Source organism: Manis pentadactyla, chromosome 2 (genome assembly GCF_030020395.1).
Source record: "Manis pentadactyla isolate mManPen7 chromosome 2, mManPen7.hap1, whole genome shotgun sequence".
Classification (NCBI taxonomy): domain Eukaryota; kingdom Metazoa; phylum Chordata; class Mammalia; order Pholidota; family Manidae; genus Manis; species Manis pentadactyla.
Window position 1 is genome coordinate 46,963,799 of NC_080020.1, and position 144,179 is coordinate 47,107,977.

The following is a 144,179-nucleotide window of genomic DNA, read 5'->3' on the forward strand; positions in this document are numbered from 1 at the left end:
TCTTTGTGGCTGAGGCTGCACCAGACGGGAGCCTAAGCCAAGCCGAGGGATGCGGGCGAGGGAACGGAAGGCGAGTGGAGAATCTCAAGTGAGATCTCCATTCAGGACAAGGACATACGCAGTTTTAGGCACCGCACAGCTGCTGGGAAGATCCACCCGCCTTCCAGATCCCTCTGGGGCGGAGCTCAGATCAAAGCACGTGACCGTGGGGACCCACCTTTACTGTGGGCATCCTCCCCTTCATCCGCGGCTTCACGTGTTGCCACTCGGATCCACAACACATTGACTCGTTTTTGTAGTGCTCAAGGAATCAGTTCTCTTCGCTGCGCCCCTACGTGCTCCTCCTTTAAAGCATGGTTAGGGGAGATAAACGGTGAAGGGGTCCTTTGCCCGCACTAAAGATGGCGATCTGGTATGCTCATTCTGGGTGGAGGAGTGGGTTCCAGGCTCCAGGCTTCACTGGGCGAGGCGCAGAAGGAATGGGCGTCTCTCGAGGTAACTTTTCGACCTTCCTGGGAGGGGACTTGAGTCAGGGGCGTGGCCTAGTCTAAATTGTAACATATGATTGGTTTTTCGGCAGGTGGGCGGGGTGTCCTTGGTACCCCACCCCTCCCTCATCGAACCGGAAGTGTCTATTGGTCTTTCCAGCTGGTTGTCATTTCACTCGGCTGGGTCCTGAGGAGAAGGACTCAGCCGCGGCTGCGGGACCCGGACACCGGGAGGCGGTGGCGGCGGCGGCGGCGGCGGCGGAGGCGACAGCAGAGGAGGAAGAAGAGGAAGAAGGAGAGAAAAAGAAGAGCCAGGCGGAGTCCGCAACAACGACAGCGGGAACTGCGGAACCGGGGTAAAGCGACGGCGGCGGCGACCGCGACGGCCCAGCAACCGTGAGGAGAAACAAAAGCCTTCTAAATTATAATTTTAAAAAAAATCTGGGAGGAAAAAGAGAGAGAGCAAAGGGGGGAGACCCTTCTCTTTTAGAATAACTACACTAGTGGGTTTTTCCTTTCTTTACTCTTTTTTATCCCCTGCGGAGAATCGAACTGAGAGAACTGAACAAACCGCCCCTGGGTCCCATGAGGGAAAAAAATCCCGGAGCCGCAGAGAGGGGAAGAGGCCGAAACCGCAGGACCTTCCAGGTCGCCCCCTTGGTCCCCGCACCCCCCGGCCGCCAGCTCGCCCTCGCCGAGTCTCGCTAATTCCTCCTGATCGCAACCCCCCACCCCCAACAAGAGGGAGAAACTGTTTCCAATCCATTTCATGGGGGAGAGGAGGTCAGGGGGAGCCCAGGAAGAGCGACCGCAGCAAGATCTGCACCCGGAGCCTCAGGAACAGCTCCAGAGGCCAGAACTGCACCCCGTGAAAGAGCAGAAACAGGACCAGGAACAGCAGAAACCACCCTGCAATCATCTTTCCTTTAGTCAGTGCTGATTTCTTCTCCCGCAACCAGGAATTCACCTCCCACCCCAGATAACCTAATATAATCTATATATATAAATATATAATATATAATGTTCTTAAATTATTCCTGATTTTTTTTAACCAAGCTGCCAAGAAAAACGTATTCTCCCTTTGGCCCTATTCTAATTTTTATGTGTGTGAATCTAAACTGCTGAGGAAGACCATATGTGATTGTTAAATTATATATATATATTTTTACTCCACGCAATGCTTATTCTTCTACATCCATAGATGCTTCAGAAGCTGTTTTTTGGTCATTCATGTACATTTTCCTTTGGAAAAAGAAAGCGCCTATTTTACTAACCAAAGACTTGATTTTTACCCTCCTCGTTTTTATTCCCTCCTAGAAATAAGCCCAATTGGATTCATGTCAGTGTTTTAAGAGATTTTTGTTTTAGTTTTTTTTTTCTTTCAGAGACCAGAATTCTAAATCAGAGCTATTTAAGGTGATAAGCTGGGATCTTTGAGTTAGCTATTAATAAGACATTTCAAACAAACAAGCAACTTAAATTTTGGGTAGAGGATACAAAGGCGTAAGACATCAGGTTGTCATTTCTTATTGTAAGATTCTGATCCTAAAAATAATAAATGGGGGATTACGGGTTTGGAGTGCTAGTGCAAAGCAATACTGGGAATAAATCTGCTTTTCCAGTCAGATTCCATCCACATCTGCAGCCTCCACACCATCACCAAAATGCCACCCCCAGCCCTGCTGCTTTTATAAATAATAACACAGCTGCTAATGGCAGTAATGCCGGGTCAGCTTGGCTCTTTCCTGCTCCGGCTACTCATAACATTCAGGATGAGATCTTGGGGTCAGAAAAAGCAAAAAGTCAGCAACAAGAGCAGCAAGACCCTTTAGAAAAGCAGCAACTCTCCCCCAGTCCAGGCCAGGAAGCTGGAATACTGCCCGAACCTGAGAAGGCAAAATCTGAAGAAAATCAAGGGGACAGTTCTTCAGAAAATGGCAGTGGGAAGGAGAAAATAAGAATCGAATCACCAGTGTTGACAGGGTTTGATTATCAAGAAGCCACGGGGCTAGGTACTTCGACCCAACCCTTGACGTCTAGTGCATCGTCTCTTACTGGTTTCAGTAACTGGTCAGCAGCGATAGCACCTTCTTCCTCTACGATCATCAATGAAGATGCAAGTTTCTTTCACCAGGGAGGGGTCCCGGCTGCTTCGGCTAATAACGGTGCTCTGTTATTTCAAAATTTTCCCCATCATGTCAGCCCCGGCTTCGGAGGCAGCTTCTCCCCTCAGATCGGTCCTCTCTCGCAGCACCACCCTCATCACCCTCATTTCCAGCATCATCACAGCCAGCATCAGCAGCAGAGGAGGTCTCCCGCCAGTCCCCATCCCCCACCTTTCACACATAGAAATGCTGCTTTTAACCAGCTGCCTCATTTGGCGAATAATCTTAACAAACCCCCCTCACCGTGGAGCAGCTACCAGAGCCCCTCTCCGACACCATCGTCTTCCTGGAGCCCGGGAGGCGGTGGATACGGTGGCTGGGGAGGTTCCCAAGGCCGAGATCATCGCAGAGGGCTGAATGGAGGAATAACACCCCTGAATTCCATTTCTCCTTTGAAGAAAAATTTTGCAAGCAATCATATTCAGCTCCAGAAGTACGCTCGCCCCAGCTCTGCCTTTGCTCCTAAATCCTGGATGGAAGATAGCTTGAACAGGGCTGACAACATTTTTCCTTTTCCGGTAAGAGTATGTTCCATTAATAAAGATGAATAAGGAAATGGCATAGTGTAATATCTAACTAAGGGAGTTTGAATTGTCCATATTCATAACAGAGCTCTTCTTAGAAATTGAGTTAATTACCAGACATTATATTGGCAGGAAGTGTGATATGGAACGAAATATTCAGCTATTTTTTTGGTAAATTTCAAATTGTAATTTAGGAACTGTGTAATTATAAATACCAGGTAGCTAGTGATGTCATAACTATTAACTGTAATACCTTTCTGGCCTGAAAAGAGAATCAGGTTTCATTTTCCACTATTTATTTAGGTGAGAATAGATAATATATAAATATATTTCATCATAGAAAATAATGATTTTCTGCTAAAGTGAAGTAACTACGTAACAAAAACATTCATTTCTTTTTCCAGATAAGGTAGTGATTCACTGAAAACAAATTACCGAAGTATAGTTTTTTCATGAGTTACATTTTAAATCTGGAACCTCGCTGAACCTTGCAGTCTGAACAGTCTGAATTCATCAATTTGGCAATACCTCTTAAATCTCTTTGCAAATTCTGGCCTGCCTTGTGTCAGTAAGGGCTACTAGAGAAATGATGCAAGTATTTTCTTCATCATCACCATTTGTTTTTGAATACCATTAAATTGTTGATATCAGAGTGACTCTTTTTGATGCCTTTCACCCATTTGATTATTTTCCAGTGTTAACACTAGGGGTGTAGATAATTAAACCATCCCTAAAACTAGACCCAGGCAAATATCACTTGTCTTTTTTGCCAGCAGTGCATATCATTATTCTGCAAGAGTCACATTGTTTGACGTTTTTGGGTGAAGGAACAGCCAGTCTATTTGATAGAGTGAGTTAAAGAGAATTTCATAGTTAACTGAACACCAGATGCCCCAATACATTAATATACTCTGGAAGTATGATCATCTGTATGTGTTTAGGAAATTTATATGGGATAATAAGCTAACATTGCATCAATCCTCATAACAGCCCCATGAGGTAAGTTTATTATCCCCATTTTGCAGATGAGAAAATTTAATATAAGAAAGATACAGTAACTTCCCCAAGAACAGCACAGCTGACAAGAGTACAAACTCGAGGTTAAAAAAAACAAGGAGTAAAATATATCTATATACAGGCATATATATTCATTTACACATACACATGTGCTACATCTAGAGAGTTATTTTAGAGAGCTTCCTGCAATAGTAAAAACAGATTACAAAATAGTTGCCGTGTCCCCAAACATGATGTCAGCACAAGCAGAATTATCTTTTTTTAGAAATAATTTGCTTAGTGGGAGGGGAAGTTTGCTAAGAGAATCCTCTGTCATTTCAAGGAATTAAATCTCTCTTCCCTCAGGATTCAGGTGTAATGGTTGGGATGTATCTTAAAATATTTGCTTAAATTTAGTTTTAGATTAAAAAGGTTTTTTTTTGCCTAAGAATCAAAAAGCCATTGGTATTTGCTTTTAGAAAGGTTTTTACTCAAACTGAAGAGCAATTATCTTGCTTTAGTGGTCAGATAAAAGGTTGTTTAAGGCATTGCAATCCATGAAGTCTACTTTTAAAAAGTTGCTTTTGATATTCTTTTGTGTATAAATTTAAAGAAAATTTAATGCAAGGGTGATGTGAATTATTCAAACATTGCTAATTTTAAAACTCTAAGATGGCATTCTATACATTTTAACTGGATTAAGGTTGGCCCAGAATTGAATATGCTATTCTTTTGCCACTATATGCTGAGAGAATGAACTTAGGTGACCTCATGGTTTATTTTCCATTTTCACTTTACTGACTTTTGATGAAGGTTTGCTTTGGGATAAATAAAAAATTCAGAAAATGAGTAACCTATATGTATATGCACATTACTAATATTTTTATGGGGCTAGTGGAATATGTTTAACATGAAATCTTTCAGGTCAGATGGTTTTCTTTAGAGATTAAGCTGGTTGATGAAATAGTAATAAGACCAAGATTGATACAAAAATGTATTGTTAGAAACTAACTCTTTTAGAATTATTATGCGGAGGATGGAAAAAGGATGAGTAAATATACCTGGCTCAAATGTGGTAGGATTAGAAAGTAAATTCGATTTCTGCTCATTATCCCCACCATTTTTAGGAAAGTGTAAGTGTGTGTATGTGTGTCTGTGTGTGAGACAGGTGGGGGACAGGGAACTGAGAGCAAGCATTGGGATGATTTGAAAGTCACAATAGAAATAAGTGACTTGAAAATATCTTTACGACAAGAAATTCCTATTTAGGTTTTGAAAAAGTTGTAAGAAGTTAGTAAATGGACTACTGTGGTTCTTACCTAACTGAAGGCAATTCTGTGTGTGTGTGTGTGTGTGTGTCTGTGTAACAATTATTCTTTTGGATTAGATTTTTGGCAAAAAAACAACAACACAGTTTTGGGTTGATATAAGTTACTTGGATAAATTTCATATGCAGAACCGGAAGGAATATTTATTTGACTGGAACCAGGAGTTACAGGTTGTGGTCTTAGCCCTATTAGAATCACAGCATTTGAGGGCCTCACTTTCTTCATACAATGTTGAAAGTGACCTAGGCAATTCCTAAGTTTCTCATGACCCTAAAACAAGCTACTGTGACATTTAAACTGCTGCAACTACAGTCTACACTCTCCTAACCACTATTTTATTTAGGTTTATTACCTTAAGCACTATTAATTTTGGGAAAGAAATTTTACCGGTATTAATAATTCAATTCCAGATGCTATTAGAATTCCTTAGGTGTTATAGAGAGATCTTGAAATATACCACAGAAATTATAGGATTGAGTTTACATGACTACATTATAATATTAGTATTCAATCAAAGGCTAGTATGGTATTGTTATATTAGAAGGAAATTATTTACCTGATATATAACTAATACCGGGCAGTGTTTATTTTAATTTGAAATGAATCAGAATGGTTTTACATTAGTTTAATGCAGGCGTGAGTACTTAATCGTGAATTAAAATTAATGACAACATTTTAGTTTTTTATCCAATCTTTACATTCTCTTTTATCCATGTTTATGGAGCAGGAACAGAAATGCCAAATATGTGAATAACCCTCTAAGTAATTGATATGGTAAGGTATTATGTCTTGGGAATGTTTTTACAGTACAAAAAATAAGTGTGTTTTCTAAGTATTTTTTTTGCTCAGCCTAAAGCTTTTATTACATGAATTCAAATGACATACCTCAAGTCCTGTTTTCAGATACAACAAAATTGTTCGACACTTAATAATAACTAACATGCTTATGATATTGTGTGCTTTATATGTATTAACCCATTTTATGCAGTCTTCTGAGGTAGAAATAATTAACCATTATTCTACACTGCCTCTTCACATAGACATAAACAGATGTGAGAGAGGTGGGGAATGCCTCCCACAAGCATGTAAGATGTAAGGAAAAATTTTGCAGTGAGTAACTGATACATTATCAAAAGTTGATTTTAAATAGTTTTGAAAGTGGAAAATAACAGAATATATTTATCAACTTTAAATGCTAAACATAGATAATATCAAAATCAGTATTTTCTAGTTTGAGTACACACCATCTACCTAGGTGGTAGGTGCCTTCACATGTTGCCTCAGTTCCTATGTAGCATTTCTCAACCCCCTGAGGTTTGGTTTTATTGTCCCAATTTCAAAGTGAAGAGTCAAGGTCCATTTTCATGTGACTAAAGCATGATTTGACCCTTACATTAAGGGGGGAAAATCCTCCCTGTCCTGCCAGACACAACCCATAATTCTGGTGTCCAAATAAAGTAATATGGTAGGGCACCTAGTAATAATAATATTTTGCTATAACACTTACGTAGAGAGGTGCCTAAATCTTCTGTCCTTAACGGAAAGTAAAGGAGAGTTGTGTACTATATATTCTGATATTCTCTTATCTTCAGCTCAGTTATGCTAAGAACCAGGAAGTAGGCAAAAAGAAAAAAAAGGGATAAAATTAGTCACAAAGATGATCCTAAAACTTGATTGATAGGGAGACATTTTAGGACTCAAGAGCCCATTTGTTCTTACTTTAGACAGTCACCACAGATTTGTTAAGTTGTTTTAACCAGGCAAATAATTCATGTCACTTTAATAACTTCTCTTGTGTTGTCAGTTCATTGATCCTTAAAATTATATATAGCTTCTTATATTTGAAAACAAAGTTACTGCATCGCTTCAGTTCTGAAAGTTATGGCGAATTATCAGAATTGTCTAAAGTGCAACTTACTACATTTTTAATTTTTTTATATAGTCCCAAAAAGGATCTTTGCCTAGAAAACATTTTGTTTGACTTTGTATTTGTTCATAATAGAAGAAGGGAAACTAATTTTTTAACTGTAAAGTATGGTTTGGATGCTTCTGTCTCCAGCAGAACTGATATTGGAAAAACTGGGAAAAGTCTACCAGATACAATTTTATGCCTTTTTGTAGAAAGGCTTATAACAAGGTTTAATTGTTTTTCTGATGGAATTGAAACTTGGGTGGGGTAGAGTTTTTTTAATTGCTTTTTTTGTGGTTGTTTCAGAAAAGCCATGGAATATGATCAACACATTGTTCTAACATTTTTCAGGAAAAACCTGTTTATTGTAAGCCTAGCGAATATAGTTGTGGCTGGTTATAACTAGAAAGATGCTACTTAGTTCAAGAGTATGCTTTTGAGAATAATTCTTTTGGTGTTCATGAGAAAGAAATGGAAAAGTAGTCTTAAGGTTAATATGTGCCTAATTTGAATTTTACAGCCTAAATTTATTTTCCTTACAACTTTTCTCTATTTTGCTGTAAGGGGAACAGGCTTGAAGATCCATTATCACTTTTTTTTCAGCACTATATTGTACCTTGGTTTTTTGTTCCATCACAGATAATTTTATATTGTGTTTCTCTTTAAGGCAGGAAGCTTATGAGCATTCATTTTAATTTTTCCTGACAAAACTTATTTTATTTTGTATTTAATTGTTCAAAGAAAATTGTCCTTGCAGAAATTAAACTATGTTTTTATCGTGGTAAATTATAGCAGTATATAATTTTTTACATCAAATTTAGTGTATAAAAAATTTACTGTGGATTCTCATCACATTTTATATTATTGAAATAAGAGTTCCATTTTCAGATTTTCAGTAGATAGAAAGGTGAAGGTGTAGTTCTATTTTTAATTTGCTTCTGAAGGTGAAACTTGAATAATTACTGAGAAAGGCTTTTTGTGAGGCCAAAAATGTAGTGCAGTGAAGCACAGGCTCTGGATCCAAAGAGACTTAAGTTTGACTCTGAACTCTAATTAGCTGTGTGACCTTGAGCAAATCACTTAAATTCAGAAAGACAATACCTCATCAAGATAATAATACCTAACAGTGAAGGCTTATGGTGAGATACTTAATGTGGTTGTATTAAGTAGCCTAATTTTTAAAAATTTTCAATATGGTTTTCTAATATTGAATAAAATCATGAAATTAAAATAATTAACAAATATAGTTTGGGTATCCATGAAAGATTTTGAACAGTCCTTAGTACTGCTTATCTTATATATATGCTTTACTTCAAGTACCTTTTTTGAATAAACTAGATGAAGCACAGAACAGGTAAAACATCTAGCAGAATTATACACTTTCTTGAAGAGAAGTTTCACAATTATATGTATACCTAAACTTTCATTAGTATTGACAGCTTGTACCCTTCATTATTTTGAAAGATTTGCTTATAGTTATTTAAATAAATTTAGAACATTTGATTGCTTTTGTATACATTAAAGGAGACTCTATTTTAGTGGGGAAGTTGTGGGTTTTTTGGTAAAAGCTAGGTAAAGGTGCCATAGATTTGAATTGGGTTTATTTAGCTTTTTTCCTGGAGTTGAGTTTTGTTTTTTATGTTTTAATTAATTATTTGGCACATATTTATCTAGTGCCTGCTATGTTATGGACTAGGCATAGAGCTAGACTATGTCATAAAAATTGTTCTGATTCGATTTATAATGTATTTCTGATCTGTGCTAATCTTTGATACCCAACATGCATTTTCTTCCTCATTATAAACCAGCAAAGCAGCTAGCCCAGTAGTTTCATTTTAATCCATGAGCTGTTTAAATTTTCAGGCAACTAACAGATTCAACGTTAGGTATAACAAAAACAGTGTTTAAGTGGCATTTTTTATCAGTGGTCACATTTATGAATATACACTTTATACAATGTGCTGATTTAAGTTCTGTGACAAAGTGGTACCATGAAAAGTGAACTTCAACCTGTAAGTAACAGAATTCAGGTCTCATTATATGTCAAGGAAACTCCGTCAGCTACTTCCAGGTCCTCTCTCATGTCTGCAAACTGAATTATTAAAGTTTACAGCCTTAAGCTGCACAAATACTTTTCACTTTGTAGAATACTTAGATTGGGCAATTTCTATTTGCTGAATATTTACCAGAAATACTCCAATCATCATTTTTTTAATAGCTCTAAACTAAGTAATAGTTAATTCCTCAGTATTAATACATTTTAAAGCCACATTTATACTTTCATATCATGTAACATTGTTTTAATTATAGTTCTTCCAGGTGTTTTTAAGGAATGCATCTAGTACTAACAAGTAAAATAGCTGCTGTCATCTTACTGTCTGAAAGAACCTTAAAAAAAAAGCAAAAAACCCAAAAAGTCAATATAAAAACTCTGCTGCTCAGAAAAAGCTAATTACAGTATGGAAAGTCAGATCTGGGTTCCAAATATGTCTCTGTCACTTACTAGCTATGTGGCCTGGGGAAGCTACTGAACATTCCTTATCCTTCATTTCTCATTTCTTTTGTGTGGTCCTTTTGAGGATAAAATGAAAAATGTCTAATACTTGGCTTCCAAAAGATTATGTTCTTGTAAGAAAGCAAGTCATCAAATAGAAATATTAATACAAAATCTTGCAAATAGCATAGATTGCTAAAATGCAAAAACCACTGTGTAACGGATGTGTATTATTTTGAACTTAATTGTGAAGAAGAATTACAAACTGAACTATAATTCTTTAAAATACAAAGTCACTGTACTTAAGTAATAGTGAGTATCAGGCTAGATGATGCTCTTATTTTCTTGAACCCTTCTGAAAAATTTAGTGATCAACTTTTTTTCTCTTGGAAAAGTTTTTCCCCCATGTCTTTTAAATATCTTATTATGGAAAATTTAAACATATTCAACAACAAATAAAATAGTGTAGTAACCCCCCCACCCCCACCACTGCCCCCGTACATGTCAACTAGCTTCAACAGTAATCAGCTCCTGAACAATCCTTTTTCTTTTATCTTCCTAACTTTCTTGTTCCACTTTCATATTACTTTGAAGAAGTTCCCAGATATCATATCATTTCATCTGTAAATCGTTTAGTATGTATCTCTAAACGACAGAGTCTTTTTTGTCTTAAAAACATAAAAAAATATTTTCTAGTTGTTTTTTTAAAGATAGTAAGAAGCTGAAGCAAGGCCCACATTTCTCTTGCACCTGCTCAGCCTGTTTCACCACTCAACCTCATGGTAATTTCTAAGGAAACCACTACTGACCTCTCATCTCCCTTCTGGGTGGGGAAGGCTGCTGGTGGTCACATGACCATCAGAAAAAAAGAGATCCAGCAAAAGCATGAAAACATCAGTCAGTGACCAAAAACTTGGGAGGAGATTGCCCAGTTTTCCTCTCTCTATCTCAGCCTTCCCCCAGGATCAGGCTTCTGTGCACTTGTGAGAAGGATCTCTAGAAGAAAGGAGAGAGAACAAGAAGGACCAAGAAATTTTTGGTTGTGTTTTTGCTTGTCTGTTTTTGTTTTTTTAAGAAGAATCTAGAGATTTTGGGGGTTTTTGTGGGCCGTTGGATTGCATCAGACTTTTTCCTCTCTCTCTGTCTTTCAACCCACAAATGTTTGATGCTTTCTATGGCCCATGTGCTGAGAGTACATGACTAAGGCAAGTGTGCTCCTCCTCCTAATGAAGTGTACAGTCTGGTGACCCTTTGCTTTGTGCCTGAGTGTTGAGAAGTGCCTTCTGCTCAGGATATTAGAGAGCTAAGGAGGTGGGGGTGGGAGCTGTGAGGACCCAGAAAGGCTGCCACTGGGCATGGGCTGCTCTTTGACATTGCTGTCAAGGCTCCCAGAAGGGAAGAGATGTCATGAGTTTTAGAACACAAGCCTCTGTTAAGGAATAAAGATGGTGCATTTGGGTGAGCATTCTCTCTGCTTACTGTGGACCCTGATCAGCCTGGCAGATGAGGAGAACTTGACAGCCAGTAAGTAGCCAAAGATGGAAGAATGGCTGCTAGTTGTATGTACCTACTTTCCTTAAACAAATAACCTCTTGCCCTGAGTAGCTTATTAGGTAAGAGAAATGTTTGGTTTTTTTCTGTTTCATTTCTCTATGAAAATGGGCTACAGGGAATAGTACAGAACAGCTGAATTATTCAGATACAGACAATACCTAATTTAAAATGTTAATTTTAGGCTCTTTTGCCATTTCATCAGAGAGAAGGGGCAGAGGGAATGTTTATTGAATGGGTTACCAACTGTTAGGCATTGTGTACTGTCTGTCATATACCTTATCTCATTTCTCCTCACCACAGTTTTATAAGGCAGATGTTATACTCATTTTGCTGATGAAATCAAGGTTCAGAAATACCTCAGTGTCAAGATCACTTGTCTAGTATGGGGTGATTTAAACTCAGGTCTTGGAATAGATGTTAATTATTTCTCTCTGTCAGGCAAGGTAAGAATGAACAAATAGTGAACATGAAGAAGGGGCCTATTGATCCCAGATCTGACTAATCAGGTCTAGAATGGCAGTTTGTTTTTTTTAATGCAGTTAAGTGGTGACAAGAAATATTTACCACTTTGATTTCTAAATCTCAAAATGAGTGTGGTTTTTTTAGTAAAGATGGAATAAAAGAAAATTTTCTCAAAGGCTTCCGGGAGAGATCTGATTCATTAGTTAGTACAGGAGCAAATGGAACTATTGATCCAGTCAGGGTAGTACACTGAAGACATTCATTTAGTTATTGTTTATTATTCTATTAGGGAGCATTTGGTAACCTTTAAGACTCTTTGCCTTCATTACAAAGTGGTCATAATGAGAAAGTACTGACTGAAGAGGGAACCTGTTAAGAAATATGAAATTCTATGTGGCTTCTCCTACTTTAGGTAATTACCTCTTTGACTTTAACCTCTGACACTTGTTTTCTACATTGAAGCCCTGTATATAATGAAGGAGTTTATACCTCACAGGTATTAATGATTGAAATTTGTAGGTTATGACAAAGCTCATTTAAATAGTCTACTTTTCTGAGCTACTCTGAAGTCTGATTCCACCACTTACTGTGTAACTTTGAGGGCAATTAGTTAATTTCTCACAGCTTCATTTGCCTAAAATGGGGATGATAATTGTACCCACTTTACACGATGTATGTAAATCATACATAATTCATATAAGAGACACAACACAGCCAGGAGGAACATGTTAGTCATCTTAATAAGGGCAGTGACAATGATGGACTTACTGTACGCTGCACACATGCTGCCATCTGTGGCCATGGAGGTGAGTGGAACTCACACTCAAGTGGGGGATAGCCATAACAGGGCTTGTCAATGCATGTGGGATGTCAGTGTGTTAGGGGGACACAGGGAGAAAGGGACTTGTGCCTGCACAGGGATGTGAGGGCCATGTGGAAGTGGAATCTTAAAAGTCAACTATATAGTCATCTTTTGATGTCTGTGGTCTTAAATATTTAATCCAAGAAGAATATTTGTATTTTGGCAAATCTTGGATTAAAACTCCCAAAGTACCTTTTATTAGTTATGGGCTTTACTTGCATCTTGAACTTCATATTTAATTTGGCGGCAGACACGCTGGCATAGACTTCCCTTTCAAACCAAAATAATTTCCTATCCCTTCTTCACCAGGGGAGGTTTAAACCAGAAAGAGAAACTTCCATTGGCTGATCATGATGTATAGCTGTCTGAGAAGTGATGACCGACCACAGTAACATCTGTTCTTATAGAAAGAGAATGAGTCAAGGGAGTAGCTGAATTTTGGCTTTGTTTCTTAGTAATGTAGTTATATTCAGTTAAGTACATTTTGTGTTTCAGATGCAGCCTAGTAGTGCTAAAACACACTAACTCAAGTAAGAAAAGACAAGAACCAATAATAGAGTGACTCTGGTGGTTGATTTATTGAAATTGAACTTCATTGTAATTTTTTTCCAAGTTATGCACCTTAGAGCTTGGAAGAAAGCTTTGTTTTGGGTTTTGAGAGCAAAACTCTTCCCTTCATAAGGAAATTTTTAATTGGTTGGTGTAGAATATTTAAAACGGACTGCATCACAGTGGGTCACCCAGAATGTAAGCTACAAATCACACTGACAAAGTATCTAATGAAGTTAGCCTGTTGAATGAAATTGTTTTTCATTCATTGGTTCTCAAAGTGTGGTCCCTGGCTTCACTTGGAAACTTGTTAGAAATGTGAATTTTTGGATCTTACCAGACTACTGAATGAGAAACTTTGAGCCCAGTAAACTGTGTTTTGACAAGAGCTCTAGATGATTCTGATATACTCTTAAGTATGAAAGACACTGGCTCAGGTTATCCATCTGGATGTTTAATAAAAAAACTATGAATGATGATATTGGTTTGTGGCATAATTGCAATCTTGTTGTTCTTCCTGTTAGTAAGTAGATCAACAGGTTCATGTGCTTCTTGTGGCTACTTCTGGAATGTTAGGAAGAGCCAAGTCATCAATTATATGCTGATATAGGTCTTCCTATTTTGTCATGGCAGTCAATTGTGTATCAAAAGGATGGGGTCCTGCTCTTTGACATTACTGATTTGTTTTGTCAAAAGGTTATCTTGATCAGCTTTGACTTTCCAGTGGCTTATATGGTTTTTCCTTTAGAAATTGTCCTGTGAAGTTGAGGTGACAGAAACTTAAACCAACCAGTTCCTGACATGCAATTCAATATATTAAATATAGCAATTAAGGTTACAAAGTAAAGTGAGGTCTAAGCATTGTAATCAAGTTTGCTTTGCTGAGTCTTGAAAATAATTGGTGCTCTTTTATTTCATTCATGATTATCAAGCTCACATTTTTTAGAGTCAGAAGGTCTAGGTTCAAATTCTCTCACCTCCACATACCTGATATTGATAAAGTCATTTAATCACTCTAAGCTTCCATTTCTTCATTTGTAAAATGGGATAATACTAAAGATACATAATTGCATAAGAAATTGGTGAGGAATAAGTAAGATTATGTAAACCATTGCAAAGCATTAGAACTTGAAAAATGTTAGCTGCTGATATAACTATTTTTACTACCACTTCTACTCTGTGGTTGAGAGTAGATAATATACAGATACATTTGTGATATGTCTATATTTTGTGTGCAATATCTATTGTCATCCTAACAGGGAGAAGGAAAATAGGCTTCTTTTCTTATATTTTAGAATCTCTGATATCATTCTTTATTACTCGTATAGATACATTTTCATTTATTGAGTAACATTTAAGTGCCTGCTGTTTGCCAGGCACTAGCCAGCATGTTACTGCCCCCAGGATCTTTACAGCAGAGTGTCTCATTTATTCAAATGTATGTCTGAATTAGTGTGGTCTTTGGACTGCCATGATCCTTACCTTACCCAAGGAATCATTGTCTGCTTTGGAGGGGACTTGGGCTTAAGTCCTGACTAAGCTGCTGAACTGTGCAGTAACCTGTGTGTGCAGTAAACTGTGAATTTTCCTTAGTCTTAATTTTCATCACTAAAAGGGGGATAATACAGTCTAACTTGTAAGGAGGCTTGAGGATTAACTGAGACAGTATTAATAAAGTACCTAGAAATATGTAAGGTACTTAGTAGATGCTCAAAAACAGAGTAGTTTGTTTTTCTATATTTCTTCCCTTTAGGCTGCCAAGAGAAACTGGCAGTAATGGGTTGAAGCAAATATAGTTGTCAGTATTTTCTCTTTTATAATAGTTTCTTTGATCTTTTATTTGAAGTCAGGACATTCCCCCCTCAATGAATTGTTTCAAGTAAATATTTTTAAAAAGCTTATTTTATATTATGTATAGTGTAACGAAAATACAGTAAGTGTTCTCTTAAGACTCCAAGAGTTCATTTCCTTATTAATCTGACATTGACCTCCACCTTTTTGTAGGCAGAAAGTGATGAACTTTGATTAGTCATTCACGTTCACATTTTTGGTTCCTGCCATAATCGTCACCATTTAAACTGTAAATCTTGGAAGAGCACAAACTAAGAATATTGGAGAGCTAGAATATAAATGTATTTTGGAGCTAGGAAAGAGACATTAGAGATCTAATCAAACTCTTTCCTTTTTCAGATCAGGAAAGAGGTCTGGAGAAAGAAAGTGCCCCAGCTCACATAACACTCTGGTGGCAGGGTTAGGGCTCCTGAGTGTCTAATGCTCATTCCAACTGATTTGTGTTTATGCTCATATTTTGGTCATTAGCTCAAGTTCAGTTAAGAAGAGCTGCCACTTAATAAGGTTTCTATTTTATAGTTTACTTTCTGGGAAATGGATCCTAGAAAGTAGATCAGTGGCTATGATATTTGGCTCAATTAGCAATCAAAAAAGGCAAAAATCAAGAATGAAATATGGACACGAAAGCACTCTGGATTTGTCACTCTGGTTGTTGGTTAGGAAAACCAGCACTGTTTGTGCTGTTTTTAGTTCTTGGATTTATTTATTTGTGTCTACTACCTACTTCCTAATGGCACAGACACTTAATATATTAGTTATTTTTTAAATAAGAGGTATTAAAGATGTATGGAGAAGATCAATGAGAAGTAAATCAAGAATGATACACTTCAGACCCTCTTTGAGAAGCAAAATGTTAATTTGACAAAATATGTCATTTCTGACCTCTTTGAATTACCAAAGTCCATAAGAAATGAAACATTAAACAAATGTAAAGTAGTTTATTATAATTATGACTGCTAATAAGGTTGGACTGTGGATGTATTAGGCCAGGATTGGCAAGAATGTAGTATTTGTGCCACTGGGTCTTGTACCTTACAGTTAGTATACATCAGCAATCTGTTGAGACACTGTTCCTTTCTGAATCCATACAGAGCCTGGAAATCCTTCTCAACACATTGAGTCAATACCAACTTAGTACCAGTTGATTATAATCCATATATTGGTATTTATTTGTCGCTCTTGTATTAAATCATGACAAATGAAAGGAAAATTAGTTAAAGTGAAAAAAGGATAAAGTTGTTTTCTTTTTAATCCCATAAAGCATTACTGGCAATTTTAAATTTTATTTAGGATTTTAGTTTTAATGCAATCCACCAGTAAATCAGTGGTTCTTATTTTAGCAAATATCTTTATGTTCTAGGCAATATACCAGGGTAGGAGGAGGCGGGGTAATGAGTGGCTTTGCTAAGTTACAGTACTACATTTAGAAACACAGGTAAAAAGGAGGCTTCTTTACTTACTGGAAACAGCAGTCATAAAACAAACCAAAAAACGCTGTGTAATATTCTTTATGAACTGCTTCTCTTTGGTGCTCTTGTCATTCAATGATTGTCAAAATGAAAGTTCTGAAAATTCAAAAGGTTGCTTGCTATTTTCACTGCATTAAAAAAAGTACTGAGTCTTCCTCCCCCTCTATTACAGTTATTCTGGCAAAAGAAAATGTACAGTTCTAAAGTGAGAAAGGAGAAATATAAAAAAACCATAAAATAAGGAGGTAGGAGAGAAGAAATATTTTAAACATTTAAAAATACTGGAAGGCATTCATTCTTTGATTTAGCAAAGGTGTGCTTTCTACTTGCCAGATCCTGTGTGAGGCACAGTGATATAGAAATGCAGGACAGGGCTTCTCAACCATTTCACATCATAGCACACATAGAAAATGATAATGTTGAAACAGATAAATTCTGCTAGGAAGTTTCTGCCACATCAGGCCCTCTGGGCAGTCATATGTGCTGAAAAGATGAATATTTCAGCACATCGTCACCCTTTAGATTTAGACACGTGGCATAATCCTGCCCTTGGGAAGCTGACAGTCAGAGGATATAGGCAAGTGGACAGACACTGGGAATTATTGCCTCCAAGTCTGGCTTTGTATTGGAGGTAGAAATAGTGGATGGCCCAGTTAATGGGGTGGTTCATAGATTGCTGGAAAGAGGACAAATCCAGCTTTCGTAGAATGAGATAGTAGAATATTGTATTAACTTCTTTCTCAAGTTAGGCCTCAAATCCACTTTGCTTCCAAAAGGATATGCAGAAGGATTTTGATTTAATTATAGCTCTTGATATGAGTAAGGTAAAAATAGAAGAGTCTCTCCCTTTTTGAACATGAACCCTTAGAAATTCTGATTCTGGCCGCATGTCCTCTTGGGTCTCTATAGACCAGGTTGAGAAGATGATGATGACTAGGAAAGAATCAGGAGGGAACATAGAAAGGATGTTCTGCAGTGAGCCGTACAAATTTCGAGCAGAGTAGTGCATTAAGGCACCTGCTCCCCATCCTCATCTTCACCCTGACTCCCACTCCCCGGAGAAAACCTGTAAAATCCTCTATTTTAAATATTGGATTATATCCAAATATAATTGTGCTTGGGGGCCTCAAGTTGCAGAGGTAAAAATGTTTGTATCATAAAACAATTCACTAAAGGAACATTCCTGAGTGTCTTCATGGGGTCTTCAGGAGGTGTGGTCCCTTATTTCAGGGGAGTATAATAATAGCACATGTAGTGTTATGGAAGGACAGAGGAGAAATGTCAGGTTGATTTAAAAAAATGCTCTTTCAGCCTTCAGGTTCTAGAAGTTAGCTAGGAAAGTAAAAAAAATGAGATCTCAGCAAGTTTTTAAAAAGGGGGAATAAGATGAGGTGATTTTTTTCTAAAAGCCAAAGCTTTGAGTTGAACAGTAATGTAGAAGAAAATATAATTGAAGAGGTTATAGAATCCTGCATGTCACATTTCCTTTGGAAGCCCCTTTTTCGTTACTGCTCTTGCAGTGGTCTTGCATGTGTTCATTCTTAAGGTGGTTCAGAAACAGGTATTACTGCTGTGTTTCAGTGTTTAAGTTTTAAATGTCTTCTTCCCCTACTTCTCTATCAAGCTAACTTTTAATATTATCTCTAGTACTTTTCATCCAGAAGAATGCCAAAGCAGTTGGGTCACTGTATATTTTAAGATTCCTCACCCACTCTTGAAATGCATTTTGTTAAGCCAGGGTTTAGACCAGCAGTGTTCGCCACACCCTTACTTCCCTTTAATTTTAATGGCAGCAGAAAAGAATACTTAGCCACTTACTGGTCTTACAGATATTTTATGACTATTTTCAAACCTCGGCTTATAAGAAAATGTAGCTATTCTTAATGGCATGTGTACATGCCAGTTTAGTAAATAACTACTGGAACAAGTTTAGAAAGCTTTGCCATATTACTGTGATCTTTAGGCAGGGAAAGATTATGAATTTTATTTTTGCATTTAATGTTCTTAACTTTATATGGAAATTAGTTTTAACAGTTTCTACTTTATTAGTAAAAACAATGTTTCTATTAAAAATGGAATAACCCTTGCTGAGCCCTGAGGTACTTATTTTTGTGGTTTGATGTTTTTTAAATATTAAAATATAGTTATAATGTACAGAGAGGGAGTAAAATTGCCATTTTTTAATCTATGTCCCCTTGAATGTAGCTTATTGTCTTCTTTGATAATTAAATGTGATTTTAAAAGTGTTTTGTGGCTGTTTGTGTTGACAGGATCGCCCCAGGACATTTGACATGCATTCACTGGAGAGTTCACTCATTGACATAATGAGAGCTGAAAATGATTCCATTAAAGGTAATTTTAAAAATGTAACTATATATTTGATTTTTAGTAAATAGTTAAAAACTTGTACTGTCTTTGTAATCTGATGAGCAATATGGCAAATATCATGGATTCATATTTCGTATCTAGTCAGGTCCATCAATTTTATACATATTCCTCTTTTTGTTAAAAAATCAAGCATACTTGATGGATATCCACTGTAGGCTGTCCACAGTACCGATTTTAGAACTCCAAGAATACTACTTGCTAAGGGCGGGCAGTTAACTGAAAAGACATGAACCACATACCTCATTTTTTATCTCAGGCAAAAACCGTTTAGTGCCTCAAACCTGTATGTCTATCCACCCATGATAGGGACTGTTCAAATGCTAGGAAGAGTTCAAATGTTGATGGATATTTTTGGCCTAGTTCACATTTTAAAAAATGGCCAACAGTTTCAAAGTTAAAATAAAGTTTGTCGTTCTTGAAATATCTCCTGTGTGTCATGTTAAGAAAAAAATAGTGCTATTCCCTGCTTGGATTCTGGTCTTAATTCTATTACCACTTAAGTAGTAATACTATTTTGGTCTCAATTCTATTACTAACTAGCTGTGTTATCTGGAATAAGACATTTCAGTTTGACTAGGCCTCAGTTTCTTCATCTTAATAATAAGGAACTTAGAATTACCCTCATAATAAAGGACTTATAATGGGGAACTTTAAAAGTAAAATACAGATGCCTGGGCCCTATCCCATTTGTGGGGTGGGGCTTGAAATGGTTTTAATGTCTTAGGTCATGCTCATTGTATAATCAGAATTGACAACTGCCAGACTAGATGTTCTCTGAGGGCCCTTCCCAGCTCTGATTTTGTGAAAGATGCCCCACAAAATATTTTTCTGTACAAAAATCTGTTTACTAGAAAGCAGGATTTAAAAAAAAAAAAAGAAATTTGGAATGTTTGATATATTGGTTCTCGCACTTAAGTTGTTCATTTGTTCGTTCATTCATTCATTCATGAGATTGCTTTGTGACAGACACAGCTTTGCACTGGCATCAAAGGTGACAAGGCAGCCTCTTGCTTCAAGTGGTAACCAGCCTGGCTGGCTTAGCTTTCCTCTGTGTTTGGTTTATCATATTACTGATGTGGTAAAAGTTTAAGTATTTCTCAACAGACCAATAATGGTACATTTTTTAATGAGGAAAGCTTTTTGAGGTCTGGAGAGATGAAAAATAATATATATGTGTAAAAATATGCATCTATCTGATGAGATAACTTTGAAATAAGAATATTTTGAAGATCTTTATTGAATTACACATGGAATTCTGATGGCTCACTCTAATCCAGATGCACTCTGTTTCTAAGGAGAGATGATGTCTCACTCAGAACTGGTTTTATTTTTGCCACTTCTTAGCACTCTGACTTTGGGTAGACATTCAGCCTCTTTCACTCTTCTTTTCATTCTCTCCTCAGAAAAATGAGGAGAGTCCAAGCCCCTTTCTGGTACTAGAAAAACCACATACTCTTTAAAAAGTAGCTAAAGGAAAAATCTGTGAATGATACCTGTGTCAGTTTTCTGGTTTTGTACTGAAGTGATGTAAGATGTTACCATTTGGGGGCAGTGGATGAAGGGTACAGGGGATCTCTCTGTACTATTTTTTCTTTTTTTTGCAACTTGCTTGAATCTATAATTATTTCAAAATGAAAAGTGCAGGAAAAGTTACTAAACAACATTTGTTTATTCTTAATGTATTTGATTCCTAAAGCAACATTTGTTTATTCTTAACGTATTTGATTCCTAAAGCTTCTTATGTACTAGATACCAGGGATAATAAATAATTAGAACTCATTTTCATGATAAGTGCTTATTTCTTTTATCAGAGAAAACACAGTTTACAAACAGCAACAGATATAAACTATTTTTATGTGTTTCTTCTAAAGAAGCATGTCTCTAACTAGCACTTAGTTGTGTGTAAAAGTTTGCACACATTATTCTAATAGGATTAACAGTAGCATTCCCTTTTTTTTTAAAGTCAGATATAGCCAGAACATCTTCTCTTCTAGTTTGCTAAATTACTGTGTGAAGTTCTGCTTTTATTCTATATTCCCTCTTTAATAACTTCCCAACAATTTTTACCTAAGTTTTTTAAAGCTGATTCTGTAGTATAATGAAAAATTAAGTCTGATGACAGAAAAATTTAAATCTCATGGGCCTTGTCTAGGAACATAAGCTTTTGTAAAACTGTGATTTATAAGAGGAAGTGTGGCTGAATGGGAAGACCATGGGTTTTGGAGTCAAATAGATCTATATTTAAATTGCCACTCTTCCACTACATTTTATGGGGGTTGTGAGAATTAAATGACATGATGTATCTATAAATAGCAGAATACTGCCTAGTTCATAGAAGATGCTCAATATATGGTATCAATTATTACTAAACAAATATTAAGTCTGTTCTCATACTTACCAAATGAGAAAGCCAGTTTCAATTTAAGTTTAAGTGCCAAGGTAACTAAAGTTATGTTAAATGAATTTTGTGTATTTTTTCCTTCAAAGAGGATTAAAGAGTCCACAGATTAATTTATGGTCCTAAAATTCCAGATTATAGTTATGCTTGATTTTTTTTAACCAAGATGATGGACTTTATATCACTATAGTCTTATCACTACTAAAATGGAATTTTGCTCAGAGGAATACTTTATTTCTCATCAAACTCTTTTCAGATTTAGATGGCTGTTAGGAAAACTATGCTTAACTTTTAACAGTTCTATTGTGAGATTTTGTTTAAGGAGTGCTAATAAAAGTTAAATATCTTAAAAATAAAATACATTGTCCTTTAAAAAAAGTATGTAAAACCTGCTTATCTATTTTGACAATAAATAAATAGCTTCCTCATGTGTTCTGCTTCCTTAGAAACAGAGAAAACAGAAAATGGGCATTAATTTTATGAAACTGGTAGAGAATAATATACCTGTCAGAAAAAAAAATAAGAAAATTCAGTTGAAATAATTAATTTGAGGATTGTTTTAAAAAACTCTACCATATGGAAGCAAATTTTATATTTGGGCCCCTTTTGTCTTAAAAATAATTTCATAAAATATATTATGCATAACCTCATTTATTTTTATCTTTCATTTGCAGTTCCTCATAGAAATACGATTTGTATGTATGTCTTATAGTAATGAAGCCTAAAGTTGATATAAGAACTATAAGTTGAATGAATCTATATGGCTATATTATTAAATTATATTTTTTAAAAAAACAAAGAAACAGAAAACTGAATTTGCCTTTTCCTTTTGGGGAAAAAAAAATCTCCCTTAACGTAGTGGGGTTAAAAATTTTATTTTTGTCATCAACAAACAAGATGCTTAATATGCATAAGAACTTGCAAATAATGGTTTTCAAGTTTCTTTATGAATCTGTTGTTGATTCCAGTTGGCTTCTTGGAAACCTTTTATCTTTTTTTTTTAACATTTTAACAAATGTTCAAAAGAAGTACCTAGCTTTCATTTCATAATTCATATTAGTTTTTTCTTACAGTTCATTTTTAAATAACTTTTTAAGAATTTTAAGGCTACTATCATTTTCTCCATGTGAAGAGATTTAGCTCTTTGGGAGGTAAAGTGTCCTCCCTCTACCTTATCTCCATGTTCTTTCTCTCATCAGCTGGTATGTCTGTATGTTATTTTTATCCACAAAATTGTGTATTGCCTTCTCCATAATCAACACTAGTGACAATCTGCAGAAGCTCTTCCCCAGAGACTGATTTCATTTTCTTTCTGCACATCCAGTCTCATAAGCTAAAAGCCTGAACTACAAACTAATTTTGAATTTTGATCTCCCAGCTGGCAGCTTGCACATTGCTACAATGTTATTAGGCTTATCAAATGTTTTCTTCACCTGGGCAGAAAAATCTTGTATTGTTGTAAATGCTCAGATGTTTAATGGAGAATATTGTACCCTACTGTTATTTGTTTTTGTTTTCTTGCCCATGGAATTGATACTTACTGTTTAGAAATGGAGCAGCACGAAATATATTAAAACCACATGCAAGTATATCTGTTTTCAGCCTTCAGCATAGGTTGGATACAGTGAAATAAAGGTTCATGAAGCAGTATTATATTCAGTGTATGCAGGAGAGACCTCTGAAAATTAAGGAACCTTTGTTTCTTTTCTGTGTATGAAAGGAATAAAGGACTACAGATAAAAACTAAGAAGTAGTAGTTTATGGAATGCACGCAGAGGGAGACAGCACTGGAATAAAGAGAAAAAATAGTACTTGAAAATTATTACATATCAGAGTAGAACAATCCAAAATTTCATAATAATGGTTGAGTATTTTAAATCCCATATATGAAAGCAATTAAATATCTTATTTGCTCCATTCCACTAGAAAGCCGAATGAGACAGCAAAATTATTGGGAGAACAAAGGCAGTCTGTAAATTGTCAAAACATTACAGTTGTTCTTCAGATATTAATTAAACTATGAGTCAGAATATCATCTTATTTTTCCTCAGAATGTTGTGAAGTTGAGTCTTTTTCTCTTCATGTTGTTATGGAATGAGTCTTGCTTTCAGTGTTTGGAAGGGGGAACTCAACATATCCACCCCAATCCATCTATGTTTCAGGCATTTTAAATACTTAATTTGAATGTAAGCAATGATGATTTCATTCAGAAATGAAAGTTATTTAAAGTGCCAGGCTTCTTCATATCCCCATGGAGCCTAAGGAACCTATTGCATACATAGAATAAGTAGTGGTAGTATGTTACATAGTCAGATATTTCTGCCTCACTTGCTTCATGCATTAATTTAATAAGAATTTATTTTAAGAGCTGAATCTATTCCAAAAATTCTATGCATTTAATTCCTGACTGCTGAAGGTATTGCGACCTTGCATTTTAAAATACTTCTGATATTTTTTTCTTTATCTACACATTAAATTTGGGGCCCTTCCCCCACAGTTTTTCATTACTGTGGGTTTGAAACAAATGCTTATATGAGTGGGCAAGTGATGATTCCATCTGTGCCTTGTTTCTTTGTTGCTAAGCAAAAGAATTTATAATCTCTCTAGAAGAAAATCATGAAACTCAGTGGAAAGTGTAGTACACAAAGCTTGTTACATTAATTTTATGTAAGTTTTTTTTTATATCATTGTAAGGGAGTATCAGAGTAATTATTTAAATCCTGTATTTTATAGTAGGGGGAGAGTGAAGTTAGTGCTACTTAAAAAAGATACCATATATAATGATCAGGAAACCTTTTCCTTTGATAAACAGTTCTCTTAATAGTCCTATATTTCAAATTGCAGTCACATAGTTCTCTATTTTAAAGAACAGATGTTGCATACTGATACAGATGTTTGAGAACAGATACTGCATACTGACTTTATGTAGACTGAGCTAACTCTAGAAATTCTCTATGAGAATTACTAAAAATAAGACTAAATTTGATATCATTCAGTTATAAATTCGAATTCTAGAGTAAATAAAATTTTAAGAAAAAAAAGGCACTCTTACAAAAATTAATTCTGTTGCTGTGTTAAAATGATTTATTTCAAATGGTGTAGGGGTATCATTTCTTACATATTTACCTTTTTCTAGTTAAATCAGTTTGCTTGTGGCAATATGGGAAAAGACTGCTGTGTGCCACTCTGCACCCACTGCCCCACTGCCTTTTTTAAAGCATTAAATAGACATTTTCTGTTAAGGGAGATACAATGGCACATGATACCAAGTTCCTTAAAGAAGAAATGGGTAAAGCAAACTGGCTACTTTTACTTGGATCCATAATCAAATTTCTCCTTCCATGTAAATTACCCTTACTTGGTGTCAGATGTCTTCTGGTGAACTGGGGGATCTTTAAATATTGCAAGTATTGAAGATTCAGAGCCCCCCAGACAGCTGCTCTGCTATCCTGGCTGGAGCCTTCCTAAACTCTGCTGGTTCTTTCTTGCTCTGTTTGGATGGTACCAAGTAATTCAAAGCAGCACAGCAGGGGAGTGACTGAGGTCTCTAGAGAGTAGAAAATTGCCTTACTTCTAGAAGCCTCATGAGTAACGGAGAAAAGCTGATAGCAAAGAATGCAGTTCAAATTCACCTACAATGAACTTTGTTGTGGCTATTTAGAAATGAAATAGTTTACTCTCCTTCTGCACTCTCCCCTTCCTGACTGCTGAAATGGAACATCCTAAACAGTCTTTCTCTTCTGCATGGACTAGTTGTGCCGGAGGATGGGACCTGGGCTTCTGTGTTGAGGTAACTTCCTTTGTGAGGAAGGAGAAGGCAAAGTAATAGGGCAAGATTTTCTTTGTATTACTGGTGCCAGGTGTATTTTTAATGTTGAACCACTATCTCCTTTCTGGTTTACTATTGGTCAGGATTTGTCAGATTTCTCACAGCACTGTGGCCAAGTTTACAAAGGTGGGGATTTTGAACAGTGTGACTGTACTTTTTACACTGGGAATTGTGTTTTTGTTTTGTTTTGTTTTTTAAGGGAATGAAGGGAAAGGGAAATGCCTGGGAGAACAAAATGTGATGTTTGTGAACATTGATGTGCTGATAGCATTGGATTGAAGTCTTCCTTTCTCTAGCCTCTGAACTGAAACCTACTCAGTTTGTACTAAATTCTGCTTGTACCTAGTCCAGATCCTCATCCACACAGTTTATTTCCATACCATGTACTTCTAAGTAAACAGTAGTGATCTTCTTCCCTCTGTCCTCCACACATTATGATAGAATATTGACCCTTGTTTTTATTTGTTCTGAAAATTATATAAGCAGTTGTCACAAAGGGGGAATTTGTCTTAACGTCATCTATGATGTGGATCCATACTTCTTTAAGCAGTCCCCTTTATCCGGAATGTTGAGCAAAAAGAATCTTATTTCAAGTCCTTAAAAATTGAGTAGTCATCTTAAAACATTGTTGAAACTCTGATTTACCTTGGTGAGAGTTGAAGGTATTAGGAGTAAGGGGGGAAGTGACGGTAAATTTATGTTACTAAAAGGCTAAAGAGACTAAACATTTTAAAAGATTGTTTAAACTTATCTTTTTTTTTTTTCTTTACAGATGTATTAAGGCTCACATATTTTCTGACTGTTGTGACTTAATTTTGTTTGACATACCTTGAGGGCAGGGATTGGTAAAGGAATAAACTATATGTAACAGTTAATACTTTTAAATAAATAACAAATCAGAAAACAAGCAACAATCAGCTATCAAATTAACAAGTGCTTATTCTGTAATGTCTTACATTTTCACTTTAAAGTATTGTGTACAGCTTAATAAGTATAGGTATTACCACGTGGACAGATACTATTTTCCATTCAGAAATGAAATCTGAATGACATTAAGTAGTAAGGTTTTCAGACTTTGCCAGTAGTTGTCAGCATTAAATATTAGAGACCTCCCTACGTTATAAAAAAGTAGGAGGAGGTCCAGAACATATATAAAACTCTGTTTTGTTCCTGCTTCACAACCAAATTAATAATAGCATATTGTGTACCTTCTGATAGTGTCACTGATTTTTCTGTTTTTCTCCTTCTGTTATAAAAATCTATAGAGAGGTAACTTACTGTATCATTTCCTGACAGCTTACTAGAACAGCTCTATATACTTATACTAGTATCTGCCTAATGAAAGCCCTTTTGATAATGGATTAATACAATAAGGACTTGTCCATGAAGGTGTTAAGACTTTCCTTGATTCTGTTATATGATCCTGGAATTGTTATTTGCTGACTTTTGAGGGAAGGGAAGAAATGTCACCTGATTTGTAGCAGTCATAAAAATATCCAAGATTATCTTTGCATTCAGTTTAGCAACAGGAAGGAGTGAACAGTTGCACAATAGTTCCACAATATTATGTCTTCCTTGATACCCAGTGAATTTCTACCTTAATATCATATGTAATTGATTCATTTATCAGCTGTTATATGCCTGTTTATGAATTTCTCTACCCACTGCTCCTTATTTTTTCCCTTCATGTTGCTACTATTCTATCAAAATGAAAAGAGGGAAGTAAGAGAAAACTCAGTGATTTTGTTGCTGTTCAGCTGTAAATATTTGTAAAAGGAATACTTTTAAAATAATTTTAAACTAGTCACTACTTTTTGAATCAGATATTTGAGAAGTCCAGGCTTGCTCTGGGCTTCATTATTTTGCCTAATTGAACTAATTTCTGAATTCAGTCCCGCACTAGTGCACACTGTTCTGAAAGCAAGGCTTTGTTTTATTCTGGGTATTACCTGGTAACCAGTCAATTAACAGTGGAACTCTGAAAGGAAAGCAGTTCCATAATCTCTTTGGAGTCCAACTGGGCTGATGCCAGTTGCTATACTATATACATTGGGAAAGAGGAGGAGGAATCAACCACTTAGAGGACCCTTTTTTAATTCTTGAGAAGCCAGTAATAAAGTACAAATCTTAATTCTAAAGAGCAGCTGTGATAATTGAAGTATAAACAAAAGAAAAAAATTAATTTATACTGGCTAAAATATTCCAAATAGTAAATATCTGGCATGGTTAATTAAATTGAGATATTTAAATTAGCCTCTTAATTTATTTATTGTAAGTGAGCAGAAATTACTAACTTATAAAAGACTTTCCCAAATTTTAAGAAATAAAAAGAGAAGCATTTAGGATTATGTTCAACCTGACTCTGCTATTAGCAGTTACGAGGCCTTCAGTCGGTCACTTCTCTCTTAATCTTGGATTCTTCATCTGTAAATGGAGGGACTGAATTTAGTTTTAAATTGCAATCAGCATTTCCATCCAGTGTCTCTGCCAAGCTATTCATAAGTGACAAAATTGAAGATTTTTATAGTTTAATGGCTGAAAAAGCATAGGAATTTCATGTGAGTTTGGGTGTGGCAGTATTTAATATTGAGTAGCTTGTAGAAGGGTTATAATCAGAAATCAATGAAATTCAGTTGATTAAATGAAGGCTTTGCTCCTAGATTGCATCTTTTCTTTCTGAAATAGGTTTAAAACTATTATGTTTAGGAGGCAGTTGTTTGCAGTTGGCCTTATGAAATCATTCTGATCTCAATTTGTGGACCACAGGCCTCTTCAGCCATGGGAATCATGTGATGAGGACCAAGCATATGAACCTTTTAGGACCAAACATTCCAGTTAGATAAATTTTTACATATGCATGATTATCTTCCAAAAGCATGTGTTTGCTGATGTAATTAAAATACATTTAAAGGTGTTGCCAAATTCACAGTAACCTTTTATTATTAAGGTTTTTTTTTGGTTGGTGTTTTGCTTGTAATAGTCACTGGAGTGGGGGTTGGGAGCTTCAGTTGTTAGTTGTATCATGGTGGTGAGCCTCTGAAGTATTTTGATCAAAATAGGGCTTAAAAATTAAAAAGTTTATGAAACATGGTTCTGGAGAACTTCTCTAATTGTTCTGCTTTAAACTCCTGCCATTAAAATGTTCTCCATTACCAAAAAGAACATAGTACAGAAAGAAATTTAATAGACGAAATGGTGAGGAGGATGGAGATGAATGAAGAGATCACTTATACTAGATTATCATGCCCCTGCCACCCCCCAGTAGCATTTTGGAGCTTTGTCTCTGACATCTGAAGCCATCTTTTTGCCCTTTGAGGCAGGGCTAGGAGAGTGGGCTATTTAGGTTATATCTAGCACACCACCAGGGAACAGGGAGCCATGTAATGAGAGGTGCACCATGAGGTTGGGTAATAGGGCAGCCCTTGTTAGGAGGAGACAGCCTTCTTTCAAGTACATAGTTTAAAGTATCTTACATTTATATCCCAGTTCCACAAACATTTGAGTATATTCCACATATCAAGTAGTAGTGGTAGATCAAAGGATAGATTTAATTTTGGGGGGTTTTACATTTTCCTTTTTTGAGGTAGACTTGGACATCTTGTATAGGAAGCAGTGTTAACAGTCAGTTACAAGTGAAAGGGCACTTTCTTCTGAAACCATTTCTCTGACTTGTATTTTGTGCCTCTTCTGAGATTTATCTCTAATTTAGATCCTTGCAGTAACCTTTTATGTGAGTTTTGTGATCTCCATTTAATTGAAGAAATTGAAGTTCAGAGAGATACAACAGCTTCTGTAAAGTCGCTCAACTAATGGGTATCGAGAAGATCATGATAGGAACATACAGCCTTCAGCTCCTGTTTCAATAGCTTAGGCATTTATTGTGTAGTATTTAAGAGGGAAACAGCAAAAACTTTAGATAGAGAGTAAGCATTAAACTTTCTTAATTTCTATTTAGGAGACTAGGTACAGAATTTAAGATCTGTATTTTATTATAATGCTCTATAAAAGATTCAGGTTTCAAACCTCCTAGTTTCTTATTGAAGGGTGCCTTATTGGGCACTGAGGTCAGATAGGTTCACTGAGGGAACTTTTCCAAGCTGTCTTGTTCTTTTCCCTGACTGTGATTCACCAGAGCTGTCATGAGACTTAAGTGTGTGTATTCCTGAAGTGATTCAGATATACTGCGCTCTCTCTCGACCCCCATCTTCACTTTGAAAACCACTTTGGATATGTACGCAATATTTAGAGCTGTGGGAGGCCGTTCATCCAACAGATACTATCAAACAGCTACTGTGTGCAAGGCACTATTTTAGGCTGTGGGAATATAGCAGGAAATAAAAACAAAAACTCCTGGCCTCATTCAGCTTATTCTCCAAACAATTAGCAGATATCTTTGAACAGCCTGTTTATTATTTCATTTTGAAGTCTAATAAATAAGAGGAAGACTCAGTGCCTTGAGTATTGATAGGAGAAAACAGGAACTGGGCCTTCTGAGAAATAACAAAACATGAGATTAGGTTAGGCATGAAATTCAAGCACATTCTTTATTAAGGTTCAATAAGTCATCAGAATTTATATTAAGTAAATGCTTAGAGTTGATGATAGGCTAGGTATGTGTGTAGAAAGCCAACCAGTGACTTTGATGATTGCTTTTTGGGTTTTGGACTTATGTTACCGGTTTTAAGAGCAGCTTATCTCTCTTACCTCTAGTTTTCAGTCATTTGCCAGCAACTTAGTTTATGGTCTATAGGGATTTCTTAAGTGTGTCTTTATCTTCTTCTATGTTCAGAGTCATAACAGAGAGCCATTTCTCAAAATCATTTTTACCTTGGGGCCAGTCCTACAGTCTTTTATGTTTATTCACTGGTTCTGTTAAAATATGTCTCTTGTAACACATGCTTCTTTTAAATAAACCTGTTAGCAAGGTAAGAGAATTTTCATTTACTGCCTTGGCTTTCTTTCTAGATTAATTAAAACTTTTCTACTACCTGTTAGTCTGTTTTCCACTTTTCTTTCCCTAATATTATTGTTTCTTTCTTTTTTTAACTGGTTTTGGGTGGATTAAATTTGGACAAAAACAATGCCTAGTTTCTAAAAGCTTTAAAAAATTGCCATTAATCACTAGTATCATAACATCCTCTTAAGGCAAGTTATCTTGTTGCTCTGTCCTCTAAATGTAGCATCCAGAGTCAGAAGGCCTCTGGCAGGGATAAAAATAGCCTTCCTGCTTGCTGGTTTGTTGTTAGGTTTACTGGCAGTAGGAAATCTTTTGAATTCCTTAATTGGGTCAGCTCTCTGCAGTTTCTCTCAAGACAGTTCCTTCTGCCTGAAATTTTTATTAGATGCTTTCAGATCTTGCAATTTTGCACCTGCTCTGGTGCAAAGTAAGGATAGTCTTTTTCTATCTGAAACCTTCCACAATCTATAGATATTTCTCCCATTGACTTTACTTATAGATAAATGTTATTTTCTTTTGCCACTGTCAACATCTGTTTTTCAACTATCATATCACAAATGAAAAATTAATTTTGAGCCTTTGGTACAAAAGGAAGATACTCCCTGGTTTTATCAAAAAGGAAAAATTTCTAATTAAATTTTCAACGTTTTCATTTCCTAAAATATTTGTGCTACTTTGCCAGTTTAGCTATTATGAAAGTGAGGAATTAGGCTTTTTCTCTTCTCTCCCCCAGAGAAGAATTATATCCCTGTTTGTAACCAAGAATATTAGCAAACTGATTTCTCTGAAGCTGAAAAAAATCCCCCAGATGGCCACACCCTTCTCCTAGATTCCAGTTGGACCTCATTTGAATAAAAAAATCCTTCCTCTTTCTCTGACAAATGGAAAATTGTTGGTTTATCTCTGGCTCATAGTTGGGGAGGGGGAAAGGAGTCAATTGAACATCTACTCTATACAGAGGGACTTTTCTGGGCATTCTGTAAAAATTGTCTCATGAAATTCTCACAACAGCCTTGTGAAGTAAATGGAAGTAACTGTTTTACTGAGGTTCAGAGATAGTAAGTAATTTGACCTCACTCACACTGTGGGATTGGTCTGACCCTCTACCCTTTTCACTGCATGTTCCACAGCAGAAAGCTCACCAATTGCTGGCTTTGCTTCAGTCATTCAGAGCTACTTATTGAGCACCTTTCTTTGTTCCAAGCACTGGACGCAAGATCCAAAATCTGTCTTCAATGATTTGTTGCCCTGTAGAAAGAGAGAGTTTAGAAATAGGTAACTTAAACATAATATAATAAGTGTCAAGTGTGTTGCATGGAGTACTGAGGGGTATCTGAACCAGAGAGCAGTTGTCTTGGGGCAGGGAAGACTTTCCATAGGATGAGGCCTAAGAGAGGACCAAAGGGTGGGGGCTTAAGTGGTGAGACATTGGGAGCAGAGAGAGAGGAGGCATTCCAGGCAGGGGAAGGAACCCAGAAGTAAAAGTTAATGGGCCAGTAGTTCTGAATGTCTGGAATACCTAATGTGGGGAGGGGAAATGGCAGTATGGAGAAATGAACCTGGAGAGAGAGGCAGGAGAATTCAAGTATTTGTAAGCCCTGGCTTTTTAACTGAAAGCCAGGTCTGTCACAGAGAGGGGTTTTGTTTAGCCTGAACTCTGTGTGTGTGTAACTTAAATGTCTCTTTGTGAGAAGAAGCAAGACTCTCCAGTGAGAAGGAGCAAGACTCTCCAGTTGATGTCAGTCCCAGCCAGTTCCTCCCTTGTGATTTCATATGGCAATGTCTTTACCAGAAGTTGGTTGTATCACAGATAGGTCAGGGGATAGTTGGGGTTACTGATGGTTACTGATACTGATTTGGGGAATTGTTTTTAGGTCAATAGAATGAATTATTAAAAATAGTTATCTTTCTGTCATTAAATGACAGAATATATTGTATACATTTTTATTCATATTTCTATGTGGTCTTCATTTGTATAAGTATAAAGTTGGTATTGAAAAACTGAATTTATTACACATTTCTTGAGCCATGCATGCCATGCTTTGTCCAGGTCCCCACAGCGCCATCTTGCTGCAAAACTCAGGCAGTGTTGGTAAAAGCAACAGATGCAGAAAAAGGCAGGTGGAGCACCTCCTTAAAAAATTATTTTTGGCAGTTCAGTTTTGACTTACCCATGAACTAAATAAAATTAGCAGGAATAGAGGTAAGAGGAGTACCTCTCATACCTCGGCAACAGCAGCAAATTTATGTGTATGTATATATGCATGTGTGTGTTGTGTGTATAAATCTTTGACTACCTTAAAAATGGGCCTAAGCCATACTTACCTTTTCCTATTAGGAATTTTTAATGGTGTGCACTGAAATTCCCTCCCTTTTCTTTGGGGTATCTAACTTTTTTTGGTGTCAGTCAAAAAATTAACTTAGAATTTCATACTGCTTTCATTTTATAGGACTGCATGGCTATATTTTGGACAACCTTGCAGAGTTATCCCCTAATATCATTCCTTGGCCTATACCATGTCACCAACAATACTGGCATGACTGAAAAAGAGAAGGTCATCACATGAACTCTAATAGCACTGTAGAACATTTAATATTTTTTGGTGTGTGTGTTTGTATATTTGAAATAGCAGTATTTATTATATCATTCCTGCTGAATTATCACTGTCAATATCTGGTTTACGTTTTAGAAAAAAGCTATTTTGTCTAATTTTGAAAGTAGTATGTACGTATACTACTAATATATTAGAGTATTTCTTTCTAGTTTCTTCTCCCTTCATCTCACTGACTAGGTTGCTTTAGTTAATGCCTTAAAAGAATGTGATAGTACATACTGTTCTTTTGAGCACCTCCTTCCCCCAGCAATTCTTAGTCAGTGTGGTTGGTGTAAATATTGGTTCTCTCCAACTCAAAAATACCTAGCATAGAATTGCCTGTTTGGAGTATGATCTTTTCTATGCTATAGAATCTGGTAGTCTAGTTCTCCAGAGTAACACTGTATCAGTTGCCTATATTTGGCTAGGTTGAGTCATGTCACCAAATATAGTCTATGCCTTTTGCATGATGTATGCCAGACTTCTCCAAATGCCACAACTGACCTCCAGAGACTACTACTTTCCTGTCATATTGTCCCTTAAGATTAGGACTGCTGATCAGGTAGATTTCTTTATATTTATAACACAGTCAATAGCAAGAGGCTTCAAAGATTGAATTTCATCCAGCAAATAGGTTCATGTGCCTGAAATCCAAATGCCCTTCTTTTCCCTTGAGGAATTCAGTTCTAAATATGCCCAAATCTGGATTATGTTTTTGGATAGATGAATTATCAAAAACAACCAAAAACCCCAAACTCTGGGTTATATTAAATTCAGATAGCTCAGTTATTTTTATTTTATTTTGCTTTATTCCTTTGTGAAATGCTGGTGTTTTAAGTTCAGTGGAATGAACTCATTGAATGCTTACCTGGTGCCCAAGCAGGAGACTCATGGTACCTAGGTAAAAGAGTTCTAATTCAAAAGGGGGGAGGTGGGTATTGTGTAAAATAGAAAAGAAATTTAGCCGCCCATGGCTGAAATGATTATCTAAGAAGGTTGGCCATTGCAACACAGCTAGAAATAAAAATTTAAATTTGGTTAGTTAATTTAAAAAGGGAGTTTCCTCTTTGGGAAAGGTGCCCTGAGGAGAGGGGTGAAATTGAAAAATACCCTCCATTGGGAACAGAGAAAGAGAGACACTGTCTCAGACAAGGGAGGAGGATTGTCAGTAGTCTAGCCATAGAATAAAGCAGAAATGACAGTGTAAATTGGCATGCAGAGAGGACATTAGAGCAGAGATGAAAGAAGTACAAGAACATATGAAAGGTTTGTAGAAGACTGTAAAGTCCCATGGCACTTAAATGGGAGCTTCAGGTTTCCAGAAAGAAAGTGATATGTATTATCCATAATAGATTTCATGAATGGATGACTCTAGATATTTTAATTGTAGAAAGAATTTATAGGATAGGGCAGACATGTTAAGAAAGCATTATCAAAGTTTTTTTGAAAAGTTTTAAGTGTCATTGCTTGTACTTAAAATTGAAGTAGAAAGCATTATTAATGATTAACAAAATGTCACAGGTGTATTTGCTACTCAGAGGCCAAAATGGATTCCAACCTGACAGGACTCATATCACAAGACCAGGGTAAAAAATTAAAAACAAGTATCACTTTCAGAGTTAAACTGAACTTTGCCAATGGTTCTTCAGTGCCCTATTGTCTTAGATGAAGGGTAGAATTACCATAATCAAAAGTCTAAAGAACAAAAAAAGTATCAAAGGTCACCTATCTTGGGGATAGAGGATATCATCTCTTTAGGAGATGTGCTGTGAGGCAAACTCTGAAAACTTGACTTAAGGGACATTTTTGTGCCTATCAAGTTGAAATATTCTTCTTATATGTCTCCTTAAAAGGTACCCAAAAGGTGAATTTCTGGTAAGGTGGAACTTGATTTGTCAACTGGGCCAGCCAGTAAATAAATTTGGTAATTTATCTTTTAGATTATCATTATTAATTATCCCTTATTGGCATCTAATAAAAAGCATTATAGTTCATATAGAATAGCTTTGGTTTCAACTAGAATGTTAGCATTAAAAATATTGGATTATCTGCTTAGAAATAAAACATTTCCTCTTTCCTTCAATTAATATAGTTAAATATTTTTGCTTCTGAATTGACTTATATCAGCTTTTAAAAAATGTTTTATGGTAAATAAAAATGGTATATGGTATATGTGATAGCTCCCATTTACTAGAGAGTTTTATAGCTATAAAATTATACATATGTTCCATTACAGAAAATCAGCTGCTGCTTTGAGCTAACTGATTCAGATACAATACTTACTACCTCATAAGTTTTAAGCAGTTAAGGTCAAGTTCTTATTCCAGCATCTCAAGTCTATGATTAAAAAATATATATACTTGTAATAGGATATATGATATGGGCTTGTAATTAAAGCAGTTCAAATGGAATTCACTGGTTTTAGTTATACTTGGCCATATATATATTAGCATTAAAACATGAAGTCAATTTTTAGGAAGAAATTGAAATATCAGAGTTAGATTTTACATCCTCTTTTCCCATCTCCATCCCTACCTCCATTCTCTAAATAAGAACAAGCTGAAATTTAAGTGGAAAACTTAACAACTTAATAATAATAATAAATTCTTGTACTTCATTTTAAATTCTAGGAAAATTATTAAGTTTAGGTTTTGTTTCATATTAGGCTTCATGTAAGCTTAGATATGGATTAATTAAAACTATTAGGAGTAGAGAACATTTATGGCTTGAGTTCATTTCTTTGGAGACTATTTGAAAGATGCAGAATTTTGAGACATTGAAGGACCTTTGAAGCCAAAAGTCTCTTTCTAAATAGTTGTAAATATAAGACTGTTGGAATGATGGGGCTCTATATTAGCTCTGGTTCCCATAGTATTTAATGGAACTAGATAGTCTTCCTGGTATCTGGAAGGCTTGCCCTAGCATTATGGCATTAGAGAACCTCTGCAGACCCTCTTTTCTATAGTTTTGCAAAGTCTGCTAAGATTCTCTGAGATCGGAGTTTGGTTTGCTGTTTCCTAATGGAATGTTGGTAATTCTGAGTCAATTTAAGATTCTCACATTACTACTGATTTATAGAGTGCTGGACTGTGGTAGATAATTAACAATCAAGTTCCCCTATCCATTCCTTAAATGAGCAAGACTTGTTTAGGGTTTGCCACCATTCCTATGAAGGTGGGTATAGATGAGCATGTGGAATATGGAGATTTAAAAGTGTTGCCATAGTGATTTTTATAACTTAGAGCATAGAACTCAGATATGCATCATAGTATGTGTATGTGTTATACACTCAGAAGTAGGTAATGGTATGTGGTCTAGATACTTCAGCTTACTTATAAAAACTCCAAAACAGAAATGGGATTCTCTATAAATGGAGAAAGCCCAGTGCCATTTCTGCCTTTTATTTGTGGCTACCAGTTTGGAAGATGGCGCATCCTCCAAAAATTTTAGTCCCTTCACAAATTCTTTTGTGATGGCCATTTGGGTGCCCATTTTAGGTTCAAAACTAGTTTTTGAACCACTTCAAAACTGAAAGGAAACTAACCTAGCATTTATTGAGTGCCTCCTATACTCTGTGCTTTGATATTTTGTCATGTGTAAATACAATAATGTTTTTCTTTACCTTCTGTGCTTTCCCCCCACCCAAACGTGAATTTAGACGCATTGTCATGCCTGTACATGTAGGCATAAGCCTGGCACTTTTGTTATGATTTATATAGGAAAATAATCCTGCTAATGACATACTTTTAAAAAACAACAACAAAAAATACACACATGGGCAGAAAAGGTGATGATTGTTATTATGAGTTGGTATTAGAACATAATGTTATAAAGAAAATTTCTTTGTTATGGGGAGTTGGAAATAAGAGTGACTGAACAGTTAAACGTGATGGGTATTTTATTTCCCACTTTCAATCTTTACCTTCTTTAATGTTTGTGAACATGCTTATTGATATGTCCTCTGACTCACTGTGTTCATTAGCACAGCAAAGTTTGATCCCATAATAAAGCTTTTTAATATTTTATCTATTAAAGCAATTAATTCAGCTTTGTTATTGAATATGTTTAAACCATCCATGAAAAAAATAAATTTAGTAACGGCCTTCTTTTACCTTCAGGTCGTCTAAACTATTCATATCCAGGATCCGATAGCTCTCTGCTTATTAATGGTAAGTGATAATTGATTTACCCTAGTGGAAGTTTGCAGAATGAAACAAGCTAGTACTAGGTGAGAAAATACAGTAGTTAGATTTTCTAATAAATAGAGAAATGACATTAGTTTGTTCTGTAATAATAATTACAAGTTTCTGTTAATCTGTCAGCTAATTTATGAGTAATTATTTGTCCATCAAATTGTGGCAGGAACTTGTTTTAAACTTTGAGTGCCAATTAATTCTCTGTCTTGAAATTGGGGACAATAAGATAAATAAAAATCCCATAATGATACCTAAAGAATGGCTTAATCTAACATTAGCTTCTGTAGAGTGACCTTTGAAATGTCAACATGAGAACCATTTCCATGTAGTTGGAAAAATGTTCCAGGAGAAACAGAAAGTAATCAGAGATCTGAAACCAGAAAAAGCAGCCTGAGACCACAAGGCTTGACATTGCAAAGGACAAGGTCATTCACTGTTTGCTGTCTAATGAGAACAAGAGAAATGAAGTTTTACTGGCCTTTACTGTGCCCTTGGTAAATTCTCCTTGCCTGTTCTAAATATTACCAATGTGCTTTTAAGTTCCCCTTTTCATGTGCATATGCTGAAATAAACTAACTCCCACAGGGGAGGAGGGGCCATCTACTTATAGAAGGAATTAAAGAATCAAAAAGTATGTAGTTTCTGGTATAGTTTAATTGGGTAGAATACAAAGGTATTCTTCACTTCTTTTCTGTTCATTTACTATTGAATAGAGATTTCACATTTGTGTATTTATAATGCCTTTCATTTGTCAAAGCTCATTTTGATTCCAACCATCCCTAAGAAGTGTTCTTTACTAAATAGCTATAGTCTCACCACTCCAAAAGCAAAACAAAACCAAAAAAACCCCACCTATTCTTTGTCTATGGTACATTGTGATTGGGGGATTAAAATTTATTTTTATGACTAGATCTATTTTTGGTTAGTGTTTGAAATTAGTGTTATGTAGAGCATAGGATTGTTGAGCCAGGTAAAGTTAGAAGGAGATTTGATTTATGAGAGTTGCTGTGGGTACATCAGATTTCGGGACACTCTAAACAGTTTATAAAAACCTTACTTGTTCATCATCAGACTTGGTCTTTTTGTGTTACAGCTGCCACAAATAATGTCAAAATATAATATTCCATCATAAATGTGTGTGGACCAAAAATGAAACCCAGTGGTGACAGTGGCATCAGAATAAGGGGGAATAATGATTGCCATTCCTAGCAGGGTTTTAGGTTTTCTGGTGGAAGGAGTTCCATAGTCCATGTGTTGGAAATTGCAGTGAACCAAGGTTGGGGATACTGCCGTGTGATCTTGGGCAAAGTGATCAACACTTTTTTTTTGTCCCAATTCCCTGATGCAGTTGCCAAATTAGATCAGTTGCTTCTGGGGTTCATCTTTGTTGAGGTGAGAAAAATGAACACTTTCTTGTGGGTTTTCCTTAAAGGTAAATTCATATATATTTTTTAAAAAGGCTATTATTACAAGGTTGCCTCTTCCCTCCCTCGCCCATTAATATTGTTTCTTTTATGACTAGACTATTTTTTGATGACCATTATTTAGCAAAGAAAAAAAGTAAGGGTAACTTCCCTCCATATATCTTACATTTAAAAATTTTACTGGTCCATAGACTCTAGAAGGGGACTACATGGTTTTTATTGTTGTGTACATGGAAATTTTGTTTATTAGGTAGATATACTAGCTGAGGTTAATATAATCTCAAATTGAAAGATAGGAGGGTACAGAACAAATTGATGTCAAAAAGGGGATTCTTGCTGACTCCTCAAGCAAGACCCCAGAGTGTGGGGTTATGACTGCCATGGTCTCAGATCTAATATTCAGCTTCAGAGGGTCCCAGAACTTGATTTTATCAGACTTGTTCCTAATAACCAACCAACTAGGACCAGATGCCAATTTATACATTTTTAATAAGGAATAAAAATTCTAGGCAGACCAGATGCCAAAGCTGACTGAACGACTCATTCTTTCTCCAATAGTAAAACCAAAACTATAGCAGAAGATTGCTTGAAAATGATGAAATTAAAGCAAGGTAGAGGTGGAGGGATGTTGAGACAATTTCTTGGTCTCCTTGACTTAGGTGAAAGCATTGCCATTCTCTTCAGTCAAGTTCATGAAACATCCTGTGGTGGATTGCTTCTATAGATAAATTGATTCTTTCCAGCCTTGTTCTCAATTTAGCCCAGGATTTGGGGGCACCCATCTTGCAAATCTAGCGTAAAGCATTAATTGTACTTAATGAAGATAAATTCAAGAATCATAAATACTACCCATCTCATAGGATTGTGGGGAAGATTGAATGCATGTGAATCACTTAGCATAGCACCTGGCACTCAGGCAAATTAAAATAATTAGACTGTCTCTTTTTTTGATTTGGAATATTAGTGCTAAGAATTTATAAGGAAAAAAACAAAAAATAAGGTACTAAGGATGAGCTTGTAAAAACTGTAGGGTTGATTGTACTTTCTTTGTCTATTATTGAGATGGATAACCTAAAACTTCCTTTATTCACTTTTAAATGCAGTCCCTTTGCATCTTACATCCATGCAGCCTTTTCTTAAAACTGAGAATAAAAGCCTCTAATACATTGTGTTGCTTTACATTCATTATTCATTTTTATGACCTTAAGAAACTATAAGGGCCTCTTCTCCCCTGTCTACCATAAATCGTCTACTCAGGCTTTTAAAAACTTTTAGGAAGGTGATTATATAACTATTCTACTTTGTTTTCAACTGTAACTTTCGAGTTTCTTTTCCAGCCTCTGTTGAGTTGAAAGCCATTCTTGTTTTGTTTGGAATAAAAATATGGAAGAACTGTTTACTCTCTTTCTGGCATGAACATTTTAATTTTGACTATGATTTTTATGTATACTTTGTTTTGAATTTTCAAGCAATCTCAAAATTTTTTAGAAAGAAGTGAGTTTAAACCCTAAATAAATAAAAAGGAAAAAGATTCAGAGTAGTCTACCAGCTTCAGCAATTTATATTGGAATAATACTGGAATTTGCATGTACAAAGATAAAAAGGGCTTACTCATCCAGGGGATCAAATTACTTCTTTTTTCTTGGCCATGCCCAATCATTAGTTTTCAATGCTATCCACTAACCTTCATATGCCACTTGTGACTTTTAAAGGACATTATCAGTATATCAACAAATAATCATTAAACTGTGTTAAGAATGTTGTACTGGACATTCTAGGAAATTACTCAGTGTATTGCTGTGTTACTAGTTGTGGAGACTTTTTTGAGAGGCATTCTTGGGGAAAATCCTTGAATTTTAAATATATAAAAAAACAGACTTTCTAGCTACTTTTTGACTGCTATGTTAGTTTTCTAGGGCTGCCATAACAGGTACCCAGATTGGTGGCTTAAACAGCCTCCAGTCCTGGAGGCTAGAAGTCCAAGATCAAGGTGTCAGCAGGGTTGATTTCCTCCGAGACCTCTCTACTTGCCTTGTAGATGGCTGCCTTCTACTTGTGTCTTCGTGTGATTTTTCCTCTGTGAATGTCTGTGTCTTAATCTTTTTGTATTAAGACATCAGTCATACCGGATTAGGGTTTACACCTCTAACATCATTTAACCCTAATTACCTCTTTAAAGACTCTGTATCCAAATACAGTCACATTATGAGGTTCTAGGGGGTTAGGACTTCACCACAGGTATTTGAGGCAGAAACACAGTTCATCCCATAACTGATACCTCTTCTGAGTAAATTTCTTATAATAGGAATACAGTTAAAATATCAATTTTATGCTTATGAAAAGCAAGCCTGAAACTTAGATTCTCACCTAAGTCAGAAAGGAGGGCTAGGCATAGGCCAGACTTACCTCAGATACCTTTTGTGTATCTTGGTTTAGCTTTGAGGTAGGTATCAGATTAAAAGATTAATTTTTCCTCTTACCCATCTTGAAAATTTACTTTGTCTGAGAAAACTAACACATAAAACCTCCCCACCACATCTGTATAAAAGTGCTTATGTACTTTTTTCTCAACTTCTCATTCAATTTCTTTAGCCCTTAAGATTAGTTGCTCCAAAAATGAATCTTGTGGCTGGGAAAATTATAGAACAGTAACAAAGTATGTTAGCTCTTAATAAACTTATGTATGTATGTGAATGTCTTTCACTTAGAAGCATCAGCTAAAATATTTGCTTGTCTTAGAGGAGGAGATTAGTAACAGATCTTTAAAGCTTAGCATAGAAGGTTAGCATCTTTTAGGTACAGGTCTTTGGAATGCAAGGGGTGGGGGAGGGGCAGAAATCTATGAAAGGAGAGGGTATAATTTACCCAGGAGAAATGTAGATTATAGTCACTTACAGAAAATGTATATGATATGGTTCTTACTGCCACAATAAGGAGCATGTTGAAAGATCCCTTTGTGAAAAAGATGAAATCCTACTGTAAACTCTAAAGTGCTCTACAATTGCTAGCCTTAGTTTACTTCTGAGGGAAGGAGAAAATTACTAATTTACCAAGCATCTGATTATCTGACCAGTATACTTTGTTATTCTCTCATCAGCTCTCCTTTTTTATAAATAAGAACAAATACAGAAACTAGAGTTATAGTCTCTGCCTTTATCTAAGATAGCTCTTACAAATAATACTCTCATATCTTTACTGTATTTTATCAACATTCTTTGAATATCGTATCAACAAGCTAATATAAACATAAACCAATATGACATAGGTAATCCTAACTAGTAAGCATGTATCTAGAATAATTCTGTGATAATGAATTTATTAAATTAGGGGTTAATTTCATAAAATTCTTTAAAATGATTCTTTGAGTCTTTGTTGAATTGTATGCCTGGGTCTTTGTGATGACTGTGCTTTTTTGTTCTACCATCTTTGTTTTTTTGTTAACAGATTGACACCTTTTATCTTTCAGCCTTTGTTTTGGGTCTTTTTAATTGATTTACTAGTTTGACTAATTCCCCCGTGTACTTTTCTTTTTAGTCCTCCTGGAAAAAGCGCTTATTTGATAACATTTTTTAATTTGAGCCTCTCCTTGTTTTTCCAAATAGGATTGCTCTCTACCTTCTTAACATAGGGGCAATGAGAGATACATGGAGAACATTTAGGTAGGCCAGAGTAACATGAATGGATGGTTTGGTACAGAAATAGTACAGAAAAGGATAAACAAGACATGAAATCTTTCTTTCCTTCCCCATCACAGCTCCTCTCCCCAAAGGTTCTGTGATTCTTTCTAGAAAAAAGATTTATGCATGCCCCCACATATCTATTTACATTTTATTTATTTTTAAATTTACATAAGAATCATATTAGACACACTTTGGAACCTCATGCAAGCTACATCTTAGAGAGCTTTAGATATCAGCACATGAATATGTTTCACTTTTTTAAAGTGGCTGCATACATGGTATTCTTATGCATGTATCACTATTATGGATATTTTGTTTCTTTTTTGTCTAACAAATGAGAACAAGAGATAAAAATTTTAAGACTTTAAGATAAATAATTTAACTTATTCGTAGATAAATGTTTTCAGGTTTTTTTTGGAGGATACACCACCTTTTTTTTAATGTATCATTAATATACAATTACATTAGCAACATTATGGTTACTAGACTCCCCCCATGATCAAGCCCCCACCACATACCCCATTACAGTCACTGTCAATCAGCATAATAAGATGCTATAGAATCACTACTTGTCTTCTCTGTGTTATACTGCCTTCCCCATGGCCTCCACCCCCATACATTATGTGTGCTAATCATAAAGCGCCTTTTTCCCCTTATCCCTCCCTTCCCACCCATCCTCCCCAGTCCCTTTCCTTTTGCTAACTGTTAGTCCATTCTTGGGTTCTGTGAGTCTGCTGCTGTTTTATTCCTTCAGTTTTTCCATTGTTCTTATACTCCACAGATGAGTGAAATCATTTGATACTTGTCTTTCTCTGCCTGGCTTATTTCACTGAGCATAATACCCTCTAGCTCCATCCATGTTGTTGCAAATGGTAGGATTTCTTTTCTTCTTATTTTATTATAATATTCCATTGTATATATGTACCACATCTCCTTTATCCATTCATCTACTGATGGACACTTAGGTTGCTTCCATATTTGGCTATTGTAAATAGTGCTGTGATAAACATAGGCGTGCATATGTCTTTTTCAAACTGGGCTCCTGCATTCTTAGGGTAAATTCCTAGGAGTGGAATTCCTGGGTCAAATGGAATTTCTATTTTTAGTTTTCTGAGGAAACTGCTCCATACTACTTTCCACAATGGTTAAACTAATTTACATTCCCACCAGCAGTATAGGAGGGTTCCCCTTTCTCCACATCCTCGCTAACATTTGTTGTTGTTTGTCTTTTGGATGGTGACCATCCTAACTGGTGTGAGTTGATATCTCACTGTGGTTTTAATTTTCATTTCTCTGATGATTAGTGATGTGGAGCATCTTTTCATGTGCTTGCTGGCCATCTGAATTTCTTCTTTGGACAAGTGTCTATTCAGATCCTCTGCCCATTTTTTAAATTGGATTATTTGTATTTTGTTTGTTGAGGTGCATGAGCTCTTTATATATTTTGGATGTCAACCCCTTATTGGATATGTCATTAATGAATATATTCTCCCATACTGTAGGATGCCTTTTTGTTCTATTGGTTGTGTCCTTTGCTGTACAGAAGATTTTTAGTTTGATATAGTCCCACTTGTTCATTTTTGCTTTTGTTTCCCTTGCCTGGGGAGATATATTCATGATGAAGTTGCTCATGTTTATGTCCAAGAGAGTTTTGCCTACATTTTCTTCTAAGAGTTTCATGGTTTCATGACTTACATTCAGGGCTTTGATTCATTTCGAGTTTACTTTTGTATATGGAGTTAGAGAGTAATTCAGTTTTATTCTCTTACATGTAGCTGTCCAGTTTTGCTGACACCAGCTTTTGAAGAGGCTGTCATTTCCCCATTGTATATCCATGGCTCCTTTATGGTATATTAATTGACCATGTATGTTTGGGTTAATATCTGGACTCTCTATTCTGTTCCACTGGTCTGTGGGTCTGTTTTTGGGCCACTACCAAATTGTCTTGATTACTGTGGCTTTGTAGTAGAGCTTGAAGTTGGGAAGCAAGATCCCCCCTGCTTTATTCTTCCTTCTCAGGATTGCTTTGGCTATTCGGAATTTTTTGTGGTTCCATATGAATTTTAGAACTATTTGTTCCAGTTTGTTGAAGAATGCTGTTGGTATTTTGATAGGGATTGCATTGAATCTATAGATTGCTTTAGGTAGGATGGCCATTTTGACAATATTAATTCTTCCTACCCAAGAGCATGAGATGAATTTCCATTTATTAGTGTCCTCTTTAATTTCTCTAAGAATGTGTTATGGTTTTCAGGGTATAGGTCTTTCACTTCCTTGGTTAGGTTTATTCCTAGGTATTTTATTCTTTTTTGATGCAATTATGAATGGAATTGTTTTCCTGATTTCTTTTTCTGCTAGTTCATCGTTAGTGTGTAGGAATGCAACAGATTTCTGTGTATTAATTTTGTATCCTGCAACTTGCTGAACTCAGATGTTAGTTTTAGTAGTTTTGGAGTGGATTCTTTAGGGTTTTTTATGTACAATATCATGTCATCTGCGAACAGTGACAGTTTGGCTTGTTCCATACCATTCTGGATGCCTTTTATTTCTTTGTGTTGTCTGATTGCTGTGGCTAGGACCTCCAGTATTATGTTGAATAAAAGTGGGAAGAGTGGGCATCCTTGTCTTGTTCCCTATCTTAGAGGAAAAGCTTTCAGCTTCTTGCTGTTAAGAATGATGTTGGCTGTGGGTTTGTCATATATGGCCTTTATTATGTTGAGGTACTTGCCCTCTATACCCATTTTGTTGAGTTTTTATCATGAATGGATGTTGAATTTTGTCAAATGCTTTTTCAGAGTCTATGGAGATGATCATGTCATTTTTGTCCTTTTTTTTTTTTTTTTTAATTATTATTATTATTATTATTTATTTTTTTTTATTGAAGGGTAGTTGACAACAGCATTGCATTACATTAGTTTCAGGTGTACAACACAGCGACTCAACATTTATATACATGATATTTCTAGGTACCAGGTATCACCATACCAAGTTGTTACAATATTTTGACTATATTCCTTATGCTATACATTACATCCCGGTTACTTATTTATTTTACAATTGGAAGTGTGTTTATATATATATATATATATATATATATATATATATATATATATATATATATATATATATATATATATATTGTGAGGGCATCTCTCATATTTATTGATCAAATAGTTGTTAACCACAACAAATCTCTGTATAGGGGGGTCAATACTCAATGCACAATCATTAATCCACCCCAAGCCCAATTTTCGTCAGTCTCCAATCTTCTGATGCATAACGAATAAATTCTTACATGGAGTACAAATTCTTACATAGTGAATACGTTACATGGTGAACAGTGCAAGGGCAGTCATCACAGAAGCTTTCAGTTTTGTTAATGCATTATGAACTATACACAGTCAGTTCAAATATGAATATTCATTTGATTTTTAAACCTGATTTATATGTGGATACCACATTTCTCTATTATTATTATTTTTAATAAAATGCTGAAGTGGTAGGTAGATACGAGATAAAGGTAGAAAACAGAGTTTAGTGTTGTAAGAGAGCAAATGTAGATGATCAGGTGTGTGCCTGTAGATTATGTGTTAATCCGAGCTAGACGAGGGCAATAAACATCCATGTATGCAGAAGATTTCTCTCAGAACATGAGGGGGGAGGTTCTAAGCCTCACCTCTGCTGCTCCCCATTTTCTCACCAGATGGCCCCCTGCGACTGTGCCTGTCTTAGGTTGTTCCTCCCTTGAGGAATCTTACCCGTCTCTGGCTAACCAGTCATCTTCCGGGGCCATACAGGGAAATGTTAAGTTGGTAAGTGAGAGAGAAGCCTTATCGTTTGAAAAGGTTAGCTTTTTACTTCTTTGCATATTTATGCCCTGTGGCTTCTATGCCCAGCATTTGTCTTGAGGTGTCTTTACCACTTGGAAGAATTATGATACTCGGTAAATTCGACATGTGGCACGAGTTCTATTTAAAGGTTGTGATTAGGTAGGAAGAAGAAAAGCTACAGAAGTAGCAGGCAGAAGAAAACCTGGGAAGATTGATTATTTCTTTGACATATCTTCTTGTAGAGTAACTTCAGCATGGATAGGTTTTAAACTACTAATTAAATTGTGCACACACATTAACATAATAGGAATATAGTTACCTAACCAAAGCATACCTGTAATTACCAGCCATCTCCAGTGAAACCAAGAAAACCAGTTAGGCACCTTAGGCATTTGTGAAAACTTATCTATGATATGGTGGATATTGTCCAACTGAACTTGAACAGTCTGAGAGAAATCAGACAAATTAAAACAACCCATTCCTGGGGACTGTTCATATCCCATATGTTCTTTTAACGATAAATAGTCTGTGGTTGTAAGATTTTGGAGTGCTACAATTTGCACTTCTCCTAATTCTTGGTTGAGTTCCAACAGTATAGATCCAGTCCAATTTTTGTTTTACTGCATGCATAGGCCAGCTTAGATATCTCCTTCATCTTTCCCATGGCAAGTCCAGGAACTGGTGGGATGAGTGCATCTACACCTGTGACAGTGCGTGGATCTTTGTTGAAGTTTTTTTTTTTTTTTTTTTTTTTTTTCTGATCATCTACTGTCATGAGTCTTCCCGAGAGTGCTGATGTTGGAAGTTCTTTTTCATATCGTATCTTAGTTCATTTTCGGGGTAGCCAAATTAGGCTTTGATCCTCTGTATAAACACAAACAGACCCTTTGCCTACACTTTTATATGTCCTTTATATCATTGTGTAGAACTCATTAGAGGTCACCACATAGGAACTGCATTTTTTTTTTTTTTAATCATTAATCTACACTTACATGACGAATACTTTGTTTACTAGGCTCTCCCCTATACCAGGTCCCCCCTATATACTCCTTTACAGTCACTGTCCATCAGCGTAGCAACCTGTTGTAGAATCACTACTTGTCTTCTCTGTGTTGTACAGCCCTCCCCTTTCTCCCACCCCGCTATGGATGCTAATCTTAATACCCCCCTACTTCTCCCCCCCTTATCCCTCCCTACCCACCCATCCTCCCCAGTCCCTTTCCCTTTGGTACCTGTTAGTCCATTCTTGAGTTCTGTGATTCTGCTGCTGTTTTGTTCCTTCAGTTTTTCCTTTGTTCTTATATTCCACAGATGAGTGAAATCATTTGGTATTTCTCTTTCTCTGCTTGGCTTGTTTCACTGAGCAAAATACCCTCCAGCTCCATCCATGTTGCTGCAAATGGTTGGATTTGCCCTTTTCTTATGGCTGAGTAGTATTCCATTGTGTATATGTACCACATCTTCTTTATCCATTCATCTATCGATGGACATTTAGGTTGCTTCCAATTCTTGGCTATTGTAAATAGTGCTGCGATAAACATAGGGGTACATTGGTCTTTCTCATACTTGATTGCTGCATTCTTAGGGTAAATTCCTAGGAGTGCAATTCCTGGGTCAAATGGTATGTCTGTTTTGAGCATTTTGATGTACCTCCATACTGCTTTCCACAATGGTTGAACAAGTTTACATTCCCACCAGCAGTGTAGGAGGGTTCCCCTTTCTCCACAGCCTCGCCAACATTTGTTGTTGTTTGTCTTTTGGATGGCAGCCATCCTTACTGGTGTGAGGTGATACCTCATTGTAGTTTTAATTTGCATTTCTCTGATAATTAGCGATGTGGATCATCTTTTCATGTGTCTGTTGGCCATCTGTATTTCTTTTTTGGAGAACCGTCTGTTCAGTTCCTTTGCCCATTTTTTAATTGGGTTATTTGTTTTTTGTTTGTTGAGGCGTGTGAGCTCTTTATATATTCTGGACGTCAAGCCTTTATCGGATGTGTCATTTTCAAATATATTCTCCCATACTGTAGGGTTCCTTTTTGTTCTATTGATGGTGTCTTTTGCTGTACAGAAGCTTTTCAGCTTAATATAGTCCCACTTGTTCATTTTTGCTGTTGTTTTCCTTGCCCGGGGAGATATGTTCAAGAAGAGGTCACTCATGTTTATGTCTAAGAGGTTTTTGCCTATGTTTTCTTCCAAGAGTTTAATGGTTTCATGACTTACATTCAGGTCTTTGATCCATTTTGAGTTTACTTTTGTATATGGGGTTAGACGATGGTCCAGTTTCATTCTCCTACATGTAGCTGTCCAGTTTTGCCAGCACCATCTGTTGAAGAGACTGTCATTTCGCCATTGTATGTCCCTGGCTCCTTTATCAAATATTAATTGACCATATATGTCTGAGTTAATGTCTGGATTGTCTAGTCTGTTCCATTGGTCTGTGGCTCTGTTCTTGTGCCAGTACCAAATTGTCTTGATTACTATGGCTTTATAATAGAGCTTGAAGTTGGGGAGTGAGATCCCCCCTACTTTATTCTTCTTTCTCAGGATTGCTTTGGCTATTCGGGGTCTTTGGTGGTTCCATATGAATTTTTGAATTATTTGTTCCAGTTCATTGAAGAATGTTGCTGGTAGTTTCATAGGGATTGCATCAAATCTGTATATTGCTTTGGGCAGGATGGCCATTTTGACGATATTAATTCTTCCTAGCCATGAGCATGGGATGCGTTTCCATCTGTTAGTGTCCCCTTTAATTTCTTTTAAGAGTGACTTGTAGTTTTCAGAATATAAGTCTTTCACTTCTTTGGTTAGGTTTATTCCTAGGTATTTTATTTTTTTTGATGCAATTGTGAATGGAGTTGTTTTCCTGATTTCTCTTTCTGTTGGTTCATTGTTAGTATATAGGAAAGCCACAGATTTCTGTGTGTTGATTTTGTATCCTGCAACTTTGCTGTATTCTGATATCAGTTCTAGTAGTTCTGGGGTGGAGTCTTTAGGGTTTTTTATGTACAGTATCATGTCATCTGCAAATAGTGACAGTTTGACTTCTTCTTTGCCAATCTGGATTCCTTGTATTTTTTTGTTTTGTCTGATTGCCGTGGCTAGGACCTCTAGTACAATGTTAAATAACAGTGGGGAGAGTGGGCATCCTTGTCTAGTTCCCGATCTCAGCGGAAATGCTTTCAGCTTCTCGCTATTCAGTATAATGTTGGCTGTGGGTTTTTCATAGATGGCCTTTATTATGTTGAGGTATTTGCCCTCTATTCCCATTTTGCTGAGAGTTTTTATCATGAATGGATGTTGAACTTTGTCAAATGCTTTTTCAGCATCTATGGAGATGATCATGTGGTTTTTGTCTTTCTTTTTGTTGATGTGGTGGATGATATTGATGGACTTTCGAATGTTGTGCCATCCTTGCATCCCTGGGATGAATCCCACTTGGTCATGGTGTACGATGGTTTTGATGTATTTTTGAATTCGGTTTGCTAAAATTTTGTTGAGTATTTTTGCGTCTACGTTCATCAGGGATATTGGTCTGTAGTTTTCTTTTTTGGTGGTGTCTTTGCCTGGTTTTGGTATTAGGGTGATGTTAGCTTCATAGAATGAGTTTGGGAGTATCCCCTCCTCTTCTATTTCTTGGAAAACTTTAAGGAGAATGGGTATTATGTCTTCCCTGTATGTCTGATAAAATTCCGAGGTAAATCCATCTGGCCCGGGGGTTTTGTTCTTTGGTAGTTTTTTGATTACCGCTTCAATTTCGTTGCTGGTAATTGGTCTGTTTAGATTTTCTGTTTCTTTTTGGGTCAGTCTTGGAAGGTTGTATTTTTCTAGGAAGTTGTCCATTTCTCCTAGGTTTCCCAGCTTGTTAGCATATAGGTTTTCATAGTAGTCTCTAATAATTCTTTGTATTTCTGCGGGATCTGTTGTGATTTTTCCTTTCTCATTTCTGATACTGTTGATTTGTGTTGACTCTCTTTTCCTCTTAATAAGTCTGGCTAGAGGCTTATCTATTTTGTTTATTTTCTCGAAGAACCAGCTCTTGGTTTCATTGATTTTTGCTATTGTTTTATTCTTCTCAATTTTATTTATTTCTTCTCTGATCTTTATTATGTCCCTCCTTCTGCTGACCTTAGGCCTCATTTGTTCTTCTTTTTCCAATTTTGATAGTTGTGACATTAGACCGTTCATTTGGGATTGCTCTTCCTTTTTTAAATATGCTTGGAGTGCTATATACTTTCCTCTTAAGACTGCTTTTGCTGCGTCCCACAGAAGTTGGGGCTTAGTGTTGTTGTTGTCATTTGTTTCCATATATTGCCGGATCTCCATTTTGATTTGGTCATTGATCCATTGATTATTTAGGAGCGTGTTGTTTAGCCTCCATGTGTTTGTGAGCCTTTTTGCTTTCTTTGAACAGTTTATTTCTAGTTTAATGCCTTTGTGGTCTGAAAAGTTGGTTGGTAGGATTTCAATCTTTTGGAATTTACTGAGGCTCTTTTTGTGTCCTAGTATGTGGTCTATTCTGGAGAATGTTCCATGTGCACTTGAGAAGAACGTGTATCCTGTTGCTTTTGGATGTAGAGTTCTGTAGATGTCTATTAGGTCCATCTGTTCTAGTGTGTTGTTCAGTGCCTCTGTGTCCTTACTTATTTTCTGTCTGGTGGATCTGTCCTTTGGAGTGAGTGGTGTGTTGAAGTCTCCTAGAATGAATGCATTGCATTCTATTTCCTCCTTTAGTTCTGTTAATATTTGTTTCAGGTATGTTGGTGCTCCTGTATTGGGTGCATATATATTTATAATGGTTATATCCTCTTGATGGACTGAGCCCTTTATCATTATGTAATGTCCTTCTTTGTCTTTTGTTACTTTCTTTATTTTGAAGTCTGTTTTGTCTGATACCAGAATTGCAACACCTGCTTTCTTCTCTCTGTTGTTTGCTTGAAATATCTTTTTCCATCCCTTGGCTTTAAGTCTGTGCGTGTCTTTGGGTTTGAGGTGAGTCTCTTGTAAGCAGCATATGGATGGATCTTGCTTTTTTATCCATTCTATTACTCTGTGTCTTTTGATTGGTGCATTCAGTCCATTTACATTTAGGGTGATTATTGAAAGGTATGAATTTATTGCCATTGCAGGCTTTAAGTTTGTGGTTACCAAAGGTTTAGGGTTAGCTTCTTTACTGTCTTACTGTCTAACTTAACTCGCTTGTTGAGCTATTATAAACACAATCTGATGATTCTTTATTTCTCTCCCTTCTTATTCCTCCTCCTCCCTTCTTCATATGTTGGGTGTTTTGTTGTGTGCTCTTTTTAGGAGTGCTCCCATCTAGAGCAGTCCCTGTAGGATGCCCTGTAGAGGTGGTTTGTGGGAGGCAAATTCCCTCAACTTTTGCTTGTCTGGGAATTGTTTAATCCCTCCTTCATATTTAAATGATATTCGTGCTGGATACAGTAGTCTTGGTTCGAGGCCCTTCTGTTTCATTGCATTAAGTATATCATGCCATTCTCTTCTGGCCTGTAGGGTTTCTGTTGAGAAGTCTGATGATAGCCTGATGGGTTTTCCTTTGTAGGTATCCTTTTTTTTCTCTCTGGCTGCTTGTAATACTTTGTCCTTGTCTTTGATCTTTGCCATTTTAATTATTATGTGTCTTGGTGTTGCCCTCCTTGGATCCCTTGTCATGCGAGTTCTGTGTACCTCTGTGGTCTGAGAGGCCATTTCATCCCCTAGTTTGGGGAAATTTTCAGCAATTATTTCTTCAAAGACATTTTCTATCCCCTTTTCTCTCTCTACTTCTTCTGGAATGCCTATGATTCTTATATTATTCCTTTTAGATTGATCACTCAGCTCTCTTAAAATTCTTTCATTCCTGGAGATCCTTTTATCTCTCTCTGCATCAGCTTCTCTGCGTTCCTGTTCTCTGTTTTCTAGTCCATTAATGGTCTCTTGCATCTCGTCCATTCTGTTTTGAAGTCCTTCCAGAGCTTGTTTTATTTCTGAATTCTCCTTCCTTAGTTCTTGCATATTTCTCTGCAAGTCCATCAGCATGGTTATGACTTTTGTTTTGAATTCTTTTTCAGGTAGACTGGCTAAATCTATCTCCCCAGGTTCCTTCTCAGGGGAAGATGTAGCAGATGCTGAAGCTGTCTGGGTTAGTCTTGTCTGGATCATATTTTTTTGCCTTTTCATGTTGACAGGTGCTATTGACTGTCAGCTGGGAGGGCCAAAATTTTCACTTGCTACTGGCCTTTCTTTACTGGGACAACTGCGACCCCTAGTGGCTTGTGTTGGGTAATTGCGTGTAGAGTGGGTCTTTGTGTCTTGCCTGGCCGGAAGGGAGAAATTTCCCTTTCTGTGGGCGGGATTTGTCTCAGGCTGCTTCTCTGCTTTCGCAGCGCCCGGTGGGGTAATGGATGGGGGGGCTGCTTGACTGTTTGCCTCCGTGAGGGGTCTCAGAGCTGTTGCCCAGGGGGTTAGTGCACCCGGTTTTCCCTGTAATTTCCAGCTGCTGTACTGTGACCTGGGTTGTTTCCATCAAGCTTTTAAGTCCCTGTCCCTTTAAGACTTTCAAAAAGCCCCCGCTTTTCTTTGTCACAGGGGCATCAGCTTCAGCACCCGCTCAGAGGTCTTACTCCCTTTTTCCCCAGTATCCAGGGCCCCCTGGGCATGTACTGTGTCTGCGCTCTGGCCCGGATGGCTGGGGCTGGGTGTTCAGCAGTCCTGGGCTCCGTCTCCCTCCCGCTCTGCCTATTGTTCTCCCGCCGGGAGCTGGGGGGAGGGGCGCTCGGGTCCCGCCGGGCCGGGGCTTGTATCTTACCCCTTTCACCAGTCGCTGGGTTCTCGCTGGTGTAGCTGCAGTCTGGCCACTGTCCTGCGTCTTCTGGTCTCTCTTTTAGGGCTAGTTGTGTTTGTTGTATTTTCAAAAGTATATATGTTTTTGGGAGGAGATTCCCACTGTCCTACTCACGCCGCCATGTTGGCTCCGCCTCTGTCCTTCTTTTTGTTGATGAGGTGGATGATGTTGATGTTTTCGAATGTACCATCCTTGCATCCCTGAGTTGAATCCCACTTGATCATGGCGTTTGATCCTCTTGATGTATTTTTGAATTCTGTTTGCTAATATTTTGTGGAGTATTTTTGCATCTATGTTCATCAGGGATATTGGTCTGTAGTTTTCTTTTTTTGTGGTGTCTTTGCCTTGTTTGGTATTAGAGCGATGTTGGCTTCATAGAATGAGTTTGGAAGTATTTCCTCCTCTTCTATTTTTTGGAAAACTTTAAGGAGAATGGGTATTATGTCTTCTCTAGATATCTGATAAAATTCAGTGTGAATCTATCTGGTCCAGGGCTTTTGTTCTTGGGTAGTTTTTTGATTACTGATTCAATTTCATTGCTGGTAATTGGTCAGTTTAGATTTTCTGTTTCTTCCTTGGTCAGTCTTGGAAGGTTGTATTTTTCTAGAAAGTTGTCCATTTCTTCTAGGTTATCCAGTTTGTTAGCATATAGATTTTCATAGTATTCTCTAATAATTCTTTGTATTTCTGTGGTGTCCATCGTGATTTTTCCTTTCTCATTTCTGATTCTGTTTATGTGTGTAGATTCTCTTTTTCTCTTAATAAGTCTGGCTAAGGGTTTATCTATTTTGTTTATTTTCTCAAAGAACCAGCTCTTGGTTTCATTGATTTTTTTCTATTGTTTTATTCTTCTCAATTTTATTTATTTCTTCTCTGATCTTTATTATGTCCCTCCTTCTGCTGACTTTGGGCCTCATTTGTTGTTCTTTTTCCAGTTTCAATAATTGTGACTTTAGACTATTCATTTGGGATTGTTCTTCCTTCTTTAAATAGGCCTGGATTGCTATATACTTTCCTCTTAGAACTGCCTCTCTGTGTCCCACAGAAGTTGGGGCATTGTACTGTTATTTTCATTTGTCTTCATATATTGCTTGATCTTTGTTTTAATTTCATCATTGATTCATTGATTATTTAGGAGCATGTTGTTAAGCCTCCATGTGTTTGTGAGCCTTTTTGTTTGCTTTGTACAATTTATTTCAAGTTTTATACCTTTGTGATCTGAGAAGTTGATTAGTACAATTTCAATCTTTTTGAATTTACTGTGCCTGTTTTTGTGGCCTAGTATGTGGTCTATTCTGGAAAATGTGCACTTGAGAACAATGTGTATCCTGCTGCTTTTGGGTGTAGACTTCTGTAGATGTTTGTTAGGTCCATCTGTTCTAATGTGTTGTTCAGTGCTTCTGTGTCCTTACTTATTTTCTGTCTGGTTGATCTTCCCTTTCAAGTGAGTCGTGTTTAAAGTCTCCTAAAATGAATGCATTGCATTCTATTTCCTCTTTTAATTCTATTAGTATTTGTTTCACATATGTAGGTGCTCCTGTGTTGGGTGCATAGATATTTATAATGGTTATATCCTCTTGTTGGACTGAGCCCTTTATCATTATGTAATGTCCTTCTTTGTCTCTTGTTACTGTCTTTGTTATGAAGTCTATTTTGTCTGATACTAGTACTGTAACACCTGCTTTTTTCTCCCTATTGTTTGCATGGAATATCTTTTTCCATCCCTTCACTTTTATTCTGTGTATGTCTTTGGATTTGAAGTGAGTCTCTTGTAGGCAGCATATAGATGGGTCTTGCCTTTTTATCCATTCTGTTACTCTGTGTCTTTTGATTGGTGCATTCAGTCTATTTACATTTAGGATGATTATCAATAGGTATGTACTTATTGCCATTGCAGGCTTTGGATTCATGGTTACCAAAGATTCAAGGGTAGCTTCTTTATCATCTAACCATCTAACTTAACTCACTTGTTATGCTATTATAAACACAGTCTTATGATTCTTTATTTCTCTCCCTTCTTTTTCTTTGTCCTCCACTCTTTATATGTTAGGTGTTTTATTCTGTACTCTTTGTGTTTCCCTTGACTGATTTTGTGGATAGCTGATTTTATTTTGCATTTAGTTAGTATTTGGTTGGTCTACTTTCTTTGCTGTGGTTTTATTTTCTCTGGTGACAGCTATTTAGCCTTAGGCATACTTCCATCTAGAGCAGTCTCTTTAAAATACACTGTAGAGATGGTTTGTGGGAGGTAAATTCCCTCAACTTTTGCTTATGGGAATTGTTTAATCCCTCCTTCAAATTTAAATGATAATCTTGCTGGCTACAGTATTCTTGGTTTGAGGCCCTTCTGTTTCATTGCATTCAATATTATCATGCCATTCCCTGCTGGATAAGGTTTCTGCTGAGAAGTCTTATGATAGCCTGATTGGTTTTCCTTTATAGCTGATCTTTTCTCTCTCCCTGGTGCTTTTAATACTCTGTCCTTGACTCTGATCTTTGCCATTTTAATTATTATATGTCTTGGTGTTGTCCTCCTTGGGTCCCTTGTGTTGGGCGATCTGTGAACTTCCATGGTCTGAGAGACTATTTCTTTCCCCAGGCTGAGGAAGTTTTCAGCAATTATTTCTTCAAAGTCACTTTGTAGCCCTTTTTCTCTCTTCTTCTTCTTCTTCTGGTACCCCTATAATGCACATATTGCTCCATTTGGATTGGTCACACAGTTCTCTTAATATTCTTTCATTCCTAGAGATCGTTTTATCTCTTTCTGCCTCAGCTTCTCTGTATTACTGTTCTCTGAATTGTATTCCATTAACAGGCTCTTCCATCTCTTCCAGTCTGCTCTTAAATCCTTCCATTGTTTGTTTCATTTCTGTTATCTCCCTCCAGAATTCATCCCTTAGCTCTTGAATATTTCTCTGCAGGTCCATCAGCATGCTTATGACTTCTATTTTGAATTCTTTTTCAGGAAGATTGGTGATTTCAGTCTCAGGAGGCCCTCTCTCTGGTGTTCGAAGCATTTTGGACTTAAGGTTCTTGTGCCTTTTCATGGCAATTGGAGTGGTCACCGGCAAGTGGCGCGTGTGTCAGCTGGGAGAACAAAGTCCCTTCCTGCTTGCCAGTCGCCTTGCCCATCTCCACTACCTGTGCCAGTGAGCCGCACACAGGGAGCAGCCTCTGGATTAATCCCCTGAGCTGCCGTGGGCGGGGTGGTCCTCGGGATGGCCCAGGGCATGGGTGGGGGTTGCAGGTGACCAGTGCATGTTTGCCGCAAGAACAGAGCCCCTTTGCACCTCCTGGACTCTGCGCCAGTCTCCGCTGTGTGTGCTGGTCAACTACACGCAGGTGGCAGCCTCTGTGTCTGGGCCGATTAGCCATGTGCAGGGAGAAGCCTTTGTGTGGTTACTGTGGGTGAGGCTGCTCCCTGGCTGTTCCACAGCAATGGTGGGTCATGCAGGCTGCTTATCGCCATGAGCAGGTTTGGAGCTGCACAGACACCTGGGGGTTTAGGGCTCCTGAAGTTCCTTAAAGTTCCCAGATTGCTGAACTGAGTATGCCAGGATGATTTTGTCCATCTGTTAAACCCTTGTCCCTTTAAAACTTTTAAAACTCCCGCTTTTCTTTTGTCCCAGGGCAGCTGGCTGTGGGAACCTGTTCGCAGTCTTAGTCTCGGATTTTGCTTTTCCATTCCTCTTATATCTAGTACACCATGCAATGTATGTCTGCGCTCCTAGTGCAGATTACTAGGGCTGGTTATTTAGTGGTTCTGTGCTTCCACTCCCTCCCCACTCTGATTCTTTTCCTCCCGCAGTGAGCTGGGGTGGGGGAAGTGCTCAGGTCCCACCAGGTCACAGCTTTGATCTTACCCTTTTCTGTGAGATGTTGAGTATTCGGAGATGTAGATGTAGCCTGGCTGGTGCACTGCGTTTTCCGGTCACTCTTTTAAGAATAGTTGTATTCGCTGCATTTTCAAAACATACATGGTTTTGGTAGGAGACTTCTGCCACACTACTCATGCTGCCATCTTGAGAATCTCCAAATGTTTTCATTTTTATAAAAACTATATATATAATATGGATGAAGTGGCATTGTTTGCCAACCTGTTAATATTTGGGTACTGGTTACATAATTCACATTATAGAAAATTCATTGAACTATACACTTAAGATTTGTATACTTTCCTGTAAATAATGTATAGAATTAACAACATTATAATAAGTGGAGATAAAAATTTTAAACAGTCTCATATTCTGTGTTCCAGAATGTCATTTTTATTTTTTCTGTAATACTTTATGTTAATTTTTTAAATAGGAATTGGCAGTTTTTATAGTTTTAAACATTGTATACTTGTAACCTATTTTCCCTAAATGTGGGAAGTTTATTCTAAATTATTTTCAGAATTTAGCCATAAATTGTCTTATATTAACCAGCTTAATTTTGTGGCACAAAATCAAAGTTTGAAAATATGCATTTGAAGACCATGATTTATTTGAGTTTTGCTTTTTGATCTATAGCCTTTACTGTCCCCAAAACTATATTTATTTTTGATAAATGGAAATTGTTAGAGTTTCTATGTTTATTTTGTAGCTTTTAAAAGCCCGCTCTTTTCAAACATCTATTTTCTCATAAAATGAAGCAGCATCAGTCAACTTTTTAAGATTGACAGAACTAAGGTTTTCAAGTCATTCATTTCCCCAAATTTCCTTGTCTTTGAAGCAATTATATGAATAAATTGTTCTTAAACAACTGTCTGATTTTTTTGATATCTTTTGTCTTTCCAACCTCTGTCAGGTTGACTGGGAAACCACCCTCCCCACCAGCACACCCCAAATTTAAGACCTGTTAAAATGAAAACCTAACTGCCTGAGGGAGATTTTATGTGGTTGTAGTCCACATAAAGCGTTTGTTCAGGTACTTTGATGAAATCCAGTGTTATTTAGTAATGGTAGAAATATGTTTTAGTATGAGACTTAATTTCATTTTGGAACATATGCACATGGTACTTCTAAGTTATACCTTTAGCTCAGTTATAACTGAATTATACTTATTTAGCATTCATCTAGTGGGCTAAGAATTAAAATCTTGCCTAGTTTGTTTTATGACTTCTTAAAGGTGCTACACCTTCTAACTCAAAACCTATCCCAGCTTCCTGTTTAAACCTCCTCTCCAGCCAAGTCCCCACTTGTTCCATATGCTTCTGCATTCTGGGCACCTTTCCCAGATTATTACAGCACCCCTTTTCGTGCGTGGCATTGCCAGACTCTCTGTTTTTCCTTTAAGGTCCATCTCAACTGCCACACCCTGCTTCCACCTCTTTAACAGAACTAGTTGCTCCTCCTCCTCTGTTTCTGTTGCACCTAACACATAACTATTATAGTAATAGGCGTGCTACATTATCATCATTTGCTTATGTGGCTGTCTGGCATTTAAGTTTGCTAGCTCCATGTAGTCAGGACCATGTGCTATTTATCCCTTGTGCCTTGCAAGATGAAGCATTCAAGAAATGTTTGTTGAATAGAATTGAGGTATTTGGACAAGCTGGGCTTATAAGTGCTAGTTTGTTTGTGGGAAGACGTTTTCGCAAAGGTTTCCTGATTTAAAGTTTATACTGCCATTTCCTTAGTATTTAGGGAAATACTTGTACTTTCCTTCTCAACTTGGGTGTAACCTACTTGGCAATAAAATGCCAAACCTTTTACTTTTTAACATTTGGGACATGGTGAAAGATTTGATTAGAGACAAAAAACCTTTGGCTAAAAAGTTTATAAATTACCCAAAGATTTCATTTATTATGATTTGCTTTATTGGGGATTAATCAAGAAATTGTATAAAATTTCTGTTTATCCTGTAGTAGCAAAAAAATCATGAATTAAGTATTGAAATATTTACTGAATTGCTAATTAGAGTATTCTTGGAAAAATTAAGATAATCTGGTAGGACTTGTTTTAGATTATGTTATACACTCCTATAGCTTCCTACTGGTTTGGACCTTGGGTGACAGTTTTAGCAGAAAACTTCCCTTAAACCAAACGAGATTTAGTACAGCCTGACAGTGTCCTTGAAGAACTTTGGAAAGAAATAAAGGAAGGAGGGAAGGAAAGAAGGAGAGACATTAAATTGACCTCTCACCATCCAAATTCCTTTTTTTTTTTTTTTTTTGAGATATTTACCAGGAGATGAGAAAGAACCAAATTTTTCCAGTTTCAAAAGCTGGGAGATGAAATCACAGTTGACTCTTTTGACAATGTTTGAAAGGTTGTTTTTTTTTTTTTTTCCTCATTTGACATGCAGCAAGGACATATGGGCGAAGGAGAGGTAACATTATTATTTCTAACTTTTGACTGTATCAGTTGTATTTGGCAAGGACCCAAGTTTGCTCAATTTCTGACCTTTGTTGGGAAAGGGGGAGTGGGAATGAAACATAGCTTTGATCCATACATTACTCTATGTGTTATGGTTAACACTGTAGACACATTCTACTTTGTACGAGTCAAAATGGTAGAATTTGGATTTGAATCAACATAATTTCCTGTATTATAAACTCAATTCATTTTTATCTAAAGATTTGTTTCCTTCTTTTCTTCTCTGAAAGGAATTTCCTAGGAGAAAAAAATTAGGGATCTTTAAGAAAGAAAATATGGTCTGACTAGTCTCAAAATATCTGATTATATTTGAGGTTCAATTATACTTGAATGACTTATGTGTAGTTTTTCCTAAGTCAGCATAATACATTTGATTTAAATTGAGATTAGCTAAATAAATGTCTAATTCTATAAATTTCAAACATTGTGGGAAAAAAGCTCTAGAAACTTTAGAGAATTTTAGAGAATCATTTCCTAGTGAATAAATTTTATTTTTCCTGTCTGTGATAGTTTTGCCTTTTTATAAGAAAGTAATATAACCTGTCAAAGAGCTCAACTTTAAAATATGAGTGACTTTTAAAGATCATTCAAGAAATAACCTCCAACTTTATAGTCATTTTTTATCTTCATTATGTAACTCTTTTGAGCTGTAGTTTTGTAGGTTAAATTTGTAACATATATACCGTTATTATTTATGTTTCATAATGAAAGTTGAAAGAAAGACAAGTGTGGCAACAAAAGGATATTAGCAATGTTTCAATAAAGGAAGAGCATTGAAGATACAGTTTTGCAAGATCCATTAACAAATTTGTTATGTAGTACCTTGAATTAAATTGGCAGCCTGAAAAGTAATAAAACAGTGCTTGAGGGATTCTGTAGTTATTTGTAGCTGTGTGTTTTGCTTATGAGTCAAAAGTTCACATTTTATTATCAGGTAAATATGGGGATAAGATTAATCACAGTGGCATCTCTGGTCTTTTCTGCTTATATATTCTATATAATAGAATTTTCAAACATCAAACTTAAATGACTAGTTTTTAGAATTAGCATCTATAGCAGCTGGTAATATATAAAAATATCTTTAAGATGCCTAAAAATCTTAAATTCTATAAGAAGTTGGATAACAGCATTAATTGGGTTTTGACTGTATCCCATTAGTTAAGGTGAACTAAAATGAGTGCTCACTGTAAAAACTGACTTGTTCATTTTAAGGACATTCTTAGAGGAATTGCACAGGCTATATTATTCAGTGTTTTTTTTAAATGTAAGTGATCTAGCATCTGATAGTCAAATTTAATGCTTGGTGTACACGTCTAGGCTGCCAATGGCAATGGGGTCCTGCCAAGGCAGTGCAGTCTGCTGCCAACTGCTTTCCAAAGAGTGTTATCTTCTACTGTGCTTCATTTTATCTCCCTGAAGTTTCTGAATCACAGCAGGATAGTTGAGCAGCCCTCTATTTAACCATGTAATTTCTCTCTGGCTCAATTAGGATTTTAAGATATTGGGAATTTAAGACTGTACCTAAGTGATTCATTATTCAGTGAGAAAAATAAAAGCCGCAGTTTTACTAAATGTCATTTTCCTTGTTTCCTGTGTGAGATAATTAGTGGCAAGGAACACTTTCTGTTAGCTTTTTTCCCTGCTTTCTATTCCAGGTCAGTCTTCACTGTTTCCAATGGAAGATGGATTCTTGGATGATGGCCGTGGGGATCAACCTCTTCACAGCGGCCTGGGTTCACCTCATTGTTTCACTCACCAGAATGGAGAAAGAGTGGAACGATATTCTCGCAAAGTGTTCGTGGGTGGATTACCTCCTGACATCGATGAAGGTATGTTTAGAAAGAATCGTTAGTAGCAGGGTGCCCAGACTGTGGCCCAGAGTAGGTAACTCATAGATAGTGGTTGCTGTTATTACAGTAACAGTCGTATCTGGCTCCAGGTATTCTGTTTCAATTACATTGTTCTCGTCATGTCTTCCTATCATAGCATATAAAATTAGTTCATTGAAGGAAGGAAGGGGAGCAAGACTTTGGGAACCAGCTAAAGCAAGTGATTGGACTAAATGAGAAAGAGCACATGTTATTGGAAAAACGTTTCAGATTCTGTTGTATGCAAACATGGGCACTAACTGCATTTTTGTCTGTGTGTGCTGCCATGGCAAATCAATTATGTATTTTCCTACCTTTTATGAGTGTTCCATAAATGTGTAGTTAATTGTTTAAAAGTTTAAAATCTGAGATTAAGCATGAACTTTTGAAAAATACAGCTGCAGTTGTAGCAAGAAAGGAAATTTTAGAGTTCTATCATTTTGTGAGTATATTTTCACTTGTCAAATATTTACATGCTTTTAAAATGCCATGCACTGTTCTTAGGCTTGTTTACAGTGGTAACCAAGATAGAAAGTCCCTGCTCACATTGAGTTTACATTCAGGTTGGGGGAGGCAGATAAAAAATGTGTAAACATGCAAGAAAATACCAGAGAATAAGTGATGAAAAGAAAACAGGGTGATGCGTTATAGCTGTACTGGGAGTCTTCTTAGGTTAGGTTGTTAAGGCAGTCCTCTTTGGAGAAGTGACATTTTTGCTGAGACCTGAGTAAGGAGCCAGCCATACAAAGATTTAGGGGACTGGTTATCCAATAATATTTTATTTATCTCTGGGTCTAAGTGACTCTAATAAAGCAAAGTGAAAAGACTACATAGCAACCATGTATCCATGGATTTTTTTTGTCCCTAGTCTCTTTTGTCTTGGTTTCCTGAAGGGAAATGGAAATAAACTCAGTCATGTTGTGGAGAATAGGAGAGTTTTCTCCAAAAATCTATAAGGTCTAATGATAAAGATTAATAACTTCCTATTTAGACTGAGATTATATTTATTGAGCCACTTAATTTTCCTTAGGATAATAAGTCTTTTGGAAGGTTGAGACAAAACTGGTTTCAATAAGCCAAAGATTGAAGTAAACAGTTGTTTTTATTTGTTTGTTTGTTTTAATCTATAATAAAATGTCTTGGTAGAAGCTTTTGCTAAAATTTCAGGCTAGATTGACTCCATCTCCATCCTTTCTCAGAGGGCATAGTTTGTGTTCAAAGTGTTCATCTGGTCTCAATATTGCATCTCTAGTAACTCCTAGTGTGGACTTTTCTTTACTTGGAATCCTCATTTTTATTAGTATTGTGAAATCTTTAGCTGAGATGATCTTTGATGAGTAGATTATGCACTTACATACAAAAAGAGAGGACAGAAGACTAAATTTTTCTGACCTTGCCTGGGATAAATTTCTTTGGCCTAAATAATCTACATCTTCTTGGAAAATTACTGATAAACCGTACATGTACAGTTCCTAAAAGTCTTAGAGGCACAGATAAATTTGACCAGTTTGGCAAAGGAGATGGTTTAAACTGAGCAAAATTAATGGGGATTATAGTAGTCATCCTGCCTTATCCTCAAGACCAAAATATTTTGTTAAGTCAGTTGCAATTTAGGTAGGCTTTTCTATAACGTGAAGTATGTATTCCTGAAGAATATTTTGTTCTTCAGAATTGTGCACTAAAAATTATAGGGTTTGGGGGGGAAATAGGGCTAGAGGCAGATCATTTAGAACCTAATGAGCTTTGTGCCAGAAGTATAAACAAAAAAGTAGTAGCTTGGAAATAAATTGGACATTTCAGGCGAGTAGCTTAGGCTGGTTAGAGGGTGCCTCAAGGAATACTGAAAATGCACAGAAGCGATAGAGCAGATATTCTGGCTTGCTGGCATCGAGGCAGAACAGATCAGAGTGGATGTCTGAGCAACTAAGGAGGAGCACTCTGAGGGGATGAGAGCCCTGCAAGGTTAGGGGTACACCTTTCTGGCAAGAGAGGTCTAGTTGCTGTGCTCATTTTAATTGTCTTAGAGAGCTGGCAGGGCTCCTGCATGCACATCAGACAAGCTGGAGGCTTTTCCCTTTCCTGATGAAGGTCATAATTCTACACACATGGTGCTATCTCACCTTGCCTAGGAAAAATCATTTGTGAACAAATCTGTGAGTACATCTCCCAGATTACACTGGTAGCATTCTCCTATTTACCAGTCCTACATGGGCTAAGCGGTATTACAGAAACAGGTATTGCAGCAGAGTAGACTTTACTGTTTTACAATCTGGAGGATGTGAAAAGAGTGCTCTGGATTAGAATGTGAATATACTCCCCACCTCTCTTTTCTGTTCCTCTGTCCTACTTAACTCCCAGGTCTTTTACACATTCTTACCTACTCTTCTTAGAAGTTTCTCTTTCTATAGTCTACTCATTAATTGTCTAAATATATAATACAACATAACTAGAATCATTTAAATTAATAGCAAATATGATCAAGTCTTCTCCTCCCATCCTATGTTCCCTTCCTTTTCCTTTCTCACCAGGTTCAGAGATATTAGTGTCCAAGGAAGTGGGTTGGTGAGGGGGAAGAGGGTGCCAAGTAAAGGGTGAGTGTGTATTTATGTATGGGGAGTAGGCCTGTTCAGAGGCCTAGGTAGCACTGTGCATGGTGTCCAGTAAACTAGGGCAACCAGGCTTGGGTGCAGAGGTGAAACGTAGAGGAGATCACGCCAGGGTGGCTGAAAGATTGGTTACATTGATTAAGTAAGTAAAGCTATTGAGGATAATAGAAGCTAGGTTTCTTACAGTGAGGAGTGGCTTTACAAACATAGAAAAGGGAAGACTAGAAAAAACCATGAAATGTTGTAATGGAATTGGAAGTATCAATATGAACTCATTTTTATAAATACACAGATATAAGAAATAGTTATAAATATATCTCTGCATGTTTAATATATTTGCTAGCTTAATCCACTGAGAAGACTTAGAAATCTAACAAATACCCACTAACCATTAGCATATGGAGTATCCAGATCTTAGTTTCTAAATATCTCTTGTCACTGAAAGGAACCAGGACTTCTTGAAAAGGGAAATAAGTGGCTGATTCTAGGGCTGGGATGGAGAAAGAGCAAGATGAGAACCTGATGTGTCTTCTGGGTCAGAAAGTATGGAAGCACTCAGACGTGATGGGAATAGGTCAGAGGGACATAGGAACTCCCATTGGCCAAATCAGGGACACTTTTGAGACAAATAGAATAGACCATCAAAATAAATAAGGAGAGGATTGGATTTCAACTCACTGAATAGAATAGGTCTATACCATTATAAATAAACATATACATGACTAAATGGGGGAGAAGGGAAAGCTTTTATTGTATAATCCTAACTAGTAAATGTAGAAGGAATGATGGAAATAGATAATCACTATTTGGCAAGTGTCACAGGCGAGAGACTTCAGTGAATGCTAAGGCTGATTAGGGAACAGGATGCTGGTGGATAATTCTATATCTCCCCACAAAATTCTAATCAAATATGATTTGCTTTTGGTAGAGAAACCATATAGATACCAAACTTGCCCAGGTGATCAAAATTGTCATGCTTAGCTAGGACTGGATGACATAACATCATTATGGTGTAATCCTGTTGAGAGTGCATCATGTGAGTTTGGGCATGAGGAAACAGAGGAAACAGGTCAGGCTGAGAGCCATCCTACAAAATGAATGGACTGTATGTATACTTACGATGTAAAATATAGGAAGGGATGAGGAGATGTTCCAAACTGAAGACTGGTGCCCTACAGACATGACATCTATATGCGTCATGTTTTGGATTGGATTCTGGATCAGAAAGGAAAAAAGAGATAATGTTGGGATGGAGTCTGTGAATTGGGTAGTAGTATTATATCAATATTGACTTCCTGATTGGGAGGGTTATATGGTGGTATATAAGGAAGTGAACATGTACCAACAGCTGTGTTTTAGGATTATAGAGCATTGTATCAGAAAAAGATGATGGAGCGGTTAGGTAAGTAGATGGATAGATATGTTGCTTGGTGCATACATACAGATAGGGAAGGAGTAGAGAGAAGGAAGAAAGGTAAGGACAATGGTGCAGAGTATTAACATTTGGGGAATATAGATGAAGGGGATGCAGGAGTTCTTTGTACTGTTCTTATAAATAGTAGATTTGGAACTATTTCCCAAAAATGATCATAAAAATATTTAAATCTACTCTTTTGCTCTGTTGTTCATTAGATGAGATCACAGCCAGTTTTCGTCGCTTTGGCCCTTTGATTGTGGATTGGCCTCATAAAGCAGAGAGCAAATCCTATTTTCCTCCTAAAGGTAATTCTCAAGATTCAATATGCATGTATAGTTTATTCTTATATTATTTAATGTTTAGCCTTTTCATAAATGTTTACCTTCACTGTAAAATTTTCATTGTTAAACTTGTATTTTCCCAAATGTGCCTTTAAAATTTCTACCTAACATACTCTTTCAATTCAAATGTAATTTTACTCTAAAAGGTGATTCAAATATCAAACCGAACTTAATATGGATACTATTATCAGCCTTTGGTAGGAATATTAAGTTTTCGTTGTTTTTTTTTTTTACTTCTTTTCCCTTCCTTAGTTTTATGCTTCCTTTCCCTTGAAGAAGAAAAAAAAAATTAGGAAACCAAATAAGCCTTTTTGTCCTTTTCATCAGGCTATGCATTCCTGCTATTTCAAGATGAAAGCTCTGTTCAGGCTCTCATTGATGCATGTATTGAAGAAGATGGAAAACTCTACCTGTGTGTATCAAGTCCCACTATCAAAGATAAGCCAGTAAGTGCAGTCTAGCAGGAAAATAACTTCTTGTTTTTGCCTCCATCTCTGCTCTGTTTGAAAAACCCACAAATACCTTGATGTGTGTCTGTTGACAAGTTTGTAAGTAGAATCAAAATAAAGTTTTATTATTGTCAAGCTCCTAACATTGACATATTGTATATTTGTGCATGTTATTTTGACATTGAATTTTTAGTTAATTAAAATATTGTAAATCTTTACTACGAAAAGACTTGACTAAATATTGCATTTGACAAATAGCTGAATTTCCTTTGAATAGTAGAACTGATATCACAGATATGACTTTCTACTTCTTTCCTCTCTGTGATCAAGATTTTGCCCAATACTGTTCCTAACTTTTTGCATACGGTTCTCTCCCAAAGTAAAGTGGATCGTGTATATACATAAATGTACATTGTGTACTGCTTTTTCTTTTTAAAAATGTTTTTCTTTAGTCATAAAATTTAGCCTTTTAGGAATAGTAACAGCTGGCCTGTTTTGACAAATCCGGCAAATGAACAATTTATTATCACTCAGACAGCATAATAGAGGTGTCAATGGGCTCAGCTCAAATAATAATTTGTGGAGCTCCTTTTGGTGTGTTGGGGTCATCTAGATCAGAAACAGTCTTCCCAGAGTTCCTGTGGCCTAGACTCTTTCTACTTGATTTATGTTCCCTGCCAGTCTCCATAAGTATTTGAATTTGGGACCTCTGGCCTAGGACTTCATTGGTATGCATATTAGAAATACCCAACTATCAACCCTTTGCCTCTGGTGTGGGTATTTGTAACAGTTAAAATAAAATACTTTATTCTTGGTTGACTGAGCTGATGGATACATTGAAGTGTTTTAACATAAAAAAGTTTACTGCAAATACCAGTATTTTTGCTAGGAAATGCTTTTTGAAATAGTGCAATACATTTGTTAGTATCAGTAGTTAATTTGCATTTATAGGATTGGGCACAGATTCCTAGTTTACTTAGCACTGAATTCTGATCAATATCAAATACCATGCCAAATTTAAATTGTGGATATTGGAGGATTAGGTAGGATAGAGGTCTAATAAGTTAAAAAAACAGCTAACTAACTTACAGATAATTAAGGATGTGTTAAGTGCTTTAGTTTATAATAGGCAATTAAACTTGTTTCTATCTTGCTTCAGTTTACTCTTAAAAATGAAATGAAAGGTTGGAGTACACTGTTTTTTTAAGTCTTTCCTAGTTTGACAGCTTTATTGATTTGTAATGATATAGAGTTTTGCTTTTTAAAAATGAAAATACTCTGTGATAATTTTAAACTTCTTGCCCCATAAATTGTCTGTATTGAGAATGAGATGTTTTGGTTTGCACCCTCCCTAGGTACAGATTCGGCCTTGGAATCTTAGTGACAGTGACTTTGTGATGGATGGTTCACAGCCTCTTGACCCACGAAAAACTATATTTGTTGGTGGTGTTCCACGACCATTACGAGCTGGTATGACTTAAACAAACCAACAAAAAAAACCCTCTCTTTATCCTTTAGAGAAATACGAAGGTTTTTCAGCATGAATTCTCCATAAGCATTTGAATTAATTAATGTCCAAGGGTGAGAGTTCTAGACTCTAAGTGTCTGGGTTTGAATTCATTTACTCTGCTCCCAGTTAATAATTGAGTGACCTTGGACAAATTACTTAATTTCTCTAAGAGTAATAAGTGTGTCTACTTTTTATAGAGTTGCTTTGAGGATTAAATGACATAAGCAATGCAGAGTGCTTAGCCTAGTGTCTCTTAATACTGGTGATCATCACTCTCATCATCTGAAAAAACAAAAACAAAGCCCTTCAAGAACAGTTTACATTTTGAGATGTTCAGTGTTTGTTTCCCATGGCAGTGTATCATAACTTATAGAGGCAATTATATCCCCAGCTTCAGATAACTTGAGGTTTAATAGTGTAAGTGAAATAAAGAACATAAAGCGAACAAGAATGCAGTTTCAAAGTTAAAACATTTCACAGAGAAGAAAATACATTAATTATTTCAAGTTTTATATGAAAAAATTGGCAAACGCCTATACTGTGGGGAAGAGTAACAAGGACTTGATGGAGATAAGCTAGAAGGACCTCCAAAGACTCTACCAACCCATTTTCTAGTGTTCAAATGATTATATCAAGCAGAACATTGTTAACTGATAAATATATAGTGGTAACATGGTGCAGAGCGGACAGATCAGGGTACCACACCCAACACTACCACTAAACTATCTGGGACCTTGGACAGATTGATCAGCCTCTCTGGGCCTTGGTGTCCCCAGGAAGTTATCATCTACTTCATAGGGTTGTTGTGAAGATTAAAAGAAAACATGTAAAACACCCAGCAGAGTCCCTGCCCTTAGTTAAAAGATTAAAGATAAACACAATGGACTACTGGTTATAATAACAAGTTTGATTTTAATAATTATTATAATGACATGAGCTCAGAGTACAGGTGAACTGCTTTTGAGAAACCCTTTGGTGAGACAGATGAATTTTCTTGATTTCACATGCTCTCCTTGCTCTTACCTTGTTTAGTGGAGCTTGCTATGATAATGGATCGGCTGTATGGAGGTGTGTGCTATGCTGGGATTGATACTGACCCTGAGCTGAAATACCCAAAAGGAGCTGGGCGAGTTGCATTCTCTAATCAACAGAGTTACATAGCTGCTATCAGTGCCCGCTTTGTTCAGCTGCAGCACGGAGAGATAGATAAACGGGTAAGTCCTAGACTACATTTTGGGAATTTCCAGAAATGGCCCTCTAAATGTATTATTTCCAAGATTGGAATGGAGGAATTTTACATGACAATTAATTGACAGCCAACAATTACGCGTGAAGGACCAATGAAATGTATACTATATAACACATCTAAGAATTTCCTGTGAATTTCTTCTACCTTTTAGTTTTTTGAGTAGGGTAACCAGAACACTATATCAATTTCCTTGAGTCAATGTGATCTTTCCCAAGCTATCTCTTCCATCCATTCATTTATTCAGTTAGTCATTTGATAAATATTTACCGAACCCTTTGTACTATGTTATATCAAGTATATAAACATGAATGCCTTTGAGATCTCCTGACATTTTTTTTTTTAATCCTGGGACATCATGAACACCTCAGCAAGCCCTGTTTTCCAATACACTGTGTAACAAATGATTGAATAAATTCTCTTCTAGGACTGCATGTCTTAGAAATATTTCATTGTAACAGTTTTAAGTAACAGAAATCATAATCTTTTGTTTGTAGTCTATTCTGCCCTCTAGTCTGTGCCTGAAATTAGGTAATGAACATTTTCAGCACTTTAAATTCCTCTTTGTTGAGTTTATCCTCTGAATCAAAAGGCTCGAGAAAACCTCAAAGATAGCTCTTTCCTCTCATTTCTAAGGTATTATATGTGAAACACTGTTTCATTATATGTCTTTTTTCTTTGCATTCACAGATTTATTTATTTTCTGTGTATTTTATGCATTCAACAAATGTTTTAGTGTTAGAACAAGAAGTCCCTTTCCTTATGAGTTCATGTTCTGGTAGATAGAGTTCTATCTACTACTTTGTCTTATTAATACTATATTCATACACTTCTGTTCATACCTCTGAGTGTGGCCTGTGAACCAACTGCCGTCAGCAAATGGGTTGTTACTAGCTTGTGGTGAGATAGAAATTTACACCAGAATATGAATTGACTGTATTAGTAAGCACAATTTTTAGTTCAACTGACCTTTTTTTTTTCATAGAAAGACCTTCTTGATGAAAGAAGAAATATTCTGGTGTCAGCTGCTTGTTTCATGGCAGACTAGCACTTTCATTAGGACTGACTTAGATATCCAACACTGAGGCATTGTGCTCAAAAAAGTCCTTATTGTTTTGTGCTGTTCTCAATTTATTATGTAGAAACTGTCAGTAGTGGCTTATACTTACAGCTTGTCTTTCATTTCATGTTTATTCTACTTCAGTGGTAGTCTAAAATTTAAGATCATAGTGGCCATCCCACTACTCTGTGAATATATTAGAGAGAAAGGTACAAATTCTATTACAAAAATGGAGAAAGAGGGCAAGATTAGCTGCAGTGTATGTTAATATGTCTACTTGTTTTTTATAGATGCTAAGAAATATCTACATTTGAGTAAACATTTCCTGCCTCACTGCTTCATTCCAACATACTTTTTTTTTTGCTATTATTAATATACAATTACATGAGCAATATTATGGTTGCTAGACTCCCCCTGTTATCAAGTCCCACCACATACCCCATTACAGTCATTGTCCACCAGTGTAGTAAGATGCTATAGAAACACTACTTGTCTTCTCTGTGTTGTACAGCCCTCCCCATGTCCTCCCCCAACCCCTCGGGCTTCATTATATATGCTAATCGTAATACCCCTTTTTCCCCCTTATCCCTCCCTTCCCACCCATCTTCCCCAGTTCCAACATAGTTTTAAGAGTTGTAAGATTAGTCATCAGAAATTCAGACTTCATTTGTATTCCTCTGTGATCACATTTTTGACCACTCTGAAGATGTGGTATTGGCCTCAGGGCCAGAAACCTAATGTGCTGGTTATGTCTGCTCTTCCTGTCTTCCATGTCACTCTTCTCCTTTTGTTTCCAGCTAACCCTTGTCAGGATTCCTTGTCAGAACCGGATGGCACCAATGGTAGTGATAGCCTGGTGTAGGAGTTTCAACCATGAGTCTCTCCAAGACTAAAAATAAACAACTCTTTTCTTGCTGGTGAATTAATAGCCAGGTTATTTTTAATGCTTTAGAGGTTCAAATGACAGGTTCGCCTATTGAACACTGGAACAGGCCCAGTTTTATAAATTCACCTCTGGCTTTTAGACTTATCTAAACCATTCTTACAGACAAAGAACAAAGCAGGGTTTTAGATAGTGACTGCTACCGCTGCATCTTGTTTTACCAGGGTTTCCAAGATGTGTGCATTGTAAATGACAACTATGATTCAGGCTTTATTACAACTCAGAAACTTATGATGCAGAAGTCAGGCATCTTCCCTCTTATTTCAGTGTTGAAGTGTTATTTTGTGGAACTGGGCTCTTTGTTGGTTTTGTTTAAATGATAATTCTACAGATGGCAAAAATCCAGATCCACTAATTAAAGTGATGGTTTGTGTGTATGAAAACTCTCTGGTGGGTTTAATCTCCATACTCTTTTAAAAAACTGGCTTCAATTTTTTTTTTCTGGTGGAATCATGTTTTCCTTTGGAAAATGTTTATTAATAAGATGAAAATATAAAATGATGGGTATAAAAGCCTGGCCAGGTTCTTAAAAGGTGGACTCGCTTAATTTCAGCAAAAGAATTATTGATCGTTCCTTTTGGGCACCTTGGCACAGATTCATTCAGACAGTGTATGGAAATGTATACATACACAAAGAGTTGCCTGAGCCATTCACTGAATAATGTAAACTCCTTTCTTTTATTTTTGATTACAGGTGGAAGTTAAGCCATATGTCTTGGATGATCAGCTGTGTGATGAATGTCAGGGGGCCCGTTGTGGGGGAAAATTTGCTCCATTTTTCTGTGCTAATGTTACCTGTCTGCAGTATTACTGTGAATATTGCTGGGCTGCTATCCATTCTCGTGCTGGCAGGGAATTCCATAAGCCCCTGGTCAAGGAAGGTGGTGACCGTCCTCGACATATTTCATTCCGCTGGAATTAAAGGATAACTAACTACAGTGCTCATTTTCAGGCCTCAGAATAAGTGCACTCTTCTGTTAATTCTGACCCCTTCCTCAACCTCTTCATGCTGGCATGTCCTTTTGTAGCAGTCTGTAATTTAACAGTAGTGTAATGAAAAGAATGACCTATAATATAGGTGTTTTGTAGATTCTTGTGTCACTGAAAACAGTATGTATGGACTCCTTTTTCTTATTGCCATCATGTTGCATGGAAGTTTTATTCTCTTGTTTTGTTGGAGACAAGAGGATCCAAACTTCCCACAACATTTTCTTAGAGGAGAGAGTAATATTGAAAGATAAATGAAACAATAGAGTATTTTGGGTTTTTAATTAAATTATTGTTAATAATATAACCTATAAGAATACTTTTATTAAACTAACCATGCACCAATAACACTATCAGTCTGTCCTGACACAGTTTCCCCCAGGGAAGTGCTTTGCCTTTTCCTCTCTTGTCTTTCATTCTTTTTTGCCTCTCTCTTTTTTCCATCCCCTTTTTTATTCTTTTAATAGCGATGGAGGAAGTTAACAATTATTAACAGGAAAGAGCATGTTAAAGCAAACACACATGCATGAGCAAGATTGAAGCAGCATTATAACTAATTTTAAGGGTTTGGAGGCTGAATATAATTTCATTATGCCTCAGTTACCACCACATCAGGAAAAACAAAAAACAGTAAAGTAGGCAGAGCTAGGTTTATTTTCTTTTAAACAGTTTTTAAAATGTAGAATGTAAAAATTGGGTAAATTTACTACTGAGGAGAGTGCACTTATTTATTTTTAAACTTACTTATCTGGTCACAGCCCCAGGAAACCTACCAAAGCTAGAATTAATGACAACTGGTGAGAAAACTAGCATTTCCTCTCCTGAAGAACAAATGTATAGATTTTATTTTTGATGTTATATATAAATTCTATACTCATCAGGTGTCAGCCTTTGCTCTCCATTTTGACATTAAAAACAAACAGATCTAGAGATACCTCAAGGATATCATTCTTGATTTTGTGTTATTGTACACTTGTAGCCAAAAATGGAAGATAAAACCAGTATACAAATTGGCTGCTGATTGGCTTACTTTTACATTTAAAGTTACTTTGGGTATCCTGTAATTTAGTTGTAACATAGGAAATGAAAAAAAAGTTAAAAAAAAATTTAAGTAGTTGCAAAGTGTTTTGCACTGTTGAACTAAATAACTGTGTAAATCTGTGCAAAGGTACGTATGTTTATCTTACTCTTCCTATAAACTAAAATAACATTACAGTTTCAGAACTTAGCATGGGACATAGTCAGTGTTGGAAGTGCCAACTTCATCAAGTAATGCATGCTTTATTATAAATAACATTCTAGCTTTGAAAGGCGTTATTATATGTTGAAAAGTATGCTTCAGGGGTAAATTTAAAATAGTTTCTTGAAGCCCTGGTCATGGAGGTAACTTTTATTTTAATTGACATTATGTTATTAAATGCCCTATCTGCCACTAAAAGGATTATCATCAGTGTGCAAAACATTTAAAAAAATCTGATGGCAATCTTGCTAGTTGTGCTACCTAACAGTACCATCTTGGGTCCTTCTAAACCAAAGACTCTTGCCCCAGTACTATGGTGGAACCACCTGCCTGATGACCCCTATGGATTATCTTTAGGAAAAGCAGTCCTTTATTTTTAATACAGGCTTTAATGAACTGTATACCTGTTAAGTTCCAAAGGTCAAAATGGAGGCATTTGCTGTCTAATAGTCAAACAGAAAGGGAGCTGCTTTTAAAGGATTCCCTGCAAATATTGAAAGCAGTCATGCAAATGGAGGGTGCTCTTGTGTAGCTGGTCAGGGACTTTTTTTTCTTTTCTCCTGAACTACATAATTCTAATTGGAATGTTCATTTGCCTCTTTTTATTCTTTTAATGCTTGTAGGTGGCTTGGGGTGTGCTATTGTGCTGTTCCTACTCAGTAAACAGGTGTGATGAGTTAACAAGAAATAACACTGTTTGAGAACTAGCTTTGAATAATAATTTCTCCCTTTGTACATGACCTGCTGAATTTCGGTACAGTGTTTTGTAGCTAACTTATTTTGTCATGCACATAATGTATATTTGTTATGCACTACTTTTGTATATCTTGTTTTTCCAACAGTGAACATTTTTAGGCACACTTTTCACTGACGGGATATCTCTTTATGCAATACCTCAATTTTTCATATTGCAAAGAGTAGCTTTTTGTACTTTTATTACTGAGAGATCTTCATATACTTCATTTTTTAATATAAATAATTTTAATAAATTTTATTTTCTTATATTCTGCTTTTTATACATTTCAGTGCTCTGCATACATTTTAAATTATGAATGTTGTGCACTGGCAATGCTATTTTAGAGTCTGCAGAGAAGAGAAAGCATGTTGCTTAAACATCCTTCCCCAGCACCAGCTATTGGTGTACCTATAATTTAAGAAATAGTCTATGTAAAGTCACAAATTAATGAAAAAAATTCGCATGAAAATGACAGATAACACTGTAGTTCCTAAAAAAAAAATTTAAATGCATAAACATAGGGTAGAAATTTAAAATAACAAAATTGTCTACAGCTTCTTACTAAGTTTTTAAAATTATTCATAATGCAGACATTTTTGGTGAATGTTTAGCCATTTTTAATATTAATAAATTGATGTTAAGTGTTTGATTCAAAGATGTCTGCTCTTTTAATTATATATAAAGAAAAAAATAGCCTGCCGTGGGACAGGTGTGTAATGTTAGTATGCATGATTAATGTAAGAAATTGTTATTCTACTAATATTTACTTGTGATTGTGTGACAAGCGTGTTTACAGATTATTTGGTTACACTTCAATTTACAGGGCATAAACAATTATTATCTATTACTCTGAACTTTATTGATTGATTACATGTCCTTCAGATTACATGGGATTGTAGTTGGGAGTTACCATGTAACTCAAAACATAATTAACATGTAATTAGTTTACAGATTTTAGGGTATCACTTCAATTTACCAAGCATGTAGTTCTAGCGCACTAGCATGGCACCAGCCATGTACTTACAATGTAGTTACAGAGTAATTACATGGTTATTTTTGCAATGTAAAATAAAGTGTTTCTGATTATTTTCTATGTAAAGGAACCCTCTCCCTTCCCTTCTGGTCCCCACGCTTTGGTATAATATATATACTTCTCCATACACAGACCTCTGCAGAATGCAAAATAAAACTTGTAGTGAATGAATTAGCATTTTACGAGAGTGCTGTTGGAAAGACTTGATAATTCACCCCTTTTGTTTTGAAGAGTTGAATCTTCTGTTAAAAGGTGATTTAAAACTTGAATGTGATGAATTGTGGCAAGTTAACTTCAAGTTATGTGCAATACTTATTTCAAACTTTTGAAAGATCTTTGCAGTGTAATTCTTTGTTTTTAATTGCAGACATTTAAAAATGTCATTTTCTACTGTTAAGAGTAATCCTCTTTCTTGCTGGTGTTTCTAAAGAGAAGAATCAGAAATCAATCTTTCTACTAATGTAAATTTGAGATTATTTTTAAAAATGTAATAAAAGAGGTTTTGGTCATTTGCTTTATTTTATTATCTTATTTTAAAGCTACTGTGATTGATAGCATTGTAAGAATTGGGACAATATTGTATTCAACTGTTTTATTTTTTATATTTTTAAAATTTAAAGTATAATTAGTTTTTATAATTTTCATCAGATTTTTGTTATATTTTTTGGAAGTGAAACTTTTAGCAAGTGGGTGTCTAGTTTTTACTAATCCCTAATGTTTGTTTTTTTTTCCAGTGTATTGCTCATATTATCAGAAGGAAAAGTTATTTAAGTATGTCAGTTAATTGTACTACTTGGCTGAATTTCCATATAGTTTTTACTGTGTATGGGGAGGTTGTAGTATTTATTATAGCATTTTAAATAAGGGTAATTCATTTTTTATTAAAGTCATTTTCACGTTAAGTTCCTATTTTTGTATGTTCTATTCTTAAGTTATATAACACAGTTCCTTTTTTAAAAGAGTTCATTTGTTGAAGTGCTAGTGAAAAATTAATGTTATTAAATAGTTTGCAAATGACTATTTATACCAGTATGCATATAATTTTTAAATATTTGTAATGTGAGATGTTGAATGAATAAAACTTTTAACTCAGCTTTCTTTTAACATATTTATTTTCAACTTAAGTAGGTTATGCTTCCATGGTTGGGAATATAACATTTCAAAAATACTAGGAATCTACTCTAACTAAGCCAAGGCAGAACAAACCCCTATGATAGGAGACCCAGTCACCTAAGTACTAGCGGTGGTAAGCCTGCATTGCACGCATAAGCTCATGAGCAGTGGTGGGTTATTGTCTTTAGCCAGCTCTGTAGTTCACATACTGCTCTGCAGTGTTTTTCCATTTGTAGCCTTTCGTATGTATACAAGGCCTGAGCTCAGGATCCATGTCTTCAGTCACCTGCTTAAGGCCAAATGTCCTGAATAAGTAATGGAACAAATGCTTATTTAATAGGGAAGGTCAGTATCTTGGACGTCTAGTTTTGGGCCTTTGTCAATGAAAAGCCTTGATTTTTGGCCACTCTACAAGAGTACCTTGATTGACAGGTCTCTTAACTTTCAACCCCCAGCTCCTCACTAGATCTTAACATCACAGGATATGGCCTCTGGGATGATAATCTCCGCAGCATATGAATTTGAAAGTAATATCTTTGATTTGGTCCATTAATCATGTGGACTATCGAGAACTGTAATGTTAGTATTTTAAACTGCATTTGAAAATTTTTATCTTAAGGATTTATCACATAAAATATAATGCCATCTGAGAATATCCTGTTTTGTCATATTTAATTTATGTTCTTTCTTACATTGAGTAGTATAGTATTCTTAAGACTAGAAGAAGCAGTTCTTGCCCTGAGACAAATGGGTTTACGGAGGTCTTTTCCTTCTAGATAGTCTCCCAATATACAATTCTACCTGTAGGGTTTCCCGAGGGTACAGGCTGAAGCAGCAGTGCTTAGGGTCCTCCAGAAGGGTTAGGTCACAGGACCTTTGGTTGGCAATAGTTCAGCGGAAGGCCCCTGAAGAAGCCCCAGGGACATTGGAGGTGCGACCTTTACAATACCTCTAGTCATTTTGGGATGGTTTTGGCACTTAAAGTAGAGAGGAAGACACAAGTAGATTTAGTTTCTCTTTCCCAGGAAATACTTATTTTAGGCAAGTGACAACTATATCATGAACTATTATGTAGGTGAAATACTGGTGTTTTAAGTCCAGAATGGTGCATCTGGAAAGAGTGAGAGACTGCATTTCCTCATTCACTGGTTGTTCACCTAAACCCACCCAGAAAGGAAAGTTCTCTACCCCATTCCTAGCCATTCTTAACAACAAAGTTATTTCATAACCTCTTTTGGTAATGGGCTTGGATCCACACCCAGTTAAAAAGAAAAGTAATTATTTAAGGGATTTTTAAAAAAAATATACCCCCTCAAAGTCTGATCAAAAGTCATGGGAAAAGTAAATTTCTGATTTTAAAAATTAAGAAACTTTGAAGATGTCAATGAAGTTAAAAACACTTAACAGGTAAGTTGTTTCCCCTGAAGTATGTAATGACATAATAACTTGAAACTCCAATATTTCTTTTCCCCAAATTGTGATCCTCAGAGTACTAGAAATAGAAAGTTCTGTCATTAAATAGGCAAATGAATCACCTTGTTTCTTGAAAAGGCAAAATATACAATTAGCTTATTAAGGCTCTGAGGAGTTCTATAGGGAAGAAACCTATTTACTTTGTTTAAAGTGTCCCCCCACCAAATTTCTTAGACTACAGACTGTTTACAGATAACATAGAATCCCATGGGATGTACTTGGGATACACGGCTCTGCATTTTAGTCTGTTTGCTGGTATCAAAGCCTTAGAACCCCACTTTGTTTTTTGCCCTGCAAGGGTGCTTGAACACATCCCTCTTGAGTCTTAATCCAAGCCTACTGCTGTTGTCCATATTTAATCTTACTGGGGTTCAACATAGTTGCCTAGCTTCTGACCCCTGTCCCCTATCCAATTCAGCTCCTTAATTCACTTCTCCCTCTACTCCCACCCCAGAAGGAAAAAAAGCTGCTCTGCAGAATGAACCACGTCCTTGCAAAGCTATTATGATTATGCTATTCTCCAGCTTAGACGAGCTCTCCATTCTCATGAGTGCCACAAATACATCAGACAAGCAAGCAACCTGTGCTCTGCCTACCATTCCATGATACGCTTTCTATCTTTATGATAATTCATATAATTTCTCTCCTTCAAAAATTTTCCTTTGCAAACATCCCCCAGCCTACCACCCCCATGCTCTGAGAATAGGGACCACAGGCTTTGAATAAACTCTTAAGAACTCAGAAAATGAACATTTGTGCCCTACTATGAACTCTTTTATCTAGCAGTACCAATTCAAGTCTCTTATTGGAAGAACATTTTGTTTTGGCATGCCTGAGTCTTGTCAGGATATTTTAAGTTCAAATTTTTTTCTAGTCAAATTGGGTGTCCTTGTTGGCAGTCTGGAAAAAGTGTCTTACTGTGATTCAGTGTGGTGACCAGAGTTGGAAAAGTACAGTTTGTCTCAAGAAGTTAAAAATGATCAGCAGCACTCAAATCCAGTGTGTGCGCAAACCACCAATGTTTTCTGTTGGGTAGAATCTGATTGTCAGTGAAAAGCTGCTTGTGGGTAGACGGGGGTGTGGAGGGTTGTGAATCAGTGACTACAAATGCCAAAAGCTAAGCTTGAGCTTTCTTTATCCTTTTCATTGCAGTTCTATTTCAGTAAGTGGGGCTTTGATACCATAAAAATGTCAATGTGATCAAGCAAATGTCACCATTTTAAAGAGATATTTTCAGCTCTTCTCCCAGCCCCCTCCAACACCAAGAGAGGAAAGAACCCAACCTACCCAGGAACAACCCCCCATGCCCTAAAGACAATAGGGCATTTAAAACTTGTTCTGAAATGAGGTACCTAGGTGGTAATATAAATCTGTGAAACTGCTTAAAAGGTTTAGGCAGGATCCAGTAAAGACCTGAGCCACCTTATTTGAATGAATGAAAGTGTAAATAATTTGCCTCTCCTTTTGAGAGAAAAGTGAAGTGACCCCTTGTGTGTAACTGTTGGTCTAAGATTTGATCCCGGAGACCTGCTGTGGGGTGGGGGCGGTGGGGGTGGGGATGGAATGTGGAATTCATCTATCAGGTGGCTTTCAGCTCTCTTGACTGCAATGATGGAATGATGGTTTGGTTCTGGAAGGGGAAACTAGTCATTGCTGATCATCTTGGTGCATCAGGCACTTAGACGCCTTAATATGGTTAACACCCCTGTGAGGTGCTGAACAGAGTATAGAATTGTCTCCCGGAAAAGTTGGGCAACTTGCAAGGCTACACAGCTAGTATGTGGTGAAGACTGGATTCTAATCCCCATCTATCAAATGCCAAATTCTTTTCCTAGAAACCTCACTGCCACTAGAATAGCAATGGACAGGACTCTGTTTTTAAAGTTGGGTTTTGTTTTTCAAAGAAAAGTTTACTTCCTATGCCTAGTCTGGGTATCATATTTGAAAGTATATAGATAGGAAGATGAAGCAAAAGTTGCAAGAGAGAGTGTGAGTTCTGAGTGAGAATCCTAACATGAAGCTATTGGGGGCCAGATTGAAGCTCTTCAGTCTGTCGGGCCCAGGGGCTCAGTTGAACTCACAGGTCATCTGCCTTGCTGACTCCCCTTAAACTTCTGCTTGTGGTTCAGTGGTCAGACTCGAGTGTACATTTCCAGGAGTATGGGGCAAGGGAGTTGAAATGTCTTTTTTATTCTCTTTGAGGAACTGCAGACTTCTCAGTGCTTTAGTGCACATATCCTTTCTCTTTGACTCAACCACCAGTGAAAGATACACATCAGTTTGGGGGCAGAAAACAAGGAAAAAGGAGGGCCTTTTTCTCCAGAGCTATTAACCCTTTAATTCCAGAGACACAAATAGGTCTGGCAGTCAGAAACAACAATTAGCACTGACAGATGGCTTGCCAAGTGCCTGGCATCCTGCTAGGCCTTTCTTCTCCAACCTTCTCCCAACCCTCTGAGATAGGTACTGTTAAGACAGTCATGTTAAGGTGGAGAAGATTTAAAAAGTTCAACTAATTCGCAAAGCCAGGATTCAAATGCAGGCACACAGATTCCAGGTCCTTTTTCACCCTGTATAAGTTTCCAACCAAAGAAAGAGAAATTTCATTTTTCCTCTGTATTAACTAAGAAATCACCAATAAACTATACTGAAAGGGTACATGCCATTTTACAAACCACTGGAAAATCATTTCATTCTGACAAGACTGTCTAACGATTATGTGACAGTTATTTATTGTGATAGTTATGTTGTCACCTAAATTGTCAGAGGACTAAGTGACCCAACCAACCCAAGTCACATGGGTGCCAAGAAAGGGTAGCTAGCTGGTGGATGAATGGACAGATGGATGTGATGCCGGGGTTCTTGTTCATGAAGCCAAAGAATGAGCTTCACAAACACTCAAGGTAGGAGAGCAAGGCACAGGCTTTTATTTAGAGATAACGTGCAAGGACAGGGCTCCTGGCATGGGGACAAGAGAGTCTGGGGTGGTGTGTTGTCTAGGGGTTTTATAGGCAGATGAGGATTTTTTGAGAACATGAAAAAAAGCTTAGGAGTGTGGACTTATTAAGTGGGCCCAGAATATTTAGAATTAACACAAATAGCTTCCTGCTCTGTTGATTTCTCCCCGAGATACCAGCATCTTGGTCTGGGGGCATATGAAACAAGGCCACCTGCTCAACCCCCAAGGTGGGCTGAAGTATTGTTTGCTAAAGAGTAAGTTGGGAATTTTTAACATCTTAACTTCTTGGGTATTAAAATGCAATCTTATCTTTCAGGTGGAATCCTTCCTGCCTTTTACTATGTTGTTTACAGCTGGGTCTGCATGCTAAATTAGTTGCCCAGTTTGCAAAATCACCTCATCAGATCTGAAGGAGGAAAGACAGCACATAGGTCTGGGCCTTTTAGCATGCTAAGGTGAATCTTACACATGATTATAAATGATTAGCATAATAAAAACATGTGCTATTCTTCTTTATCTGGGGAATATTCACTGATCTCACTGAAGAATGACTCTAGAGCTGAATGTTTAACACAGAGTTTTAGTAGGGGGTTTCCTTGCATGTAGTTACATTGCTGACTGCAAATATCCTGCCTTGCTTTTTCCGGAGGCCCTCATCCTACTCTGATTACACCCACGGTCCCTGTCTCAGATGGACTAGCAGAAGAATGGATGGGTGGGTGGACAGGCAGATTCATATGTGTGTACATATATATATATATATACCTCCATAGGTATATACATATATACAGCAGATTTTGTTTTTTTTTAGATTCAAGGAAAATCCCAAGAAAGGGTTTTGCTTTTTTCTACAAGACTATAATTGAACAAATACATTCCACACAGAAATGAAGCCTCTTCCCACACATCTCATCCTTTGAGACTATCTGCCTGGTCTCTGTAATCTCACAAAAACAGCCCTGAAATCCAAAGGAGCGGGGAGAGGCTTTGTTACTGATGAATTTTTCTGCTGAGTTTTAAAACTGTACTTGAATATTTTGCTTCTGGACTGACATGTTAGAATCATTAAAACTAGGTTTCTGCGAAGAATTTATATTCCTGATTTCATGTACATATTTAAAGAGAAAAGGATAAGAAGTATTTGCCATTTTTAGAGCACTGGAACTTGGATGCACGGCTTTGATCATTGCTGCAGCAGGAACAGCTGTTCCTGAACAGATGTGATGCTGAAGAGCCCGAAGAACCAGCTTAGAATGTTTGAACATAGATTTGCTGCAAAACGCCCTTCTGCGGGAGACATTAAGGCCACAGCCAAATACAGTCATCAGCAACCTCCTTTTTCTTTGCCACACAAAGAATTCAAAACTAACAAAGACCAAACACAAGGTTCTAAAATTAGAAGGTGTAAGTCCAGGGAAAGGAAATCCTGGGGCAAAATACCTCTAAAAACCGAAATCAGTCAAAGGGAGAGATAAACTTTAAAACCCGTTTATTGCTTACAAACTGCAGTCCGGGCCCTTCTCTCTTTCCTTCTCCAGCCAAAGCAAAACCAGCCCTCCCCTCCCCTCCCGGGTACAGATAAGCCCTCCTTGCCCAGGTAATTACCCACTGATATGGAGATGAACTTCTCTCCACCCCTGAGGAATGATGCAAATGCACTAAAGCCATACTTCTTTCCACCCTTGAGCGCCTGTTGATATGCAGATGTACTAAAGCCAGGTGAGATATTCTGGAAATGTAACAGTTTTACCCACAGAAGGGATGCAAATGAGAACTCAGATATGGTCCCCCAAGGTGTCCTACTTAAGTCAGGATCAACAGCAGTTCTCCCCAAGGTGGGGGTCACAGGGTCAGGTAGGAGAGGGTGGGTTAAGGAGGACAGTAGGGAAATAGGAAGGACAGTTAGAGAAGTTGGAAGTGGAATTCAATGATCAAATACAATTTCGTGTCCAGAAGCCAATAGCACCTCCCTCCACACCCAGATCCCGCAGTGGGGCACATCCTCTTCTACGCTTTTCAGCGCAGTGTCATCTCTTTCTCAAGACAGTTTTGCTGTGACGGCAGCAGCCGCCCATCATGGGAGAAAACTAGAATCTTGCTTGGCTTTTGGTTATATTATTTTTCCTTTGAGTCACGTGTATAGTGGAGCTCCATAATCTTGGGAAATGGGGTCTGTATGTGTCAATCTGTTTCTGATAGCAGTTAGTACAAAGTACTCCATACATGTTAGCTATTATTAGTGTCACAATGACTGCCCTTGTTGCTGTCATTACCTATGCACTTACAAAGTGCCAGTCCCCTGCTGGGTCGGGGCAGGAGGGGGCTGCAGGAACCCTGTGCTGCTGCTTCCCATGTCCCGGCCTGCCTGCCTGCACAGGGCGCGTTCTCGGGGATCCTCCCCGTCCAGCCTTTGCGATGGAGAAAGCACAGAGAATCCCGGCAGTGCCTGCTGCTGCGGCGCCCAGTTCTCTCTCTCATTCTTAGGAACAGGATTCCTCCTACGGCGGGACCCACACACTGCAGCACAGGAGATTGGGTCTGTATTACCAGTTTGAACAGAAACTCCAAGGGACTGTGACCTGGGCCCCTGGTTTTCTGGAGACTTTTAGATGAGCCAGCAATCTTTCTCTTTAGGGAAAGAAATAGGAGAAGGGAAGCAGGAGCTGGAAATTAGGCCTTGTGTCCCTCGGCTGACAGTTTAATTGTATAATAAACCTTTCAGGAAATATGGTTAGTCCCTCAATCATTTCCCCTTTGCTCTAATAAATGTAAACTATAGGTGAAGGCGGACTCAGGCACAGTGGGAGAGCAGAGGCAGCTTGGCTTTTGAGCCAGGAAGCGTTGGGCTCATAGCCCAGGCAGGGATCACTGCGGTTAGGGACATGACTCTGGGGTGAGAACACTGGGGCTTCTCCTCCCTCGCTGCCTCTGACCAAGTGACCTTGGCCATGTTAGGTAACCTCTGAGTATCAGTTGCCTCATCAGTCAAAAGGGGCAAATAGTATCTTCACCATCAGGCTGAGGTAAGGATTCCATGAGGCAATCATAAAAAGAGCACTTAAACAATAAACATTGGAAACGTTCATTATCATTCCCATTATTGTGCCAGATCAGTCAACTGCTGGCCACAATACTTTAGGAAAGCCCTCCCCTGAGATACTATATCCACCATCCAGTCCAACCCCACCATCTCTGTGCAGAGGGGACCATGACATTTACCTCCCTGGACAGTGGTGAAGATCAAGTCAGGTGAGTGCCTAGGGCCCTGTCTGCTGCTTGCCCTGACCTCGCTGCTGCCACCCTCACCCTTCTGCGTTCGTTCCTCGCCCCTGCCCCTAGAGTGGAATAAAAATCTGGCTCTGCCCCTGCCTTGCTAAAACCTTCTAACAGCTTCCCAAGGTCCTGGAGAGAAAATGTGCATTTGTTTTCACATGTATGCCCTGCTGGTCTAGCCCTGGCCCCACCCCAATGCCCACTCCTCTCCCTCGCCATCATGTGCTCCCACCACACTGTGGACGTCTCTCTGTTCCTCTAGTGCAAGGCCTCCTCCTGGGGTAGGGGCTTCTCACTGATTACTTCCTCAGGGAGAAATTATCTGCCTACCCTGCTCCACCCTCTCCCCAGCTTCAATTCAACTTAGAACAGAGATGGCTCCTCATTCGTCCTTCAGGACTTGGCTTGGATGGCATCTTCTCCAGGAGAACATCCCAGATCACTCTCTCCAAGCCCCCAGCCCCCATCATAACACTTTGTGATCAGAAGCACTCCTTCTGACTAGCACTTCTTACAATGTGTAATTAGCAGTACATCGAATTTGTTTCCCTGGTATTTTTTGGGGGGGCAGGGAGACCATTATCTTACTCATATTTGTGTCCTCAGGACCTGTCATGTGCCTTGCACATCATAAGTGCTAAATAAATGTTTGCTGAATGAGTGACTCACAGGATCCTGACTTTAGTTCTCTTTCCTAGGCCTGCTCTCAAACTGCCACAAGAGGTCATTGTGCTTTTAGAGGGCCTGACAGCTAATAGGGCCCCAAGGCTCAGGTATTTCCTAAGCAGAACAGAGATTGGAATGCCTGATAAAGGTAGCTCAGAGCCCTCGAACGCTAATGTGCCTCAAGTTCACCTGGGGATGTTGTTCAGATTCAGGTGCTGATTCAGCACCGCTGGGAGCCTGGGACTGCATTTCTAATAAGCTCCCATCTTGCTGCTTCTGAGACCACGCTGAAGCAAAAACGTAGTCCCTGTGAAAGCCTTGGATTTTTGCACCTTGGAGTAAGGACAGGATGAGCATAGGTGCTGGGAGAGAAGAGCCTGGCTGGGTTGTGGGTGTGCCTCCTGAACTGGAGGCTGCTTCCTCTGACCCAGGCCCCCTGGGCAGGGAGAGGCAGCAGCAAAGAGCTAGCTCCTCCCCATGCCACAGCAGGACAGCCAGGTAGGCTGGGAGCTGAATCTGCTGTTTTTTAGAGTTTACCTTAGTCTCAGAGAGAGAATTCTATCCAAGAGTTTGCTCATTCATTTCTTGAACAAATATTTGCACACTGTGGGGGACAAGACAGGCAAAGTCTCTGTCCCCTTGAGGTTTACATTATAGAGACAAGGGCCTGGATTTGAGCTCTCGGGGTGTGTGTGTGTGTGTGTGTGTGTGTGTGTGTGTGTGTGTGTGTGTGTGTGTGAATTCGGTGAATCTTTTCAGTCCTCTGAGCGTGTGTGTGTGTGTGTGTGTGTGTGTGTGTGTGTGTGTGTGTGTGAATTCGGTGAATCTTTTCAGTCCTCTGAGCGTGTGTGTGTGTGTGTGTGTGTGTGTGTGTGTGAATTCGGTGAATCTTTTCAGTCCTCTGAGCGTGTGTGTGTGTGTGTGTGTGTGTGTGTGTGTGTGAATTCGGTGATTTGAGCCCTCGGGGTGTGTGTGTGTGTGTGTGTGTGTGTGTGTGTGTGTGTGTGTGTGTGTGTGAATTCGGTGAATCTTTTCAGTCCTCTGAGCGTGTGTGTGTGTGTGTGTGTGTGTGTGTGTGTGTGTGTGAATTCGGTGATTTGAGCCCTCGGGGTGTGTGTGTGTGTGTGTGTGTGTGTGTGAATTCGGTGAATCTTTTCAGTCCTCTGAGCCCTAGTGAAATGTGAAACCCATACCAAACATAGGAATTTGTTGGGAGGATCTCAGGAGATAATCCTTACACAGATAAGGCATTTTTATTATTCACAGAGCCACTAATCTGAATTTTGGATTTGTTTGCTGTTAGCCCAAAGTGGCAATCTGCAAAGGAGAACTATATTAAGAAGCCTCCTTATTCATTTAGTCATTCATCCATGTATCCGTACCAGTCAAGACTCAGGGGATATTGTGGGGACAAAGCCAGCAAAGTCACTGTCCTGTTGGCATTTGCACTGGGAAATCAAGATAGTAGACAAGTGAACACATATACAAACAAGAGAATGTTAGTGCTGAGTGTTAAGAGGAAAATAAGAGTATAAAACTGTGTGATTTGATAGAGACTGAGAGGGGGCTATTTTAATTGGGAGATTAGAGAAGGCATCTGACAGGTGAGATTTATGCTGAGCTCTGAATAACAAGAGAAGAATAAGCTCTGCTGAAATCTGAGGGAAGAGTATTCTGGGTAGAGGGAACAGCACATGCAAAAGTCCTGAGGTGAGACTGAGCTTGATATATTCAAGGAAGAGCAGTGCAAATGGATGCAGTGACAAGGGGGCGAGGTTATGAGATGAGCTCAGAGGTGTCTAGGAGAGCCACTGAAGAGTAGCTGCAGGGGAGGGCTGGGAACTGATGTGCGGTCACTCTGGCATTTGTATGGAGAGCAGATTGTAGGGAAGCAAGTGTGGGAGCTGAAGAACCATGTGAGGGGATGGCAGTGGCTTTGTGAGCAATGTCAGTGGATGACACTGGCCTGGGCCCGGATGATGGCAGCAGAATGCAGAAAGGTGGGCCCGTTAGGGCTACATGTTGGAGAGAACATGGGGAATGAGGGAGACACATGAGAATAGCTTGGATTTTGGCAAAAATCCCACATGCTCTACTAGTTTTGGTAAATTGCAGTTTAGCCGCAGTACTCATCCCATCCGCTTGGAACACTGCAGTGAAAGCAAAACTTTTGTGAAACCAGAAGGAAACAGGCAGCTCTAATCCTACCTAGATGCACAGAAGCTTCAAAGGAGGGTGTCCGTTACAAAGGGGGACTTCTACCCCAGCCTCCTCCTTGCTCTCTGAAGTCTCATTGAAATTCATCACTGGTTTGAAAGGCCTCGGGAGATCCTGCTTTAACAAGCAATGAGTGGCACTTAGATGCCTTGAACAGGCTCTAATGCTGATTAAACAGTATTCTAATTCGGAGTGGGCTTATGGAAAGAAGATGAGATAGTTGGGTGACACAGACAATTTAATTAATCTTAGAGATGGGGCCCAAAATCCTGGGGCTGAGGAATGCTCATGTGTATTTGTGTGTGTGTTGATTTAGTGGCGGTCAGGCAACTGGGAAGGGAGGGAAGGCTCCATTTCCCTGCTACGAGGTATAGAGAACTTTCTCTGGGTTCCTTATAGGGCAGAGTCTTCTCATCTATTCAGTCCCACAAACTCAATGTTAGGCTGGGTCCACTGGGGTCCAAAGTCTTCATATTCATAAAGGGCTGAAAATGGAGATGATGACATTATCTCCAGGTTAAACAACGGCCACAGAAATCCACTGACAGGTGTGAGAATAGAATTGAGCCATCACACACCTTTAATCTAGGGTACCATTATCACACCCACTGCCTATAACACATAAAGAATCCAGTCTAAAATAAAAATAATTCCTGTAATTTCTTGAGAAAAGCATAATTCTATTACATTGTATTTTGGGGGTGAAAAGCATTTATTTAAATATTTAAAATATATCACAATTTCTTCATTTAAAAAAATATGCTCCCTCTGTCCTCCTTCCCCCTGCTATGGAATTGGCTTGGGCCTCTTTCTCTCTTGGAGAAATCCTGGGGTTTGCTTTTTGAAAGTTGGAGCTGGCTTAGCTGCAAAGACTATTCCAGCCAGCCCCCGACTCCTTTTCCACTCCCAGGAACACAGTGGAAGCTGCCAGAAGCATGTGGCAGAACCAGTAGAGAGTGAAGAAACAGCATTTCAGGCGCAGATGAGGTGGGAAGGCCCCTTTCTGGTAGTCATCTGCAGCTATTTCCTGTGGGGACCATATGTCCCCATGCCTATGGCTGGCCAAGTGGAATTCATGACTAGGAATATGCATCCATTGGTTTTTCTCTCAGCTCCTGCAACTGTCTGATGAAGTATTGGGGAGGGAAGAGCAAATCTCTCTTTTGTGGGCTGAAATGACATCTTACACAATTGCTCCTGGTCTTCCTATGCAGTGCCCCACCCAAGCACGAACTGCACGTCCCACACCCTGGCACTGGTAGCCAGGGCCACTCACCCTATGGGGCATATGGGTTGGAATCACACTTTCTCCAAGTGCCATTTTCAAAAAGCTCAACTGAAAGAGTCTTGGTTTGAATTCAGGCTATTCACTCCTTGTTTAAAAAAAAAAAAAAGAAAAAAAACCTGAGTTTTTTTTTTAGAAAGGGGGGAGAAAAGAGAGACATTTTTATCTGGAAGCTGTGACTGCCACCTGGTGGTTGATGATAACTGAGCAGTTAAAAAGCGTGTGGCTTTAAGAGTCAGCCATTCATTCATTTCTTCACTCTTTGTTCAAATGTTTCTGTTGTGGTGAAGCTCCGTTGAGAGGAGAGGGACAGCTCACACTGTGACAGAGGTTGCGACAGGGACAGTCTTGAGGAGGAGTTAAAGGCATGAATGCAGGAGCCACATGGCCTGGGTTTGAATCCCTTCTGTAGGGCTTTGCCGCTGTAACTTTGCCCGAGGTGCTAAACCTCCCTTGTGCCTCTACTTTCTTATCTGCAAAATGGGGCTGATAACAGTCCCAACATCATAGAATAACAGTCCCTATCTCATAGGGTGATTGTGAGAATTAAATTATATACTCTATAAATGCTTAGCACAGATCTGGCTCATAGAAACATTCACTAAAAGTTAGTTGGTGGTATGGAAGAAAGTGGGCTTTGGGCACCTTGGGACCTACTATGTGCCAGGAGTGCTGTGGCTCAGTGGGGCTATGACAGTAAACAGAAACATTGCCCTTGATCTCATCAAGTTCATTGCCTGCTAAGGGAGACTGGGCACAAGCAAGTAAAAACACAAATGAAGAGTAAAATAGACAGGGCTCTGCTGCCAGTCTAGCTGGGGGTTCGGACCTGTAAACGGTGGTTCTAATTTGTAGTAAGTTTATTCAGGGATGGAACTCAGTGCCATAGGAGCACATAAGGGGCAAATAACCTACCCAGGAGGGAGATGCTTTGTGAGGAAGAGACCTATAAGCTGAGTTCTGAAAGGACAGAAGGAGTCAGTCAACTGAGGCAAGGAGAAGAGGGTTTGGGCAGATAGACTGCTGTTGGCAGTGGCATAGATGAAATCAGCCACAATGTCTTTGAAGAACAGAAAGTGGTTGGGTAGTGCTGGAGGCCACGGGCAGTGCTGAAATGAGGCCGAAGAGGCAGGTAGGGGCCAGATACCTGAGGGCCCTACAGGGCCAGTGAAGAGGATTGCAGCTTGTTCTTAGAACAATGGGGAGCCATAAAAGGTTTTTAAGTATGGGAGAGCTAGGGTCACAGTGGAACATTCTCCTTGTCACCTCAGTGGAACAGTGGAGTGACACACGCTGGTACAGAGGGATGATTACTGCTGCAGGGAGAAGGAAATGTTGGCTAGGTAAGTGATGGGATGAACCAGCAAGTTCTCTCCCCTTTATCAAAAGACTAGGGTCAAAGGAATCTGGTGGGAGCTAACATGGGGAAGGTGGTACCATTCATTGAAAACATACTTCTCCACAGGTGGCATAGTTATTCAGGGGTGGTTTCTTTTGAAATGGCAGCAACAGTGGGAGGGAGGACAGGAGACAATTGCTCTTAAAGGTTGGGCCCCAACATGCTAAGAGAAGAAATAAATAGCTATTTCTCCATAGGAGTTTGACCTGTATGCAGGCATGGAAAATGAATGTCTGTCCTCACTAAGTGACTTCATAGGGATAAACAGCTGTGCTGACAGACCCACCTGGAACTGGAGCACTCACATTCACCTGCATTCTTAGGCTTCAAGTCCAGCCACCAACCCCTCCAGCTGCGAGGACAGAGTGGAGAAGGCCACTGCCTGCCTGGCAGACACCAAAGACATTGCTTGCATTTTGGAGACACAAGAAGGGACCAAGTGATGAGCCTCTCCTGGGAATGGTGGAGTTTTCTGAGGGAGAAGGTGAGGTCTGGGAGCTATGAGTAAAAGGCTGCATATAGGGAGGAGTGGGCTGGAAGTCAGAAGTCAGGAAAGGAGGAAATGTGCTCTTTGCAAAGGTCTTGTGTGGAAGAGATGATTCTCATGCAACTTTTACCCTTTATTCCTTCTACTCTTACCCTTTTGTAATATGTCTGATCATCTGTTTAGTTATTTCTTTACAAATATGGCAGATGGGTGTGGCATGCCTGTGGGTGTCAGGCACTGTGTTAGGCACTGGGCTGTGGGGACAAAAGGGTCAAGTTCTTTACTTTCATGTAACAATTATGGGGGGCTGTGGGGTGATACTCAATAAACAAGTAACCACTAAATAACAAAGATAATTTCAGATCTTTCTGAAGACAATATGAGGGGGAAGGACTGGGGACAGGGGCTGCTTTGCAGAGAGGGTTCCAGGGTGGCTGCTCTCAGAAGGGGCCTTTGGGCTAAGATCTGAACCCTGAGAAGGTTCTGGCTATGTGAACTCTTTCACCTACCAGGCTTTCCCGTCACTGCCGGTCCCCTTGTCAGCAGCCACCCATGCCACTGGAGCACTGGGAAAGGCCCCGGTGCCGGCACAGTGAGTGAACTCTGAGTCTGTTCCACTTGGGTGGGCCAACAAGGCCCAGGAGGCCCAAGCCCCACTGATGGGCTACAGCCCACATTGTCTGTATTGTCAGTTCCCTACATTTTCCCCATCTCTGACCTGGCCAGATGTCTTGCCAATGGGTTTCAGCCCCAGGCAACTTCGCTATGGATTCAATGTGACCAAAGAAATTGACAGCAAAACGTACTTTGGGATGAAAGGGTTTATTACCTGGCTTGTTCTCCGGCAGTAGGTAGAGCACTAGCGTCTCTGCCTCCACCCAGAGCCCTGGGCCAAGCTCTCTATATAGCGCAATAATAGCCTATTGCCTCAAGGTGTGGAAGTGGTAGCCTAGCAATAGGCCAGTTACATCATCAGCTGGTTTAAGTTCAGTGAGGATCCTGGCCATAGGAACCCCAACTTCCCCACACTACACCCCTCAGGATTTTCGCCTTACAATCTACACACTTTCAATCTTCTGCAATGGTCCCTGTGTGAGAAAACTGGAGCACTGTAACTGCATTCCACAATAGCAACAGAGGATAACAACAACTTAGAGATAATAAAAATTAAGATACAGCAAGATTTTGATACAGGTAACAAAAATTATAATAATCCTCAAGCCAGAGGAGGGTCCTAATAACAAAAATTATAATAATCCTCAAACCAGAGGAAGTTCCCAATCCACAAAGACTAGGGGTGATAAGACACATGTTTTAATGACACCAACATAGGCAAATCTTGTCCATCAGGTAGGATGCATGCAAGAGAGTGGTCCTGTGATAGGACTGTAGCAGGAAGGGGGTCCCTTCCAGGTCTAGTATACCATACTTTTACTCCTTTCCCTGTGGGGGTTACTAAAGGGTCTATATATAGTGCTACTGGAGGTGCATGCACTGGCCACAATGATAAAACAAAACTCCCCGGTAAGATCCTCCTACCTTCTGGCCATTCAGGATATACTACTGTGACCTTTGGTAGCCACTCTGCTGTTATTCCAGGAATACACAGGAGGCCAATTTCCAGGCCTTGTCCCCAAGGTGCCAGGAGAGCCAGCCATCGTTGGTCCATGTGTCAAAAGGTCCAAGGCCACATCCACTCAATAAAGTCTCCAGGGTTCAGTGCAGTTGGTGCTGGCAGCAAGATGTTATTCTGATGGCTGAACCTCACTTCAGTGATTCTTCCTTGGTTTGTACTTGAAGTTGAATAGGTGAGGCAGCCATATTTGTTAACATGTTTACGAGGCTCAGGGCTCCCTTTCGGGGTCTCTCATTCAAACGCCGTAGCATGGTCCATAAGCGGACTGACCATCCCTGCAGACTACTGGTATCTGACTTTAGTCCGATTTTAACAAGCCATTGTGCCTCTCTATCATGCCTGCTGTGGAAGGATTGATTGGCACATGAAACTTCCATTTGATTCCCAGCTGTCACACCCATTCCTGCAGTGTATGTCCAGTAAAATAGGTGCCCTGATCTCTCTCAATTACCTGTGGTCGGCCATAGGCAGCAAAGATGCTCCAGGCCTCTTTTGATTGTCTGCTGGTATGTACAATGGGTAGGAAAAGCAACCAGAAGTCCAGTAGCTGTGTCCACACAAGTCATCACATACCGATATCCTTCTGACACAGGGAGAGGCCCAATATAGTCTATCTGCCACCTGATGAGGGGTATAGGCCCCTTAGCTATTGTCCCATGTTGCTGTGGAACTCAGTGTAAGTCCCTTTTGGAGCACACGACACACTCCTGCCAGGCTATACTAACTTCTTCGAAGGTCAAAGGCAAGCCCCACTGATGGGCTATAGCCCACATTGTCTTTTGCCCTGCATGCAACAAACACTGATATAGCCATTGGGCTACATCAGAGGCAGGCTTTCCTTCTAACCAACGTATCTGGGCCAATTTATCTGCTTCATCATTTCCTGGGGGTGCCAGTGGCAAATGACCTGTCACATGGTATACTGTAATTATTTTAGTCTGATCACAGGCCCATAAGTCTTGCCACAATTCCTGCCTCCAAAGGAGTCAGTGACCAACCAGCCAGTTGGCATGGTACCAGGTTGGTAGCCACAGGGTCAAGCCCCGATAGACAGCCCAGCTGTCAGTGCAGACAACTATAGGGGAGGGCTCCTGGCTGATCACAAGCCACGCAGCCCGCAACTCAGCCCACTGGCTGCTCTTCTCCTCTCCATCTTCCAACCATATTGTCTCAGTCTTAGGGTGGAAAGCAATGGTCCTCCATTTTGGGGGCTGCCCACAGTTGGAGCCATCTGTGTACCATACATCTTTGGGTATAGGGGCTCTTCCCTCCCGATAGGAACTCTCTGCTACTAATGGTTCAAAAGCAAGTTCTTCCTGCTTTTCACTAGTATATGTCACTGGCCCCAACAAACATTGGAGTTCTTCACTCAAGGGACTACTAGAGAGGGCACTATGCTGCTGTAGTAAGCACCCCAATTGGCTAGTGTGGGCATTTGTGCCACACCACTCCTTGGCTTTTGGGTCCACTCTCGTACCCACCCCAAGATGGGATAGGTGGTTATTACCTTTATCGGGGCCATTCCAGTGATGGGTTCTGTAGCCAGCAATGTGTGATACACAGCAGCCAGTTGTTTTTCTATCAAAGTGTATCGTACCTCTGCCCTTTTTCCGGAGTTGTGACCAGAATCCAATGGGTTGGCAAGTTCATTCAAGCTGCTGCCAGAGACCCCAGCCATAACCATCTTCAGTCACATGAACGTCCAGCTCACAGGGCCTTGATGGGTCTATCACACTCAAGGCCTGCGCAGCCTTGACTGCCTGTTTTGCTGTAGTAAAGGCAGATGCACATGTCTCATCCCAGTCCCACCTGATGCCCTTTTGTACCAACCGGTATAAGGGCTTCAGAATTTGTGCTAAGTGTGGGATAAACACTCTCCAGTGGCCTAGAAGATGCAGAAACTCCTGTAGCAACGCTACAGTTGTAGGGGTAGGAAAGGCCTGGACTTTATCTATAACTGCTTCTCTATAACTTTGGTCTTACCCGACCAGACGACCCCGAAGAATCTGACAGACAAACCAGGTCCCTGAACCTTGGTACTGTTCACATCCCATCCTTTCTCCTGTAGATGTTGCAGCAGTCTAGGTGCTGCACTTTCTAGATCTGAGAGAGAATCAGACGTGAGCATGACATCATCTATATATAATGGTACAGCTGCACCACTGGCGGTTTCTCCCATGTAGCCAAGTCCTGGGCTACAAGTCCATGACAGACGGTGGGGCTGGGGAGGTAACCCTGTGGAAGGACAGTGAAAGTCCATTGCTGTCCTCCCCATGTGAAAGCAAACTGTTCCTGACTTTCCTGCTCAATGTCAATGGAAAAGAAGGCATTAGCAAGATCTACCACATTATGGTATGTTCCTGGTTCATGACTGAGGGTATCCATCAAGCCTGCAATAGAGGGGGCAACAGCATGCATAGGGGCTATGACTCTATTCAGTTCTCTGTAATCCACAGTCATACATCAGGAGCCATCTGGCTTTCTCACTGGCCACACTGGGGAATTGAAAGGACTATGGGTGGGCTTTATAATACCCACATTTTCCAGCTCCTGGAGAGTTTCTCTAATCTCTTTATGCCCTCCAGGCAGTTTGTATTGTTTGGTGTTAGTCACCTGCTGGGGCACAGGCAAAGCTATGGGTGGGCACCTAGCATGTCCCCTCAGAACTGCCTTCACCACACGTACTCTCAGTCTGAACTCACCTGCAGTGGTTTGCAGCCATAGACCCTGCAGGATATCAATCCCCAAAATATACTCAGGGATAGGAGATGTATACACAGTATACTCCTTTGGGGGTAGATGCCCTATTCCCAAAGGGATTTGGGCTTTTTTCACTATGATAGCTTTCCCCCTGTATCCATCTATGATAGTGGGGGTCCTGGGGAACCGCTCAGGGTTACCATGAATCAGTGAACATTCAGTCCCTGTGTCCACCAGAGCCAGGACAGGTTGTATGTTCACTGGGGACCAATGGATAGTTATTTCAACATGTGGCCTCTAGTTCCCCCCTGGTCCCTCAGGGAAGATACCTTGACCTTCCCTTCAGTCAAACTGTGTTCCCCAATCACCTTCCTGTGTGGGCTCAAGTGAGGTTGGCTCACTCCCTAGGAGGAAGTCTTGCAGACACACAGGCCGGACTCGTGGCTCTGTCTCTGGCCTCTGCCTCTTTGGTCTTAATGGCTGGAACTGCTGCTCTGGTTTCAGCTGTTGCCATAGCTCTAGTAAGATCCTATTAGACTTCCCATCTAATTTCCTCCCATCTGCTCCTGCCTGTATTAAATCAACCCACATCTGGGTCCTTGTAATCTTCATGGGGCCCTGTAAATTCTTCTTGTGAGTAACAGGTCTTATTTCTTTCCAGATTCTTGTTGCTTCTGCCTCTCCTAAGTCTGCTACTGTACATGTCACCTTGCTTATGGGATGCCCTAAATGAGGGGAAAGAATGGCCACTAGAGACCCAAAGAGGGATGGATGTAGGAGCCGTTTGAAGCACAATATTTCGCATCCCAGTAGTGAAAATCTCTTTATCTGGGCCATATTCTCTGGACTATAGATGGCATTTCTTATGCCTAGCTCTCATAGCACCTGTTGGAGCTCAGCATACGTCTGACATCTAACAGGAGAGGATGGCAGATCACCCGGATTGGGCCACACAGCATGAAGTGCAGCTATAAGCCAGTCAAGGAGGGAGTGACTCCCTGGGGTCTGATGTGCATTTTATTATCGCTGCCTCAAGGCAGGCTGCACTGTCAGGGAAGACAGCTTTCCCATCTCTGATCCCGACACAGCAATTCCATCCACCCCTAAGTCCCACAGACACAGGAGCCAAGCTGATATTGACTCCAAGGGCTTCTGCCTAAACCAGGAGCCCAAATCCACCAGCTCAGCCTGAGTATAGGGGCAGACCAGAGAGTGCTCCATGACCTGGGGAGGGGGCTGCTCCTCTCCTTGGGGAACTTTCAGCTGCTGGGTCTTTGTTTTCTTTACAACCACTGGGTGTGCTTTCAATACAGTAGGCGCCTGTGCCTCCACACCACCCCTTCATCCTTCCCCAGCTCCTCCATTTCTGGGGCTGATGGCGCCTTTCTCTTGCATCAATGCCATTTCCCTCCTCAGGGAATCCACAGAGGTTTGCAGCTCACATTCTCAGGCCGCCATTTCTTGGGTCTCCTCTGTAGACCTTTTTAATACTGTGAGAAGCTGTCCAACCCACAGTCCCCGCTGCCTCATGGGCACTCTGCTTCTCAAAGGATCCACTTACTATACCAAGGGCCACCCCTACAGCCTCAGGTGTCACCTCCACTTGCCTCCAGTCCTGGGGTGGGGCCCAGTCCTCTAGGAGGCAAGCCACCTCAGACCACATACCCACTGGGGGACAATCCACTGTCTCCCCATTCACAGGGGCAGCCCGCTGAAGCACCCCTCCCATAAGGGCAGCCTGTCTTTTTCCTTGGTCAACAGTGAACCCTGCTGACTTTCGCCAGTTGTCTTGCCAAAGGGTTTCAGCCCTGGGCAAGTTCGCTATGGATTCAGTGTGACCAAAGAAATTGGCAGCAAAACGTTCTTTGGGATGAAAGGGTTTATCACCCGGCTTGTTCTCCCTGCGGTAGGTCGAGCGAGCACTAGCGTCTCTGCCTCCACCCAGAGCACTGAGCCGAGCTCTCTATATGGCGCAGTAATAGCTTATTGCCTAAAGGTGTGGAAGTGACAGCCCAGCAACAGGCCAGTTACATCATCAGGTGGTTTAAGTTCAGTGAGGATCCTGGCCATAGTAGCCCCAACTTCCCCACACCAGAGAAACTAGTTTGTGTTGGATCAATGGTCTCTCCTGCCAATAAAAAAAATCAAACACTGGAGAAAAAAAATCTCTGTTCTAAAGAATTGAAGAGCGACTGGGGTTGTAAGACTTGAGAAGCCAAGATTCCGGGGACAAGAAAAGCGCCAAGATGGCTCAAAATTCAGCAAGGCTTTCCTCTACCAGACACTGGCTGGTCTATGAGTGGCAGCCTAGAGGTTGAGAAGTTGAGCAGAATTTTTAAAAGTCTCATAGGGCTTAAGGGGTAGCAACTAGAGTTCGGGCTGGCTGAAGAAGGCCCTATTAAATGGCCTAGACTTTAAATTGAGACACTTGATGAGCTATGCTCTAAGGAGTAATTCATAGCATCAACTCTTCCCTGGTTTCCAGCCTATCCTGAAGATGTTAGACTTGACAGTTTCCATAATCTTGTGAGCCAATTCCTTAAAATTTCAATCTCAGCCTCTCTCTCTCACTCTGGGCCAGAGGATGGCTGTGTGGGCAGAGAAGCCTAGAGGACAGCTGTGCAGGCAGAGAGGCCCAGAGGCAGAGACCAGCCTGCTGCATGCAGACTCACTCTGACTGAACAGGATTTTAGTGATTGACCTGCCACATGGAAATAAAGTTGGGTATAACCCTTTTGCCCCAAGAATGTTCTACTGTCATTTCTTTGGTCACATTGAATCCGTAATGAACTTGTCCGGGGCTGAAACCCATTGGCAAGACACATACTAACATATATACCTTATAACATTTTTAACAAAAGATATATACAAGAATGTCCCCAGCAGCACTATTAATAATGGCCCCAAATTGGAAACAACCAAATGTCTATCAACAGTAGACTAGATGAATACATGGTGGTATAGTCAGATGATGTACAAAATCATGCAATAATTTGTAACAGACTTAACTTGAGAGAAAAAAGTCAAATGTAATGGGCAATTCTAATTGACGCTGTTCAAAATCATGAAAAAAAGGAAAGGGATTGGGGCTAGGCAAAGACATGAGGTGTTTCTGTAATGCACCACCATTTCTTAACCTGAGTCTGTTATTACATGGGTATATTCACTGTGTGAAAATTCATCCTTCTTTATACTGATAATTTGGTGCACTATTCTGCACATATTTATAATTCAATTTAAAAACTTTTATTTTAATAAAGTGTATCTCCATTACTGTCTATTAGTTTGGGGAAGTCACCCCACATTTTGGAGCCCCAGGTCCTCTGCTGTGAAATGCTGATGGATTTAAAGAGATGGTCAATGGGAAAGCTATTTCTAAAGTATACAAGTAGAGATATTACTATGTGCACTTAACAGAGTGTGTACTCAATAAACGTAAAATAAAGTCTAACTCTTACCATGTGCCATATGCTTAATTAATGTCCTAATTTTGATTTATCTACACAACTCAATTATCCTGAGTTTACATCTGAGGAAACAGGAAGCTCATAGAAGGAAAATGGCTGGCCCATATAACCCAGCTGGTCACCTGCTGAACCAGTATGGGCCTCAGATGTGTCTGAGTAAGAAGCTGGCCTCAGGCCCATGTTCTTCCTGCACAGGGTGTCTTGAAGCCCATGGCCCAGCACCAACATATACCAAGCCGAGTCTTACCAGAACCCTACGGTAGCAAAATGGCTGCCACCTCCTACTCCCCAGGACCCCAGGTTCATCAGGCTGATAGCCCAGATTGGTCAAGTCCAGGGTTGGCTTCTCACTCTGAGATCTTCCCCACACACAATCATGGGTAGGGGTGCCTCAGTGACCTGGTCACTTTCCTCCACTCTCTTCTGAGTTCAGCTCATTTCCTCAGAGAGCTCCGCCCCTCATGATCTGCTCCCCACCCCAAAGTTATCTGGTTCCCAAACTCTAATACCACTTTCCAGACAAGTGGTCCACCATTTCACGAACCCGACACCTTCCTGCTCCCGCCTCACTGCCCTAGACTCCCCTCCGCCCCCTGCCCACAGTGATCCGGCTTGTAGCCTCCCTCAGTCCCCTACTTCTTCCCTCATTCCTTCCCCACCCCTCCTGCCCACGCCCCACTCGTGGTCCTGCCCCACCCCACGGCTGGGGCCTCACCCCCACAGTGCGCAGTGGTCCCGCCCGCCACCCCCACGCATGTACTGTGGTCCGGCCCTCAGTTCTCCCCGACCCTTCGCAGTTATCCGTCATCCGTCCCCGCACAGTGGCTGGTCGTGCTCAGGAGGGCCGTACGACAAAGGCTGCGATGGAAGCGGCAGGCCGAGGGCCGGAGCGAGACCTGGCGCGCTTCGTCTACGTGACCCAGTTCGGCTCGCACCAGTGTGGCCACGTCTTGCGGCTGGGCGGCAGGGCCCAGGGCCGTGGGAGCCCCGGGCTCGCGGCCGGCTGCTGCCAGGAGGAGCCGCGGCAGGTGGTGGCTGCGGAGCCCCCGGGCGGCGGGGAGCCGTCCCTCGGCTCGCCACCCAGGGCCCCCGCGCCCTCCTCACAGGCGCGGCCGTCGAACGCGCGGAGCGGGCCCAGACGGGCGGCGCGTGCAGGTGGCGCGAAGTGGGCGACGGCGGGCGGGAGAGGGCGGGACCCGGGACTCGCTGCCTGGCATGGGCCGCTGGATTAGCACTCCGCCTTCCTCCGCTCCTTGGCGGCCGCCCTCGGGCGCCTCACCTTGGGCGGTCGGTTGCCTCCCTGTCAGCTTCCTGGCGGCTCGCCCGCCGCGGCGACGGCTCCGGGCTCGCGGCCTCGCCGCTTCGCTCAGCAGTCGCCAGGCCTTGGTTCCGCTGGGGCCGGCAGGCCGCCGCCGCCGCCGTCCCGGCTACAGCGGCTCAGGCCTCTAGCAGCCTGTGCTGGGGGTGCAGGGACGGGTGTGCCCAGGAAAGGACGCCGAAGTGCCAATGAAGGTCATGTAAGATAAGCCAGAGAATGCGAGGAGTGTTACTGAGTGGAGCCGCTTAGGTCCCGCAGAATGATGGGGCCTTGGCATGCTTGGTGGTGTTTCTATTGAGATTTACTGAATTTATTAATTAACTTAAGGAGAACTGACGTCTTTAAAAGTTTAGTCACTTACCCCCTAACAACAGCGTGTGTTTTTCCATTTGTTCAATTTACTTTTGTATGTTTCAGGAATATTTTGTATTGAAATGTTTCTTCCTATAGGTTTTGTGTATTATCTTGTTAAATTTGTAAGTATTTGATCTTCTCTGATGTTGTCAATGGGATTTTCCATACTGTCCTCTAGATGTTTATTTTGTGTGTATATGAAGCCTCTTGGTCTCCAAAAAGACCAACTTTATTTAGAGTTGATTTTACATACATTTTGACAAAGTTATACACCCTAGTGACACACCACCACAGTCAAGATACAGAGCATTTCCTTCACCTCTGAAAGTTCTCTCTTTTGAGGGCCTACCCCTCTGTGCGTGCTGTTTTTTATTTTATTTGTTTTTTATTAAGGTATCATTGATATACAATCTTATGCTCGGGTTTCACATTAACAACATTGTGGTTACTACATTCCCCCTATTATCAAGTCCCCACCACATACCCCATTACAGTCACTGTCCATCAGGGTAGTAAGATGCTATAGAGTCACTACTTGTCTTCTCTGTGCTATACTGCCTTCCTCGTGCCCCCCCTACTTTATGAGTGCTAATCACAATGCCCCTTAATCCCCTTATCCCTCCCCCACCCACGCTCCCCAACCCCTTTCCATTTGGTAACCGCTAGTCCATTCTTGGGTTCTGTGAGTCTGCTGCTGTTTTGTTCTTTCAGTTTTTGCTTTGTTGTTATACTCCACAAATGAGTGAAATCATATGGTACTTGTCATTCTCTGCCTGGTTTATTTCACTGAGCATAATACTCTCTAGCTCCATCCATGTTGTTGCAAATGGTAGGATTTGCTTTCTTATGGCTGAATAATATTCCATTGTATATATGTACCACATTTTCTTTATCCATTCATCTAGTGATGGACACTTAGGTTGCTTCCATATTTTGGCTATTGTAAATAGTGCTGCAATAAACATGGGGGGTGCATATGTCTTTTTGAATCTGAGATCTTGTTTCTTCAGATAAATTCCTAGGAGTGAAATTCCTGGGTCATGGTATTTCTCTTTAGTTTTTTGAGGAACCTCCATATTGCTTTCCACAATGGTTGAGCTAATTTACACCCCCACCAACAGTGTAGGAGGGTTCCCCTTTCTCTGCATCCTCACCAGCATTTGTTGTTGCTTTTGGATGTTGGCCATCCTAACTGGCATGAGGTGATATCTCATTGTGGTTTTAATTTGCAGTTCCCTGGTGATTAGCGATGTGGAGCATCTTTTCATGTCCCTGTTGGCCATCTGAATTTTTTCTTTAGAGATGTGTTTGTTCAGATGCTCTGCCCATATTTTATTAGAGTTATTTGGTTTTTGTTTGTTGAGGTGTGTGAGCTCTTTATATATTTTGGATGTTAACCCCTTATTAGATATGTCTTTTATGAAATATATTCTCCCATACTGTAGGATGACTTTCTGTTCTATTGATGGTGTCCTTTGCTGTACTGAAGATTTTTAGCTTGATGTAGTCCCATTTTGTTTCCCTTGCCCAAGGAGATATGTTCATGAAAAAGTTGCTCATGTTTATATTCAATAAAGTTTTGCTGTCTTTTTTAGCTTTATTGGGATATAATCATACTCTGTTTAAGTCACCTATTTCAAGTGCACAATTCAGTGTTTCTACAGACTTGTGCAATCTTCACAATAAATTTTGGAACATTTTTATTACTCCATAGCGAAACTCTCTACTTGCCAGCACTCACTATTCTTCCCTTACTGCCCTGTCCTACCCCTAACTCTAGCTTTAAGCCAGCACCAGACTGCTTTCTGTCTCCATCTATTTGCTTATTGTGGATATTTCATATAAATGATATCGTACAATATGTGAGCTTTCCTGATTGGCATCTTTCACTTAGCCTGTGGGTTTTTGTATGTTAATGTTAGATCCTCTTACTTTCCTGAACTCTTTTATTGTTAGAGTTAGTTTTATCATTGATATTCATTGTTCTCCAGGTGTCCTATTGTAAGGACAGATAATTTTATTTCTTTTTTATCCATTCTTATGCCTGTAATAAATTTATTTTCTCTTATTACACTGGCTAATACCTGGAGTACAATGTTGAACAGTTTTGTTGATTGTGAGCATCTTTGCCTTTTTCCTGATCTTAGGAGAAATACTTCTAGTGTTTGTCATTATGTAAGGTTCTGGCTTTAAGGCTAAGGTATATGCAGGTGACCTTTGACTAATGCCAGGATTAGAGGCACACACTGCACTGCGGTAGAAAAATCTGTGTATAACTTTTACTTCCACAAAATTTAACTGCTAATAGCCTGCTATTGACTGGGAATCTTACTGATAACAACCACAGTTGAATAACACCTATTTTGTATGTTATATGTATTATATACTGTACTCTTGCAATAAAGTATGCTGAGAAAAGAAAATTGTCACAAATCTTCAACTTCCAAAATACTTATTGAAAAATATATGCATTGAAGCGGACCTGTACAGTTCAAATCCATTGCATTCAAGGGTCAGCTATATTATGTAAAATATTAAAAAGTATCTCTCAATTTTTATTTTCTTCAGTGTTTTTATCATAATTAGGTGTTGAACTTTTTCAGACTTTCTGAGATCCATGGAAATAAAAGATTTTTTCCTTAGAGCTATTAATATGACATATGATATAATGGATTTCCTAATATCAAACCAACCTTTCATTCCTGAAATAAATCCTGCTTTGTTATGATATATTACTTTCTTAAAGTAGTATTGGACTCTGCTAGTAATTTGTTAAGAATTTTTGCATCAGTAGTTGTGAGAGAGAGTGATCTGTAGTTTTTCTCTTTGTCCTTTTTCACGTAGTTTAGGTATCAGAGTTAATACTTACTTCATGAAAGAAATTAGGAACTTTTCCTTCCTTTCCAGTGCTCTGGAATAATTTACAGACCACTGAGACTAGTGTTTGAAGGTTTGATAGAATTCTTCTGTGAAACTATCTGGGTTTAGTATTTTTTTTGTGAGATAATTCCTTAATTGTATCTCCTATGAAAATTGGTCTCTTTAAGCTTTCTAGCTCTAATGGGTCAATTTTAGTAATCTGCATTTCCCTAGGAAATTATCCATTTCATCTAGATTTCCAAATTTATCTGCAGAGGTCTGCAAAGTGTTGTCTTATGATTTTTTGAAAATTTCTTGTGTTTCAATGGTAATTTCTCCCTTGATCTTTCCTTTTTTCATAAGCATGTGCTTTCTCCCTTTTTCTTGATCAAGTTAGCCAGTGCCTATTTTATTAAAGTTTTTTTTAAAACAGGGTTTTGATTTATGAGTGAGACATGTTAGTTTTTTAGTTTATTCCTTATTAAAAAAGATAAATGATAAAGAAACTTTATTGTGCTTTCTTTTGATTTACTTTGTTCTTTTTATACTTTATATTGAGGAGTATTTCATGCACTTATTTTTATTCTTCCTTTTTATTGATAAAAGTGTTTAGAGCAGTGAATTTTCTTGTAAGTAACCACTACTTTAAATCCCATAGATTCTAATATGTAGTGTGTTCATTGTCACTATTTTTTTTAATTCTGTAATTTCAATTTGAATTACCTCTCTCATCCTATAGTTGCTTAATAGATTAAAAATTTTTTAATTTCCAGGACTTTTCTATTTTGTTTTTGTTATTAAACTCTATTTTTATGGCACTGTAATCAGACAGTGCTGTTTGTAACATCTCCACTTTATGGATGTTACTGATATTTTCTTTGTGACCTAACTTAGGAGTTTTCCTTTTTGTTATGTTCTTTTTCTACACCAGAAGCCATGTGATTGGTAGACTGTCCCTTTAAATGATGCTAGCCTCTTAAACCGAGTTAGTCCCATTAAATTGCATGCTTGGTATTTTATGTGTGCCTGACCCTTTAAATTGCACATTGGAATCCCTTCCCTACACTGAACACAGAATCTGTACTGAGATGGCTTCGGTTATGTTTTAGTGTTTTTAGATTTAGGATTGATTAATCTTTGTATTGGTCACTCCATCTTTCCTGAAGGCGTCTTTTCTAGTGTCCTTTCTTTTTCTTCTCCACTGGCCACAAAGCCTGCCTGCAGTGGGGCTGGAGCATATAGGATCATAGCACCATGATTTAATGACTTTTCTTATTTTACTTACAGTTATTTTGTAGTTTCAGCATTCTTTGTCTTAAAGTAATGCTGAGGGTGTGGTTTTGTGTACAGATTTTGTAATGTGAAGTTGTTTGGGGTGAAATTTTGGGAAGTTGATTACTGCATACCCAGCATTGTCTTCAGCTCCTCAAGTCCTGCATTGACAGGTTTTGAACAAGAAAAACAATAGGGTCAGATTTACATCGGTCATGCTGTATAGTAGAGATTGAATTGGAGGCAGGCAAGACTAAAGCTCAAGTTAAAAAATATATAAATGATTTGTTTGGTATCCTTCCAGAACTAAATTTGCTTTGATATTTAAACATATAAAATGGTACTTTGCATAAGCTGTGTTTTTATTGGGTCGATTGATATACAAAATCATATTGGTTTCAGATCTACAACATAGTGACTCGATAATTATCTACATTACTAGATGCTTACTTACCACAGTGAGTGTAGTTCCCCCTGTTATAGACCAAGATACTACAATATTATTGGTTATATTCTTTTTCTTGTACTTCTATTCCTATGGCTAACTTATTTTACAATTTGCAATTTGTACTTCTTTATTCCCTTCACCTATTTCACTCATCCCCCCACCCCTTCTCCCTTTGGTAACCAAAGTCTATTTCTTTTTTGTTGTTTGTTTTGTTTTTTAGATTCCACATATAATTGAAGTCATATGGTATTTGTCTTTCTCTGCCTGGCTTATTTCACTTAGCATAATACCTTCTAGGTCCATCCATGTTGTCCCAAATGGCAAGATACCCTTTTATGGCTGAGTAATATTTTACTGTATATATATATATGCCACATCTTCTTTATGTATTCATCTATTGATGAGCACTTTGGTTGCTTCCATATCTTGGCTATTATAAATAATGGGGCAATAAACATAGGGATGCATATATCTTTTCAAGTCAAGGATTTTGTTTTCTTTGGGTAAATTCCCAGAAGTGGAACTGCTGGGTTGTATGGTATTTCTATTTTTAGTTTTTTAAGGAACCTCCATATTGTTTTCTACAGTGGCTGGACCAATTTACATTCCCACCAACAGTGTAAGAGGGTTCCCTTCTCTCCACATCCTTGTCAATACTTGTTATTTCTTATATTTTGGATACTAGCCATTCTGATTGGTGTGAGGTGGTATCTCTTTATGGTTTTGATTTGCATTTCCCTGATGATTAGTGATGTTGAGCATCTTTTTATATGTTGGCTGCCTGTATGTTTTGTTTGGAAAAATGCCTCTCCAGGTCCTCTGCCCATTTTTTAATTGGATTATTTTTCTTGGTGTTGAGTTGTATGAATTCTTTATATATTTTGGATATTAGCCTCTTATCATTAGGTATATTACTTGCAAATATATTCTTCCATATGGTAGGTTGCCTTTTTGTTTTGTTGAGGGTTTTCTTTGTTGTACAGAAACTTTTTAGTTTGATGAAGTCCCACTTGTTTATTTTTGCTTTTGTTTCCCTTGCCTGTGGAGACATATCCAAAAAGAAATTTCTCATATTGATGTTCATGAGATTCTTGCCTATGTTCTCTTCTTAGGGTTTTATGGTTTCATTTTCTAACATTTAGTTCTTTAATCCATTTAGAGTTTACTTTTTTGTATGGTATTTACTTTTGTGTATGTGTACTTTGAGTATGGTGTTATGCAAGACAGTGATCTAGTTTCATTCTCTTACATATAGCTGTCTAGTTTTCCCAACACCATTTACTGTTTTTTCTCCATTGTATATTCATGGCTCCTTTGTCATATATTAATTGACCATATGTGTGTGGGTTTATTTCTGGTCTCTCTGTTCTGTTCCAGTGACTTATTGGTCTGTTCTTGTGTCAGAACCATGCTGTTTTAATCTGTAGCTTTGAGGTATAGCTTGAAATCAGGGAGCAAAATACCCCCAGTTTCGTTCTTCTTTCTCAAAATTGCTTTGGCTATTCAGGGTCCTTTTTAATTCCATATGAATTTTTAGGATTTTCTGCTCTAGTTCACAAGAAATGCCATTAGTATTTTGATAGGGATTGCACTGAATCTGTAAATCGCTTTAGGCAGGATGGCCATTTTGACACTATTGATTCTTCCTTTTCATGAGCATGGAATAGATTTCCATTTATTTGTGTCTTCTTCAGTTTCTTTTTTCAGTGTTTTTCAGTTTTTAGAGAGTACAGATCTTTCAGCTTCTCCATTAGGTTTATCCCCAGGTATTTTATTCTTTTTGATGCAATTTTAAATGGAATTGTTTTCTTGATTTCTCTTTCTGCTAGTTCATTGTTAGTATATAGGAATACAACAGATTTCTGTAAGTGGATTTTGTATCCTGCAACTTGGCTGAATCAATTTATTAGTTCTAATAGTTTTTTTGATGAGATCTGTAGGGTTTTCTATATATAGTATCATGTTATCTCCAAACAGTGACAGTTTTACTTTTTCCTTACCTATTTGGATGTCTTTTATTTCTTTTTCTTGTCTGATTGGTAGGGCTAGGACCTTCAGTACTATGTTAAATTAAAGTGGTGAGAGTGAGCATCCTTGTTTTATTCCTGATCTTAGAAGAAAAGCTTTCAGCTTTTCACAGTTGAATATGATATTGGCTGTGGGTTTGCCATATGTGACCTTTATTATGTTGAGGTATGTTCCCTCTGTATCCACTTTATTGAGAGTTTTTATCATGAATGGATGTTGAATTTTGTCAAATGCTTTTTCAGCATCTTTTAATATGATCATATGGTTTTTATCCTTCCTTTTGTTAATGTGGTGTATCACATTGACTGATTTGCAGATGTTGTACCCTTGTATTACTAGAATAAAACCCATTTGGTCATGATGAATGATCCTTTTGATTTTTTTTGAATTTGATTTGCTAGTATTTTGTTGAGGATTTTTGTGTCTGTGTTCACCAGGGATATTTGTAGTTTTCTTTTTTTGTAGTGTCTTTGGTTTTGTATTAAAGTAATACTGGCCTTATAGAATGAGTTTGGAAGTATTCCCTCCTCTTCTATTTTTTGAAAGACTCTAAGGAAAGGTATTAGCTTGTCTTTGAATGTTTCATAAAATTCACCCATGAAGCCACCTGGTCTTGGAATTTTGTTTGTTGGGAGATTTTTGATTATTGATTCAATTTCATTACTAGTAATTGTTCTGTTCAGATTATCTGTTTCTTCCTGGGTCAGTCTTGGGAGATTGTATGTTTCTAGGAGTATATCCATCTCTTCTAGGTTGTCCAGTTTGTTGGTATATAATTTTTCATAGAATTCTCTTACATTCTTTGAATTTCTGTGGTGTTAGTTGTAACTTCTCCTTTTCATTCTGATTTTGTTTGTGTCCTCTCTCTTCTTTTCATGATAAGTCTGGCTAAGTGTTTTGTGTTTTGTTCATCTTCTCGAAGAACCAGCTCTTGGTTTCATTGATTTTTCTATTGTCTCTATTTTATTTATTTTCACTTGGATCTTTATTATGTCCCTTCTTCTACCAATTTTGGGTTTTATTTGTTCTTCTTTCTCCAGTTACTTTAGTCATAGGGTTAAATTGTTTATTTGAGATTGTTTTTGTTTCTTCAGGTAGGCCTATATTGCTATAAATGTCCCTCTTAGAACTGATTTTGCTGCATCCCACATATTTTGAACTGTTGTGTTTGTTTTCATTTGTTTCCATGTATTGTTTGATTTCCTCTTTGACTGTTCCTTGATCCATTGATTACTTAGAAGCATGTTGTTTAGCCTCCATATGTTTGTGTTTTTTCTTGTTTTTTTCTTATAATTGATTTCTGGTTTCATACCATGGTGGTCTGAGAAGATGCTTGATGCAATTTTGACTTTCTTAAATTTGTTGAGACTTGTTTTGTGTCCTGATATGTGATCTGTTTTGGTGAACATCCCATGTGCACTTGAGAAAAATATGTGTTCCATTGCTTTGGGGTAAAATGTTGTGTATATATCTATTAACTCCATCTAGTCTAATGTGTAATTCAACATCTCTATTTCTATTTTTATTTTCTATCTGGATGATCTGTCCATTGATATAAGTGGAGTATTAAAGTCCCTGCTATTATTGTGTTACTGTCAGTTTCTCCCTTTAGGTCTGTTGGTATTTGGTTTATATATTTAGGTGCTTCTATGTTGGGTGCTATTACATCCTCTTGTTGGACTTATCTCTTTATCATTATGTAGTGTACTTCTTTGTCTCCTGTTACTTTCTTTGTATTGGAGACTATTTTGTCTGATATAAGTATTGAAATTCCAGCTATTTTAAATCCCTGTTTGCATGGTATATCTTTTTCCATCCCTTCAGTATTAGTCTTTGTGTGTCTTTAGGTGTGAAGTGAGCCTCTTGTGGGCAGCAAATAGATGGGTCTTGATTTTTTTATCCATTCAGTCACCCTGTGACATTTGGTTGGAGCATTTAGGCCATTTACATTTAAACTAATTATTGATATATATGTACTTATTGCCATTTTGTTAAATGTTTCCTGTTTTGTTGTTGTTGCTCTTCTCTGATCCTTTCTTCCTCTCTTGCTCTCTTCTCTTGTGTTTTATCACTTTCTTTAGTGTTATGGTTGAGTTCCCTACTCTTTCTTATGTAACTATTATAAGCTTTTGGTTTGTGGTTACCAAAGGGTTCTTAAATGATACCCTATGAATATAACAATTTATAATAAAGTGATGGTCATTTAAGTTTGAATGCATTCTAAAAGCACTACATTTCTTAATCGCCCTCCTCATTGTTTTATGTATATCTTCTTTTACACCTTTTTAAGTGATTCCCTTAACTAATTTTTTTCACTACTTTTATAATTGTATAATTGCTTTTGCTACTTTTGTCTTTTTTACCTTCATGCTAGCTTTTAAGTAATTGATCTACTACCTCTGCTATATGTTTGTTTAACCAGTGGAATTTTTTCCCTTTCTTAAATTTCTTGCTTCTATTTTGTAAAGCTGGTTTAGTGGTGGGGTGGTGAATTCTTTTAACTTGAGTTTATCTGTGAAGCTCTTTGTCTCTCTTCCAATACTGAATGATAACTTTTTTTGGGTACAGTATTCTTGGTTGGAGATTGTTCTGTTCAGCACTTTAAATATATCATGTACTACATTCCCTTATGGCCTGTAGAGTTTCTATGGAAAAATCAGCAGATAATCTTATGAGGTTTCCCTTAAAATTCATTACTTTTCTCTTGCTGTTCTTAAGATTCTATCTTTGTCTTTGATCTTTGATATTTTGATTATGATGTGTCTTGGTGTGAACCTCCTTGGGTTCATCTTGTTTGGAGCTTTCTGCACTTCCTAGACCTGATAGACTGTTTCCTTCCCCAGGTTAGGGAAGTTTTCAGCTGTTTTCTCTTCAAATGAAGGTTCCAGTCCACTCTTTCTCTTCTCCTTCTGGGACTGCTATAATATGCATGCTAGGATGTTGGTTGCTGTCCCAGAGCTACCCTATTCTCATTTCTTTTAATTCTTTCTTCCTTCTGCTTTTCAGCTTGAGAGCTTTCCATTACTCTGTATTCCAAGTCACTGATCTGTTCTTCTGCATCCTCTTGTCTGCTGTTCATCCCCTCCAGTGCATTTTTTATTTCATCTATTGAATTCATCTCTGACTGGTTCCCTTTTAGGTTTTCTATCTCTCTGTTAAGGTCTGCCTTGAGTTCTGCTAATGTTTTCTTAAGTCCAGTATCTTTCTAACTGCTTTAAACTCTGTATCAGGTAGGTTGGTTAACTCTTTTTAATTTAGGGTTTTTTCCTTTTTTTTTCTTGTTCTGTCATTTGCAGCATATTCCTCTGTTTCTTCATTTTTATGACTTTTTGTGCTTGGTTCTATGAATAGTTTGAAAGGGCTCACTCTCCCAGTCTTGAGGAATTGGCCTTGTGTGGGAAAGTCCTCTGTGTAGACTGCATGTGACTGATGGTTTGGTAAGCTGGAGGCTGAGCAAGTATGAGACAGGCTTTTCATGGTACTGAGGCTCGCAGGGCATGGTCTTGGAGGTGTGGCCTTGGGGGCAGTTGGAGAAGATCCTGGGTGGACATCTGTGGATTCTGCACTGGTTGGGGGAGTGTGGTGGGCCAGTAGGATGTCAGGAGTGCACTGAAGGTAACTCCTAGATTGGTGCCACCTGAGTCCCCTTGCATTCTCACCCATATGCCCATGCATACTCTGGGACCACTCCAGAAGATTCCTGATTCCTATGTTGGGCATGTACCAGATCCTGCTGGCTATGTGGAGTTAGGCTCTGTGTATGTTATGTTCTCCCTTAGACTCTGCAGTTCTAGGCTGCTCCCAGGAATTTCTGCTTTGGTGTCCACAGTCCTGGTGGCAGCTAGGATCAGGCACTGTGTGTATGCATTCTCCCTTGGCCCTTATGTACTCTGGATTATTCTGGGAAATTCTCATGTTGGTGCCCACCAATCCCATTGGTGGCCAGGATCAGACACCATGCATGCACATGTTCCCTGCAGCCCCCTTGCACTCTGGGTTATGCTAGGAAATTTCTGCATTGGCACCTCCCAGTCTGCTGGAAGCCAGAATCAGACACTGGTGTGTGCATTTCCCTGAGGCACCTGTGCACTCTGGGCTGCTCTGGGGAATTCCTGCTTCAGTGTCCACTGGATCACACTGGTGGCCAGGGGTCATCCCTGAATGTGTATTCTCCCACAGTGCACTGGGGAGTTGGTGGAACCAGCAGATTCATACACCCTCCTTGTGTGCTGGGAAACTTACTGGTACTGTTGATGGATGCTGGGTGGTGGATGGCAACAGGCAGCAATGTAGGACTGCTGGATTTCCTGTAGGCACACCCAGGTATGGGCACAGGGGTCTTGCATAGACAAAGTCTGAGATTGGTGTGTGCACCAAGATCCTACTCTTAGCTGCACTAAGATGTGTTGAAGGAGCACAAACAATGGCTCTGGCCAGCTCCTCCAATCCTGGATTACCTCCAATGGTTTCCTTGCCAAGTGGTGGACGTTTAGTTCTGAAACTTGGGTTCTTTCACTATGGTCTAGTCATGCTTTAAATGGCAAGGCTTTCTTCCTGCTCCTCAGGGCAGGGAGTCCATGCCTGGTTTTCTCAGTGCTATCCGTCTTCCTCCCCTCTGCTGGTGGGGTTGGGTTCCTGTGGTTACCATCTCTTCTGCCATTTTGATTTCTTTTTTTTTTTTTTTTCGGTGATCCTTTTGTCCCTCCTTGTATAGGAAGTGTTGTTTTCAGTCTCTGATCTTCCTCTGGGTGAAGTGCTCTGTGTGTAGGTGTAGATTCAGTGTCTAGGTGGGAGAAGGAGGATTCAGGCTCTCTCTACTCCACCGTCTTCCTAGAATCCTGTGCAAGTTGGTTGACTCCTGAGAATGATCTGTAGTGGGAAGCCTTCAGAAATTCTCAAGCAGGGGCATTATTTTGGATTCCATGTCCCTCTGAGTGTCCCATTGTTAAAAGACACTCAGGTTTTATTTCTGGACCCTGTGCTGGAGATTAAAATATCCAGAAATAGTAGAAGACACTTTAACCCTGGCTTTCCAGCTTCTTTCAATAATAAAAACAAGTTAAAAGGTTTATTCTAGGAATAATGGTGATAGTGGTGGGGTGGTGGTGGGGAGCTCTTCAGCCTTAAAGAAAGGCAAGAGAGCAGGAATCGAGGGAAGGATTAAATGGATCAGATAGAGAGCCTCTATTGCTTTAGCACTACAGGTCAAAGAGACACATAACAGTCCAGCACTAAGGTAGTGGACAGGAAGTGAAGAACACTGAAAAACAGTTGAAGAAGCTAATAGGGGGAAAGGATAGGATGGAAGAATTACTGCTGGAGATTTCCACACATGGCAGGTAGAAATTACTGGGTAGCAAAGAGCTGAGATTATGAAACCAGCATCTTGTTGTTGAAACGTTAGGCTGTGCTGACCTATGGTGGTTTTCTCCTAGTTGGCTGCTTCTTTGGGGTAGGAAATGACAATAATGAGTTTGTTCTGAGGTTTAGTTTTGAAATTTTGTAATTTTTTGCTATTCCTTTGTGTCAGAGGTGACATGATCAGATCTGGATGAAGGAGAACTGGAAGGGAGTCAGGATGGGAGAGATTGGAGGCTGGAGGCCAGTTATCAGACAGTTGTATTAGTCCAGTGGAAAAATAAAGGGCTTGAACTAAGGCAATGACAGTGGAGACAGAATGGACAGGATCAATGAATGACTAAAAGAGGGAGAAGGAAGGGTTGAAGCCAGGTTTGAAGTCTGTATGCTAGGCAACTGGGCAGATGATAGAGCCGTTAACTCCAGTGAACACCCTGCCATGCTTGTGAAACCAGGCACAGAGTCAAGGGGAGGATGTCCTGGGATAGAATAGACTTATATTTAAATCAAGCCAAAAAGTGTTTAAGGTTTACCCAGTTTTAGGTGTATTTAATATTAATATTAAGTGGACATTCATTAAATGCTTATGCCTGGTTCTCTATGGGCAACAAAGGTGAGTTATTTATCCATACAATAGCATTTGTTTAACATTCACCACCTTGTGGGCACTAGATTAGGTGCTAGTGACATAGATGGAAAAGATATCCTGCTCTCAAGGGACTTATACATGAATAATGGGAATATAAGCTGGTGGGCATGAATGCTGTAAAAGAAGCACCTTATAAGTGCCTTCCTTGATAGTTCAGGGAAAGGAGAGGCATAGAGGCAGGAAATCAAGAGACATGAATGGAGAAATTATGACTGGGACAGTAGAGATTATCAAGGGTCAGAAAGACATAATCTTGGCTTATCATTATTAGCAGTGTGATGTTGGCCATGGTAGTTAATGAATCTTTTTCTCAGTTTCCTTATCTGAAAAATGAGGATAATAGTTCCTACCTTTACAAGTTGCTGTGAAGATTAAGTGAGGTAATGAATGCAGAGTGCTTTGCACAGTGTTTGGTATAGAATAAATACCCATTAAATGTTGGCACACTTAGCAGAGATGGCTTGAAGGGAGGGGGTGCTTATTCCAGTGGATGGTGGGTAAGCACTAAATATTTACTGAGTGAATGAAAAATAAGTTTTGGACCAGATTGTGGAATGTGTAGGAGACTATCATTTTGTGGTCATTGAAGATTTTGAATGGTGGAGTGAAGTTATCAGAGCAAGGGCCACTTTGGGAAGATCAATTTGTAAACTGTTTGTAAGATGCTGCGAAGTTAAGAAATTCAAGGGCAGGCAAATCAGGTAACCCTTTTAACATCTTAAACAAGACTAGTAAGTCAGGCTGGCTCCCTGTTCTCACAGAACTGTTCTCACAGATATATTTGTGATTTGTATGTAATAGAGGATGGTGAATGCTATTGTGAGGTACAAATAATGCTTTGGAAGTGCTGACTAGTTTGGGGATGAGGAAATCAGGGAAGGCTTGATGGTGGTGGGAGCTCCTTGAGATTTACATGTTGCTGAGATAGGCAGGAATTATAGATGGAAAAGTTTGTGAGCAAAGCCCCAAGTATGGATCAGTGATGGACAGTGGTTAGGGAAGAACCAGAAGGAGATTTTGACTGGGTGAGACTATGTAGAAAGAGGACCAGAGAAAGATTTGAAATACACATTGAGACAAAGTCTATGGTATGCACTGGTCTTGCCTCAGTGAGGTACACAAAGTAAGTGGAAGAATAAATTTTGTCTTTCTTCTTTTACACATCTTTTGTACTCCTGGACATATTTTCTATTTCCAACTAATCACATATACATTTGTTGGCTCCTATCCTGACCTCAAGGAGTATATGTCTAGGTTAGGTAAGACTTACAGAAAACATTTGGGAATGATGCAAGTGTAGTATTGATTGTAGGCATTTGGAGGTATAGATACATATGGTTATATGAAAAACAGAGTTCCCCAAATTTGAGTTAGTTTTCTATGCCATATCTGCCTAGCATCTGTATTATATTTACTTAGTGTATTTGTTTAAATAGGTGCAGTTCTTCCTCTTGACTTTCTTTTTAAAGAACTTTACATCATCAACTCAGTGGAAAATCTGTACCATTTGTCATAAATAGAAATTAATTTAAGAAATCTAATAAAGGCAAAACAATATTATTAAATTCTAGCCAAATAGGTTGTCTACTGAAGGTTGTCTGTGGTCATAGATTGTCTATGGTCATAAGTAAGTCTTAGAGAAGTCTTAATAACATACTAGTTCCAAACTCTTAACTTTCTCATTGATGCATCAGAAGATTGAAAATAATTGGAGAAGAAATGAATTTCTTACCATGTGAGTAAATGTTCTTTAGTGCTATATCTGTACCCCTCCCAGAATCAATGGCATCCTTCTCACAAATTGGGAAATGCCATTTGAGAACATGCTCTAATTCACTAACAAATGGAATACTTTTTGAGTATCTAATATCTATGATATCTAGTATGATATTAGACACTAGATTTCTAATGGAGAATAAAACACACTTCTCAAATAAACAGTGGGATAAATCCTATGACAACTGAGCATAGGGTGCTTTGTGATAGCAGAGAAGGCAACGGGAAAGTTAAATGTTGAATGAGTAGAAGAGAGACAGGTATAGATTGGTGGTAGAGCAGAAATGAGATGGAGAAAGGCTCAGGTAGGATGGTATTCCAGAGAGAACAGAGTGTTCTAGTCAGATGGAACAGCATGTGCAAAGGCTCTGGGTCCTATTTGAGGACCCACACGGTATTTTGTGTAGCTGGAAGCATAATGCATATCTGGAGTTGAACAAGGAAGAAAGGAGATGGTAGAGATACACTGGGGCAAACTGTAGTTTCTGGTATTCGTTTACTCTATTGCTAACTTTTGGGAACTTGCTTTTTGAATCAGAAAAGGAAGGAGATTTCCTAGACTTTTTCAAGGTACTTTATCTCTAGTTTTCTTTCATCATAATATAAGCTAATCGGTAAACTGGTATTGTCTAGTGATCAGAAATATACCAAGAAGTATAAAAGTCCCCAGAGAGAGCTCAAGAGACATTTATAATTGTCACTATTCTCAGGATAGTGAATCCTTTAAAATATGCACTTGCCTTGATATTTTACCTTCTCATTCTCTTTTTTAAAAATTAGGTTTAGCCAAGGAGAATTTAGCTAAGAAGTACGACTTCCCCATTCCTTTGAATGAGGCTTCCAAAATAATGAAGAAAAAGAAAAAGGTATATTATTTTAAAGGGGAATAATAATATTTGTATTTTTAGATTAACCCTTTTTAAATACAAATGTGTGAGGATACTCAAGAGAGTAAAAATAGTTTCATCTTTTGAAAAATTTAATTTACTGAAATGAGAAAATAGAATTAATGTAGCAGAAATGGAACTGGGTTTGGAAATATTTGGTAACCATATGGAATAGTCCTTTTAGTGTTTCAAAGTACAAAACACATTTTTAGCAAAATATAACCCACTGGGAGATTTTTTCAAGCCATGAAAATATATGTTCCATAGACTATAACAAGCTCTGGCAGATAACATAATATAAGAAGAAAACCATGGATTTCGCAGAAAAGAATAATGTATCTATATTAGTGTCATACTGCTCTTTTAAAGACAAGGAATGTACATTAAATTTCTAGTGGGAAAGTTGACAAAGATGAACCTTTACTGCCATTTTCATCTCTGGTTGTCCAAATGTCATGGTAACTTAAGTGTTTTAACATATTCAAAATCAGTTGCTCTACTAATCTTTGTTTTCCACCGCATATTTTATGCTTCAGTTCAAAGAAATTGTTAATTGATAATGACACATAAAATTGTATTGTTTCTGAGCTTTAAGTTTGTTTGATTTATAATCATGTATAGTATAAGATAGCATTCAAGATGACTAAGACTTGCAGCAGATGCATTTTGAGTGCGCATCTCATCTTCCCACTTCACTAAGATATATTTCTCCTAAAAACCAATTTCTCTTGGGTGGGAAGAAAAGAGCAACAGTTAATATTTACTTATAACTACAGTGTGCTAGACACTGGGGTAAGTGCTTTACATATATTTTTTGTTAATTCTGATGATCCAATGTATGCTATTCTTAGATGAGATTTAAACATTTTCCCAGTGTCAGGTAGCTGGTATGTGGCAAAGCCAGAATTTGAGCCTACATCTATCTGATTGCTTTCATAGTCCTCATTCTTTCTATTCTAGTATAATCATGCTTTCTAGTAATTTCACTTTGGTATGTTCTAGAAGGAATGCTTAATTCTTAGCTAGAATAAAATACATTAACAAGTCAAATTATTGCCCTGTGGTTTAGACATAGGAATAGAAATTCACTATTATCACCTTTCAAAACAAAATTGAGTGTGTTGGAATTCATTTTAGGTAGGACTTCATAGACATTGTCTTTGAAAGGAAACTTCATCCAGGGCAGTTAATTCAAATAGTGCAGAGAGAAAATGATAGGAAGTTGAGAGAAATATCAGGGAATTCAGTGATCATGGGAAAACAATAACATTTAGTGCTAATATTGCTTCATAACAATATCAATTGACATGCTATGGAGTTGTCACTCCCAGTTGCCTCCATTTTAATATATTCCTGGTTCTCTGCTCAGTGTTCCTTAACTGTCTTTTTAAGGTTTCAGTATGGAATAAAGTATACAAAGTCATTTCTAAAATGCTTGAAGAAAATGAAAAATACAGACTCAGGCTGAAATGCCAACAATTACCTAGTAAAAGTAAGTTAACACAGTTTTTGTTTTATTAAAAAAGACTGGCTTCCCTAACAATTTAGTTACCCTAGGATCATATTAGACCACTAGTTTTACTAACTGTCACATTAAATGTACAGAGCTATAGAAATGAGGCTACCATGCTATAACTGTTTGTCATAATTAAAAGTACAAAATACCTTAAAACAGTGTGTAGAGTAAACCACAGATGTAGGGATGAGTGGAGGAGTGCAGAAGGTGAATGTTGACTAGAATTTACTGAGCAAAGGGATTACAGTTGTCTGTTAAATCTGCATTTTAATGCCAACTTTTTAATGCAGATTACAGAACTCATCCATACTTACGAAGAGAATCATTTTAACTGCAATATAAAATTATACATTCTTTGTTACTTCATATAGTCACCTCCTTTCTATGGATGCTGCAGTCCAATTTAGTGTATTTAACAAAATCTGCCTTGAGTTATGGCCTTGATGTCATTATTTCATTCCTGGAAAACAACTCATAAATTAAACCATGTTCTCAAGCTGCATCAACATTGAGTTGATATTGTGACCAGAGCAAAATTAGATGTAATTTAATATGTTTTAAATATTAAAATAATTGAAAGTTCTGGATTCTCCAACAATTAAGTTAAGTAAAATTTATGTAACTAACAATGCCACATTAATTGATAAATCATAATAGTTGTTTTTTTCCTTCACATGCATGTCCCAATATATATTAACATGCAGCGTAACACTGGAAACTCATTACTGTTCATGTAATATTGCAACAGTAATAGCATAAATTGTTTGTAATAATGACATATAAGCCAATGTTCAGATTAGTGATACTCTATTTTACTTACCCAACTAAGAAGAATATGGCAGCAAAGGGGATTAGGAGGAAAAAGTAGTCAGTGGTTTCTTAGGTGAAAAGAATATTTGAATAAGCAGAGCAGTGTGCAAAAAACCTGGACACAGTTCTGAGTGTTAATCTAGATCCAATCACTTTAATAAACATACTAGATTATGTTTAATTTTGCTCTGGCCAGAATCTTAAATTTGCCAGATTTTCTTGTGCTCAGCAAGAGTCCTTCTACTAGACATCAAGTAATCTTGTAACAATTATTTAACAGCTTAAAATAACATGCTGTGTTATAAATAGCCTCTTATAAACAAAAGGTTTCCTTATAATTTATTATTTTGATTACAGTTTTAAACCAACTTATAAAAACTAACAATTATGTTTTAAAAATGTATTATAATTTTTATTACTTAATATACATTTATTAATAGAAAAACCAGTGCTACAGGCCAACTTGAATTTTCCTTACATTTTAGGTTGTTCTTAGACTCAAATTACACAGGATGAATCTTATCATCTTCCGGTAAGAATCCATTTAGATAACAATTATATAGACTTTTTTTCCTTCCCTTTTACATTCTGCTTTCTCCAACCTTTAGTGTATATTCATTGCTAATCCCAGTCTGTTTCTTTCTTTAAACCCAGTGTTTGGCACATAGTAGACATTTATTAAATATTTGTTAAATTTTAATAAACTTCGTTGGGCCTTATCTTCACAATGTCATTGAAAGTACTCCCTGCATGGCTCATTTTTTCCTTTTTCTTTTTGTTCATATCTCTTCTTAGTTCTCTTTTCTCTTTGAATATGCTATCACATGCAGTATTACCTTACTACTACTGCTTCAAGTTTTCCTCTTTCCTAGTGTCCTGGAGGCTATGTCATGGTTCTCTTTCTGCTTCTCTGACCATATTTTCTGTGTATTTTTATTTGTCCCTCTTGCTATCCTTAATAACAAATGTTCTCCTAGGTGCAATTGTTGGTCCTACTCTCTCTTTACATATTTATTCTGAGGTAACTCACCCATTTTTATAGCTTCAGTTACTCTTTCTGAGTATATGACCCTTACATCTCTATTCTCTCCCTGATCTCTGGTCATATACCTCTGAATTTTTTTAGACTATTCTGCAGTTACTTTTAAATGCTACATGTTTTATACTGAGCATATCAGCCTTCCTCTTCTTTTAAATTGTGGCCTGATTTGCTAATCATCTGGATTCATTAAATTCTTAAGGAAAGATTACATCCAGGTAATAGAAAAGGTAAGGAAGATGGGTATTGGAAAAGAGAAATTAGACTTTTATAAGTGGGAATGTGAAAAAGGGGAATATATTTTAGACATGGTTGTGGGCAAGTTCATGGAGTCCAAGAAAATGTTTAAGAATGTACAGTTTGATTAAAGCTTGTAGTCACAGTGAAGAAAGGTATAAAAGTATAATGAGACTGTATTTCAAGTGATCTCATGTGAATACTGAGTCAAGGATTTGTACTCCGTTCAGTAGGCAATGAGAAAACATGGAACGTGTTCTTAACTCTTATTCTAAATTATTTCAAATATATAGAAAAGTTGCAAGAATAACACAAAGAACTCCAGAACACCCTTTACCTACCTACATTCACTGATTTTTAACATCTTGTCACATTTCCTTCACCATTTTCATACTCTCTCTCCATGTATAAGTATATGTGTATGAAGTATTACCCCTTAATACATTAATGTGTATGTGAGGCAAGTGTATCTTTTATATAACCACATTACAGTTATCATATTCAGGAAATTTAACATTGATATACAAGTATTTCCCTCTATCTGAAAGTAGTGTTCCTGTGAAAACTTCTATAAACTGAAGTGTTACAGAGCTGGGAGGAAGCTACCATTAATTTATATGGAAAAGATTTTGAGTATTCCCAGACCCCAAAATAACCTCTCTCAGGCTTTTCTGATACCTTAGGATACATCTTGCTAATGGAGGCACAAAATAAATTGACATAAAGCACAGATGCTCACAGACACAGTTTAAAGCTCTGGTGGTTTGATGCTGAGAGGCTGAGTGTAGTTTCTGGGGAAGGAGCCTGGTGGTGCCACTCCCACTGCTCAGGGTGCACGTGCCTCTGTAATGGCTCACTCAGACAAATGCTGCCAAGGTTTTTGCTTTTTATGTTTTTTTTTTTCAAAAGTGAAAATCCTCTTCAGATTTCTTTTGGTGAGCTAAAACAGGTACTATGTAGGTCTTTCCTAAAAGCAAAGTGGCATGTAGACTTTTGAAAAGTGAGGGATACCTGTAAAACTTTTCTATGATCTAAAGTCTACATTCCAATTTTTTTTAGTTGTCCCATAATGTCTTTGAGAGGAGTTTTTTTCCTGTTACCAGGGCCAGTCCAGGATATTGCATTTAGTTGTCATGTCTCTTTAGTCTTCTTTAACCTTTCTTTGTCTTTTATGATATTGACATTTTTGAAGAATACAGGCCAATTATTTTTCAGACAACCCATATTTCTGTGAACTTGCTGTACCTTCTCATGATCCATATTTTGCATTTTTGGCAGAAAAAGTATAAAAGTAATGTTGCTTCTTTCTTAGAGGATTGTATCTGAAGTCATGAGATCTTCATTTATCCCTTATTGATTATGGTAACTTGGATCTTTTAGTTAAATTGTCCATTTCTCCACTAGTCACTATTTTTCCTTTTGTAATTACTGTTTTAAGGAAAGATAATAAGAGACTATGCAGGTATCTTGTACATCATCAGTATAGAACATTTTAAAACAGTGGATTAATCAGATGTGCATTTTAGAAAGAATCTGATGTCATTTGGAAAGGTTTGGAATGGAGGCAAGACAGGAGGTAAAAAAGAAAATCTGTGGATTGTAATAGCAGTTCAAGTCAGAAGTGAAATACACTTAAATGAGAGTAGCAGAGGGGGTGGTGAGGAAAGAAATGATTAGATGTAGGGAATGAGATGTTCCTGAGTTTTGAGAATGAGCAGGTAAGAAATAAGTCAAGAGAAAGAACTGATTTTGTGAAGCTATTGAGCTTCATTGCAGCAAGTTGACTTTTAGGTGATAGTGAGGTACTCAGGTGAAAATTCTGAGCAAGCATTTGGAAGTATATTGAAGCCAGTGTGATATCTGTGCTGCATAAAGGTCATATGCAGTTCTAGAAGCAGATGTAGATGAAAACCTCAATGGAGGAGAGGACTGAAAACCGAATGTTGGGCAATTGCCAGGATGGAAAGGAATTCTCAATTTCAAAAAGGGGTTTTAGGGACTTAATCAGGACTAAATGAGAGTCATGATTGTGGGGCTGAGGGACATACAGATGAAGTTTGCAGGAGACTGACAGTTCAAAGGAGAGCAATGACCTTCTTCTGTGAGAGTGTAGGGTTGAGGAATACAAAAAGTAGGAGTATAGAAATATCAGTGAGGAATATTTTTAATTCCTGGACCTAGAAGTAAAGCAGAAGTTCCAAGTAGTGACAGTGTCCAAGCAATGACTTGCTTATGAGTGGCTGAAGTGGCCTGGAGAAAAAGGCCTGTGAAATGTTGTTTTTATGGCACAGCTCCTGTAGATGGGGCTGTTGAAGTCACCATGGTTATTGGCAGGAATTGGAATACATAAAAGTAAGAGGTACACATTGAGCCCATCAGAAGCTTTTTATGGCCAACTAAAGAAAGAAGAAGTTATCAACAGAATAAATACAGCAAGTGGCTAAGTGTTACTTTGCGGTCTTAGAAATGTAAATTTTTCAGTGACTACTGATTATGACATTTTATATTAACAAGATTCAATTTTTTCATCTTTTATTTAGGATTAACCTGTCTTTGGATCTGTTTACTAAAGAAGATTATGAAGAGTGTAAAGTGTAAAGATGGAACTTTGAATGATAATTATATGTTAATTTTGGTGTGCTTTGTTGGAATTGAGACTGAGTTGAATAGAAAAACTCCATTCTTTATAAATTAATAGTATTTCTTTGCAAATTGATAAAAATTTTAGTTAAATATTGTTATAATATGTATACATTATTTTCAGAATTAATACTTATTCCATGTTCTTATAAATTAATCTTATACATAAAATTAGTATGTCAGTATACTGCATGTATTTCAAATTGCTGACATTTTTATTTATTGATTCTACAACTGTCATTTATTCATCCCTTCATTTAGCTGTAACTTCTAAATTAAACTTGGCTTCATTTAAATTATTTTTGGCTCCCTCATTTTTGTCAACTATTTTATAATAAAAAACATGCAGTTTGCATAGTAACAGTTATTTTGGGTATTAAAACTAATGGTTATTCAAGCAACCTTTTCATCCTAAGGAAATTTAGTAATGTAAAACCTATGTTATAGTATGGAGTATTCTAGGAAAATATCAGAGATATTCTTCTCCTGTCCAGGCCCCTAATTAGCATGTACATTGTTTTTAAGTCAATGAATGAGAGTTTTAGAGCTCTGAAAATAATTTAGAGGTGTTTTTCAGTGTAGTCCCCTCATTTTCTACTGAGTATTAAGTAGTAATTAACTATTAGCCACACCAGTTTTCTGCTTTTTGTTGATCATTCTCCCTTAAAGTGTATCAAAGGCCTAGGTAGAACTGAAAACTTAGGAGGGAAAGTCAAAAAGGTTTGCTTGTGATAAAACTCCATATATACTCCTTGCTTGATCCCTCGAGATGGAAGGTCCTCTTTTCTCCAGGATGATAACAGAGATGACATCTGTTTTTGGCTGGCGGGTGGGGGACATTGAGAATGTGGGATTCTTCTTTTCTCTTATAATGGCATTACAAAGTGGCAGTAATACAAATTTCTCATGAAATAGTACAAGATGTAAGGATTGTACAATAACTCATAGTTTTGTTTCTTCCTCTATTTATAAGTTAATTACTTCATGAGACTAGAACAACCTAGGATTTGTGGTAATGTTCTTCTAGTGACAGTTTACCATATACACCTGTTTCCAGTTGAAGGACACATTGCCTGGGCAAATGGCTTAGGCCTTGCCCACCAAGCAGTGTTCAAAGGTTCCTCTGGCAGCAGGGAGGGTCACGCAATGTCTTTGGAGTGTACTGGGTAAGTTTTCAGGCTGCTTAATTCTTGAGTAAAGCTTCAAATTTTGCTTACACAACTTCAGTCACTGTAAAATGAGACATGTCCTTCTTTAATTGTAATTTATGCTGCATAAAGTTTTGTAGTGAATATGAATAAGGATGCTAGGTTCACTTCAATATAGGTTTATGTTTGTGTGACTTATATTACTTGACATAGTAAACCAGTCTGTTTCAATTTATCAAGTGTGAAATATTTATTAGATTTAAAATATGAGTCTAATGCTGGATACAAACTTAGTTTGTTTCACTGTTCTAGAACCATGGAGTAATGAATACTCTTACTGAAATGAATGCTCTAGGTATTTGCCTTTAAATCTTCTAATTTTTATTTAATAATTCTAGAGAAAACATTAAATTGCTGTCTTGTTAAATAGAATATAATAAACATAATACAGCTTTTCTTTGCTGACACATTAGCACTGAATATTAGCTATGCTACAGTGATTTATTTTTGGTTCTGTAATTCCAGAGGGGGTTAATGACCTCTACATTAAATGACCTCAGACTACTATGATGTCCTGTCTTCCCTTGATCTCCAGTCCAGAGGGTCTTTTCTCTAGTCTCCATGAGTAGAAACACTCACAAATTTATTCCTGACTCTTCCTTTTCTCTGGTTAGACCAAAGGCATTATATTTTAGCCTAAGAGTCTAATATTTACAACTAATGTTTTGGGGTCTGCAATGGGTGTTCTAAGAGGTGCAGGGCAGGGAGGGAAGAGATCTTGTAGTGGTTCAAATTAAGGATTTGGGTGAGTATAGAATAGAGGAGAAATATGTCAGTATCTCAAAATATTATTCAGGAAGATTTCAGGTGAGCTTTGGAATTGTGATGAAAAACCAATGGGATCTTTAGCAAACTTACTAACCAAAATTCAGGATATTTTCACACCTAGTGTAAACTGAAGAAAGGTTAATTTGGGAAAAGTCTTGTCTTGGGTAACTTAGGAGTCTTTGGGAGTCAGATTGTAATAAAATGGTGAGATACTAGTTTTCAGTTTGGGAGCCAGGTCTTTGGGAAGAGGGAGGCTAAAAATGCTGGGAGTGGATATGGAAACAGCGCTATGCATGATTTTGTTATAGGGAGAATGCTTGGCTAGGCAGCGGCATATTACCACAGTACCCCAAGTTCCTAAGTCAGCTACATAAAAATGCTTCTCAGATTTCCTACCACAGGGAACATAATTGACTGATGGCCCACCTGTGCTGCATTGTGAATTGATTGCTGCATTTGTATGAGGCCCTACTTCCCAGCTAGTTGCTTCTAGCCAATGATTAAGCACGGTAGGGATATTAAGGCAGGCACAATTCTGTGAGACACAACTCAAAGACTTCCCATTTGCTTTGTTGAAACTTCCTTAGAACTACACCAGAGACAGAGGGTAAGGCTTTTTCTACCCAACCTTCATTCCTTTCCTCTCGCCCCTACAGAGAGCAGTCCTTCATTGTGGGATGCCTGTCCTATATGCCCGTGGCTCTTTCTCTGTTTTCCCTCACAGGTATTTCCCCATTAAATACCTTGCATATCTAACTCTGCCTTGGTTTCTGCTTCTGAGAGGACTCAAACTATCACAAATGATGTCAGAAATGGTTTGATAAAGCAGGCAGTAAGATGGGACACTGGAGATGTTCATTCACCATCCATCAAGCAATTAGATGCCTTTTTGAGTGGCACATGTGGTATAGACAGTCCCTGACACATGGTTGTGGTATATTCTTAAAGATCTCACTTGAGGTCTCTTGGGAAACTTCCCAGTGGAGTGGAAGGCCCTTGCAGGTGTGATAATTGAGGACTTTAAAGATGTGGGGCAAGCAGCACTTTCAAAGATAGTTCAGCTGGTTGATTACTGCCAAGTTGTATTAACACCCTACAGAGAAGACAGTGTGAAACTGATGTACATAGGCAGTTAAAGAATAAGTATGAGGAGCAGAAGTTCTCTCTGGTAGTAAAATTAAAAAGGCCCTTCTCTGTTGTAGTGGAAGAACAGACCCAGGCAAGTGGCAAATAGATCTAACAGCTAAAGTTGCAGAGCTCCAGCGATGTGTAGATGGTCAGCCAGGGGAGGTTGCATGACAAAGTCAAGGCCCAGGATGGGAAAATCTGAGACTTTGGAATGTGTAATGACAATATGTGGATGAATTTCTCTCAAAGTACTGGCTCTGCAGATTCCCTCATAAACTTGGAGTCTCCAGAGGAGGCCCATTCTTCTCTGCTGAAAGCACTGCTGAAACCCCTCTGCTTCAGGGCAACAGGTACCCTCCTTGGGCATCTGCCTCCCCATCTCTCCCAGCTCTGGGGCCACAAGGTGAAATCCTAGTGTAACCCAGCTGAGAAAGTGGTAGGCCAGATAAGGAGGAGAAAGGTTATACACAGAAAGAACTCTTTAGAGTTCTTAGCTAACATGTATTTTCATGAGTAAGGAACGTACCCCAGGGATTGGATTTTGAGAGTGCTTAATCAAAAGAACTGAAATATAAGACTGTAGATAATCAAGAATTCATAGTCTTGGGCACACTGTCATGGGATACATGGGAAAAGAGGAACACCCAGGATTGCTGGACACAGTTCTGAGTCTACATTGATACCTGGAGCCCCACAGCATCTTCACTGCACTCCTATTAGAGTGGGGCCTTCTTGGGACCAAGTAATAAAGGGAATCCTGGTTAAAGTCTGTCTTGCAGTGGGCCACTGCATCTGCAAACTACCCAGTAGTCATTGCCTCAGTTTCCAGGTATACAACTGATATACCTGGTAGTTGGAGTAACTCCTACATTGGACACTTTTCCTGTGGAGTTAGGGTTTTTGTAGTGGGGAAGGACAAGCAGAAATGCCTGAAACTTACCCCTTCTCTAAGCCAAGATACTAAATAAAAAACATGATCACATTCTGTGGGACTGGGGTAGAGTGGCAGAGATTAGGGCCACTATTAAAGACTTAAAGGCCTCACCCCCCCTGTTCTGAGAGAAATCTTCTGCATACGTGGATGTTTTATTGCCCTTGTCTAGCTTGGATTAACACATAGTCTACAGGCACACACCTGATCATCTACATTTGCTCTCTTACAACACTAAACTATGTTTTCTACCTTTATCTTGTATCTACCTACCACTTCAGCATTTTATTAAAAATAATAATAATAAAGAGAGAAATATGGTATCCACATATAAATCAAGTATAAAAATCAAATGAATATTCATATTTGAACTGACTGTTTATAGTTCATAATGCATGAGCAAAACTGAAAGCTTCTGTGATGACTGCCCTTGTACTGTTCACCATGTAACTTATTCACTATGTAAGAATTTGTTCTCCATGTAAGAACTTGTTTGTTATGCTTCAGAAGATTGGAGACTGACGAAAATTAGGCTTGGGGTGGAGTAATGATTGTGCATTGAGCATTGACTCCCCTATACAGAATTTTATTGTTGTTAACAACCATTTGATCAATAAATATGAGAGATGCCCTCACAAAAAAAAAAAAAGTACACACTTCCAATTGTAAAATAAATAAGTAACCGGGATGTAATGTATAGCATAAGGAATATAGTCAAAATATTGTAACAACTTGGTATGGTGATAGCTGGTACCTAGAATTATCATGTATATAAATGTTGAATCACTGTGTTGTACACTTGAAACTAATGTAATGTAATACTGTGTGTCAACTACCCTTCAATAAAAAAAAAAAAAAAAAGACTTAAAGGATGCAAGGATGGTGGTCCCTATCATATCTCCATTAAATTTACCAGTCTTGTCCGTGAAGAAACTGGATGGATCCTTGAGAATGATTGTAGACTGTCACAGACTTAACTAAGTAGTATCCCTGCTTGCAGCTGCTATGCTAGATGAGATTCACTGGTAGAGCAGGAACATGATATGCAGCCATTGATGTCACAATGCTTCTTTTCCATTCCAATCAGAAAAAGGTCAGGACAAGTTGCATTCATGTGGGGCAGACAGTATTCATTTAATTTTGCTCCTGGTCTATGTCAGCTCTCCTGCCTTTCACCATAATGTGGTCCAGAGAGATCTAAACTACTTGGCCATCCCATAGAACACCATAATGATCTATTACATTAATAATGCTGATCAGGCAGGTCAAGCAAGCGGTAGATCGTATACTGGAGGCCTTGATAATGCATCTGTGCCCCAGAGGATGGGAAATAAAGCCTACAAAGTTTCAAGGACCTGCTTGAAATTTTAGTGACAATTTTAGGAGTCCAATGAAGAAAACGTTGTGATGTTTTAGGGTCCAGTGGTCAAGGGTATGCCAGGCTTTTCCCTTCAAAGTGAAAAAAAAGTACATGCATCCTTAATCCCTTACAATCCCTTGCAAAACTGAAGCATATGCATAGTAGATCTTTTTCATACTAGAGGCAATACATTCCTCATTAGAAATATTGACCAAGCCCATATATTAGGTGACATAGAAAGTTGCCAGCTTTGAGTGAAAAGGCGCTGCAGTAGGTCCAATATATGGTGTAAACAGTCCTGCTGCTTGGGTCATATTAGTTGGAAGGCCCTGTGATGTTGGAGATACCAGTAGTGAAAAACACTTTTATTGGGATATTTTGTTTGTGCCCACCTGCATTTCCAGGGTGCTGGCTTCTTCAGCTGCAAGTCTGGAATATATGAGGCAAAAAGAAAACCTAAGAAACTTACTAGTCTGTTGTCCTTCACTGGCTTTTCTTGTCTACATCTTTAAGAGTCTTACTTTTGCTTTTAATATAGAATAGCTAAAGTTTTAGTTTTTAATACTTAATGGGAGGAACAGGGAAAATGATATCTATTTCATCTTCCTGGAAGCATATCTCAATTGATAATTTATGAAGGAAATGTGCAAAGGCAGTTCAGTGAAGAAAGGATATTCTCTCAGTAAATGGTACTGAAACAACTGGGTAGCCATGTACAAAAATATGAACCCCTGCCTAAACCTCATATCTTATATAAAAGAATAACTCAAAATGGATCAGAGGTCTAAATGTAAAATATAAAACCATAAAATATTTAGAAGAAAACATAAGAGAAAGTCTTTATGACATAGGATTAAGCAAAGAGTTCAAAGTGGGTAAGTCTGATACCATCAAATTAAAAAAAATAGTACCTGGGTATATATAGAAGCTTTATTTGTAATAGCCAAAAACTGAAAATGATCCATATGTCTTTCAGTGCATGAGTAATTAAACTGTGGTCTCCATACCATAGAATACTATTCAACAATTAAAAAGAAACAAACTACTGAAAACTACAACAACTTGGATGAGTCTGCAGAAATTATGCTGAGTTAAAAAAAAAGGTTATATAGTGTATTATTTCATTTACATAACATTTTGAAATGGGAAAATTATATAAATGAAGAACAGACCAGTGGTTTCCAGGAATTAAGGAGGGGATGGGGACTTGAGAGAAGTGCATGCAGCTATAATAAAGTGAAGTACATGGATTCGTTTTCAAATTTTGAGCAAGCTTTGCATTCCTGAGATAAACCTTGCTTGGTTATGATGTTGTATCCTTTTTTATATTACTGGAATTGATTTGCAATTATTCTTTTGAGGATTTTTGCCAATACATTGGTCTATAGTTTTCTTTTATTGTAGTGTTTTGTCTTGTTTGGGTATTAGAGTAATGCTGTTTTCATGTAATATTATTAGGTACATATACATTTAGAATAATTAGGACCTATGACAAAGGCCAATTTATAACTTTATTATTGGATAGTGTCTTTCATTATTCCTGGTAGAATTCCCTGTTCTGAAGTCTATTTTGATATTAACATAGCTACATCAACCTTCTTTTGATTAGCATTTCAATGATAAATCTTTGTAATTATCTCTAACATGTTTGTGTTTATATTTTTAAGTGTATTTCTTATAGAAAGCCTACAGTTGTTTTTTCAATCCAATTTGACCAATTTTGTCTTTTGAAAGCTATGTTTAGGTAATTTACAAAAAATACAGCTACTGATATGGTTGGAGTAAAGTCTACCACCTTGGTAGCTATTTTCTATTGATTGTGTCTTTTGGTTTTCTTTTTCTCTTCCTTTGGATTGAATTTTTAAATTATTCCATTTTATCTCAACTATTGGCTTAAGTATTAGTCATCTATTGCTACATAGAAAAGAATTCCAAAACATAGTGGCTTAAAATCACACACATTTATTATCTCACAGTTTCTATGGGTCAGGAATACAGACACTTCTGAACTGAGTCCTCTGCTTCCTAGTCTTTCCCAAGGCTGCAAAGTATCAGCTCAGCATCTGTAGTCTTATCTGAAGACTCAACTGGAGAAAGATCTACTTTCAAGTTTACTCATTGGTTATTGGCAGCATTTGGTTCCTTGCTAGTTGTTGGCTTGTGGCCACCCTTAATTTCTTGCCATCTGGGTCTCCTCAAAAATAGGAAGTCTAGCAACATGAAAGTCATCATCTTTTATAATCTAATCACAGAAGTGATATTACATTGCTTTTGTCAAATTAGTCTGAAGCAAGTCACTAGGTTCCTCCCGTATTCAAGAGGAAGCAATTACATAAGGATGTGATTGCTAGGAGAAGGGTTCATTAGAAGTCATCTTTGAAGTCTACCTACCACAGCTTATTATTTACCCCTTTAGAAAAAATGAGTGGTCTCCTTAGGGTTTCCATATACATTTAAAATTGTTCAGTCTACCCTCAAATGATCTCCAGCAATTTTAAAAAATAACAAATTAATTATATATTTACTTTCATTTATGTTATTTGTAGTGATCTTCATTTATCTGTGTAAACTGAAGTGTCTGCTATCATCCTGACTCAAGAACTTCCTTTAACATTTCTTGTAGTGCTTGTTCACTGGTAATTATTACTCTTCTGTTTCTCTGAAAAATTCCCTGAAAATTTCTTTTCATTTTTGGAGAGTATTTTCCCTGCATCTATCTCTGGGTTAACTTTATAAGGACATCAGGATGACATTCTATTGTCTTCTATCTTGCTTAGTTGTAAATGGGAAGTCTGCTATTATTTCTGTCTTTAATCCTTTATATGTAAAGTTTCTGTTGTCTTTGGCTGCTTTTAAGAATTTCCCTCTGTTTTTGGCTTTCAGTAGGTTGAATATGATATGTCTAGTTGGTGGTAATTTATTTTGTTTTTATCCTTCTTGGTATCCTCTGAACTGTTTGAATATTTGGTTTGGTGTCTTTTATTACTTTTGGAAACTTCTGGCCGTGGGCCCTTCAAATATTTCTTCCATTCCATTCTTTCTTCTCCTTTTGGTATTCCATTTACACATATACTAGAAATTTGTATCATCCCATAACTGCATATGCTCTGTTTTATTTTTTTCTATTCTTTTGTATATTTTTTTCTTCAGTTTGGCCAATTTCTATTGACTTACCTTCAAGCCCATTTATTCTTTGTCACATCTACTGTTGAGCCTTTGGAAGGCTTTCTTCACCTCTAGTATTAGAATTGAAAAAATTTTATTCTAGTATTTTTTTATTCCTAGCATCTCCACTTGATTATTTTTTATTTCTTTGTTGAAATTCCTGTCTTGTCATGCATGTTGTCAATTGCCTTGCACATTGACTTTTTTTTTTTTTTTTTTGCTTCTTTGTGTGTCTCTTAATTTTTGACCCACCAGTACTTAACTTTTTTATTTGTAAGGGAGATAGGGAAAAAGAATCTGAACAGAACTTTTTGCCTTTCCTGCAGGGTTATTTTTCTATCAAGTTCTACACCATGAGAAAGACTTTCTCTAGTATTGCTCTGTCTGTAGTCTTTCTTATGGGTGCCTTGTTGTACTTTGTTTGAGAACAAAAGGTATATGAAAAAATACTAAACATTACTAATAATCGGGGACATGCAAATCAAAACCACAATGAGATATCACCTCACACCTGTTAGGCTGCCATCAAAGAGACAAAAGATAACAAGTATTGGTGAGCATATGGAGAAAAGGGAACCCTTGCACACTGTTGATGGGAATGTAAATTGATAGAGCCATTATGGAAAATAGTATGGAGGAGAACTAATTCTCCTTCCTACAACTGAAAATTTCCACTCAATTGTGGCTTACTTTACAACATAGACTGGGAGATCTTTTGTTAGGAGAGTTAGATGAATGAATCACTTAACAGGAAAATAGTCCCTTGGAATGTGTTTTAAAAACAAATTTCTACAAAAGTAAACACAAAATGGATCAAAGACTTGAATGTAAGTCATGAAACCATAAAACTCTTAGAAGAAAACATAGGCACAAATCTCTTGAATATAAACATGAGCAACTTTTTCCTGAATGCATCTCCTCAGGCAAGGGAAACAAAATAAAAAATGAACAAATGGGACTACATCATGCTAAAAAGCTTCTATACAGCAAAGGACACCATCAGCAGAACAAAAAGGCATCCTACAGTATGGGAGAATATATTTGTAAATGACATATCTGACAAGGGGTTAACATCCAAAATATATAAAGAACTCATATGCCTCAACAACCAAAAAACAAATAACTCTATTAAAAAATGGGTGGAGGATATGAACAGACAATTCTCCAAAGAAAAATTTCAGATGGCCAACAGGCCCATGAAAAGATGCTCCATGTCCTAATTATCAGGGAAATGCAATTAAAACCACAATGAGCTATCACCTCACACCAGTTAGGATGGCCACTATCCAAAAGACAAACAACAACAAATGTTCTTGAGGATGTGGAGAAAGGGGAACCCTCCTACACTGCTGTTGGGAATGTAAATTAGTTTAACCATTGTGGAAAGTCGTTTGGAGGTTCCTCAAAAAACTAAAAATAGAAATACCATTTGACCCAGGAATTCCACTCTTAGGAATTTACCCTAAGAATGTAGTTTCCCAGTCTCAGAAAGACATATGCACCCTATGTTTATTGTAGCACTATATACAATAGCCAAGAAATGGAAGCAACCTAAGTGTCCATCAGTAGATGAATGGATAAAGAAGATGTGGTACATATACACAATGGAGTATTATTCAGCCACAAGAAGAAAACAAATCCCACCATTTGCAACAACATGGATGGAGCTAGAGGGTATTATGCTCAGTGAAATAAGCCAGGCAGAGAAAGACAAGTACCAAATGATTTCACTCATCTGTGGAGCATAAGAACAAAGCAAAAACTGAAGGAACAAAACAGCAGCAGAATCACAGAACCCAAGAATGGACTAACAGTTGCCAAAGGGAAAGGGACTAGGGGGTGTGAGTGGGAAGGGAGGGAGAAGGGGAATAATGGACATTACGATTAGCACACATATGTAGCATTGGGGCACGGGAAAGGCAGTATAGCACAGAGAAGACAAATAGTGTTTCTATAGCATCTTACTACGCTGATGGACAGTGACTGTAATGAGGTATGTGGTGGGGACTTGATAATGGAGGGAATCTTATAACCACAATGTTGCTCATATAATTGTATATTAATGATACCAAAATTTAAAAGAAAAGAGGAAAAGAAAAAGATAATCTACAGGAAAAATAAATAAATAAATAAAATCTGGTCAGAATTGTGAAAAAAACAACAACAAATTTCTAGGCAAAATTTAAAAACTTTCTCAAAGTCTTTATTTATATCAGCTTATTTCTTTCTAAGTGGATCCCCAGATCTTCATTGGAGGGGTTCTTTGTAAATCATCCTGCTTGGATTAAGCTGATGTCAGTTTCACCCCCAGGACTTGCCTTCTTTATTTAGAGTCTCCTTCTTCATCTATTTCTAGCCAATCAGAGGAGAAATTTGGCCTTGCCTTTCTGACTCTCTATTGTCCTTTTTTCTTTTAAATTTGGCCTTGCCTTTCTCACTCTCTATTGTCCTTTTTTTCTTTTAAATCAAAAGTGGGCAAAGCCCTCTACCCTTTTTAAGAAGAAAGAGAATGTCATGCTTTTCATAACTTTCTGACTACTATTATTTGAAATTTAAATATAGAGCACTTAGCAAAAGTATGAACATAGCTTCTTTTATGCTTGCCTCTGGGAGATTCTGAGAACAGGTTTCAGAAAAGCTTGTATTCCTATCATGCCATTACATTTTGAATAACATTTTAAAACTGACAATAAAATTTATAATAAGACATTTAACATGCTTTTATCATCTCTTTCATTGGAGGTATATCTATATATGCATGGCAACAAAACAAAACTTTAAATGTTAAGATGTAATGGAAATCAGTCACAGAAGCATCACAGATCTTAGGAAACTTATGTATATAAAGTAATTTCTTTCAGGTAAAGCATCATTGAGTGCTTTGGAAAAATACTCATATTGTGTTTACTTTTCTCCCACTGCCAGTTCTGATAAAAGTGTCTCAGGGAATGGAAGTAACACATGCAAAGGTGCATCAGTGAAAATAAAGACTTGGGTTTGACATCTGGTAAATACGAGAGAAATGAGAGGAAGGAAAAGGAGGAGAAAGAAATGTGTTCTAATTATCTCATTTTACATGGGAGGAGGTAAAAAGATTTTGTTCTATTCTGAGGCTAGGAGATGAATAGTGATTAAAATATGTTTCTAACATATTAAAAATTGACTGAAGATGTAGTTTTAAAACATCTGTGTGCATTCCAAATTATTGGTGGAAAAATTTACATAGAAAAAAGTGAAGGAAATGAAGGAAATAGCAAGGAGTCATAAAATTATGACAAATATAGGACAGTATATGTCATCATAAGAGTTAATTTTAAAGAGTTTAATTCCCATATTTAAAAGGTTACTTACAATGACTTAGTCAAGAAATAAGTCCAATTCTGAAGGCTAGGAAGAGTAAATGTGAATCATAATTGCCAAAAATTGGAAGCAACTAAGATATCTTTCATGGGGTGAATGGATAAATAAATTATGCTATGTCCAGACAATGGAATACTGTGGTACATTCAGACAATGGACTATTATTCAGTGGCAAAACAAATGAGCTATCAAGTCATGAAAAGACATGGAGGAACCTCAAATGCATATGGCTAAGTGAAAGAGGCCAATCTGAAAAGTCTACTACTATATGATTCTATTTATATGACATACTGAAAAAGGCAAATTTATAATCATTGGTTGCCAGGGGTTTGGAGGGAGAAGGATGAATAGATAGAGTATAAAGGATTTTTACGGCAGTGAAATCTGTGTGATACTGTAATGATGGAAATACTACATACATGTAATGGTGGATATATTATACATTTGTCAAAACTCATAGAATGTACAGCACAAAGTAAATCATAATGTAAACTATGGATTTTAATTAATAATGTATCAATTGTAACAAATGTACCACACGAATGTCAGATGTTAATAACAGAAGAAACTGTGTATGTTTGAAGGGTTTGGGGCCAGTGGTGGCAGTAGAGCAGGTATATGGAAACTCTGTACTTTTCCACTGAAATATGCCACAGACCTACATATTCTCTAAAAATTTTGTTAATTAAAAAACAAATAAACAGGTGTTTGACAGTCAGGAACAATGAAGCAAACACTTAAGGAGCTACAGTTCTGGAGACTAGTTAATAATGGATTGGGGCAAGCCTCAGATTGTCCACTGATTTTCCCCTTCACACTGTGAAGTCTTCATGGTAGACCTACAAGCTGAGCAGAAAGCAGTGGCTCAAAGCTTTCAGTAGTCTACTGGGGCTGTGGAGACAAACACTGGAGTTAATTGCTACCAAGATATCCAGGACTAAAAGGGACATGATATCTAGGAACAGAAGGGACAAGATCCCAGACAAAAGGGAACTGCTGAGAAGTAAGCCCAACTTTCTCTACCATTTTTCCCTTTGAGATGTTTTCTGATTCCTAATCAGTACCTAAGTCTGATGACCCAAATAGAAAATGGATATGAAGAGGCTAAAAAACCTGAACAGAATTTTTAAAGTCTCAAGGTGCTACAAAGAAACAAAGTTGGAGTTCAGTATCTGCCATGGAGTAGGGGTCCTGGTAAATACTCTTGGCTTACATTTGAGACCCCCAATGGATCATACAAGGACTGAAACCTGGGCTCTAATGATCTCAATCCCTAATTGGATTAAGGTGAATTTTCCCCTATTTAACTGCCTGACACAATAAAAGTATATTATCTTTGTAGGAAGATAACAGTATCTAGAGTGTCTATAATTTTTTTCATAAGCAATGTAAAATAGTCAATAAAAAATCAACAGGCATGCCAGAATCAAATCACTAAAAACCATGGAAGAAAAAAAAGGACAATAGACCCAGATCTACATGTGACCTAGATATTAGAATAATCAAACATGAACCTCAAAGTATCTGTGAATGGTAGAAGAAAACAGATAACAAAATGCAAAATGTCCTGAAATCTATAAAAAGAACTATAAAGATTATCGATGAAATTTTAAAAAAGCAATTAAACTTAAAATTAAATAGACAATTTACCATTAAACATACGAATTAAAAAAAACCCCATAAAGATTAAACAGATGATCAGATTAGAGAAGTGGAAGATAGATAAAATAGGAAATATGTACAGTAAAGCATGGAAAGGAAAAAGAAAAATATGTGGGCAGTACAAAAAAAGGCCATAAGTGATGTTGGGGCAAGATCTGACATACATGGGATTAGCATCCCCAAAGAAGAGAAGAGAGAATGAATATCTGAAGTAAATTAACAGGAAATCAATAAAACCAAGAGTTTTTTGATTAGATTAATTTGAAAAGATTAGTAAAATTGTTAAGTCTTTGACAAACAAAGAAAAAAGAAAAAGGAGGACACAAATTATTAATATCAGAAATGAAGAAGAGGACATCATTACAATCCCATAGACATTAAAAGGATAATAAAGGCATACTGTGAACAACTCTATGCCCACAGATTTGATTACATAAATGAAATGGGTCAGTTCCTGTAAAGACAATCTGCCAAAATTCGTACAAGAAGAAATAAATAATATGAATAAGCCTATATCTCTTAAGGCAGTTGAATCAATAATTAGCAACCTTTCAAAACAGAAATACCAGCACCAGATGGGTTCACTGGTGATTTCTACCATATATCAGAAGAAAAAAATCATACCAATTATCTATAATCTCTATCAGAAGGTAGAAACAGAGGGAATATATCTTCATTTTATGAGTCCAGTATTACCCTAATACCAAAGTCACACAAAGACATTTCAAAAAAAAGAGAAAAACTACAGAATATCTCTCATAGATGCAAAAATCCTCAACAAAATATTTGCGAACAATTCAACAATGTATAAACATAATTATACACATAACCATGTAGGATTTATCCTGGGTATACAAGGCTAGTTCAACATTTGGAAATCACTTGAAGTAATCCATCATATCGATGGATTATAGAAGAAAAATTACATGTTCATTTCAATAGGTGCAGAAAAAGCATTTGAAAAGATCCAAAATCCATTCATAATAAAAATTCTTAGTAAACTAGGGATAGAGGGGAACTTCCTTAGCTTGATTAACAACATCTTCAAGTAACCTACAGCTAACATGATCCTTAATGGTGAGAAAATTGAAGCTTGCCCACTAAGATCAGGAATAAGGCAAAGATGTCTTTTCTCATCCCTGCCATTCAACATCATACTGGAAGTCCTAGAAAATGCAACAAGATATGAAAAGGAAATAAAAGTATATAGACTGGCAAATAATAAAACTTTTTGTTCATAGATGACATGATACTCTATGTAGAAAATCTGAAAAAAATCAACAGCAACAATAACAACTCCTGTAACTAATAAGCAAGTATAGCAAGGTTGCAGGATGCAAGGTTAATATACAAAAGTCAATTGTTTTCCCATACACTAGCAATGAACAAGTATAATTTGAAATTAAAAATGCAATACCATTTATAGTATCACCAAAAAAATGAAGTGCTTAGGTATAAACTAACAAAATATGTACAAGATCTATGTGAAGAAAGTGATAAAAATATGATTAAAGAAATCAAGGTATCCAAATAAATGGAGAGAGATTCCATGTTCATGTATAGGAAGACTCAATGTTATAAATATGTTACTTCTTCCCAAGATATCAAATCTATTGGTCTATAGATTCAATGAAATCCCAGTCAAAATGTCAGCAAGTTATTTTGTGGATATCAACAAATTTAATCTAATGTTTATATGGAGAAACAAAAGACCCGAAATAGCCAACACAATAAGAGATCTAAGTTGGAGGACTGACACTACCTGATTTCAAGACTTAGTATAAAGATGTGATAATCATGACAGTATGGTACTGGTGAAAGAACAGCCAAATAGATCAATGGAACAGAGAGCCCAGAAATAGGCCTATATAAATATAACCAACTAATCTTTGATAAAGGAGCAAAGTGATATAATCGATAAAAGTAGTTTTTTCAACAAGTAGTGCTGGAACAACTGGACATCCATATGCTAAAAATTTAATCTAGACACAGACCTAACATTCTTCACAAAGATTACTTCAAATGGATTGTAGACCTAAATGTAAAATACAAAACTATAAAACTCCTAGAAGATAACATAGGAGAAAACCTCGATGATCTTGGGATTGGTGGTGACATTTTAGATACAACATCAAAAGCATGACCCATGGGAGAAAAAATTGATAGCTGAAATCCATCAAAACTAAAAATTCCTGCTCTACAAAAGACACTGTTAAGAGAATGAAAAGATAAACCACAGAATGGGAGAAAGTATTTGCAAAAGACATATATGATAAGGACTGTTATCCATCCAAAATATACAAAGAATTCCTAAAACTAAACCATAAGAAAACAAACAAAGAAATGGAGTAACAGGAACACTCACTTACTGCTCCTGGGAATGCAGAATACTACAAACACTTTGTAAGGCAGTTTGGCAGTATCTTACAAAACTGAATATACTTGAATCATATGATCCAGCAATTGAATTCCTTTGTATCTCCTCAAAGCAGCTGAAAACATGTCCACACAAAAAATAGATATTTATAGAGCTTCATTCATAATTGCCAAAACTTGGAAGCAACCAAGATGCCCTTCAGTAGGTGACTGGATAAACTGTGGTATATCTAGATAATGAAATATTGAACACTAAAAAGAGATGAGCTATCAAGCCATGAAAAGACATTTCAATGCACATTACTATGTGAAAGAACCAATCAGATATTGTCTAACCCCATACACAAAAGTAAACTTGAAATGGATCAAAGACCTGAATGTAAGTCATGAAAGCATAAAACTCTTAGAAGACAACATAGGTAAGAATCTCCTGAATATAAACATGAGCAACTTTTTCCTGAATGCATCTCCTCAGGCAAGGGAAACTGAAGCAAAAATGAACAAATGGAACTACATCATGCTAAAAAGCTTCTGTACAGCATAGGACACCATCATCAGAACAAAAAGGCATCCTACAGTATGGGAGAATATACTTGTAAATGACATGTCCAATAAGGGGTTAACATCCAAAATATATAAAGAACTCACATGCCTCAACAACCAAAAAACAAATAACCCTATTAAAAAATGGGTGGAGGATATGAACAGACAATTCTCCAAAGAAGAAATTCAGATGGCCAACAGGCACATGAAAAGATGCTCCACATCCTAATTATCTGGGAAATGCAAATAAAAACCACAATGAGATATCACCTCATACCAGTTAGGATGGCCAGCATCAAAAAGACTGAACAACAAATGCTGGAGAGGATGTGGAGAAAGGGGAACCTTTCTACACTGCTGGGAATGTAAACTAGTTCAACTATTGTGGAAAGCATTATGCAGGTTCCTCACAAAACTAAAAATAGAAATACCATTGACCTCAGAATTCCACTCCTAGGAATTTACCCAAAGAATATAATTTCTCAGATTCAAAAATACATATGCACTCCTATGTTTATTGCAGCACTATTTACAATAGCGAAGATAGGGAAGCAACCTAAGTGTCTATCAGTAGATGAATGGATAAAGAAGATGTGGTACATATACACAATGGAATACTATTCAGCCAGAAAGCCAGAAGAAAGAAACAAATTCTACCATTTGCAACAACATGGATGGAACCGGAGGGTATTATGCTCAGTGAAATAAGCCAAGCAGAGAAAGACAAGTACCAAATTATTTCCCTCATTTGTGGAGTATAACAATGAAGCAAATCTGAAGGAACAGAACAGCAGCAGATTTACAAACTACAAGAAGGGACTGGTGGTTAGCAAAGGAGGTGAGGGGGAGGTTGGGTGGGGAGGGAGGAAGAAGGGGATTATGATTATTACACATGGTGTCGGGGGAGTCATGGGGAAGACAGTGTAGCACAGAGAAGACAAGTAGTGACTGTGGCATCTTACTCCACTGATGGACAATGACTGCAGTGGGGTTTTGGGGGGTAAATGTAGTAACCACATTGTTTTTCATGTGAAACCTTCATAAGAGTGTGTATCAATAATACCTTAATAAAAACATTGTATAAAAAATAAAATAAATGCATGGAAAATTTTGAAAAAAATTGCAGAACCAATCACAAAGGTTACATATATATGATTCCAACTATGTGATATTCCGGAAAAGGCAGATCTATGGAAATGGTAAAAAGATTTTTCAAGAAACATAAAAATAGTGTATGCCACCTTTTAAAGTGCTGTAAAGTAAAATCAACTGCCAATCTAGAATTTTGTAGTCATCAAAAATATCCCTTAAAAATGAGAGCCAACACCAAACAAAAAAATGAGAGAATTTATTACCAACTAATCTATACTAAAGTAAATACTAAATGGTATTCTTTAGGCAGAATGAAAATAATCCTAATTAGGAGCCCAGAAATGCAGACAGCAATAAAGAGTAATGTACAGGATAGACATTTGGGTAAATCTAAATCAACATTGGTTTAATAAAACTTCATGAAAATAGTAATAATCTATGGTGGGTTTTAAATATATGTATAATTAAACTTGTGACAACAAAACAAAGATAGGAGGGTATAAATATTAAATTCTTCTAAAGTCCTTATATTGAAAAGTAAAAATGACATATTAAATCATAATAAATCAAGATTGTGCATTGTAATCTCTAGGGTAATGACTGAAGTAATAAAAAAGGAATAATTCAAAGCAAATATTGGTAAAACTAACAAACTACTTCACTAATGCAAAAGAAGGTAAGAAAGGAGAAAGAAGCAATAAAGAATGGGTAGGACACGTAGAAAAAAATAGCTGGTAGATTTTATATATGTATACATAAAATATATAATTGGACATATCTATGATTCTATTTGATGTAAATAGACTAAAAAACTCAGTTAAAAGATAAAGATTTTCAGATGGTATGAAATTCAAACCCAGGTATATGCTGCTTTCAAGGGGCATACTTCAAACAAAGATACAGAGAGATTTCAAGTTAAAGGTTGAAAAATATTTACCATAAAAACATTAATCAAAAGAAAGCTGATACAGCTATAATAATCTTGGATAAAGTAGACTTTAGGACAAGAAGCAGTTACAGAGATAGAGGACATTTCATAATGATAAAGAGGAGCTAAATCAGAAGAAACAATTCTAAGTTTGTATCTACCTAATTATGTAGCCTCAGATACATAAAGCAAAAACTAACAGAAATAAAAACAGAAGTTGGTAAGTCTGCAATTATAGTGGGCTCTTTTAGCACACTTATTGTAGATACTGATAGGAAAACATAAAAAAACCAGTATGCTTAAAATTTGAACAGTATGATAAATCTAACCACACTGATCTATACAGACCCCTGTACCAAATGATTAAAGAATACTTTTTCTTTTCAAGTGCACATGAAACATTTGCCAAAATTGGCCATATGCTGAGCTGTAGAATCTGTCTTAACAAATTTCAAAGGAATTAAATAATAAATAACATGTTCTCTGACCACTGCTCAATAAGTTATTTATTAACAACAACAAAAGATATCTAGGAAAATCCCCATTTGGAAATTAAACAGTACAGTTCAGAGGAAGGGAGTATCAGTTGTCATTATAATTATCCTGAAGGCTGTGTTTAGCCTTAACTTTTGTCTTATGGAGGAAAATGATCTAATAAAATAAAGCGAACATAGAGAAAAGTAGAAAAAGGTAGATGATAGATAGATTAGATAGATAGATAGATTAGATAGATAGACAGACAGACATTAATTGATTGATCTATCTCTGTGATCCCTACAGTTGAGTTACTTGAGCTAATACACTTCTGATTTCATTTAGGGTAGCTCCACAAACTATTTGAATCCATTAGAGTCCTGATTATTACAACACATAAGGAAATCGTTTTCTGACCTGATCTCTGCGTACTTCCTCAGTCTCCTGTCATGATCAAATTCCACACTCCTTTGAACTCTGCCTTCTAGCCAGACCAAACTCCTCAGCATTCCTGGGAATTGTCCAGGCCTCTACACATGTCTTTACCTTCTTTGCCTTTCTGACTCGAATTTGTACTCAGATCTTAGCTAAGACTTCCTCTAGGAAGTCTCTTCTGTTTCTAGTCTAGGACTGCGTTATGGACTATTCATACTCCTACTGCAGTTTGTGCTTCTTTTTATCATAGTGGTCATGTTAGTGTCTGGATTCAGGGAGACTTGCAATTTTGTGATTTATTAGCTACTTGACATTGTGAAGTCACTTCTCTGAGCCTTAATTTTCTAGTGTAAAATGGAGATAACAATACCAACCTCACATGGTAATTTTGAGAATTAAGTGTTATTATACATGATAAGTGCTTATATTAGTGCTTGGCACATAAGTACTCAATAAATATTATCACCATTACTTCAAAAGTTTGATATTAAGATTAAGGACAATATATACAAAATCTTTATCACAGTGCCTGGCACACAGGAAGGGTTATGTAATTGTCTGTTAGTCTATCTCTTTTAGTGGACCGAGTTTTTCAAGACCTGGAGGCATGTTGGAGGTGGATTCAAAGACCCATGTCTGACACCATCATTCTTGCTTTTTCCACTTTACATTATTGCCTTTTTGGACAAAGTTGGAAAGTAGATGAAGTTTACCTTTAAAGTGTTACCTTCTCTCCTTTAAGCTTCTTTCTTCCATTTAATCAAGCTCAATTTCTTTAAAAGATGAACTCCTGGAAGGGATCAGATAGATTCATTCACAGCAGGGCTTACTAACTTAGTTGTGCCCTATGCCAGGAAGCTAATGGTTAATGATTTTGAATGTCTTTTAATTCGTTTGTTTGCCATTTACTCATCCTTTTTGAAGAAGGATATGTTTAAGTCTTTTGCCAATTTTAAAAGTTGCTTGTTTGTTTTCTTACTGCTGAGTTTTGAGAGTTCTTTATGTTCTGGATACAAGTCATTTGCCAAGTATATGATTTGCAAATGTTTCCTTTAGTCTATAGCTTGTCTTTTCACAGTGTCTTTGGAAGAGCAAAAATTTTAAAATGTAATGATCTCTGATTTATCAGTCTTTCATAGATTGTGATTTTTGTGTCAAGTGTATGAACTGTTTTCCTAACCCAAGGACTAAGATTTTCTTTTGTTTTCTTATAAATGTTTTATAGTTTCATATTTTACACTTAGATCTATGATTTATATTTCTTTAAGGCATGTAATTTAAATCAAGTCTTGTTCCAACACCATGCTCTGAAAAGATTATCTTTTCTCCTTTGAATTGTGTTTACATCTTCACAAAAAATCAATTGGTTATATTTGTGTGGGTCTATTTCTTTTCTCTCTATTCTCTTCCATTAATTGATTTATGTCTACTTCATTGCCAATACAGTGAAGTCTAAAATATTGTGACTGTAAGTTTTAAAATTAGGTAGTGTGATACCTTCAATTTTGTTCTTTTTTAAAAAGTGGTTTTGGTTACTCTAGTTCCTTTGCCTTTTCATATACATTTTAGAATGATTTAGGTTTATCTATAAAAATTCCTGTTGGAGATCAGAATTAAAAATTGATCCACACATTCATATTTAGAGTTGACATCTCTCCTGTGTAATATTCCAATCCATGGTACATCTTCAACTATTCAGGTCTTTGAGGTCTTTCATAAACATCAGATTCTGTATGTATTCTGCTAGATTTATGCCAAGATATTCCATTTTAGGGGCTATTGTAAATAATATTTAAAAAATATCTTGGTTTCTAGTTGTTCATTACTAAAGCACAGAAATATGGTTAATTTTTGGACATCCATGACTTTGCTAAACATACCCTCTAGTCCTAGGAATTAAAAAAAATAGATTTTGGGAGATTTTCTATGTAGACAATCATGTTTTCTGCAAATAAGGATAATTTTATACTTTCAAATCTGTTTGCTTCTTATTTTTCTTGCCTATTGCACTGTCTAGTACTTCCAGGTGTGATGTTGAAGAGGAGTGGTGAGAGTGGATGTTTATTTTTTTTTAAATGCCCTTTATTAATTTGAGGAATTCCCACTTTTCTAAGAAATTTTATTATGAGTGACTGTTAAATTATATCAAATTCTTTTTCTCCTTCAACGTGTTCCTGGAATAAAGCCAACTTGTTCATGAGGTATCATTGTTTTTGTCTACTGATGGACTTGATTTTGTAATATTTTCTTGATTTTTCACTTATATTCATGAGATATGTTGGCCTATAGTTTTCTTGTTTTATATTGTCTTTGTCTGGTTTGGTATTAGAGTAATGCTGGCTTCATAGAATGAGCTGGCAACTGCTTCCCTCTTCTACTTTTTAGAAGAGTTTGTGTAGAATTGATGTTATTTCTTTAAAAAATATTGGTTGAATTCACTCAGAAAACAATTTGGCCTTAGAAATTTCATTTTTTGGAAGGTTTTGAGAAGTAAATTCAATTTCCTTAATAATGAGGACTGTTCAGGTTATAATTTCCTCTTAGATGAGTTTTGGTACTTTATGGTTTTTGAAGTATTGGTTCATTTAATTTAGTTCATCAATTTATGTACATGGAGTTGTTTGTAGTAGTACCTTATTATTCTTTTTAGTGTCTGCATGCTCTATAGTGTTATCTTCTCTTTCATTCATAAAATTAGTGATTTGTGCATTCTCTCTTTTTTCTTTCTCAGTCTTTCTAGAAGTTTCTCAGATGTCCTGATGTTTTCAAAGAACCAAGCTTTGGTTTTTGATTTGCTCTTTTGCTTTTCAGCTTTCAATTTCATGGATTTCTGTTCTTTATTATCTCTTTCCTTCTGCTTGTTTTGGGTTTATTTTGCTTTTTTTTTCTTGGGTGATAGCTTACATTATTGGTATGAAATGTTTCTTTGTACACTTTAATGCTGTAAGTTTTCCTCTAAGCACTGCTTTAGCAGCACTCCCCAAATTTTGATATCTTATATTTTCATTCTTTTCAGTTCAAAATATTTTCTAATTTCTTGAGACTTTCTGTTTACCACAGGGATTATTTAGAAGTGTGATTAATTTTCAAGTTTTCTGAGACTTTCCTGTTATCATTCTGTTACTGATTTCTTGTCTAATTCATTATGGTCAGAGAACCTTCTTGATATCATTTTCAACTTTTAAAAAATGTGACCAGGTTTATTTTATAGCTCAGGATATGATCTATCTTGGTAACTCAGGATATAGTGTTTCCTAGTAAGTTTTCCACATTCACTTAAAAAGAATGTTTATTCTTGAACTAGTGGTTACCAAAGGGGAGGGGTGTGGGAGGGCGGGTGGGGAGGGAGGGAGAAGGGGATTGAGGGGTATTATGTTTAGTACACATGGTGTGGGGGATCACGGGGAGAGCAGTGTAGCACAGAGAAGGCGCATAGTGGATTGCTGCACTGATTGTCAGTGACTGCATTGGGTTATGGGTGGGGACTTGATTATATGGGTAAATGTAGTAACCACAGTGCTTTTTCATGTGAAACCTTCATAAGAGTGTATATCAATCATACCTTAATAAAAAAATTTTAAAAAAAAGAAGAATGTTTATTCTTTTGTTTTGGGTGGAGTTTTCTATAAGTGCCAGTTTGGTTGGTGATGTTGTTTGGTTCTTCTCTAACAGTGGTTCTCAACTGGGAATGGTTTTGTCCCCCCTCCTCCAAGGGACATTTGTCAATGTCTGGAGATATTTTTGATTCTCACAACTTAGGGGAAGTTGTTGCTGGCATCTAGTAAGTAGAGGCTAGAAGTGCTGCTAAACGTCTTTCAATTTATAGGACAGCCCCCTCCAAGGAATAATTAACCAATCTGAAATGTTAATGTTCCTGAAATTGGGAAACCCTGTTCTACAGCCCTGCTGATTTCCTAAGTGCTCTGTCAGTTAATGAGAAAGAAGTGTTGGAGTCTATTGCTGTAATTGTGAACTTGTTCATTTTTCCTTTCTGCTCTGTCAGTTTTTGCTTTATGTATTTTCAAGCTTTGTTACTATGTTCATACACATTTAAGACTGTGATGTCTTCTTAGTGAACAGACTCTTTTAAGATATGTAATCTCTGGTAATTTTCTTTGCTCTAAAGTCTACTTTGTCAGATAATAATATAGCTAGTCCAGCATTCTTTTGTTTAGTGTCATCATGGCATATCGTCTTCCATCCCTTTACCTTTTTTTGGCTGTTAAATGATTCTTTATTAAACTATATTCCTTTGTAGTTTTTAAATAGTTTGAAATTCCATGGCGCCATTGTTGATG

The 144,179-nt window shown here is 37.7% G+C and overlaps 2 protein-coding genes across 4 annotated transcripts; both read left to right on the top strand.

The window, feature by feature from the left end:
* Positions 1-647: 647 nt before the first annotated feature.
* Positions 648-75,678, top strand: CPEB4 (cytoplasmic polyadenylation element binding protein 4). Of its 3 annotated transcripts, XM_036884843.2 has the most exons (10): positions 648-3,171; positions 18,922-19,003; positions 36,936-36,986; positions 59,079-59,102; positions 60,805-60,978; positions 65,256-65,345; positions 65,709-65,827; positions 67,186-67,300; positions 68,373-68,554; positions 71,284-75,678. In XM_036884843.2, exons 1-10 carry the CDS (start codon positions 2,047-2,049, stop codon positions 71,509-71,511), a joined length of 2,190 nt encoding a protein of 729 aa, XP_036740738.1. In that variant the 5' UTR covers positions 648-2,046; the 3' UTR covers positions 71,512-75,678. The 3 variants fall into 3 exon arrangements, with proteins under 3 accessions (XP_036740738.1, XP_036740739.1, XP_036740740.1); XM_036884844.2 differs by lacking the exon at positions 59,079-59,102 and having other exon boundaries at positions 649-3,171; XM_036884845.2 differs by lacking the exons at positions 36,936-36,986; positions 59,079-59,102 and having other exon boundaries at positions 649-3,171.
* A 22,445-nt stretch (positions 75,679-98,123) lies between these two features.
* On the top strand, positions 98,124-115,730 carry C2H5orf47 (chromosome 2 C5orf47 homolog). The gene is made up of 3 exons (XM_036884809.1): positions 98,124-98,415; positions 114,103-114,188; positions 115,602-115,730. The coding sequence occupies exons 1-3, from the start codon at positions 98,124-98,126 to the stop codon at positions 115,728-115,730; spliced, it is 507 nt and encodes a 168-aa protein (XP_036740704.1).
* Positions 115,731-144,179: the final 28,449 nt, after the last annotated feature.

Bases quoted from the DNA above. Each gene is read 5' to 3' on its own strand.
- CPEB4 (XM_036884843.2), top strand. From the start codon at position 2,047: ATGGGGGATTACGGGTTTGGAGTGCTAGTGCAAAGCAATACTGGGAAT. The intron at 59,103-60,804 runs GTAACATTATTA...TTTCTATTCCAG, and splicing joins GACATATGGGCGAAGGAGAG to GTCAGTCTTCACTGTTTCCA. The intron at 68,555-71,283 runs GTAAGTCCTAGA...TTTTGATTACAG, and splicing joins ACGGAGAGATAGATAAACGG to GTGGAAGTTAAGCCATATGT.
- C2H5orf47 (XM_036884809.1), top strand. From the start codon at position 98,124: ATGGAAGCGGCAGGCCGAGGGCCGGAGCGAGACCTGGCGCGCTTCGTC. The intron at 98,416-114,102 runs GTGGCGCGAAGT...TTTAAAAATTAG, and splicing joins CAGACGGGCGGCGCGTGCAG to GTTTAGCCAAGGAGAATTTA. The intron at 114,189-115,601 runs GTATATTATTTT...TGTCTTTTTAAG, and splicing joins TAATGAAGAAAAAGAAAAAG to GTTTCAGTATGGAATAAAGT.